This window comes from Zea mays, chromosome 6 (genome assembly GCF_902167145.1).
Source record: "Zea mays cultivar B73 chromosome 6, Zm-B73-REFERENCE-NAM-5.0, whole genome shotgun sequence".
Lineage (NCBI taxonomy): Eukaryota > Viridiplantae > Streptophyta > Magnoliopsida > Poales > Poaceae > Zea > Zea mays.
Window position 1 is genome coordinate 115,551,582 of NC_050101.1, and position 144,179 is coordinate 115,695,760.

At 46.2% G+C, this 144,179-nt stretch overlaps 2 protein-coding genes, 1 long non-coding RNA gene and 2 pseudogenes across 3 annotated transcripts; 3 read left to right on the top strand and 2 right to left on the bottom strand.

The window, feature by feature from the left end:
• Positions 1–41,758: 41,758 nt before the first annotated feature.
• Positions 41,759–43,841, top strand: LOC103629831 (uncharacterized). The gene is made up of 4 exons (XR_554664.3): positions 41,759–42,637; positions 42,736–42,831; positions 42,925–43,565; positions 43,653–43,841. It is a non-coding gene; the product is annotated as an uncharacterized lncRNA (long non-coding RNA).
• Positions 43,842–45,502: 1,661 nt separating this feature from the next.
• On the top strand, positions 45,503–47,671 carry LOC109940511 (serine/threonine-protein phosphatase BSL2 homolog; annotated as a pseudogene).
• Positions 47,672–48,448: 777 nt separating this feature from the next.
• On the bottom strand, positions 48,449–78,388 carry LOC103631309 (wall-associated receptor kinase 5-like; annotated as a pseudogene).
• A 35,207-nt stretch (positions 78,389–113,595) lies between these two features.
• On the top strand, positions 113,596–114,731 carry LOC100284522 (uncharacterized). The gene is made up of 3 exons (NM_001372000.1): positions 113,596–113,833; positions 113,979–114,096; positions 114,198–114,731. The coding sequence occupies exons 1-3, from the start codon at positions 113,719–113,721 to the stop codon at positions 114,532–114,534; spliced, it is 570 nt and encodes a 189-aa protein (NP_001358929.1). The 5' UTR covers positions 113,596–113,718; the 3' UTR covers positions 114,535–114,731.
• Positions 114,732–138,653: 23,922 nt separating this feature from the next.
• Positions 138,654–143,207, bottom strand: LOC100304355 (uncharacterized). The gene is made up of 3 exons (NM_001165793.1): positions 142,836–143,207; positions 142,049–142,237; positions 138,654–139,562 (listed from the first exon to the last, which is right to left on the bottom strand). Exon 3 carries the CDS (start codon positions 139,528–139,530, stop codon positions 139,234–139,236), a length of 297 nt encoding a protein of 98 aa, NP_001159265.1. The 5' UTR covers positions 139,531–139,562; positions 142,049–142,237; positions 142,836–143,207; the 3' UTR covers positions 138,654–139,233.
• Positions 143,208–144,179: the final 972 nt, after the last annotated feature.

Consider the following 144,179-nt stretch of genomic DNA (forward strand, 5'->3'; position numbering starts at 1 on the left):
ACAACGTTTTTATTTGAACTCATTTCGGGTCTCAAAAATTGAATCTAAGTATGTCAAATTTAAAATTCAAATTTTGCAAACTACCTCGGATGAAAAAAGTGTCAAAATAAAAGTTGTAGAACTTCAAAAGTTATTTAACTTTGTAGTTGACAACTTTTTTATTTGAATTCGTTTAGGGTCTCAAATAAGCAATTTACACTCAAATGGTTGTAATATGTGGAGAAAACAACTACAAACTAGACACAAAGCATGTCATAGATGGAGTGGTAGTGGAGGGTACACGCGAGGGTGAGGTCGACGGTTCAATTACTAACACCGCGTAGCGCGCGAATTTTGCGCATGTAAAAATGATGATTTTTACTGACCCCTAGCACTGGCGGTTACGATAAACGCCACTAAAAATAGGTTTACGACCGCCACTATAGAGATTCTCTGTACTAGTGGTAAAGGCTAAAATATACTAAAATGTAGAGACCAAAAATTAGTTTATAGAAATCAAATACACCCCAGAAATTAAAGCTAGCAGTATAGATAGCGGCAGCGCTAATCCACAACATAGTAAAGGCTAGTTTGGAAACTCAAATTCCCTTCGGAATTGAATAGGATTCAAGAATAAATTAGTTCATTTCTAACTTATTCCCCTCCAATCCCAAAGGAGATTTGAGGTTCCTAAAGTAGCTCCAAGCTATTATCCACCCTAGAATCTGGATGAGAAGGTGTAGGGAAACTTCAGTGATGTCATTGAACATTTGTACTACTAGAACTGCACACACACGCCTCCTCTTCCCCCCTAGTCTCCGATCCACCCGGCTTCACCAGATCCACCCCTCCCCACGCAACAACCACCGACCGTGATGCTCGCCGCCCCACCTCCCCGCCTGGCGTCCACGATGCTCGTCGCGCTACAAGGGATGTGTCCACAAGAGGCAAGGTCGTGCCCCCGCCCGCCCCCACGCAACCGCCGCCGTCCATCCCCCTCTCTGCCCTGCGTCTGCGATGCTCGCCACTGAGAGCACCTAGAGGGGGGTGAATAGGTGATCCTGTAAAACTTTAAGCTTATAGCCACAAAAACTTGTTAAGGGTTAGCACAATAATTGCCAAGTGGCTAAAGAGGAGATCTTGCACAATACGACAATCACAAAGAATTCAACACAGAGAAGACACGGTGATTTATCCCGTGGTTCGACCAAGTACAAAACTTGCCTACTCCACGTTGTGGCGTCCCAACGGACGAGGGTTGCAATCAACCCCTCTCAAGCGGTCCAAAGACCCACTTGAATACCACGGTGTTTTGCCTTGCTTATCTTTATCCCACTTGCGAGGAATCTCCACAAATTGGAGTCTCTCGCCCTTACACTTAAGATTCAAAAACAAGCACGGAGTAAGGGAGGGAAGCAACACACACAAATCCACAGCGAAATGCGCACACACACGGCCAAGAATCGAGCTCAAAGACTATCTCAAAGTTCTCACAAGAACGAAGCTCGAATCACTTAGAATGACAAACGGATGCGCAAAGACTGAGTGTGGATGATCAAGAATTCTCTAAGGTTGCTTGGTGTCTCCCTCCATGCGCCTAGGGGTCCCTTTTATAGCCCCAAGGCAGCTAGGAGCCGTTGAGAACAAATCTGGAAGGCCATCTTTGCCTTCTGTCGTCGGGCGCACCGGACAGTCCGGTGCACACCGGACACTGTCCGGTGCCCGATTTCCTTCCTTAAACAGCGCGGTCGACCGTTGCAGATGCGGGAGCCGTTGGCGCACCGGACATGTCCGGTGCACACCGGACAGTCTGGTGCCCCCTTCCGACCGTTGGCTTGGCCACGTGTCCCACGCAGATCGCGCGGCCGACCGTTGGCCCGGCCGACCGTTGGCTCACCGGACAGTCCGGTGCACACCGGACAGTCCGGTGAATTTTAGCCGTACGCCGTCAGCAAATTCCCGAGAGCGGCCTCTTCGGCCGAGGCAGCCTGGCGCACCGGACACTGTCCGGTGCACCACCGGACACTGTCCGGTGCGCCACCGGACAGTCCGGTGCCCCAGACCGAAACAGCCTCTTGGCTGTACACAGCCAACTTTCTTCTTTTCTTCTTCTTCCTGTTTCTAACACTTAGACAAGTATATTAGTACACAAAACCAATGTACTAAGACTTAGATACATACCTTTGTTCTAGATTTTCACTTTGTTCAACCATGGGCATTGATTCACATTTAAGCACTTGTGTTGACACTCAATCACCAAAATACTTAGAAATGGCCCAAGGGCACATTTCCCTTTCAATCTCCCCCTTTTTGGTGATTTATGCCAACACAACATAAAGCAACTAGAACAAGTGCAAAATCACTTCAAATAAAACTCAAATTGATTTTGATTCAATTTTGGCATATATGGATCATCCTTTGCCACCACTTGGTTTGTTTTTGCAAATCAAACTCAAATCTCTATTTCTATGTCAAACACACATGTTGAGGCATAAAGAGAGTCATTCCAAAAGAGATTGATCAAAGATTTCAAAAACTCCCCCTATTTCCCATAATCACCACTTCTCCCCACAAGAAGCCAACTTTTGACAAGAGACACAATAAAAGAGTTTTGACAAAACAAAAAGCTCTATTCTTCTATTTTCAAAATCTCTCAAGTGGTAGCTGATCCATTTATTGCTTTGGCCTTTATTTTCTCCCCCTTTGGCATCAAGCACCAAAACGGGATCAATCTTGGCCCTTTAACCCCATTGCCTCACCAAAATCTTCAATTAAGAGTACAAAGGCAATAAGATCATAGAGATGAACTTGGAATAAGTTACCCTCTCATCGGAGTGCAGTGGAAGTCTTGCATGGTCCAAGTTCACCTTTCCCTTTCAATCCATCTTCGAGACTAAATCAAGCAAACTCAAGCAAATGGTTAGTCTCAAAGGGTCAAGTTGTAACACATCTCCCCCTAAACATGTGCATCACTTTGCAACAGACTTGTGAGGTCCAGGGAGTGTTTTTACAACTTGAGCACCATAATAAAGCAACAAAATGCAAAAAAGAACATGATCAAAAGCATAAGTACATGTATGCTACAATTCAATCCAGGTTCCGCGAATCTAAGACATTTAGCTCACTACGCAACCTGCAAAAGGTCTTTTCATCTAGAGGCTTGGTGAAGATATCGGCTAGCTGGTTCTCGGTGCTAACATGAAACACTTCGATATCTCCCTTTTGCTGGTGGTCTCTCAAAAACTGATGCCGGATGTCTATGTGCTTTGTGCGGCTGTGCTCAACAGGATTCTCCGCCATGCGGATAGCACTCTCATTGTCAGATAGGAGTGGGACTTTGCTCAGATTGTAGCCAAAGTCCCGGAGGGTTTGCCTCATCCAAAGTAGTTGCGCGCAACACTGACCTGCGGCAACGTACTCGGCCTCAGCGGTGGATAGGGCAACAGAGGTTTGTTTCTTAGAGTTCCATGACACCAGGGACCTTCCTAAGAATTGGCACGTCCCCAATGTACTCTTCCTATCGACCTTACATCCAGCATAGTCGGAGTCTGAGTATCCAACTAAGTCAAAGGTAGACCCCTTTGGATACCAGAGCCCGAAGCAAGGCGTAGCAACCAAATATCTAAGAATTCGCTTCACCGCCACTAAGTGACACTCCTTAGGATCGGATTGAAATCTAGCACACATGCATACGCTAAGCATAATATCCGGTCTACTAGCACATAAATAAAGTAAAGACCCTATCATTGACCGGTATGCTTTTTGATCAACGGACTTACCTCCTTTATTGAGGTCGGTGTGTCCGTCAGTTCCCATCGGCGTCTTTGCGGGCTTGGCATCCTTCATCCCAAACCTCTTTAGCAAGTCTTGCGTGTACTTCGTTTGGGAGATGAAAGTGCCGTCCTTGAGTTGATTCACTTGGAACCCAAGGAAGTAGTTCAACTCGCCCATCATCGACATCTCGAATTTCCGCGTCATCACCCTGCTGAACTCTTCACAAGACTTTTGGTTAGTAGAACCAAATATTATGTCATCGACATAAATTTGGCACACAAACAAATCACCATCACATGTCTTTGTGAAAAGAGTCGGATCGGCTTTCCCAACCTTGAAAGCATTAGCAATTAAAAAGTCTCTAAGGCATTCATACCATGCTCTTGGGGCTTGCTTAAGTCCATAGAGCGCCTTAGAGAGCTTACACACGTGGTCGGGGTACCGTTCATCCTTGAAGCCAGGGGGTTGCTCCACGTACACCTCCTCCTTGATTGGCCCGTTGAGGAAAGCGCTCTTCACATCCATTTGGTACAACCTGAAAGAATGGTGAGCGGCATATGCTAGCAAGATACGAATGGACTCTAGCCTAGCCACAGGAGCGAAAGTCTCCTCAAAGTCCAAACCTGCGACTTGGGCATAACCTTTTGCCACAAGTCGAGCCTTGTTCCTCGTCACCACCCCGTGCTCGTCCTGTTTGTTGCGGAACACCCACTTGGTTCCCACAACATTTTGCTTCGGACGAGGCACCAGTGTCCAAACTTCATTGCGCTTGAAGTTGTTGAGCTCCTCCTGCATGGCCAATACCCAATCCGGATCTAGCAAGGCCTCCTCTACCCTGAAAGGCTCAATAGAAGAGACAAAGGAGTAATGCTCACAAAAATTAACTAATCGAGATCGAGTAGTTACTCCCTTGCTAATATCACCCAGAATTTGGTCGACGGGATGATCCCTTTGAATCATCACTCGAACTTGGGTTGGAGGTGCTGGTTGCGCTTCTTCCTCCATCACTTGATCATCTTGTGCTCCCCCTTGATCAAGCGCCTCCACTTGAGGTACCTGTTCGTCATCTTCGGTTGGGGGATGCACCATAGTTGAGGAAGAAGGTTGATCTCGTTCATCTTGTTCCTGTGGCCGTACTTCTCCAATCGCCATGGTTCGTATAGCGGCCGTCGGAACATCTTCTTCATCTACATCATCACAATCAACAACTTGCTCTCTTGGAGAGCCATTAGTCTCATCAAATACAACGTCGCTAGAGACTTCAACCAAACCCGATGATTTGTTGAAGACTCTATACGCCTTTGTATTTGAGTCATAACCTAACAAAAACCCTTCTACAGCTTTGGGAGCAAACTTAGAATTTCTACCCTTCTTCACTAGAATGTAGCACTTGCTCCCAAATACACGAAAGTAAGATACATTGGGTTTGTTACCGGTTAGTAGCTCATACGAAGTCTTCTTGAGGAGGCGATGAAGATAGACCCTGTTGATGGCGTGGCAAGCCGTGTTCACGGCTTCCGATCAAAAACACTCGGGGGTCTTGAATTCTCCAAGCATTGTCCTCGCCATATCGATTAGCGTCCTGTTCTTCCTCTCTACCACACCATTTTGCTGTGGTGTGTAGGGAGCGGAGAACTCGTGCTTGATCCCTTCCTCCTCAAGGAACTCCTCCACTTGAAGGTTCTTGAACTCGGACCCGTTGTCGCTCCTTATCTTCTTCACTTTGAGCTCAAACTCATTTTGAGCTCTCCTGAGGAAGCGCTTGAGGGTCTCTTGGGTTTCAGACTTATCCTGCAAAAAGAATACCCAAGTGAAGCGGGAAAAGTCATCAATAATAACTAAACCATACTTACTCCCTCCTATGCTCAGATAGGCGACGGGTCCGAAGAGGTCCATATGCAGCAGCTCCAGGGGTCTTGAAGTGGTCATCACATTCTTGCTGTGATGCGCTCCTCCCACTTGTTTACCTGCTTGACAAGCTGCACAAGGTCTATCTTTTTCGAAATGCACGTTAGTCAAACCTATCACGTGTTCTCCCTTTAGAAGCTTGTGAAGGTTCTTCATCCCCACATGTGCTAAGCGGCGATGCCACAGCCAGCCCATGCTAGTCTTAGCTATTAAGCATGCATCTAGACCGGCCTCTTCTTTTGCAAAATCAACTAAATAAAGTTTGCCGTCTAATACACCCTTAAAAGCTAATGAACCATCGCTTCTTCTAAAGACAGACACATCTACATTTGTAAATAGACAGTTATATCCCATATGACATAATTGACTAACAGATAGCAAATTATATCCAAGACTCTCTACTAAAAATACATTAGAGATAGAATGCTCATTAGAAATTGCAATTTTACCTAACCCTTTTACCTTGCCTTGATTCCCATCACCGAATATAATTGAATCTTGGGAATCCTTATTCTTGACGTAGGAAGTGAACATCTTCTTCTCCCCCGTCATATGGTTTGTGCATCCGCTGTCGATAATCCAGCTTGAACCCCCGGATGCATAAACCTGCAAGGCAAATTTAGGCTTGGGACTTAGGTACCCAACTCTTGTTGGGTCCTACAAGGTTAGTGCAAATTTCCTTAGGGGCCCAAATGCAAGTTTTGTCTCCCTTGCATTTTGCCCCTAACTTCCTAGCAACTATTTTCCTATCCTTTCTACAAATGGCAAAGGAAGCATTTAGGGCATGATAAATTGTAGAAGGTCCATGAACTTTCCTATGAGCAACATTTCTCCTAGGCATATTGTGAATAACATTTCTTCTACAAACCTTTCTATCATGCACAACATGAGAACTAGAGGCAGTCATAGCATAAGAATCATAAGCATGTGAATCAAAGGCATCATAACTTCTAAAAACATTTCTAGAATTTTTCCTATCATGATACAAAAAGGCATGGTTCCTTTTAGCACTAGTAGCCATAGGGGCCTTCCCTTTCTCCTTAGCTGGAATGGGAGCCTTATGGCTTGTTAAGTTCTTGGCTTCCCTTTTGTAGCCAAGTCCATCCTTAATTGAGGGATGTCTACCAATCGTATAGGCATCCCTTGCAAATTTCAATTTATCAAATTTGCTTTTGCTAGTCTTAAGTTGGGCATTAAGACTAGCCAATTCCTCAGTTAGTTTGGAAATTGAAGCTAAATAATCACTACAGGCATCAACATCGAAATCCTTACACCTAGTGCAAATCTCAACATGTTCTACACAAGATGTTGTTTTACTAGATTTTTCTAGTTTAGCATTTAAATCATCATTTATGCTCTTTAAACTAGCAATTGAATCATGACATGTAGACAACTCACAAGAAAGCATTTTATTTCTATTAATCTCTAATGCAAGTGATTTTTGTGCTTCTACAAATTTGTCATGTTCTTCATACAACAAATCCTCTTGTTTTTCTAAAAGCACATTCTTATCATTCAAGGCATCAATCAATTCATTAATTTTGTCTATCTTAGATCTATCTAAACCCTTGAATAAGCATGAATAGTCTATGTCATCATCATCACTAGACTCATTATCACTAGAAGAAGCATAAGTGGAGTCTCGAGTACTCACCTTCTTCTCCCTTGCCATAAGGCATGTGTGATGCTCGTTGGGGAAGAGGGATGACTTGTTGAAGGCGGTGGCGGCGAGTCCTTCATTGTCGGAGTCGGAGGAGCAATCCGAGTCCCACTCCTTTCCGATGTGTGCCTCGCCCTTGGCCTTCTTGTAATTCTTCTTCTTTTCCCTCTTGTTCCCCTGTTCCTGGTCACTATCGTTATCGGGGCAGTTAGCGATAAAATGACCAATCTTACCGCACTTGAAGCATGAGCGCTTCCCCTTTGTCTTGGTCTTGCTTGGTTGCCCCTTGTGACCTTTTAGCACCGTCTTGAAGCGTTTGATGATGAGAGCCATCTCCTCATCATTAAGTCCGGCCGCCTCAATTTGTGCCACCTTGCTAGGTAGCACCTCCTTGCTTCTTGTTGCCTTGAGAGCAAGGGGTTGATGCTCGTTGATCGGTCCATTCAAGGCGTCGTCCACGTATCTTGCCTCCTTGATCATCATCCGCCCGCTTACGAATTTTCCGAGTACCTCCTCGGGCGTCATCTTCGTGTACCTGGGATTCTCACGAATATTGTTCACGAGATGAGGATCAAGAACGGTAAATGACCTTAGTAATAGTCGGACGACGTCATGGTCCGTCCATCGCGTGCTTCCATAACTCCTTATTTTGTTGATGAGGGTCTTGAGCCGGTTGTATGTTTGAGTTGGCTCCTCGCCCCTTATCATTGCAAACCTTCCAAGCTCGCCCTCCACCAATTCCATTTTAGTGAGCATGGTGATGTCGTTCCCCTCGTGAGAAATCTTGAGGGTGTCCCATATCTGCTTGGCATTGTCCAAGCCGCTCACCTTATTGTACTCGTCCCTGCACAAAGAGGCTAGCAACACAGTAGTAGCTTGTGCATTTTTATGAATTTGTTCATTAATAAACATAGGGCTATCTGAGCTATCAAATTTCATTCCATTCTCTACGATCTCCCATATGCTTGGATGGAGAGAGAATAAATGACTACGCATTTTGTGACTCCAAAATCCGTAGTCCTCCCCATCAAAGTGTGGAGGTTTGCCAAGAGGAATGGAAAGCAAATGCGAATTCGAACTTTGTGGAATACGAGAATAATCAAATGAAAAGTTCGAATTGACCGTCTTTTGTTTGTCGTAGTCGTCGTCCTTGTGGGAAGAAGTAGACTCGTCGCTGTCGTAGTAGACGATCTCCTTGATACGTCTTGTCTTCTTCTTCTTCCCATCTTTACGTCTGTGGCCCGAGCCAGAGTCGTTGGATTTGTCATCTTTTGGCTCGTTGACGAAAGACTCCTTTTCCTTGTCGTTGATCACTATCCCCTTCCCCTTAGGATCCATCTCTTCGGGCGGTTAGTCCCTTTCTTGAAGAGAACGGCTCCGATACCAATTGAGAGCACCTAGAGGGGGGGTGAATAGGTGATCCTGTAAAACTTTAAGCTTATAGCCACAAAAACTTGTTAAGGGTTAGCACAATAATTGCCAAGTGGCTAAAGAGGAGATCTTGCACAATATGACAATCACAAAGAATTCAACACAGAGAAGACACGGTGATTTATCCCGTGGTTCGGCCAAGTACAAAACTTGCCTACTCCACGTTGTGGCGTCCCAACGGACGAGGGTTGCAATCAACCCCTCTCAAGCGGTCCAAAGACCCACTTGAATACCACGGTGTTTTGCCTTGCTTATCTTTATCCCACTTGCGAGGAATCTCCACAAATTGGAGTCTCTCGCCCTTACACTTAAGATTCAAAAACAAGCACGGAGTAAGGGAGGGAAGCAACACACACAAATCCACAGCGAAATGCGCACACACACGGCCAAGAATCGAGCTCAAAGACTATCTCAAAGTTCTCACAAGAACGAAGCTCGAATCACTTAGAATGACAAACGGATGCGCAAAGACTGAGTGTGGATGATCAAGAATGCTCTAAGGTTGCTTGGTGTCTCCCTCCATGCGCCTAGGGGTCCCTTTTATAGCCCCAAGGCAGCTAGGAGCCGTTGAGAACAAATCTGGAAGGCCATCTTTGCCTTCTGTCGTCGGGCGCACCGGACAGTCCGGTGCACACCGGACACTGTCCGGTGCCCGATTTCCTTCCTTAAACAGCGCGGTCGACCGTTGCAGATGCGGGAGCCGTTGGCGCACCGGACATGTCCGGTGCACACCGGACAGTCCGGTGCCCCCTTCCGACCGTTGGCTTGGCCACGTGTCCCGCGCAGATCGCGCGGCCGACCGTTGGCCCGGCCGACCGTTGGCTCACCGGACAGTCCGGTGCACACCGGACAGTCCGGTGAATTTTAGCCGTACGCCGTCAGCAAATTCCCGAGAGCGGCCTCTTCGGCCGAGGCAGCCTGGCGCACCGGACACTGTCCGGTGCACCACCGGACACTGTCTGGTGCGCCACCGGACAGTCCGGTGCCCCAGACCGAAACAGCCTCTTGGCTGTACACAGCCAACTTTCTTCTTTTCTTCTTCTTCCTGTTTCTAACACTTAGACAAGTATATTAGTACACAAAACCAATGTACTAAGACTTAGATACATACCTTTGTTCTAGATTTTCACTTTGTTCAACCATGGGCATTGATTCACATTTAAGCACTTGTGTTGACACTCAATCACCAAAATACTTAGAAATGGCCCAAGGGCACATTTCCCTTTCAGCCATGTCCGCCGCTCCCCGGTCTCCAACGCCCCACTTCCAAAGCCATCGTGGCGGAGCCCCCCTCCCACCCTGCGTCGATGGCAAAGTTGTATCTGCAGGTGGTGCGGCCCCCGGATTTAAACAGGAACACTGGGTAGTTCATGTACCCCGAGGTCTGGACCGCCTACATCATCTTCTTTTGTTGGATCCTCGCCCTCTCCGTCTTTGGGTGTGCCCCCAGCATTGGCATGAACGCTCGTCAACCTTGGCCACTTTGCAGTACGTACAACGTCATTCTCTTGCTCCTTGCATGTCTTAATGTCTGCCATGTTACTTGCTCCCCCTTGCTATCGTTGGTTCGTTCATGTGCAAAGGCTGAAATGGGGTTTTAGCTGTTCCTATTAATGTTAACATGAGGGGCATCTTACTGAAGCGACTCCATGTTTGGTCGTCTACATCATGAGTGATTGAGGGCTAAGTTCTGATGCTTGTGTTGGATGGGGTTACATACCTTTACACTTACATGCATGTCGGTACCCTGAAATAGGGGTACCCCTTACTACAGTATGAAGACATAGTACCCGCGCGGCTATCTCTAGTCGCGTGGTAAACAGCACCCGACCCCACCACGTGGACGGCTCCAGAGCTGCCATGTGGCCAGAGAAGATGATATACTCCAAGGTATCAATAGTGAGTCCGGACCCCCATTAGAAAGTGTCGACCCACTGTATATGTAGACCGGACCTCCGGGAGAGGTCTGGGACCTCCACGTGCGCAAACCGGACCCCTAGGATGGGTTTCGGACCCCTCTGTGTGGGGTCCAGGCCACTCACAGCAGGGTCCTGTGATTCCGGGACAAAGAGTACCCAGGCCTTAATCAAGGCCAGGCGGGGGTCCGGAGCCGACACGTGTCCAGACCATACCGTGTACGCTTCTGCTCCCCGCTCAGGCAGAGCCCCGATGCTGCCACATGGCATGCATCCCGTGACGTAAGCCAACGGGCGGAGCCTGACGTAAGGCCTCTGGGCCACGCAACCTCTGCATTTATTGCGGATAAGGTGTGCCGCCTGTCCATTCCACTGGCAGGTGATGTGCCGCCTCAGCATTTAATGAGCCCTGTCCATTCCACTGGTAGGCGATGTGCCGCCTCGGCATTTAATGAGCCCTGTCCACTCCGCTGACGAATGGCGACCAGGCCATCCCGCAGGCGGCGTGCCTGTCCATTCCATTGGCATGCAGTACGCCAATGCTGCCACGTGTACTACGCTCTTCATGACGCGCGCGTTACCGAGGAAGCAGCCGCGACATATCAATACTGTATGCACTATGGACATTATGGCGCTCGGAGATCACCCAGGCGTTACAGGCATTAGTTACTTCCTTCCATTTTGCCCCTAGGCCCGCATGTCGGGGCTCAGTATCCTTGTACGTGCCCCCTTGAGCTATAAAAGGGAGGGCACATGACGTTACAAGGCAGACTTTCAGGCTCACTCAGACACTCAGACTCACAAGTTCATACACGCTCTCAATACTACGCACAATGGAGTAGGGTATTACGCTCCGGCGGCCTGAACCACTCTAAACCCTTGTGTGTTCTTGTGTTCATCTCGAATCCATCTAGCAGACAGGCAAAACGCTTAGGCCCCCTCCTCATCTTAAAATTTAGGGCGGGTGCGTTCCGCCACCCGGTCGGAGAATTTCCTCTCTAACATTTGGCGCGCCAGGTAGGGGGCTTGGCATTATGTTTTTGCTTGTTTTTCTACTCGACACCATGGTCCACATCGTCGAGCACCATGATTTCATGCCTGAGGACTTCCTGGTGGAGGAAGAGGCTGCATCTTCCACACCGTGGGCCACCAACTGCCCTGCGACTGGTGCTGCTGCTGTGTACTCTGCACGACAGCACACTCCGGTGCAGACCTCCAGAGCGTCTAGGGCTGCGCCTGGGGCACTATCAGCTGCCAGGGAGTTGCTACACCACCCTCCTAGCTCCACGGCCTCGCCGAGGGCCATGAAGCAGTGGTGTGACGATGTCGACCGTCTGCTCGGCATGGCGCACTCTAGCTCAGCCAGGCCCAGGCCTCGGTCATCCTGGCGTCAACATGAGGCGTCGGCGTCAGTGTGCTCACCCTCGGTGAGGGCTGCACCGACTGAGGACCTGCGGGCGGAGCTCAACCGCAGTCGTGCGGGAGAGGACGCTCCAGTCTCTCTGGTGAGGTCTGATGACCTGTGAGCAGAACTCAACCACTGGCGTGCGGGCGAGGATGCCCGCGTCTCCCTGGAGAGGGCACGTGAGTGCCGGCTAAACGTCGAGGGTCGCAACCTCGACTACAACTTCGCTGCGGTTGCACCGCAAACTCCAACGGGCGCCCGGATCCAGGCGGGTGTCCCATTGGCCGGCGTGGGCTGCGCCGCACTGGCGGATCATCTCCTCGCGGCAACTTGGCCATCTAAGTTCCGGCCACACCTGTCGGAAAAGTACGACGATACGTCAAACCCATCAGAATTCTTGCAGGTATACGTCACCACCATTACGGCAGCAGGTGGAGACCCTGCTATAATGGCAACATACTTCCATGTAGCCTTGTCTGGGCCAGCCCGGACTTGGCTCATGAACCTCACCCCAGGATCGATCTACTCCTAGGAAGAGCTCTGTGCGCGGTTCACAGTGAACTTCCCGAGCGCTTATCAACAGCATGGCGTGGAGGCTCACCTCCATGCAGTGAGGCAGGAACCCGGGGAAACTCTCCGGGCATTCATCTCCCGCTTCACTAAGGTACGAGGGACTATACCACGTATCACTGATGCTTCCATCATCACTTCTTTCTGCCAGGGGGTACATGATGAAAAGATGTTGGAGAAGTTGGCCACGCATGACGTGGAAACTGTCACCACGCTCTTCGCTCTGGCCGACAAGTGCGCCAGGGCTGCCGAGGGCCGTGCATGGCACTCGGCACCATAGACCAAAGTTGCCCAGACGGGTGGCTCGGGTGCCGTCACCCAAGACGACAAAAAGAAGAAGAAGAAGAACCACGACCACGAGAAGCCACAGACTGCTGCTCCGGTCGTCGCAGCTGCGACTGGGGGCCGGAACGAGCGCAACAAGCGCCCACGGCCATAGGGAGGTAACAGCGGCACATGCCCTGTGCACCCCAACAGTCGTCATAGCGCCGTCGAGTGTCGCGAGATCATCAAGCTCATGAAGCGCGTCAGCGAGCGGCGTGAGCAGTCTTCCAAGGATGGCTCCCCGTCTCGTCGCCGGCCTGGCAAGGAGAAGGTCGACGACGATGATGTGGCTGCGGGAGAACGGGACCTCGGGTATCAGTCACCTGAGGGGGACCTGAAGGATGTTTTCACTGGGGACTCAGACTCTGGTGATGACAACGACCGCCGCAAGAAGTTGTACGCCATGTACGGCAGGAGCTGGGAGCTCACCTCCCGTAGGAACGTCAAGTCCCTGCGCCGAGAGGTCCTTTCGGCGGTCCCAGGGGTCCCGAAGGCTGCTCCACATCAGCGGTGGAGGAGCACCACCATCTCCTTCGGGGCATCCGACTGCCCCGGCAACATGGCAGGGGCCGGTATACTACCGCTCATCACCGCCCCTGTCATCGCTAACATGCGGCTGCACCATGTTCTGATTGACGGAGGGGCTGGCCTCAACGTCATCAGTCATGCTGTATTCAAGCAGCTGTAGATCCCAGGGTCCCGGCTGGGACCCTCTCGCCCATTCTCCGGAGTGGGCCCACAACCAGTGTATCCCCTTGGGAGCATCGCACTCCCGGTAACATTCGGGACCAAGGAAAACTTCCGCACGGAGAACGTCCAGTTCGACGTCGCGGAGGTCAACCTCCCCTGCAACGCCATCATCGGCAGGCCGGCCCTGTACCGGTTCATGGCCATTGCCCATTACGGGTATTTGGTCCTCAAGATGCCGTCTCTGGCCGGGGTCCTCACCGTGTGGGGCGACTGCGCCACTGCGCTTGCGGCTGTGGAAAAGCTGCACGCCCTGGCGGCAGAAGCTGCTCGCCCGGACGACGGAGGGAGGAACCCCTGGACCTCCAGAACCAAGGCGCCTACCAAGGTGCCGAAGGTGCGGCCATCCGGAGCGGACGACGTCCCCGTCAAGGCCGTCCAGCTCAGTGCGGGTTCCTCCCAGGCCACTCGCATTGCGGGTGATCTGGAGGAAAAATAGGAACTCGCGCTCGTCACCTTCCTCCAGACAAATGCCGACGTGTTCACATGGGAGCCGTCACAGATGCCTGGGATCCCCAGGGAGGTGATCGAGCACCATCTGAAGATCAACCCTGATGCCAAGCCGGTGAGTCAGAAGCCTCGCAGACAGTGCGTCGAGCGACAGGACTTCATCTGAAAAGAGGTCCGGAAGCTGCTAGATGTCGGCTTCATCGAAGAGGTTCATCACCTAGTGTGGCTGGCCAACCCAGTCATCGTCCCCAAGGCGAATGGGAAGCTTTGGATGTGCATCGACTACACAAGCCTTAATAAGGCTTGTCCCAAGGACCCGTATCCACTTCCACGAATAGATCAAATCGTGGATTCTACCTCCGGGTGCGACCTTTTGTCTTTCTTACATGCTTACTCTGGTTTCCATCAAATCCAGATGTCTAGGGAAGATAGGAAGCATACCGCTTTTGTAACAGTGGATGGGCTTTATTGCTATGTCGTGATGCCTTACGGTCTGAAGAACGCCTTGTCGACATTTGTGCGGGCGATGAGTAAGACTTTCAGGGACCTGATCAGGGACAGAGTAGAGGTATACGTCGATGACATCGTGGTCAAGACTAAGAGAGGGTCGACCCTAGTGGAAGACTTAACCCTAATCTTCGACAAGCTGCGGGCAACCCGCACGAAGCTGAACCCAGACAAGTGCGTCTTTGGTGTCTCCGCAGGGAAGTTGCTGGGGTTCCTGGTTTCGTACCGGGGCACTGAAGCAAACCCGGAGAAAATCAAGGCGATTGAGGTAATGAGGCCTCTGGCTCGCATCAAGGATGTCCAGAAGCTTACGGGGTCATTAGCCACCCTTAGCCGCTTCATTTCAAGGCTAGCTGAGAGGGCGCTACCCTTCTTCAAGCTGTTGCGGAAGTCCGACCCATTCTCTTGGACCGAAGAGGCAGAACAAGCCTTCCAAGAGTTGAAGCAGCACCTGGTGTCCCTACCAATTAATACTGGTAGCCCCAGAGCCTGGGGAGCTGTTGTATTTATACATCGCGGTGGCTACGGAAGCGGTGAGCATGGTGCTGGTCGTTGAAAGGATGGCACAAGAAGGCCAGGAACCTGAGGACTCGGTACCGGCTGCCGGGGTCCGGACCGTTTAGAGGCTAGTCTACTACGTCAGCGAGGTCCTCCACAAGGCGAAGACCAGGTACCTTGAGACACACAAACTTCTCTATGATGTGCTTGTTGCGTCCAGGAAGTTGCGCCACTATTTCCACGCACACAGGGTCGTGGTGGTGACCTCCTTTCCGTTAAAGGCCATCCTCCACAACTCTAACGCCACAGGCAACATCGCCAAGTGGGCTGCAGAGCTCGCTGAGTTCCAGCTGGACTTCTAGCCTCACCACGCCATCAAAAGCCAGGTCCTGGCCAACTTCATCGTGGAGTGGATGCCTCCCTCGAGCGCTCCTAGGGGTCCGGATCCCGATTTGGAATCCACACCTGCGAAGCCCAGGGGTCCGGTCTTCACCGAGCCCCACTGGACGCTTTTCTTCGACGGATCCGCCCGTTAGCAAGTTGGCGGAGCTGGAGTGGTCGTCATCGACCCAAGCGGAGATCAAGTGAAGTACATGGTGCACCTTGAGTTCAAGGCCACCAACAACATGGCGGAGTACGAAGCACTGATCTTCGACTTGTTGGTGAACCTATCCCTAGGGATCCGCTAGCTCCAGGTGAAGGGGGACTCCCAGCTGATCATCAAGCAAGTCCGCGGGGAGTGTAGCTGCAATGAGCCCAGGCTCGCAGTGTACCTACATCATGTGAGGAAGCTGGAAAAGGACTTCACTGCCCTGGAACTGCAACACGTTCCTCGGGCTGACAACTCGGTGGTAGATGACCTCACCCGTGCCCGAGGGCGTCTTTGAAAGACAGCTGCTGAGACCCACCGCCCAGCCGGCCGAACTGGACGAAGGGAGCGAGACTAGCACCTCGAAGCTAGCGGTCTCGGTGGCGTCCCATCTACAGAACCCACCGAAGACTGTGTGTGCTATAGGAGATCCTGCCCGTCCCTTAGCGCCACAGCCAATACCTCAGAGTGGTCCCGATGCATGGATCTCCGAGATCCGGGACTACCTGAAGGAAAATATCCTTCCTGAAGACCATGTGTCCACAGAGCGCATAATGCGGTTGGCTAAATGCTACACGGTGGTGGAAGGGGATCTCTACCGCCGTGGCGCCAACGACATTCTCATGCGGTGCATTACCTAGGAGGAGGGTCGTGAGTTGCTCACGGAGATCCATGGAGGAGAGTGCGGAAGTCATTCATCATCCCGCATGCTGGTCGGTAAGGACTTCCGACATGGCTTTTACTGGCCAACCTCTCTCCAGGATGCAGCTGAGATGGTAAAGTCCTGCAAGGCGTGCCAGTTCCACGCAAAGAAGATACACACACACACCAGCTCAGGCCACCCCTGTGGTCAATATCACCCAGGGTGCTGCTGCCGCTTTCCTTAAGTCGATCATCTGTAGATTTGGGGTCCCAAGCCGTATCATTACGGACAACGGGACCCAGTTTACAGGTCGGATCTTCCAGGAGTATTGCGAGGACAGCGGCACCCAGCTCTGCTTTGCGTCTGTGGCTCATCCATGGAGCAACGGCCAAGTGGAGAGGGCAAACGCAGAAATCCTCAGGGGACTCAAGACACGCACCTACGACTGCTTGAAAAAGCATGGTGCAAATTGGGTCAGCGAGTTTCCGCCCGTGCTATGGGGGAACCGGACCACACCCAGCCAAGCTACCGGGAAGACCCCGTTCTTCCTGGTCTACGGGACTGAAGCCTGCCTTCCCCCGGAAATCCTTATGGGCTCCCCACGGGTCCAGGCTTTCGATGAGTCTATGCAAGAACAGCTACGACATGAGGACGTGGACTTCATCGACGAGCGCAGATGGCGAGCGGCGATCCGAAATGCACGGTACAACCAAGCGCTTAGGCGCTACCACCAACGGTTCGTGCATAGTAGGGAGCTCAGGGTCGGGGACCTAGTCCTAAGCCGAGTACTGAACCGAGAAGGGCTCCACAAACTCTCCCCTAGCTAGGAAGGACCCTTCAAGGTGATGGAAATATGCCGACCTGGGTGTATCCGCCTTGCTACAATTGAAGGAGAGCCTCTTCCCAATCCTTGGAACATAGAGCATCTCCGTAAGTTTTTCCCATAAAAACAAGCCTGGGGATTCAGTTTTCTTCCTTTGTAACTAAGTTGCGATATATGTACGCCAGCCCGGTGAGGTCTGCCCTCATAAACCCGGTCTATTGGCCTACACTCATGAATATCAAGTTATAAAGAAAAGATTCACCCCCAAATTTGTTTTTGTGATGGTTTTATCTTGCTTCAATTTACGAGCATCTATTTTTATCTAACCCACCCATATAGTTCCCACCCTAGCTGGTATAATGACATCTGAATTGAGTAGCCAGGCTTGCAGTTTGGGATCCCTCGGTAGGGGGGGTCCGGCAGCGTGGGGGTAGTTCTAGAGAATGGGTACTTGTCTCCTAGGGTGGTCTGGAGCTGTGTAGCCGTTTAGCTTGGTTCCGTACCCTAAGCCTGCACGCTCCACCACTATGTGATGGGTACCCTAGTATTTGGATCTATAGTCCTGTGGGTCTGGCAACCTGGGGTCTAGTTCTAGAGAATGGACACACGTCCCCTAGGGTGGTCCGGAGCTGTGTAGCCGCTTAGCCTGGTCCCGTACCCTAAGCCTACACCTCCACCACTCTACGACGGGTGCTCTAGTATTTGGAGCTGTGATCCAGGGGGTCCGGACACACGGATTGGCTTCCCGGTCTAAACCCTACAGGTCCTGTTGCGTGAATCAAAGGATAAAAGATACCAGTTAGTGGGTCCTATGGGTGCACTACTAAAACTTCCTAGCCAAGGTTGTGTGCAGGTCCAGGTCCAAGTCGAGACTACCTCCTGGGGGGCAGGTCACCAATTCTTTCTTAAGTATACTGGCATCCAGCCTCGACACGTCGAGCCTACATCCCAGGGGGCCAAGTACCAGGGAAAAGTTGGTAACGACGCACACAGCAAAGAAAAATAGCATACAGATAAGTGCTAATACTACTCGATAAATAGTACTCAAAAGTATCTTACAAAGACCAAAAAATATTACAAGCCGCTTCCCAGCGGGACCCTTGCCTTCTCTCTGTAGATCTAGCTACTCATCATCAGCAGAATCCCGCTGGAAACGTTCGGCCACCAGTTCCACGACATCTTGTACGGCCTCCCGGGCGGCGTCTTCAGTGTCGGCCACCGGACCAGCGATCACCGGCTCCAAGGAGATGGTCGGGTCGTGGCTCCGGAAGCACGTCATGATGTACTCGATTACCGCCCGGCAGAGCCTGCCGCCTTCAGCCTCCAAGCGGGCGCCAAGGATCTGGTCTAGGCATCGGAGGCGGTCGGCGGCGGAGTCTAGCACCGGGAGCGCGTCGAAGATGGACGTCGGCGACTCCGACACCGAGATGGGACTCACCCCTAGTGGCACCAGTGCCGTGCTTGCCTCGTCGGCCCATGCGGCGATGCGCTGGACCCCGGCGCGCTGCTCCGCCTGGAGATCTTCAAGTGTCTTCTTCATCGCCTCCACCGCCTGGGGGCCCAGTGCTGCCTATGCTGCCTGCGCCACCTGGAACTGGCGGACCCGCTCCTCTAGCGTCCGCTCCTTCTCCTTCGCCTCGAGCTCATGATCGGCCAGCAGCTTCTCCCGCCTTTCAAACATTTCCTCCCTGAAGGCGAGGTCCTTCTCCCGCCAGGCGAGATCCGTCGCCCGCTTATCCAGGGAAGCATCCTTCTCCTTGAGGTTCTCCTCGGCCAGGGCAATGCTGCTGGCCTTGTCATCCAGCTCCCGCTGCAGCCTTTGCAGGCTCTCCACAGCCGCGGTCTGCTAGACCCGCTGCTCCTCCAGGATTTTGTTGAAGGCACTCAGCTTGGTCTGGAGCTCCGTGACGACCTCCTCCCTCTGGTCCAAGTGCTCCTCCTTCTTGGCCAGCCTCTTCTCCTTCCGGGCCACCTCCAGCTCTCGGGCGTACACCTTTTGGAGGTCCTTCTTGTAGTCCTTGCGATCCCGCTCAAGCTCGGACCGCTCGGAGGCAAACTGGTGGGACGCTGCCTTGGTGCGCTCCTCCAGCTGGGTACGCCAGTCACTGAGGCGCTGGTGTTCGGCCCCAAGCGCCTCCCACTCCCACAGGATCGCCGCCTCAGTCTCTTGGAGGGCCTGATGGGCACGAGACAGCACCCGGGGGAGGGGAACTAGCGCCGCTTCTGGCTCGGTGCCGGACCGGAGCCGCCGCCCAAATATCACCTCCATCTCCTCCGGAGTGGGCAACAGGATGGAGCTGGACGCGCCCCCCGCGTCGACCTCGTTGGCGAGGGCGGGCGCAGTTGGGGCCTCCTCTGCCGCTGCCGATGGTGTACTCGACGGCATCGTCGTCGTTGAGGCTGCGGCAGCCGTCGGAGCAGTGGGGACCCCCTCCGCCGCTGCGGCACCGCTTGGTGTTGGTGCCGCTGTTGCCAGAACCCCAGCTAGAGCCTGGGGGCCCAGTGGCGCTGTCTCGGCGCCAGCAGCCGGGGGTGGGGGAGGCACGACCTTGGGGGCAGAGGGGGAGAAAGCCCTGACAAGCAAAGGATAGGTTAAGACCCGTCGACATGATAAACAGATTAATGGAAGAAAGGGGTTGCACTCACTTGGGGCCCTGGACCTTCCAGCGACCCTGGAAGCGGGGCGACTGCTGCTTTTGTTGTTGTTGCTGTTGCTGCTACTGTTGTTGCTGCTGGTGGTGATGCCCCTGGGGGAGATTGCCCCTGGGTGGTGGTGGCGGTGGCGAACCCGACGGTGGTGGTGGTTGTGGTGGCGGCGGACCCGATGGTTGTGGTGGTGGAGGACTGACGCGCCTCTGCACGCCCTGGGCCTGGGAGCCGGTCTCCTTGGCCCCACCAGCAGTCCTCTGACGCTTCTAGGAGCTGGCCTCCTCGGCCCCAATGGGGGGTCCGAAACAAACGATCCGTTGGCGCGGCGCAGCCGGCGTCACCTCTCTTCCTCCGACACCCCGGCGCCGCTTGGGGCGGAGGAACTGCTTGCAGCCCTTTGCCCTTGTCCAAGGGGCGGGGGCCGCGGCGAGGGCGCGAGAAGCTCTGGCAGGGGCGATGGGAGCCACTTTGGCAGACTGGGGGCCTCTGGCCGGCGCGTCGGAGATCCGAATCCCGCGGTGGGGGTCCCGACCGCCAGTATGGTGAACCGCCACGCCGCTCTCGTCAAGGGTCGGCAGCGTAGCCAAGATCACCGTCCTCAGCCCAGGATCGTCGCAGAGCGCAGAGATGCCCTAGGGAAGGATCAGGGACTCAGGAATGAAGGACTCACCGGTACCCCCCTTCACCAGGACTTCCAGCTCGTCCTAGGACAGGTCGGTCCCTGGCTCACGCTGCACCCGGCCGATGTCGTTTGAGCCGGTGAACCAGCAGCAGAGGCGCGCCCTCTGCTGCAGCGACGTGATCCGGCGCTTCAGGAAGTCTCCGACCACGTGCATCGACGTCAGGCCGCCCGCCGCTAAGCTCTTGATCCTGTCCAGTACGAACTGGAACTCCGACGCCAGGGATGGCTTGGCCCTCCACTGCTTTCGGTCGAGTCTTGGCTCGTCGCTCGGTAGGGCGAGGCGGTCGTTGGCCTCGGTGCTGACGACCACCCAGACTCCACGCTAGTTTTCCCACCTCGCGTTGCCGAAGGTGGGGATGTAGGCGCCGAGATGGTCCTTGGCCTTCCCAGATTTCACCAACACGAAGAAATGGCGGAAGAGGGAGGTGCAGGGCACCACCCTTACGAACATCTCGCAGAGGTGGTCGAAGATGGCCGCCTGAAGGATGGAGTGGGGCGTGAGGTGCTGAAGCTGGAGGCCGAGCTCCTCCAACAGCAGCAAGAAGAAGGGCGAGATCGACAGCGCCAACCCGCAGGAGAGGTAGGAGACGAAGAGCACGAACTCCCCGGCAGCGAGATCGCTGAGGGGAGTGGCACCGACACGGATCCTTCTGGCGAACGCAGGCGCGCTCCGTCCGAGCAGGTTGCGCACCAGGTTGAGTGCCCCTCGGACTGGAAACGCTCGGGATGGACTAGCGTGGCCATGGCGACTACGACGACGGAAAGCAGAGGAGCGCGAATGCAAAGGGGCGCGGAGAGCTCGAAGGCGAAAGGGCACAACAGTTGGGAGAGAATGCGAAAGCGTAACTGCTGCACGCGGGGTGAATCCCTTTTCAGGAAAGACTCTCTCGCTCGCACCCCGAGATGCCGCAGAAAATCGCGCCCGACGCGCACCAAAGCAACCCGGCCTATGACACGGGGGCCTGGGCCCACAAGTCATACAACTGGTGTACTGGTCTCTGAGCGCGGGGAAGGCGAACCGCCACCCATGGTAGTGCGCCTCCTCATCTTCGTCGAAAACAACGGCCCAATCTATGACACGGGGGCCCAGGCCCACAAGTCATACTCCTTGGGTGTCGGTTCCTGGGTGAAGAAAGAGTGAACCGCCGCTCGCGCCAGTACTGCGCCTCCTCGGGGCCACCACAGAAGACAGAGAAGGTGATTTTTCAAAACCAATGCAGCGGTATTGAGGCGCCTCGCGCGTGGCCCGGCGAAACCATCAGGCGTGGGGGCCACGGGTCAGTCAGTCGCGGGGACAGACGTGGCAGTTGGCGTGACCGAAGGCGGACTGGCGGCGATTACGTCAGCAAGCGCACGGAAGCAGCGCGCCAATCACCAATCAAGCATTGGCCCCACCTGCAGGCCCATATCCTCCCCTGAGGTGGGCCCGGGGGCCACTGTCGGTACCCTGAAACAGGGGTACCCCTTACTACAGTATGAAGACGCGGTACCGCGCGGCTATCTCTAGTCGCGTGGTAAACAGCACCCGACCCCACCACGTGGACGGCTCCGGGGCCGCCACGTGGCTAGAGAAGATGATATACTCCAAGGTATCAACAGTGAGTCCGGACCCCCATTGGAAAGTGTCGGCCCCCTGTATATGCAGACCGGACCTCCGGGAGAGGTCCGGGACCTCCACGGGTGCAAACCGGACCCCCTAGGATGGGTTCCGGACCCCTCTGTGTGGGGTCCGGGCCACTCACAGCAGTATTCCGGGATTCCGGGACAAAGAGTACCCAGACCTTAATCAAGGCCAGGCGAGGTCCGGAGCCGACACGTGTCCGGACCATATCGTGTACGCTTCTGCTCCCCGCTCAGGCGGAGCCCCGATGCTGCCACGTGGCATGCAGCCCGTGACGTAAGCCAACGTGTGTAGCCTGACGTAAGGCCTCTGGGCTGCACGACCTCTACATTTATTGCGGATAAGGTGCACCGCCTGTCCATTCCACTGGCAGGTGATGTGCCGCCTCGGCATTTAATGAGCCATGTCCATTCCACTGGCAAGCGATGTGCCGCCTCGGCATTTAATGAGCCATGTCCACTCCCCTGACGGACGGCGACCAGGCCATCCCGTAGGTGGCATGCCTATCCATTACATTGGCAGGCCATACGCCCATGCTACCGCATGTACTACGCTCATCATGACTCACGCGTTACCGAGGAAGCAGCTGCGACATATCAATACTGTATGCACTACGAACATTATGGCGCTCGGAGATCGCCTAGGCGTTACAGGCATTAGTTACTTCCTTCCATTTTGCCCTTGGGCCCGCATGTTGGGGCTCAGTATCCTTGTATGTGCCCCCCTTGAGCTATAAAAGGTAGGCCACACGGCGTTACATGGCAGACTTTCAGGCTCACTCAGACACTCAGACTCACAAGTTCATACAAGCTCTCAATACTACGCACAGTGGAGTAGGGTATTACGCTCCGGTGGCCTGAACCACTCTAAACCCTTGTGTGTTCTTGTGTTCATCTCGAATCCATCTAGCAGACAGGCAAAACGCTTAGGCCCCCTCCTCATCTTAGGATTTAGGGCGGGTGCGTTCCGTCACCCGACCGGAGAATTTCCTCTCCGACAATGCATTTCACCTATTTTGACATGTTAATAACTTTGGGATTTCTAAACTATTAAAAATTCATTCGAGGTTATGCATTAATGAAGATAATTTAGGTACATGTTTTCTGAGGCCAATTACAAACAAATAATGTTGGGGTGCATAATAGTGACTTTATCAGTAGTCAGGTCTATTCGCATTGTATCAACATCTAATAGTTCCACAAATGATTTGGCAGGAACAGAGTGTGTATTGCCATCGTATGGTCCTTTCAAGTTTCAGCTATTGATCTTTTTGTGTTAGGTACCTTAGTTCAGACCTCAGCACGACCCACCCCTCCTGACGGGATAGAATTGGTGGGACAAGAGGTCCAAATTTCCCTTTCCCCCTCCTTCCCTATGAACCTAGCAACGGGTGAGCTTTCCATCCCTCTGTCTAGCCCCTCATATCACCAAGAAGGCACCTGTAGCTACAGGAACAACTAAAGCACTGTCTCTATTGACGCTGCCACAAAATTCTAATTTTTTGCCAGGTTAGAATCTCCAAAGTCCGCAAAGGCACTAGCTCAAGGGTGGCTGGGCAAGATGGTGATGCTCCTAGGCATGTTGGGACACATGTCGGTGGAGGGCAGTCGACGTGGCAACCTCCAGACTAGGCGATTGAGCCACACCCAGGGGTCTACTATCCTGATGTGGTGAAAGATGGGGAGGTCTTTGATAGGATCAATCTAGAAAACATGACGCATCTATTCGGGAGGCGGGTTCTTGCTTCTGACTTCGTGTTGGACCATTAGTCTATGTCGCGTCAGCACGCTGCTGTTATTCCGCTCGGGAATGGAAGGTTAGAATCCTCATGTTCGATCACTTGCAATTCTATTCTATGTTCTTATGTATCCCATGGTTAGTAAGGCACATTTATTTAGACTTTATTTATTCTATGAATGTCAAAATTTCTAGCATCTCACGATTAACTTTTTTTGTGAGTACCAACAGGCTAATAGATGTGCCTGCCTTTTATAGTTTGACGTCTTCAAAATACTGAGTTATCTCTTACATGTGCACTCTATAATAATAATAGATCAATTTTCCTTTTTCCTTCATGTATAAACGGATTGAACCTATATATGCTTTGTTGTAGGACCTCAACAACCATCCATAAGAGAAACTCCAAGAAAGAAGATACAACTATCTATAGAAAAAATAAACATTTTTTCTTCTCGGACTGCTCAATCTGGTATGCAAGCCACTCATCTCTATAATTAGTTCTCAAACTACTTAATCCAGTAAACACACCACTCCTATCTCTGAAAGTACATCTACTTGATTACTAAACAGTACTTTCAGGATTCTAGAATGTGGATAGTCATATTTTTTCATGATTCTATGCTATGGACTTTAAAGTTAGTGAACCTGTTTAGAGACCCATCTAGAATGCCTTGCACTTAGTTGGAGGATTTGAGAAAATAAGGCTCTCATTGCGCAATGAAACACAGGTCTGGTACGACATACAATTGGTCCAAGTGTGATGACTAATGCTAGAATGTTTTTTGTGTTCCTACTTTGTACACTTGGAGGTAATGGTTCTTCCATTAATATGTGAAATTTCATAACTCGGATCTCTCCACTTTTATATATTTGTTTTCTATACAGGACAATTGTTGTCTAGAAGGACAACAAAGTAATGCATGGCTTTACTATGATCTTGTACTCTTTGCTTGCAAGACAATTGAATCCTAGCATCTTCGATGTCACACCCATCTCGATTCGCTCTAATCTATGCGCTTATTCTGCTTCTTTATGGCTATGAGTGCATGATGTGCCTGACGCTACACAACAATGAGGGGAACTACCTGGGAAGCGGCGCCAGACCAACCTCGCCAAGCGCGCTACCTGCGAGGCCAAGGACACGCCCGCACAACCGTTGCCCAACAAGCTCAAGATCGCCCCCAAGTCTGGTGCATGAAAAAACATAATCTCTCCACTCTCCCTTTATCTGCAAAACTGATGTTCTAAACTAGAATCATCAATTACTATCTGTGTCTCCCGATTTACTTTCTACAGTTGTTTGGACTTTGTGTGGTCCAATCAGATAGAAGTATGCTATTATGCTTGTTCAGAGTGTTAGAGTGTTTGGAATGAAGAAACGAGTTGAATATCTCTAAAATAGGTACGTGTACATTTAGTTTGATTGATAAGTTTGTTTATAAATACGTTCAGTTAGCTTTCCCTATAGAGAAAAGCACCAATCACACTCATTATTTTGTTAATAAACAATACAAGAAAAAAGATATTTCACTATAGTGACATAGATTACGCTCAAGCGTTGTCGAGAGTAGGCCCATTTTGTTCATGTTTACCTTGCTAAGGAGTTGTCACAACCTTGAAAACCTAAAAGTAAAGGTAACATATGTTGCCTTTGGGATATTTCTATTTAAACTGTTTAAAGGTCATATTGTTGTTTACAACTTTTTAAATTTGTGAAGTTGGAGTGATGTTGATGAGACATTTGAGGTAGATTGGGGGTTCTTAAATGCTTCATGGACTGATGGCATGTGTGCGAATCTTCAAATTGTGCAGACGATTGGTATTGCTTGGCTTCCAAATGAATTTTCATTTATGAAGCTTATCCTCTCTAAAGCAAGGCTTCTTCGCACGTTGTATGTTGATAGAAACCCAGATGATTTTGATAATCAGGCTTCTGCAATGCATAATTTTCTTCCTTTTCCCTTTATTGGTAATTGAACCTTACAATTACATAGAATGGATGATAAATGGAGTGTGCATTGTTGTTGAACTGAAATTAGTAGCTTTTCCATTTTTTATGATGGCATATGCAGAAGTGTACTAAAGTCCAATGATTTTTGGTTGCATATATATTCATATATGTTCTTATTCATGCTTTAGATGGCTCATCCCATGGTAGTGTGCTTCCATGCTGCTGTATTTTCATGTATGATATCTTGTCATGATTAGTTTTGTCAAATAGTCCTCAAATGTGTACCTTGAAGATATTTGTTTGCTCATTGTTTCAGGTCATATATGACGTTTTTAAGTGATGTATGTACAAACTCAGTTATGTTCTCTAATTCACTCATCCTGTGAAACTGTGCCTTTATAACTGCATAAATCCTATCCTCATATATGTAGTCTGCCCTATGGTGGCCTTGTGAATGCTGTGACAATGTTGTTGATTATGTTGGCCCTATGACTCCTTTGACCATGTTGTTGAATCTTATAGACGATGACCAGGTTTTTTGTAAACTCACTCATTTAGTGTAGTTTGCACTGTGATGCATAGATCTAAGGGCCTTACTTTGCATAGCCATTGAGTTTGTGATTTTATAACTAACACAAATCCTATCCTCATATATGGAGTCTGCCCTATGATGGCCCTGTGATGCTTGGAGATGATGAACCTGTTCTGTTAACTCACTTATTTTGTGTGGTATGTCCTGTGATGCATGGAGCTGAGGGCCCTACTTTTTCTACAGACATTAAGTTTATGCAGTAACACCTGTAATGCTTATACATGCTGGCACTATTTGGTTCACTCACTAATTTTGTGCACTAATTTTGTGCAGACTTCCCTGTGATGCATACAACCGAGGCTTCTGCTTTCGTACAGGCACTGAGTTTGTGCATTAAGACTTGTTGTGCTTATAAATGTTGGCCTTCTCCAATTTAGACAAATAAGTTGTATGTTAGCATCCTTGTGATGCTTATAGATGATGCACCTATTTTGTTCAGGCTGATTTGGTAAGTATGTCATGTGATGCATTTGGGGAGTTCCTTTACCTGACACAAAGATCTATGATGAGGGCTCTTTTCTTATGAACTTAGTGTGGTTGTGTGTTTTTATTATTCTTCCGTCAAAGAATGTATTGATTGTGTTTCTATTTATTAACAGATGAAGACAAAAGCTCCCAGTTTAGACAAAGCTCTTATGCTGTGAATCACTTGTGGGAGTTATGCGCAGAGAATGACACAGGTAGTGCTACTGCACAACGTAATTGTTATTGCTCTGAAATGATGTAACTGTTATAGGAAACTGATGCTCTCAACCCCTTGTTTGCTTAGGGATGTTGTAAAGTTTACCGATTTTTATGCTTCAGATTGTTAATAATAACTCGGTGCTGATCCAAATATGCAGTTCCTAGAGTTGGAAAAGTATGTAACACTTTTTGTAAAGAGCGTTACATAGAACAGATTCAGAAGCTATATGAAAAGGTGTGTATTATGCGCTTCTGGTTGCTGATTCAATTTATGGACTCTTCACATTAGAGCGAGAGTGCGTCATAGCTTTCATGTGAACTTGGCTACCATTGCCTGCTTATTCAGATATTAGTCCTTAAGTAGATATTATTCAGGTAAAAAAGAAGGCATTGCAGCGCTGGGATTGATAAAACAAGGAAAAAAACAAAAAGATACATCAATGTCAAATCCTACAACAGAACTTCTATAAAATACTCCTTAGGAATAGGAAGAGAAATCTAAGGTTTGTACTTCTCCTAAAAATTTAGGGCTATTGACCAGCCTTTGGTTCATGCCTTCTGAACAAGCATTTTCTCTTGTTTGTTTGTAGATATATGAGCCTAAGGGTGAAAACGGTCGGTAATGATCGGAAAAAACCTCTCACCGTTTTCACCCGCATAATTTTTTGTTCGATCAGAATCGGTAAACGGGAAAGTCGGAAACGGATAACGGCCGGTAAATTCCGGTACATCAAAAACAGATAAATTCGAGCAAAATAACTCGAAATTTGATCGAGAAACGGTAACTGTAATCGGAAAAGCTCACAATAAACAAATTCTAACCACACAGTTGTTCATTCACATCCACATACAAGTCTCATTCATAAAAGTACACAAAACAAAATCTGGTCCATATACAATTGGTCATGCACTCATACATGTCCACTCTTAAATTTTAACACACAACACATAAGTCTTAAATGCGATTGTTCATTCACATCCACATACAAGTCTGAACCACACAAATACAAAATACATAGTCATGACCACACATAAATGATCATACATGTTCATTGAAGTTTTAACCACATAGTATATAAGTCTTAAACACACGATACATAAACTAGAAATCATTTGGCATGTCGTCTGGATCACTTGATATATCTTCTATGATATCTAAAACCCTAAACCCTAAACCGTAATGGGTATAGTTCTTGCCTCCTCGGTTGTTTTGTGGACCGGGAAAATACGGTTAAAAACGGTTAAAATACGGGAAAATACCGGATTTTCTCGAAAAATCCGAAAACGTACGGTAAATATGTCTCATCATTTACCGTATCGTTTTCGTAAAAACATATACCGTTTCCGTCCCGTTTTCCGTATATCCCGAAAAATCCAAAAACGGTCGGAAAAATCCGGAAAACGGTACCGACCATTTACATCCTTTTATATGAGCCCATTACATGACCACTTTTCTAGGATGGCACAACACAGGAGTGTCTTCGTTGGACACACCTTTTTAGCAGCTTTTGTTGCTCGATCTCCAAGAAACATAGGTACTATCTTTATTTTTTTAATTGACGCTCGATAGTTCAAGTGTATACTAACAAATGTTAAATAAAAAATTGGAGGGGTACTTTTCATGGAACCTCAAACAATGGAGAGCTAGATGTTATATTGTTTTTTCTATATATGAAATAACCTACTCCTACCGTGCTACTTGATTAATTCATCATCTTTGGCCAATTAATTATGAGTTGTCACATGTGTGTTGTTGATGATCATGTTTCTAGAAACATCTACTTATCTCACTTTTTCCTTAAGTGCTTTGGACAAATGTATGTTGGATTATGTATAGAAGATCCTCTACAACAACAATTATGTATTGTTTGTGTTGAAATTCACCCCTGCCATTCTTTTCTGATTTATAAATGTTGTGTTTACTATTGTTATCCCTGCCATTCTGATGTTCCAATGTTCTAAAAAAGGTTGACTTTTCACTTGCACTAAATGTTCTTTTTGAATTTGGATCTTTTCTAGCAAGATTATTTTATCATATTGATTTTGTAGCAACGTATGTGCACCTTACTATATCTTTTAAGGTATATAAACATCTACTTTTAGTGATGCCAACAAAAGTATAGAATAACGATTAGTTTTTTTGCATATCAATGTATTTTATCATATTGATTCTGTAGCATGCACGTGCATATACATGCCTCTCCCTCCCGTCGCCGCAACGCGAAGCTCTGTCGGACGCCGACCTCGATGCTGCTCTACCGCCCGCTGTGTCATCCCTCCACCGGCTCCCACGTACACCTTTTCGACCACGCGCCGCCACTCCACTACCATATCCCGGAGATTGCCCCCTCCCTGAGACTGCCCCCTCCAACTCGCGTGCCTCGCAGACAGGCGACCTCGCATCGCGGGCTCGGTGCTCGACAGTGGCCCGAGTTTCGCTTCGACGTCATCCCGGACAGCTCGAGAACGCCATCCTCCATCTCATCACAGTATAATACACATTTGTTCATAAGTTATCGTGGTATTATATGATTCTGTTGCAACGCACGATCAATGACCTAGTATATATATATATATGTGTGTGTCATCCTACAATAGTGTTTAGGTCCCCGCTGATGATAACGATTTAGGAATTGGCACCAACTTCGAATACTTTCCACATGAAACAGCGGTAATCCGTTACGAATTAAGGTGTCGTGTGGTTCACGAAATATAACATAAATAGTAATGACAATGATTCACGAGATTGAATAAAGAGGTATCCATTTGTAATATGGTATCGATTATGGTTAGACTTAAATAAACATGATTTAATATTATCGGTTACCCATTAAGTTACCAATATGTGAACCAAACGAAAGCTAATTCTGTAGCCAAGTGATCCATAGGCAGGACGATTCCATCACCCTGTCTCCCAAACTCGATTGAGTTTACCAGCTTCCCGTCATTATATTAATAACTGGCAAAAATATTGAGGATTCGATCTGACACAACCCATTCATTGACAACGGAAAGGGATTCTGATGGGTGAATGGTCGCTGGATCATTCAGAAATATTGAGGACTATGCAGGGCCGTTCCTGACTTTTTGGGGGCCTGGGGCGAAATCCAATATGGAGGCCCCATCCACCATGTATATACACTATATATATAATTATAAACATAAATTATTGAACATTCAATGGAAAAAACTTCTATGCCATACCTTAAAGTTTATAAGATGATAAATATAAATTAGAGTCATAACACTTACTTGTCAAATGTCACATGATATCATGCTAGAAATTTCTTCTAACATTTTGTGATACAAAGTCATCGATTATACCATAAAATTGTCAAATTGTCAAATTAGTTACCTTAAAATTGTCAAATTGTCAATTAGATTAAGCCAACAAATCAACAATCAGTTACCTTAAATTTGCTAGCGCCAGGAGGAGCCCAGGACGGCAGGACACCGAACGCGGTCGCACGACGGGACTGTGGGAGGCGCGCCAGGCAGGAGCGAGGAGTGCCGGTCGCCGGAGCGGGCGTCGACCGTGGCCGAGCGCGAGCGGCGAGCAGTCGCCAGGCAGAGCCGCAGAGACAGCGGCGCGATCAGGGCAGGCGAACAGGCGTATGCAGGCGGCGGGCAAAGGAACAGGCGTAGGCAATTGGATTAGCGTCTGGACTCTGGGCCTCTGGCGTAGCACGCTGCAAATCTGCAATTGTTGCTGTGGCCTATGGAATATTGTTTATGGGCTGGGGGCCACCAGCTTCGTGGGGCCCGGTGCGGTGGCACCGGCTGCCACCCCCCAGGGCCGGCCCTGGGACTATGGCTAAGCTAGGGGGCGGGGGGATAAACGTTGTGAGCAATTAAGGCCATGTTTGCCCTGTTTATTTATCATAATCTAGTTATCGATTCCCTCCGTCCTAATATATAATTCATTTTAAACTAATTACACATTCACTAAGTAACATATATATAAATGTAGTTTGCATGTATATATATGTATATATTCATTATCATTTAAAAAAACTTTTTTTGCCTGGTACCGCAAAAAAAACTTCTTTGTGGAGTGCTGAGCAATTGAGGTCGAGTTTTTTTGCTGAGTTTTTTAATTTTTGTTTGGCACTCGGTAAAAAAAACTTTTTTTGCTGAGTACCCGAAAAAAACACTCAGCAAAAGGCTGGATTCGGGTAGTAGCAGGACATTGATAGAAAAGATGAAACTGCTGCAAGAGAGGCAAAAAACTTAAGGCTTGATCTTTCCTCCAATAGTTTTAATCCATTTAACAACTTTAGTTAGGTTGTCTACAACATATCATGTAAAATAGGGGGGATTTGCACTATAGATTACACTATTTACAGAGTGAAGTTTGAATTAGGGGACACGATAGAAGATGAGATATGATAGCTGCTGGAGACAACCTAATATGTGGCATATTCTAATAACACGTTCGAACCTGCCACATGGGAATGTGCCAACTGGTCAAATTACTGTCTCAATTGATCCTAGGTCTAACCTCTTCATGAAATGATTTTAATTTATTCTTGGATTCTCTTAGGGCATGTTTGCTTTCTATGAACTAAAATGCAGAGACTAAACTTTAGCCACCCCTGTTTAGATGAAGTGACTAAAACAGTTACACATGCATTTAATGTTGTATACAAAGACATAAATACCCTTTTGCCACCAACAGCCACAAATATGGAGTGTGGGGTGCGGGTGGGGGAGCAGGGTAGGTGAAGTAAGGGCATGTTTGGTTTGTGGCTAAATGTGCCACACTTTGCCTAAGGTTAGTCATCCGAATTGAATAACTAACCTTAGGCAGAAAAGTTAGTCAAAGTGTGGCAATTGAGGTAACGAACCAAACATGCCTTAAATGTTGAGCTTTAGCCCACTTTAGCTCCATCTTGTGGGCTAATGGAGCTAAACCGTTTTAGGCTGTCTCCAGCAACGTCATCTATATCCATCCTTTAGAGTCTTCTCTAAAAGATTCCATCTTCTATATCTCCTTCCTCTCCGACAACGTCCTTTAAATCACATCCTCTATACGCAAATACCTATATTAGAGACATTTTTATTTTTTTATTTTTTGTACATACATATTTGTCATACTCTCAAATGTATTGTACATATTTTAGTTTTGCTAAACCAGTTATTTAAAGTATTCAAATGGATAGAGAACCGTTTAGAGAAACTATATATTTAGAGAATCTAGCAGTGTCCTCTAAATTTAGAGGACCGTTTAGAGGACGCTGATGTAGAGCGTAGATGACCGTTTGATCCTCTATATTTAGGGTAGAAGAGGCTTTAGGGGCCCTTACAAGAGCCAGCCTTAGTCCCTTTTTAGCCATTGTGTCTGGTACATTAGCTCTTAAAATGACTAAATGTTAGCTCTTTTACATTAGCCTAGGAGAACCAAATAGGCCCTGACAAAAGAACTGCTTCAACTATGAGAGGGTGTCAACACTTATGATGTACTACTTGACGACCATTCACTCTACATGAAATCATGCTTTGGTGCATACACGATTATTCAGCATTGTGCACCTTTTCAAGTTAAACTACTAAAGATTAAATGCATGTATTCATTGTGACAAAAATCCATTATAAATATCACTAATGAATAAGCTATGCTACCTTGGACACCATCATTTTCTTCCAAGGGGGCACGTTTGGATGGGAATCTTGGATTTTCATGGACATTCTAAGAACCTTGATCATCCAAAAAAACATCACCTTAGAAAGATCCTTGAGGAACTCAAGAAGGTGAAAGATGTTAGCTGAGTTAACAATGGTGCAAGCAAGAAATGAAAGCATGGAATAAATGTGAAACTAGTAATTTATAATTGACAAGTTGGTTGGTGGAGGCTACTGCATTAGAAGGACCTATTGTTGCCGCACAATCTTGATGTCTTGCACATTGAGAAGAGCATGTGTGACAACTTTATTTGGTCATTGCACAATCAATGCTACGCTATATTTGCAGCATATGAACATAAGTCATGAATATAAATGTGTGTATGAAGGTAGCCTAGTTAAAATTCGTGATGCTTGCTATATCTTAAAGAAATCATAGAGCAAAATTTTGCAAGTCGTTTAAAGGTGTCAAGTTTTCAGATGGTTTTGCAGCCAACCGAGCAAAATTCATGTAGCCTCCCCATTTCCACCATCCATCACCCTATTACATTGCCTCCATCCACTTGACTTGTTAGAAAGAAGGAACATGTTCCCTATACACTACTTGGTTTCAATTAGAAAGATGGGACATGTAACCTATATACTTCAATATGTGCGCCATCAAGGTACATTCACATGTCATCTTTATTTCTATTTGAAAGAAGGAACATGTACCCTATACACCACTTGGTTGAATCTATGTAGAAATGGGGGAACACATATTGTATTGATGTGAACACATATATGATCTTGATGTGAATACAACTTGTATCCTATACATAATATTGATGTGAACACATATATGATCTTAACAAGCTCTATGCTAATGATGGTTGTATATACTAACTTGATCTCAATCATAAACCCTATTTTTTGTTTTATATGTTTATCATAGGAACCATGCTAAGATAGATCACATGGAATGGGGGAGAAGTTGATTTAAGCTAGATTCTACCAAAGCCCCAGATTCATACTTCTACCTTGACGGAGAGGATCCAACTAGTGTACCATTTCTAACACAAATGAGGATAATGCCAATGTAAATGAAAATATTTGTGTATTTGTAATATAGTGTATACCTTAAATCATTTATGATTAACTTTCCTATTTTGACTTATTATTAGCCATCTAGTTCTAGATCAAAAAATGTAGGTAAGCCTCGAAGTCCAAGATGGGGCCAAGAACTTCTGAGAGCACCTAGAGGGGGGTGAATAGGTGATCCTGTAAAAAATCAAACACTAATAGCCACAAAACTTAGTTATAGAAGTGTTAGTGCGACTAAGTAGTTGAGAGGCGAGTTCTTGTAGACAAAACAATCACAGAGAAAGCAATCACAAGAGACACGCGATTTTATCCCGTGGTTCGGCCAAGTAACACTTGCCTACTTCCACGTTGTGGCGTCCCAATGGACGAGGGTTGCACTCAACCCCTTTCAAGTGATCCAATGATCAACTTGAATACCACAGCTTTCTTCCTTATAGTTTTCTTCCCGTTTGCGAGGAATCTCCACAAGTTGGAACCTCTCACCCTTACAATATTGATCACAAAGAAAGCACGGAGTAAGGTTGGGAAGAGCAACACACACAAGACTCAAATATGCAGCACAACCACACACACAAGTCACGACTTGAGCTCGAAACACAACACATGGAGTTCACAACTCAAATGGAGCTCAAATCACTAACATAGAGAATCGAATGCGTGAAGTTAGAGTCTTGGAGTCTTAGGATGCTTAGTGAATGCTTGGATATCTCCTCCATGCGCCTAGGGGTCCCTTTTATAGCCCCAAGGTAGCTAGGAGTCGTTGGAGACAAACTTGGAAGGCCATCCTTGCCTTCTGTTGAGTGGCGCACGGACAGTCCGGTGCACCACCGGACAGGTCCTGTAGACGGTCTGGTGCGCGATCTCCTTCCAAAAATGGCATATCCGACCGTTGCTCCTCTGGGCTGATTGGCGACCGGACAGTCCGGTGCACCAGCTGACCGTTGGAGCAGTCCACGTGTCACACGAAGATTGCGTGGTCGACCGTTGGCGCAGGCGACCGTTGGCTCACCGGACAGTCCGGTGCACCACGGGGCAGTCCGGTGAATTATAGCCACGTCGCCCCTTTGCTTTTCCCGAGGGCGACAAGTTCGCCGCGGATGACTCATCGGACAGTTCGGTGCACCACCGGACAGTCCGGTGAATTATAGCCGTACACCGCCATCAATTCCCGAGAGCGGCGAGTTCACGCGGACCAGCCTGGCGCACCGGACACTGTCCGGTGCACCACCGGATAGTCCGGTGTGCCAAGCCGAGCTAAAGTTTGCTGCACATAGCCAACTCTTTTTCCAATTCTTTTCTCACTGTTTCTAGTACTTAGACAAAACACATTAGTACTCAAAACAATGTACTAAGTCTAGAAACGTACCTTTCTCTTTGATTTGCACTTCTCACTTTACTTGGCTCATAAGAACTTAATTAAACGTGTTGGGCACTTAATCACCAAAACATTATTGAAATTGCCCAAGGACACATTTCCCTTTCAACTTCGAATGAAGATATATTATAAGTGAAGTTGTAACAGACAAGGAACCAAAAGAACCATTGTTAGCTACAACCAAGTTTGCTAATTACTATAGATATTTTGTTAGGGAGCACATGCCCATCAGCATTCAAAGATGAGAATCAAATAACAATGTTGATCAACATGTAGTCCCCAAAGAGCAGAATGAAATGTTATAGGCAGAAATGAAGGCAAAGTTTACGATCAATGAGGAATGTGAGGAGAGAGTTAGGCAATGGACCATGGAGAAAATGGTCATCTTATTCAAAAACCTATACTACGACTTCAAGAAGGAAGGAAATGCACATGACTTTGCAAAGTTTCCCAAGTACAAAGACCACTAAGATAAGTTCCTTCATTACAAGGCATCCATAAAGGGCTAGGCTAGGGCGCGATCAATAAAGAAAATATCGGTAATGAGTACCTCCACAAAGTAGGGCCTGAAAGTTATAAAGGAGTTGTGGAGAAGCAAACAAAGATGGAACATTACCTCGAACAAAGTGGTGTCAGCCCCAAAATTCATGGATGGTCATAACGCTTAAGACGTTGGTACTATGGCCATGGCAGAAGTGTCTCTAAAGATGATAGCCTATCTTTCATAGATAACAGCAAAGATGACAAAGAAAATATAATTGATTCTATGGATAAGATGTTGAAAGGGGAATTTGTCAAATAGATAAAGAGATGTGGTAACACTTGCCATCAATAAACCAGAGCACCCAGGACGTACAAGAAGATAAATGAGTTTGTGGAAGTTCATATTTGCTAAAAACATTAAAACATGCAGGAGTCGACAAATAGAAAAAGCCATGGATGATAGGGTACAAAGTTTGGAGGATGAACTTGCTAGAACAAAAGCTTTTAATTCTGAAGAGGTCCAATACCATGTGGCAGTTACTATTTTGTAACTAATTTAGCAAGGGTTGATGCCTCCTCCTATCAACATTATCAGCTCGAATAATAGATAAAGTAGTTGTGCTTCAACAGAACTCCTCCAAAACCAATGGTACCTAATGGATAATATTCAACATATGTTGCCTTGTGAGCTACATATAGTTGTTAGGAACCTGATCGCTAAAATGTCTTATGGTATGGTTTCTCTGCCTCTCACCACGATATTGAAATCCTAGCAAGTTACTCGGTTATTACCATGGACCAGATATGTGATGGGTATGAAGAGTTGCAGCTGGACATCTAAGGGTGTGGTACTTAAATTGTACTTGTACATGCCCTACATTGGTATAAATTAGGACATAAAAAATACATTGTAATACTCAATGCCTAACAACCACAAACTGCTGGTGGGGCTTCCTCATCACTAGACTCTCCACGTAGGAGCCCTTCACCTCCACCACTAGATCATAAAAGGATCCCCTCACCTGCTCTACCACCTAGTAGACAGAGCCCTTCACCTCTACCACCACCTCCTAAAAGTCTAATACACACAAAGCCAAGCCAGATGAAAAGCAAGATCACACACAATGACTCCTTAGCTAAGCATACATCAAAGAAGCTAGCCTGTGACAAGACCAACAAGGAGTTGGATGTTGTCATTAGTGCAGAAGTGAAGGAACATTTCAAGAAGATAATACACAAGAAGGAAGCACCAATAGATGCATCCAAAAATTCCTTCTTTGTTAAGATGAGCGAGAAAGCTAAGAAAAATATCTCCGACTATGAGTACATGCTTAGTAAAGCATGTAAAAATGTCCAAAGAAAAATGTGCCATAATAAGTGCTCACATAAACATACCAAATTGACAAGCCTCTAGTATGACTAGAGATGGTGAAAGAATTGCCAACACATGCGTAGAGCCATGATTGGTACATGAAGGGCCCAACCACTAATCAGACCTATTTTGGTGTGCTTGTAAAGATTCTAACTTCTACAATGGTCTTGACGTGGTGTGGCTGTATTTTAAAGGAATATTTGAGATATACCAACGAAGTGTCATAGACATATCTATCCTCAACCGTTGGATTCTGTAAGTGTTAACCATCTCTCTTGTACAAGATTGAATAATATATATTCAATGCTACCTAGTCTGCCCTTGCACCTACTTTCGAGAAGGATGGATATTTAGAGATGACGTAAAGAAGAGATTTACAATGTGGACTTCATCGACCAATGGTTGTTAACCAAAAAACAATTAAGAAATTTCATACGAACATCCTAAAAAGATTGCTCAAGTTTTTTATAAGTAATATTATATGCAGTACATATGTCAACCTTATAATTTTAAGTTAGTGTTCACTACCTTTTCATAGCCCATACCTTTTCATAGCTGAATGTGTAGTATAATTTTATATCCGTATTTATAACATTTCTACAACTCCCACTAGATACTTTTTGTGATCCCAATGGATCAAGACATTGTACATATCTTTGACTCCATGAGAAAGCCAACCACATAGTTATAAGAAATTGTGTACCTTCTTAATGAGTAATCCTTACCTTCAAAATTAATTATTTAAACATCTAAGTGATTGAACTATGCATTAAGTACTGATCAGTTTTTATTGTTATATATGGCATGGAGGTGACTACTCAAAAAGCAGTCAGGTCTGAAAGAAATTCTTAACCTTAGGCCAAACTTTTGTGTAGGTACGAAGGTTGCACTTCTCACAAGTTATTTGCCAATAAGAATTCATATTTTTTCCTAATTTTAGTGTTTGACATAAGAAAAGGGAATAACATTTGTGGATATTACATTTGTGAATTTAGTCCCACCTTCGTAGGTGACAAGTTAGTGGCAAAAGATATCGAGGTATGTCAACAATGTCTACGATATCAATATTGTTTTTTACGATAATAAAGTGTCTCATCTTTGAATTTAATATAATAATATTTTTTATTAATACTTTTGGTGAATCACAATTGATAAAGATGAAGAACTAGTCCTTTTGGAAAAGATCGAAGCAATTCAAGAAAACTTATAGGGTTCATATATAATGAGATCATATAAAAATAGAGAGTTCTATTATGATGGGCGAAATCTCCAAGACGATGTATATTGAGAATGTAGTAACGAAGGGGATTTCATAGTATTTGCTTCTACATCTGTATATTGTACTATACATTAATATTCATGTTAATGTACATATATTACTATTACTATTCATTTGTATATATTAATGTACACATACTTTAATGTACACACATGTGCATATGTCTCTACTATATTTAAGTGGGAGTTTCTCCCTTTGTGTGTCGTCTCCTCTAGCGAGCGCAACGAGCGAAATAAAAGTCCAAAAATTAGCATGGCGATGTGGTTCAAACCGTTGCCCTCCCCCCTCTCACGCATAGTTCAAACCCTCATAACCATTTGTGTTTAACAAAGAATAGATATTGTAAATATTCAAAATATAGAAATCATAGTAACACATGGACAACCGACTAGTATATTAATCCTAGTTGCCTAGTACCGGTTGAGATCAATGTGGCACTGTAGTCGGTTCCCAACCGATATCGATAGCCCTTTTTACATAGTTCATTATTGTCCTTGAAGATAGATCAAGTGTCAACATAGACAAAATAGGGAAGTAGGGTGACTAGTTGAAACACAACGAACCATAAGCACCTGCTTTTTTGATATTTTCATCGTAGTCGTCCCACATGTTCAGACAGCTCGGTCTAAATGCGATAGCGCCTCTGTCGGCACCTCGATCAGTGGCACATCACCATCACTGCAGTAAATACACTTTTATGCCTGACACGGGATCGTCAATATATATAATGCTAATCACCGTTCCTGAGATTCCGTTTGGCGTTCGCTATTGTTAATCAACTGAAAATTGGCGCAGCATGCATGCATGCATGATTGATCTCCTACTAGCTTCGTTCAGCAGTAACACGCGCGCGTTGCATTATTCTTTCCACGTCGTCGTCGGTCGACTGCATCCAGGTGTTATTGCAATAAGCACTTAATTAGCTCGGCCGCTCGATCGACCAATGCACAGACGACGTGCACATCGATGGCGAGGTCGGCTAGCTGGCTGTCCGACGTTCCCGTCGCAAGACGACGTGCGAGTCGATGGCCGTGTCGATCGATCTATAGATAGATCACCTCGTACGTCCGATCCACTGCACGCGATCTATCATTGCGTGCATGCCTGCCTCAGCTAGCAGTAGTACTTCGCTCGCAGCATAGCCAGCTTTATTTGATTTAGACATGACTTCACGCACGTTGGGGCCAACGCGTGCATGCATGGGATGCATATGGATCGACCTCATCACCAGTGTGGTGAACTGTCTCCATAAATGTTTGTCTCATTTTTTTGGGTTCTTTTTTACCTTTTCATATATGGACCACTTAGCTAGGTCCTCGCCACTCTTCCGGTAAGAGCATTTCTAAGGGGCTCTTCATTTTTAGCTCTCTATCGTTTTACTCTCTATTTTATATTTTATAAGTAATATCTTACTCCAACAAACTATTTATCTAGTTCGGCTAGTCAAGCCAAGTTTGACTAGTGAGTGAGCCAATTTAGAGAGTCGATAGATTTGCGAGTTAGATCGATGGCTAGTCTCTTGGAGAGTTATTTTGTTGTTTAGTAGCCAAAATTTATTTTGACGAGCTAAGCTATTTGGCTAGTCTCTTGGAGATACTCTAGAGCTATTCTTTTGACATGCTGATTGCTAAAACTACCGACCGAATGCATGCATGCATGGGTCTAGATTTGGCCAAGCTGCATCTGCATGATATATATATTACTACCGGAATCCGCCTCTTTGTCGAGTGCTTGCGACTTTATTGCCGATTGTTTTTTATCGGGCACTCGGAAAAAAATCTTTGCTGAGCGCCACACTCAGCACAGTCCTACTCTCGCTAATGACCACGTTTACTGAGAGTGGGACACTCAGCAAATACCTCTTTGTCGAGTGTCAAACGCTCGGCGAACGGCGGCGCTCGGCAAAGGGCCATCAGCAGTCGTCTATAGCTGACGGTCGTTAACTTTGCCGAGCGCTAGACGTTAGCACTCGGCAAAGAAGCTTCTTTGCCGAGCGTCGCTAAACCGACACTTGGCAAATTATGCTTTGCCGAGTGCCAATCCTAGACACTCAGCAAATTATATTTTTATTTATTTTTTCTTTACCCAGTCAAATCTTTTGTGGTTTGTTCCTACACTATGTAGACTTACATGTTCTATTTTGGCACAATTATAAAATTGTTTGTTATAACTATTAGATTTTGTTCGTTTAATTGAATTTCCTCGGATAATTCAGATTTGATCTGAAAGTGACTCGAAACATGAAAAACCGTGAATGTAAAAATGATATCATGTTATTTAGCACAAGTTACGGCCGATTTCAGGAGTAGACCGGAATTTTCGAGCATCATGCTCACGAAACATGATCGTGAACTCGTCATGAAACTTGTTCACATGTCATGATATCATATGTAGAGGTTGTGATAAAAATTTGAAAAAAAATCGTGAAAGTTGTCATGCATTGTGTGTAGAAACCTAGCTGATGTACATTGAAGTTCTATAATTTCATGTGTATGACACTTAGATTTGCCGAGTGCCCGATAAAAAGTACTCGACAAATAAGCAGTTGCCGATGTACAGTCTACTAAGCCTTCTTTGCCGAGTGTGATACTCGGTAAAGCCTTCGCCGAGTGTTTTACATGCTTTGCCGATTACTTCAGACACACGGCAAATAAGTTGTTTATATGATAGTTTATAATCGACAAGTACACACTGTTGACACGCCCTAATATTGGTTTTTGCAAAAAGGGAGCACGCACGTCAGATTAAGAAATAGAGGGCGAGAGTACGTACCGCCATATATGCATGCATGCACGGTTTGCGGCAATCATGCATGCATCTGTGAACTTTGATCCGTCAAGGTAGGACATGCATGAGGATGAGGTGATGAATGGCCCCACCGAACCCTATCTCTATATCCGATAAGGGCGTGAATGTCATTTTTGCATTCAATTTTTTTCATTTTTTGAATCGCTTATAGTTCAAATTTGAATTATCCGAAGAAATTCAATTAAATGAAGTAAATCTAATAGGAATAACAAACACTTTGATTAATATACCAAAATTGAACATGTAGCTCCACACCACAAAAAAGTTGGGGATAAAAACAAAAAAAAATCAAATAAACTTTGTCGAGTATTAGGAATGGACACTCGGCAAAATCCTTCTTTGTCGTGCAGGTGACACTCTCGACAAAGACAGTGTCTTTGCCAAGTGTCTTCCTATGGCACTTGGCATAGTTAATTAACGGTCGTCTGTTGCTGGCGACGCTTTACCGAGTGCCTAAGTTTGCTAAGAGTTGGACACTCGGCAACAGGCCCGGCCCTAAGGGTAGGCAGGGTATACTGCCGCTCAGGCCCCCAAAGTCAGTAGGGCCCCTAGACCCAGTTTGGCCCATATAGATATATCTCTACTATTCCTTAAGAAGGTAGCGTAGACGTCCACAGCTACGCGGTGCACGGTTCTGCCTGCCACTGGCACCTCGCGACATCATCCACTCCGCTCATTCCCACCCCGCGACATCGTGCCCCTTGCTCCCACTCTCCTCTCCCTCGGCCCTCCTCCCGTCCCTCGATAGCCGCCGCCGCCCGACGCCCCTGATCGTGCGTTGCCCCCTCCTCCAAGCCAGATCCACCGCATGGCCCCCGTCCTCCCTGCTCCCCCCTCCTCCAAGGCAGATCCGTCGCATGGCCCCCTGTCCTCCCCGCGACGCCGTGATATCACATCGGATTTGTTAGGGTTTGGGGTTTTTGCGGTTGACTCCGAATCCCGCCGTCGCCGCTCGTGCAGGAGGCCCTCCCAGTGCTCCCCTCCTCAACCACCCCGGGTAAGGAGATCTCCCGGGTAAGTGGTTCCCATTCCTACCATTGTCGCAGATCCCCCACCCTCCTCCCTCTCTGCTCTGCGAGCCTCGGATCTCAGTCCTCGCCGGATCTCGGTCTTCTACAACCTTTCCGGAGCGCAGCGAGGACGCTTGGGTAGGTCGGCTTCCAAGCAGCCCCGGAGATCTCGGTCCTCGCCCACACTCTCCATGGAAGGAGATCACCTCCTTTGCGCCCCGGCACTCTTGCCTCGAATCCCGCCGCCGCTGCTCGTGCAGGAGGCCTCGAGCTCCCATTGCTCCCCTCCTCAACCACCCTAGGTAAGTGACATGCGCGCAAGTGCCCCATGACGCCCGCCCGCCCCATGACGCTTGGCGACTCCCATCCCCGCCCCTAACCCATGGCCGACCTCTCCTTTGAGCCTGGGCGTCCTGGGGAATCAACAATTGAGCTTGGTCGAGTTATTGACCGTGGCCTCAGGTCTCCTAATTATTCTTTTTGTAATTTACCAGAAAGGGTTTAAGCATGGAAGCTGATGATGTGGATTTTCTGTGTGTTTGTATATATTTTTTTGTCAGGGAGAGTCGAGCTGTTGACATGGAGTTCTTGTGTGTTGTTGCTGGGAAGCATGTCTGGTCTGTGCGTGTGGACCTTCACATCTTGGATAACGGAGGGTATGGGCTAAAGAGTTATAAATTGTTTGCAGATGTAATTAATTTGTGAACATTTGCATGTTAAAGTTCTAAGCTTCTCCATTGCCTTTATAGGAATCTCATTGATGCAGCTAATATCGTTGCATTGGCAGCTTTATCTACTTTCTGGAGGCCTGAATGCACGGTTGGTGGGGACGATGGTCAGCAAGTTACAGTGCATGATCCTGAGATAGACGTACACTCCCAATGTGCTCTATTGTCCTCAAAGGTCATGCTCCCTTATAGCATTAGATTCATTAATTATACTCCCTGCATCCTGAAAAGGATGCAATTATAGAACAGTGATAGGTAACAATTAATGTTTATTGTACTAAATAGGTACCATTAGATTTGTCATGAGCCCATGAAACATATATTTACAGTATACTTATTTGAAGTCATACATGTTGATACTATTTTCTATAAATTTAGTCAAACTTAAGGTAGCTTGATTTTGATCAGACCTAGAATTGCATCCTTCTTGGGACGGAGGTAGTATGTCCTTAAGAGCACATTCGTCTGACTCCCATAATTTTCTTAGTGTGAAACTGCAGTATGGGCCTAATGCTCGCCTTTTGTCCTGCTTTGTTAACCACTGCAACTATCTTTGTGTTTTGATTTGATGTATTTTACAGGTTAGGGATCTACTTCCTCTTACGATACACCATATGCCCATAGTTGTAACATTTGCATATTTTGGTGAAGGTAACATCGTGGTATGTCCAAATATTTGAGATTGAAGTGCTTTTGATTATCATCAAAGCATTATCATCCTCATCTGAGTAACTGGCCTTTTTGTGTAGGTTCTTGATCCCACATACAAGGAAGAAGCAGTAATGGGAGGGAGGATGACTGCTATAGTTAACTCAAATGGGGATGTTTGTGCCATTCAGAAAGCTGGTGGAGAGGGTCCCGTGTCAAGTGTTACCATGCAGTGTTTAAGAATTGCTTCGGTAAAGGCTGCTGTTATAACAAGCAAAATAAAGAAAGCGGTAAGTAACCCCCTCAGATTGATGACTAGACGAGGTGCCCATGTGTTGATATGGTTCCCAACAAAGTTTATATTTATGGTAGGAACTCTCGGTATCCATTCGTAGTAACCGCTGTTTATTACATTCTCAATGCAGATTGAGTTTGTTGAATTTGAACGTCACGGTGCTGGGGTGCCAGTATATCATCTCACTATTTTGACCTCCTTGTCAAACTGAAAAATGACCAAGAGCATCTCTTCAAAAATATTCAAAGGAATGAATACCACAACCTCTTCAATTTCATCAAGTATGTCCCTTTTATTGCCTTCATCATCTATATTATACAGAAATTTAAGTTTGCCTTCCTTATTTTTGACATTCTTTTTAGTGGAAATAACATTAAAATAATGAATCTTGGAGGAGATGGTCAAGGTGCAAGTGGTGTAATTACAGATGTTCTACGAAACACTGATGATGATGCTGTTGATCCCCATCTAGAGCGCATTAAGAATCAGGCTGGGGATGAAGAAAGCGATGAAGAGGTATGCTGCTTTGTTATGTTGCTTGATGCTTCCTTACTAAGCCCTTCTGTATACTTATTATTTATCTGTTAGGATGAAGATTTTGTTGCGGATAAGGATGATAGTGGATCTCCTACTGATGACTCAGGTGATGAGGAATGCACTGATGTTTTGAGCTAATTGTGGTGTTACAGGATGCTGCGTTTGCTAATCGTACGAAATCATTTTCGGTCAAACTCCCTTTCTATTATTACTAGCCATCCAAGATTTGCTATATAGTTGTTTATCACTTCATGAGCAGGTTTCATTCATCGCTGTTGCCTGTTGGTCTTCTATTCAATTTATGTAGTCTCCCTTCTCCATTTGGTGAAGGGTGAAGGATTATTTTGTTTCTCCCTGTTGATGTTGCATGCATAGTGTGTGTTTAGGAGGGCTCCTCGGGTCTATGTGTTATCTTACAATGGTAATAATAGGTATGGTGTAGTAAGAATGTAAGTCATAATGTGTTATTTTCTGTCATTAATAAAATGTAGTGATTTATGTTGGATTTGTTATTTGCACGATATGCTGCTCGTAACATATCTTGGCAATGGAATGGAATTGTAATTTACATATCCTTTTGAAAGGGACTAAATGGCGAGCCATTATCATAATGCCACATAGATGCCGAGCCATTATCATAGATAGGCTTGTTCCATTGACAATTGACATATGCTTTTGAAATATTATGCAGTTCTATTTTGACTGGGAAAATGTGTCTTCCAATTGCAACCACCACAACCTTTAATAATATTGTTTAGTTAAATATATAGCTTAATTGAGAAAATATACATGCACATCCTATCCTTTATAACAGCGACAAAGCTAGAGAATACTATTACCTTTTTGATTAATTTACTGATCTTGATTAATTAGTTGTACTATTACCTTTTTGATGTGCTTTCCTAATAGTTGTTGATATCATACTTAAGACTCCAATAGGTTGAATGAAACTCCAAAGACTGTCCAATAGAAGTTTAGGCCTACTGTTGTCAAGTCATATTTTTTGTAACCATCTTACTGTTTGGAGGTCTCAGAGGCAAGCAGAGCCTCTATAGATGTTTTGCCATGAGAAGACCAAATGCCAGGTGCAACCAACTGAGAGCCCTCACTGTTTTGTAGGTGATGTCGGCCATTGATGAGGGGGCATGTTGAAGCAGCAGAATGTCCGCGCCAATAGGTAATCAGATAAATAGATGGTATTCCCCTGATCCTTTGTTTGTCGGACATGAATGAACGTGGGGACAGACATAAATCTGGGTATTTTATTCTATCTAAAACTGGTTTCAGATATTATGGGCCTCTTTTGTTTTTCTCCAAAAATCAATCTTTCTTTGATATGTGTAGAACACTTGCTGCTAGAATCAGTCTTTTAGGGGACGACACCTGGGTGCTTGGCCTCACCGCATGAGAGGACAACGCTGCCTTCTTAGGGGACCCCTAGGTGCTCCTCGCCTCTGCCACCTCCCACGCCTCCGACACCAACCAGCCTCTCACAAAATTTCTACAGTCACAAAGTCTAATAATTCTTATATTTTGGCCATCCATTGCAGTTTCTTGTGTACATTTCTTTTCTTTTGCTTTCCTTCGGAGTGAGAGAACAAAAATGAGATTGAAGAAACAAATATGACCCCCTTTCGTTTCTCAGAAGCTCTTTATTTAGACGCCTCTTTGTTGTATTTATTCATTTTCTAATCATATGAACTATAATGATAAGGGCTTTTGAGAAAGAAGATTCCTTTTATTCATGACAAGAGTGTTGTATTTTTATAATTTTGCAGCGACTGAATGGCTGATTCAACGCCAGGAGACATTGAGTGTTGGAGTTCTTTCTTTTTCTGCCTTCATCATGGCTCTCCTCCCTGCATGAACTTTCAGCTCTTGTGAGCATTTATAGAAATTGCAATTTGCATGTATCTTCTGATAATGTTGAATGATAAGTAAAATTATATTTGTTGCATGAATGTTGGGCAGGATATTTGGTGAATAATGCAGAATATTTCTTAACCATTTATGATTTTGTATAAGAACTGCTGAACTTTGAGCCCAAGGAGTGCGTAATGGAAACACCAAGATTAATCCATGACTACTTAAAAATCAAAACTACATGTGTTCGGTATTGTTCATGTTATGAATATTTTATAATCATCATCAGAAACACTAACCACTCCATTTTGTGCATGTGCAGGCTCTGTAGGAATATTCTAATTAATTTTTAATAAAATGGCGAAGCTGTGTAAATTCTAATTATCCACAATCAATCTAAATAACACTATAGTTACTACAATGTAGTTATGCTGCATCTGGCATCTCTTTTTGGGTTCCGAATAGAGTGCATAGAGAGAATAGTAATGAGTTTGTATTTCAATTTTTGTTGTCCTCTACATGCCTGTCTTATGTGCTGCTAGCATCTTTTTTAAAAAAATCTGCTGACATGTGTTTTTTTATTTGCCACTGAAAGGGTGAGCGGGAATCTGGACCTGGACAATTTATTTAATTGGCTTCCTTTGGCTGCACTAATGGAAAAGAACATAATTTGTATGCATGGAGGTATTGGTTGGTCCATCAACCGTATAGAGCAAATTGGAAATCTTCAAAGACCAATTGCCATGGAAGCAGGCTCAGTTGTTCTGATGGATCTTCTGTGGTCAGTATTTGAACTGCTACTGTTGTCAGATTATTATTGAAAGATTCTTGTTTATTATTTGTTGATGTCATGATTTATTTGTTTGATGCTCCAAGGTCTGATCCAACTGAGAATGATAGCGCAGGCTCAGGTCGGATGTATGGGGTCCTGGTCTTATTACTTTTGGGGTCAGTATCAATCTGTAATTCAACCATTTTAAGTTGTTGATTTCCATGGTTTATAAATTATGCGCTTAACTTGCATTGTCGCCTGAGCCTGATAGACTTGCAGGTCGCTCAAGGTCACTTGATCACTCTTTTCGTGGCAATGAATTACTGTGGTAAGGATAAAATTTTCAGATGTGACTCATTTCCTGTTTTCTCATGCACTTGGATTGTCCAATAGTTATCTAACATGGTATATGCACAGGAACGACAAACAACACAGGTGCTATTTTAGTTCTCGGAAGGGATATGGTGGTGGTTCCAAAACTCATCCAATCTTTGCTGCCTGTCGTGCCTGCCGTCACCTAAGATCTCTCTGGAGCATCAAATTGAGGACACATGGATGCAGATAATGGTCATTTATAGTATAGATAGGTGTATGCTCGCGCCTTGCTATATGGAGTCAATATTTATCGTTTTATGCTCTAGATAGGTGATTGACATTGGGTCACGGTGATGGATATCATGTAATACAATAGAGAGGCTGGATATCATGTAATATATAAATGGTTTGGTTTCCGATCAACTTGAATGATAAAATGCAAACAATTTTATGAACCAAAATCTGCATCATGCTTACAATTTTATGTCCTACTGAATGTACAACTATGCTCATAGTTCTTAGTTTAGTAATTTCTTAAGGAAATATAGTTGTACCTAATCCTTAATCCTTTCTTTTTTCTTTAGTTGGTACACTATGTGGACAGGTTAGGAAGAGGTACCCCTAGGGTGATGCTAAGGAGATAAAGGTATAGAGCGATATATCTATACAAACGACTCAATTTGTTTCAGTTGTATAGAGGTTGATGATAATATATATGTTGTTCGTTTTCATGTAATCATTGTGCACTAATATTTTATCTAATAATTTGTGTGTCGTCGCAACACTAGCATTGTACTATTGTATATAAACTACCACTATAAGTTAGCGTAGCATGTGTGTGGGTGCTTGTTTTCTTAGTAGTGGTAATTAGTTTTTCTTTTTTTTGCTACCATGTTAGTATTGTACTAGGTGAGTGGACTAATTGTTAACTTACGTAGCGAAGCACGGGCACATACCTAGTACTCTTATATATATGTACCGTATACATTTATTCTATTCCAAAAAACCTAGCCACGGTGGTAACTGGCAGCGCCAGACACAACGCCAACAGCACCGCGCACCCTTTGTCTTCCCTTCCCTGCTGACCGCCCCTATTCATTTACCACTTCAGCACTTCAGAAGGAAGCCAAAACGCCAACACGTAAATCTGCAACACCAGCAAGAAAGGATTAATTAAAGGAAGCACAGGTAGTGGAGGGGCGTCCTGCGTCCAGCGGCCAAGCGGCCGGCCAGAAGCTTCTCAAAATTAAGGTTACTGAAGAATTATTTAAGATCAGCAATGAGTCAAGAAAGGTTGAATGGTTTGGCGACTTTACGCATTGAGAAGAATCTATTGGATTATATCAATATCAATAGTACAATCGATGATTTTGTATCAAAAAATGTTAGAAAAAATTTTATAATATGAGAAGTGTGACAAGTTATATGCAGTTTCTTTAATGATATATGTTTAGTAGATGTGTAGATGATACATACATATATAGTTGTATGGGGTCTCTATATAATTTTTTGCTTAGGGCCCTCGAAATGTTAGGACCGGCCCTGCTCGGCAAATCTGGCTTTACCGAGAGTCTTTATATGTCGAGTATTTTGCATTTGGCAAAGTGTGTCGTGCCAAGTGTCGTTGTCCGCCGAGTGTGACGGCAAAAAAAATATTTACCGAGTGCTTGAGATTTTGTGCTTGATAAACTTCTGAGCACTCGGCAAAGGACGGCAAAGGACGTGTTTCCGGTGGTGACGTGCGTGTACAATAATATGCAATGCAAAGTAGTAATTAACCCAATAATTTAATCCCATTCGAGTCTGGACAAACCATAAGATATATCGTCGACACTCATTGGCATGGCACACACGCCTTCCACTGCACTGCTTGCAGAGGCGGCCTCGTCATCTATGTGAATGTCGACCGATGGTCATGGGACAAGCACCGTAGTACTGGCACAACAGCAACCAGTCAAAACTGCAACGATGGCCCCAGCAGCTAGCAGGGGCGCCGTCGCCAAGCATTAGCAATACAATTAGTCAATAGGGATCGGGTCATCGGGACGACACGACGTTGCGGCAATGTAACAAACTCCAACTTTTGCTGGTGCCGGCACGGCAAAAGCTGGTCAGTGAGGGTCGCTTGCCACTGCACCGCGATGATCCAGGAAAAGGATCTTTCTTGGAGGGTTCATCTCCTCGCGCTTTGCTATTGCTCCGTTTCTTTGTCGCTCAACCCTAGCTACCTAGCTAGCTAGGCTCCAAATGAAATATGTGATATGCGTGCAAAAATATCCTAGATCTGGATGCTGTCAGTGTCGGCTAGCCAGCAGTATGACAATAATCTATATATTGTTTTTACGATATTTTATCACAGCAGTTCAAATAGCTGGCTTTAATTCAAAACGAACAGCCTGAGTGTGGAGAGATTTCTCAACTACAACCGAAAAATGAAGAATTTTTATGGGCTAAAATATTTTTTGGGGCTTTTAGTTTAGCTTAGGAAAGTTTAAAAGACTTTCGGTCGCCTATAGAGCAGAGCAGCCAACACAAATTGGCCAATTTTTATTAACGGGTCTTACATTAGGCAACACAAATTGGTAAATAGGTTGTTCGCTTGGTTTTAAGCCGAAACAGTTTCTTTTGTTTTTATAGTGTTTTGTCTCTATGGATTGCACAGCTTTCACCTAGCTTCCACTAGTAGAAAACTGCTCTATGCCTACAATGTGATCTAACTTTTACAAGTGGTTTCGTTTATCGTGTGCCAGTAAAAGAGAACGGATGGCCACGATAGAAACATATTGTGGCAGAACCACCCGAATTATTCCAGCTTAAGTGCCTAAGTCACGCCTCAGGGGCCGTAACACACTTAAATCGGAATAACCCGTCAGTCCCTCAGATCTAGTCTGATAGAGCCACTTAACCAGGATCAAATTCCACAATCTCACTCGAAGGTGAGTCACAGAAGAAATACAATAAAACAGGAAACCTCAAATTAAGTACGGAGTTATTACATAAATCGGAGTTTTTGGAGTAGCAAATAAAGTTCACAAATTAAAGTGCAGCGGATAATCGATGTCGTCGGTAATGAGGAAATGGGCAAGGCCTAGCCCACTACTCCTCATGCTCCTCTCCTGCCGGAGCAACATCCCACTCGACCGTCCAACCCGGTGGCAGGGTGGTAGGCCAAGTCACACCTTCAACTACATCCTGCATGGTACCTGCAAAAATGGTGCCACAAGCAAGGCTGAGTATACTAATACTCAGCTAGACTTAACCGGTGTGAGGAGTCTACTCCTCTACCTCTAGACTATGCAGCTGTTTGGCTGAGGGGTTTGGTTTGCCAAAAGCACTAGCTGTTTCTAAAATCAACTTTTAGCTTTTCAAATTCTACCATCATTAACTTAGCTAGATTTGCTCCTTCTAAGCATACATGGTAACAAGCAATTAGTTCAATCAACAAGTTATCTCATGTAATCCGCATTTCACTTCTTACTCGATGCAGTACAAGGAATCAAGCAGTCTCATTAGCTGCGAGAAGCAGACGATTCGAATCGAGTTTTAACCTTGCAAGGTAAACCTAAACACATGGCATGTCAGGGTACTCCGACCCCACACATGACAACCGTCCCCATCGATTCCCCGTTCGCGTCCAGGCCTCACCGCCTTGGCATACAATGCTCCACTGACCCCGGCTGCCGCCGTGCAGTGACCGCACTTGTACCCACCATAGCTAGCATGGGAGACCCTGTCTCAGGTCGCATGAGGGATAAAGTCCGCGCCCGGCTTCACTCAGGTACTAGGTTTACCGGTTACCATTTTTCCCGGCATGTGCTTAGTACGTTCAAAAGCTTGACTCAGGTATCCACACATTAATCCTTAATTCATTTTTCCCGTCTCATGGACAAGGCATCCTCCCTGGATCCAAGTCCATAGACCAACATATATCCCATTATCAAGATGAATACAATCAATTCCTGACCTCGCGCGAGTGCTAGAAAAATCACTCGACTTCTACCGAGATCCTGATTAGCAAGCAGCTACTCGACCTAGCATACTAGTATTCATCTCAAAAAGGAATCCTAAGTTCATGCAACTAGAGGTTTCAAGCAACTCCTACACTTAAGTGCACATTACAGTCCTACAAGCATTAAGTGTAGTAAAGTAGCATATATTAACATGGTTATGCATAAAACCGGGGCTTGCCTTCAATTGCTGGGGCTGCAGGGAGATCCTCAATAGCAGCCTCTGAAGCCTGCTCCTGGTCCTCCTCTTGGACAGGTCCTTGCTCGGGGATGAGCACGTACTCTCCGTCGGCAAGATTACAATCTAATGAATGCAATGCGTAAGATATATGCATGATACAATATGTGCTTTAGAATTTACAACTTTTAAAAATGTAGGGTCTTTAGAATTTAAGCAAGTTAACCTTACTTATGTAAAACCTTTTAGTGGTATACTTGGTAAATTGGGTTAGTTTTAATGGGATGAGGTTTATTCCTCCTTTTCTTTTCTTTTATTCCTTTTTAATGTTTTGGAGTAGGTTTGAACTACAAGTCGCTTTTATATAATTCCAAAAATTCTGCAAAAATTACAGTGGCTTGTTACTGGTGTATGATTCTCTGTCTCAAAATTTGGGGTTCAGAAAGTGAATGGTTTTCTCTGGGCAAAATTGCCAAATCTTAAGGCAGAAGGGGTACTTTGAACTACAACTATTATTTAACAGTGGGTAATTCTTTAAAACTTATTTTTGCTGGCTTTTAGGTGTCATAACATGACTTGATACAAATTTCTAGTCATTAATACCTTTTAATTCTTTTCCTATGGTTTTCTTAAGGTTTCTAGCCAAAGGGGTGCTTTCTACTACCACTATGTTTGAAAAACATCAAACAGCAGAGTTCTTATTTTTCTTAGCTAGTATTTTGTGCAAGAGCAATCATTCTGAAGTTTGGCTTCTTTTTGCTTAAGGGAAGGGGTGGTTTGCATTATTTAAGTCAAATGGCCTTTCTCACAAATTGCTAGCAAAAGGCATGGGTTCACTTCTTTTTCATGGGTTTGTATTTTTCTCTGGTGGTTTATCTCATCATGGACTTAGCTAAATTTTGGTTGCCCAATATCTCATTATTTGAGGTTGTTTATGATTTATTGGGAAAATGCCTTATTACCACTTTGTATTTATTTTCCTTTCTTAAAAAGTTAGGCTGGGGTGCTCTGTATTTTTGTAGTGGGGCTCTGGTGGTTATAAGTTCACTGGATTTTTGTTAACCATTTTGGTTATGGTTTTGCAATTTTAATAATTGATTTTTAGTCTACATAAGGCTGATTAAAGCATCTTAATTAGAAACTGGTCCTAATTAATGGTCTCTGCATTTTTCCTAGGTTCTTGGTTGCATAAGTAAACTAGGAAAAATATTACTAATCATTGTTCAACATTTTCTAATGCTTTTCTAATTTTCTCTAAGTTGTGGACAAAATGGCTTTAAATGAATAACTACATCATAATCTCTAATGCTGGGGATTCTACTATTTTTAAACAATGTCTAATTAGGGTATAAGCATCTACAAATTTTCTTAAGCTCAGCACAGAAGAAAAACTAATTTTCCTTCATTAAACAAGGTTTAGGGGGTTTCTGTTTTTAATTTTAAGCTCTAAAATTTAGAACAGAAAGCATATGGTTCAATAATTTTAAATGATAGATCATAATATTCCAGAGCTAGCAAAATTGGTTTGACAGCTTTTCATTAAGATTTCATCAAGTTATGAATTTTCTAAGTTCTTTGGTTATTTAAAAAGAATAACAGAATTGATAAAAGGGAAAAACTACTTTGCACTGGGGTCCCTGGTGGTTTTTCTAAGTTTTCCTCGCGAATCAGTCCTTAGGTTACTATTCACATGAGTCGCTGACATTACAGAAAACCCCTCGGGTTCTACAGAACCTAACCCGAGGTCCTTCTTCTACCTCAAACAGTAGCCGCGGCGAAGAAAAGGGCGGAGGGGCTTACCGGCGGCGAGACTGTTCCGGTGAAGTGGCCGAGGGTGAAGGGGAGGTCGCGGGGATCACAACGGTGTGCGGAACACCGTCGGAGATGGCCAGAGTCGGTCGGTCCACGCGCGCAGGCGGGGATGCTCGTCGGCGGCGAGGAGACCGGCCTGGTCACGGCGAGATAGTTCAATCAAATGGGTCAGAGAGGTCCACGGGATGCCAGAGAAGACATGAGCGAAAGGAATTGGGCGGAGACTCACTGGATAGCTCGGTCCACACGCGGCGGCGGAAGACCGAAGTCCGGTGAGGTTGATCTCGGGCCTCCGGTGAAGTCCGGTCGGGTCCGAGGGCTTGGCGAGCTTCACGGGCTACTGGCGGAGCTAGCCGAAGCACAGGTTGGGCTGGAGGGTGGCTGGAGTGGGCTGGCCACGGCGGCCGTAGCTCTGGCGGCAATGGCGGGCGGAAATACGCTCGCCGGAGCTAAGGAACGGTGGCTGGCCGGTGAGGGTGAGTGCGGGGCGAAGTGGGGCGCGCCTGGGGAGGCTTTATAGGCACGGCGCGGTGCACGGGCGGTCGTGGACCGGCGAGTGCGCGCGGGCGTGCACTGGGAAGGCGCGGTGCGCGAACGGGCGTGAACCAGGGGTGTCAGCCGCGGTCGAACACGTGTTCCCGTTGCCTCTGCCCCTGTTCAAGCGCCGATTGGGAGCAAATCTTCGCGAATTTGGGCAAGATCACTGCAAGGGATTTGTTCACCAGACCAAGCTTTGTCTTTTGTGTATGGACGACGTGCGGTTTTAGGCTAGGGACAGGGAGTTGTAGCGTCACCAAGGTGCCAGTGTCAGAATGCCTGGTCCCGAGGTTGAGCTGCGCCAAAACCGTGTCAAATGGATTTGGTTTGAGTTCAAATTTTCCCAGAATGTGTTCAAGGTAATTTGGCACGACTTTGATATTTGGATCTTCTGGCTTTGAGTTTGGAAAAGCAGAGAACACAGATGATCTTTGAGAAGAGGTCTGAAATTCAGAAATTCAGAAATCTGAATTTCCCTAAGGGTTCATTGATCAAGGGCTGTTTTGGGGATTTAATTGAGTTATTTTGGCTAAGCCTTCTTAATCTTTCTTGTTACTTAGTAAATATACTTTAACTTATATAATTGGCTCAACTTAAAATTTTAAACTTTTCATTCTCTTTTTTATATTTCCTTGAATTTTGTTCATGGGGTTCACTTAGGGTTTTGAATTAGGGTTGCACATTCTTATCTTTCAAAAGCCTCAATTGTTTTGATCATGACACTTTAAGTATATACTTGGTGAATTCTTTCTCACTTAAATTGTTTTGATGCTCATGCTTACTTTGGTTCACATAATATGATGGTTCTTGGTTTGGCTTTTTAAGAGAAACCCTAGGTGACACTGGGGTGTCACAGCCTTCCCCCCTTAAAGGAATCTCGTCCCGAGATTCAGGCCAGAGTCCTCCCGGGGTGAAGCGAAGGGTGAGACTGATAGGAAAAAGGGTGATGATTGTTATTATTAGGGCAAAACTGCTCTTCGAATGTCATTCTCTTTGCAACTTCAGAAGGAAGTCCTTTTTAAGTTTTATCTTTTAGTTACTTCATTCTGAATTAAGATCATATTTTTGGAAATTAGATTCGAAAGGCAGGAGGAGGGGTTGGGGGTGATTACATACCAGCTTCCTTAGGTAGGCAATCGGGGAAGTTGGATCTTAAGAATTCCTCGGTTTCCCAAGTAGCTTCCTCCTCTGAGTGATTACTCCACTGGACCTTGAACATCTTGATCGATTTAGCCCGAGTTGATCTTTCCTTGCAATCCAGAATCTTGGAGGGGTACTCTTGGTACGAGAGATCTGGCTCTATCTCCAATTCTGGCTCTGCTAGAATCTCAGTCGGCAATCGAACACACTTCTTTAGCTGAGATACATGGAATACGCTGTGAATGGCAGACATCTTTGAAGGTAACTTCAGCTTGTATGCCACGGGTCCACATGCTTCAATGATCTCATAAGGTCCAATGTAACGAGGGGCTAGCTTGCCTTTGATTCCAAACCTCTGCACTCCCTTGGTGGGTGATACCTTGAGGTATACAAAACTTCCCACCTTGAACTGGAGAGGTTTCCTTCTTCTGTCATGATAGCTCTTCTGCCTGGCCTGAGCAGCTTCTAGATTCTTCCTGATCAGCTTGACCTTCCTTTCGGCTTCAGTCACCAAGTCAGGTCCAAAAACTTCTCTTTCACCAGGCTGAGACCAATTGAGTGGTGTCCTGCACCTTCTCCCATAGAGAGCTTCAAAAGGTGCCATCTTTAGGCTGGACTGATAACTATTGTTATAAGCAAACTCTGCCAAGGAGAGGTGCTTATCCCAGTTCTTGCCACAATCGATCGCACAAGCTCTCAGCATATCTTCCAGAATCTGGTTTACCCTTTCCGTCTGACCATCAGTCTGTGGGTGGTAAGCTGAACTCCTGATTAGCTTGGTTCCCAAAGACTCTTGCAATTGTTCCCAAAATCTGGCAACAAATTGGGCTCCTCGGTCAGAAACAATGGTCCGAGGTAATCCATGCAAACATACGATCCGGTCGATATACAATTCTGCATACTTCTGAGCCTTATCAGTGGTGTGCACAGGAAGAAAATGTGCCACTTTCGTCAATCGGTCCACAATAACCCAAATTGAATCATGATGACGAGAGGTATTGGGCAGACCCACAATGAAATCCATGCTGATATCGTCCCACTTCCACGAAGGTACGGACAGTGGTCGCAAAGTTCCAGCGGACTTCAAGTGGCTTGCCTTAACCCTCTGACAGGTGTCACACTCTGATACATACTGGGCTATCTCCCTCTTCATTCTGGTCCACCAGTACAAAAGCTTCAGATCATGGTACATCTTGGTGCTTCCCGGATGCATAGAGAATTTGGAGAGATGAGCCTCATCCAAAATTTTCTTCTTGAGATCCCGGTCCTTAGGAATTACCAATCTGCTTTTGAACCATAACACACCTTTCTCATCCTGGCGGAAACAATTATACTTCTCAACCTTCTGATGGAGATTCTTCTTGATAATCTGCACTCCCTTGTCACTGAGCTGGGCCATGACAATCTGGTCTTGCAAAGCTGGCTCAACAGAAATGTGAGACAAGGAACCAGAAGGAATCACTTCAATTTGCATCTTGCTCAACTCATCACACAAGGTGTTAACACGAGAATCCATCAGAATACAGTTGCATTGCAACTTCCGACTCAAGGCATCAGCTACCACATTAGCCTTCCCTGGGTGATAATGTACCTCCAGGTCATAATCCTTGATCAGCTCTAGCCATCTTCTCTGCCTCATGTTGAGATCAGCCTGAGTAAAAATGTACTTAAGGCTCTTATGATCAGTGAAGATGTTGCAGTGGGTTCCCATTAGATAGTGCCTCCACATCTTCAATGCATGAACCACTGCTGCTAACTCAAGGTCATGAGTGGGATAATTTTGCTCATGAGGCCTGAGTGCTCTTGAGGCATAAGCAATGACTCGGTTGTCTTGCATCAAGACACAACCTAGCCCGGTGCCAGAGGCATCGCAATACACATCAAAAGGCTTGCTGCTGTCGGGTTGCGCCAAAACTGGTGCGGTGGTCAGATGCTGCCTCAATGCATGGAAGGCATCTTCGCACTTCTGACTCCACACAAACTTGACTTCTTTCTTCAGCAACTCAGTAATAGGCTTCGCAATCCGAGAGAAGTCCGGAATAAATCTTCGGTAATAACCGGCCAATCCCAGAAAACTCCGAATCTGGCGAACAGTCGTTGGTGGCCTCCAGTTCATCACCTCTTGCACTTTATCAGGATCAACAGCTATTCCATCCTGAGAGATAGTGTGACCCAAGAATTTGATTTCCTTTAGCCAAAAATCACACTTGGATAGCTTGGCATAAAGGTGGTGCTCTCGCAGACGTTGAAGCACTACATGCAAATGCCTGGCATGTTCTTCTTCGTTCTTCGAGTACACCAGAATATCATCGATGAAAACCACCACGAACTTGTCCAATTCTGGCATGAAAACAGAATTCATCAGATACATGAAGTATGCTGGTGCATTTGTCAGCCCGAATGACATCACCAAAAATTCATACAGCCCATATCTGGTTGAGAATGCCGTCTTCGGAATATCACTTGCTCGTATTTTGATCTGATGGTAGCCAGAGCGAAGGTCTATCTTGGAAAACACCTTGGCCCCGACCAACTGGTCAAAGAGAACGTCAATACGAGGCAAAGGATACTTGTTCTTGATAGTTACCGCATTAAGAGGGCGGTAATCTATACACAGCCTCAAGCTTTTATCCTTCTTCTTCACAAATAGCGCTGGACATCCCCAAGGCGAAGTGCTTGGGCGAATAAATCCCTTATCCAGCAACTCTTGCAATTGCTTCTTCAACTCTGCCAACTCAGCGGGTGGCATTCGGTAGGGCCTCTTAGAAATTGGGGCCGTTCCCGGTTGCAACTCGATGGCGAATTCAATATCCCGGTCCGGTGGCATTCCTGGCAATTCATCAGGAAAGACATCTGCATACTCGCAGACCACTGGGATCTTCTTCAGGGGTAACTCCGTCATAGAGAAAGCACATGACTGAGAAGAACCCTGACTAGGCAGAATCAAAGTGAAATTCCCGCAGAAAGGAGAATTAACTTCCACGGTACGACTGGCTACATCAAGCACAACTTGGTGCAAGGTCATCCAATTTGCTCCTAGAATAATGTCCACATTTTCCAATCCCAATACAAGAAGAGTGGTTTTGATAATGTGGCTTCCCAGTTGAATAGGCACACTTTGGTTTAATTGATTAGTTGCAATTTTACCCCCAGGTGTGACTATCATGAATGACCCTTTTGAGTGAGAGAATGGCAGTTTGCAATTAGCACTGAACTTTTGGCTAATGAAACTATGAGATGCACCAGAATCAAACAGAATTAAAGCAGGTTGATTATAAACTGAAAAGGTACCGGTCATGATAGGAGCTCCTTCTGGCACTTCCTCTAGAGCAGTGAAGTTGAGCTTCCCTTGCCTGACTTGCACCTTCTGCTTTCTTCCCTTGTCTTGATTTGGTGCTGGCATCTGCCTCTGCTGGTTCCTAGGACAATTCTTGGCATAGTGGCCCACATTGCCACAAGTGAAACACTTGTTCCCATTGCCCTGGCGGAACTGCTGCTGCTGCGGAGGCTGATTGTTCCTTGGGGCGGGAGCTGGATAGCGGTTGGGTGCCGGCTGCTGCTGCTGCTGAGGTGGCCTGATCACCCATCTGCCTGCCTGCTGCTGAAAACCCCTGCTCTGATTGTGAGAAACAATCCGGAACCTCTGAGCCTGAGCGGATGGTGCTGCCATTGGTGCCTTCCTCTTCTTCTCTGCCCGGTGAGCAACAATGCAATCCTCCTGAGAGATGGCCATGTTGACCAACTCATTGAAGCTATTGGCCCGGACAGTGTTGAGTCGTTCCCGCAGCTTGGTATTGAGACCCCTGCGGAAGCGGTCCCTCTTCTTTTCATCAGAATCAGCATGATACCCTGCATACTGGCATAAGTCGTTGAAGGCTTGCGCATACTGCAGTACCGTGCGGGTTCCTTGATTGAGGGCCAGGAATTCATTCAACTTCCGATCAAGAATGCCAGCTGGAATGTGGTGTCCTCTGAAGGCGGTCTTGAATTCCTCCCAAGATACTTCATGATCAGCGGGGAGCATAGCACGGAAGTGGTCCCACCAAGTCCGAGCTGGGCCGCGAAGCTGCTGTGCGGCGAAGCGAGCCTTGGCCTCATCAGGGCAGTCTCCTGTGAGGAGGGGAAACTTGGACTCGACGACGCGAAGCCACACGTCGGCGTCCAATGGATCCTCTGCCTTGGTGAACAAGGGTGGCTGCGTGCTCAGAAACTCCTGGTATGTTGCCATAGCCGGAGGTCGCTGATGCTGGCCTCCACCATGATGCTGTTGGTGGGGCTGGCGCTGCAAGAGCTGTCGCAGAATCTCATTCTGCTGGGCCATCAGCTCCTGCACTGTGGGAGCTGGAGGAGGTGGCGGGGGAGCTTGCTCATTCTGCCCGCGACGCTGCCTCGCTGCCATCTGAAAACAGAGATTGTCGCTAATGTTATCCCGACTCATATTTCCGAACGACAAGATATCATCTCATATGGAAGGAAAAGGCCATAATCATAATATTAGGTTCGAAAATGAAGATAACATGGTGACAAGGATCCCACAGATATCAAAAGTTTACAGGGTTACATCAATCAGGGGAAAGTACCCATAAGCCTAGTCCAAAAGGTGATACTACTAAGCTCGCATAGGTTTCTATCCGCCTAAAGAAATGTCAAAGCGACTGCTTAACCCTGAGCGGTGGAAGCGACACTGGATACGGGTGAAGGAGGCATCGCGGAGGTAGTCCCATTGGCACCAGGGGCTGGTCCTAGCTCCTCGGGAGCCTCTTCTCCCTCGCTTCCTGCTTCATTGGCCTCCATCTCCAGGTGGTGCATGTCCAAGTGGTCATTGGCTTCCTCGAGTTCCCTCTGCACGTCGTGGAGCTGGTTCTCCAAGACATCAATAGTGTTATCTCGGATCTCCACTTGCTGCTCCAGGGTGGTAATACGCTGGTTCAGCCTTTCCACCTGCAGATCCTTCTCCACCAACTCTGTGGATAGGTCGACCACAAAATCTTCCCGACTGTCGAGGGTGAGCTTGGCAGCCTGAGCGGTGTTAGCAAGAAGTGTCATAGCATCGCTCTGAAGGGCCTGAAGGCGGTACAGCGCACTCATGCACTGAACAGTGACCCTCCCAACCAAGTCAGGATACATTGCCCACACATCCTTCACATGGCTCACGCGGTTACACCACATGGGATCATCCTTCTTTTCAGCAGGGAAGAGTCCCAAGGGGTGCATCACCATCTCCAGGGGATGGTAGCCACAGAAAGTCGTCAGAGTGTTCATGGCTGCTGCCTCAACGGTGTCGTCCGTCCTGAGTCCAATCGTCTCAGAGTCAAGAGAACGCCAACCCGGCTGAAGGGGATGAGCCTCCAAAGTTAGCCAGACCCGACAACGAGGTACCCGATGCTCCTCATACAACTGCACCGTGTACAAAGGGGGCGTAGGGTAACCGGCGGAGTTAAGCACTTCCCACAAGATGGAAGGAAAGCCATCGCGAGAAAGGAAGTCAGAACTGAAACGAGAGTCTCCTCCACTGGCGGGGGTAGGTGAATTCATCTGCAGAAGGGAATCAAGATAAAGATTATGGTGGAAGGAAAAAGAAAAAGAGAGCCCGGATGATTTTAAAGAAAAGGGGTTAGCTCAAATTTTAATTCCTCTTTGTGTTTTATAATGCATGCATGCGGAAAGAAACGTTGCCTCTCAAAAGGGAAATAGGGTGCCTTTTTAGGGCATCCTAAAATATAAGTATTGGCCCACAGGGCCTAATTAATTAGCCACCTATTTCTCCCTCTATGCCTAAGGCCTTTCGTCCTAGGTCTAGCGGTTTAGTCCTGACGATCCGTAGTAGTTTCTAGGCAAGTTTTAGATTTTGAAAATCGGTATTCATGGTTTATTGTCCTTCTCTGTGGTGGAATTTGCTCCGATACCAGCTGTGGCAGAACCACCCGAATTATTCCAGCTTAAGTGCCTAAGTCACGCCTCAGGGGCCGTAACACACTTAAATCGGAATAACCCGTCAGTCCCTCAGATCTAGTCTGATAGAGCCACTTAACCAGGATCAAATTCCACAATCTCACTCGAAGGTGAGTCACAGAAGAAATACAATAAAACAGGAAACCTCAAATTAAGTACGGAGTTATTACATAAATCGGAGTTTTTGGAGTAGCAAATAAAGTTCACAAATTAAAGTGCAGCGGATAATCGATGTCGTCGGTAATGAGGAAATGGGCAAGGCCTAGCCCACTACTCCTCATGCTCCTCTCCTGCCGGAGCAACATCCCACTCGACCGTCCAACCCGGTGGCAGGGTGGTAGGCCAAGTCACACCTTCAACTACATCCTGCATGGTACCTGCAAAAATGGTGCCACAAGCAAGGCTGAGTATACTAATACTCAGCTAGACTTAACCGGTGTGAGGAGTCTACTCCTCTACCTCTAGACTATGCAGCTGTTTGGCTGAGGGGTTTGGTTTGCCAAAAGCACTAGCTGTTTCTAAAATCAACTTTTAGCTTTTCAAATTCTACCATCATTAACTTAGCTAGATTTGCTCCTTCTAAGCATACATGGTAACAAGCAATTAGTTCAATCAACAAGTTATCTCATGTAATCCGCATTTCACTTCTTACTCGATGCAGTACAAGGAATCAAGCAGTCTCATTAGCTGCGAGAAGCAGACGATTCGAATCGAGTTTTAACCTTGCAAGGTAAACCTAAACACACGGCATGTCAGGGTACTCCGACCCCACACATGACAACCGTCCCCATCGATTCCCCGTTCGCGTCCAGGCCTCACCGCCTTGGCATACAATGCTCCACTGACCCCGGCTGCCGCCGTGCAGTGACCGCACTTGTACCCACCATAGCTAGCATGGGAGACCCTGTCTCAGGTCGCATGAGGGATAAAGTCCGCGCCCGGCTTCACTCAGGTACTAGGTTTACCGGTTACCATTTTTCCCGGCATGTGCTTAGTACGTTCAAAAGCTTGACTCAGGTATCCACACATTAATCCTTAATTCATTTTTCCCGTCTCATGGACAAGGCATCCTCCCTGGATCCAAGTCCATAGACCAACATATATCCCATTATCAAGATGAATACAATCAATTCCTGACCTCGCGCGAGTGCTAGAAAAATCACTCGACTTCTACCGAGATCCTGATTAGCAAGCAGCTACTCGACCTAGCATACTAGTATTCATCTCAAAAAGGAATCCTAAGTTCATGCAACTAGAGGTTTCAAGCAACTCCTACACTTAAGTGCACATTACAGTCCTACAAGCATTAAGTGTAGTAAAGTAGCATATATTAACATGGTTATGCATAAAACCGGGGCTTGCCTTCAATTGCTGGGGCTGCAGGGAGATCCTCAATAGCAGCCTCTGAAGCCTGCTCCTGGTCCTCCTCTTGGACAGGTCCTTGCTCGGGGATGAGCACGTACTCTCCGTCGGCAAGATTACAATCTAATGAATGCAATGCGTAAGATATATGCATGATACAATATGTGCTTTAGAATTTACAACTTTTAAAAATGTAGGGTCTTTAGAATTTAAGCAAGTTAACCTTACTTATGTAAAACCTTTTAGTGGTATACTTGGTAAATTGGGTTAGTTTTAATGGGATGAGGTTTATTCCTCCTTTTCTTTTCTTTTATTCCTTTTTAATGTTTTGGAGTAGGTTTGAACTACAAGTCGCTTTTATATAATTCCAAAAATTCTGCAAAAATTACAGTGGCTTGTTACTGGTGTATGATTCTCTGTCTCAAAAATTGGGGTTCAGAAAGTGAATGGTTTTCTCTGGGCAAAATTGCCAAATCTTAAGGCAGAAGGGGTACTTTGAACTACAACTATTATTTAACAGTGGGTAATTCTTTAAAACTTATTTTTGCTGGCTTTTAGGTGTCATAACATGACTTGATACAAATTTCTAGTCATTAATACCTTTTAATTCTTTTCCTATGGTTTTCTTAAGGTTTCTAGCCAAAGGGGTGCTTTCTACTACCACTATGTTTGAAAAACATCAAACAGCAGAGTTCTTATTTTTCTTAGCTAGTATTTTGTGCAAGAGCAATCATTCTGAAGTTTGGCTTCTTTTTGCTTAAGGGAAGGGGTGGTTTGCATTATTTAAGTCAAATGGCCTTTCTCACAAATTGCTAGCAAAAGGCATGGGTTCACTTCTTTTTCATGGGTTTGTATTTTTCTCTGGTGGTTTATCTCATCATGGACTTAGCTAAATTTTGGTTGCCCAATATCTCATTATTTGAGGTTGTTTATGATTTATTGGGAAAATGCCTTATTACCACTTTGTATTTATTTTCCTTTCTTAAAAAGTTAGGCTGGGGTGCTCTGTATTTTTGTAGTGGGGCTCTGGTGGTTATAAGTTCACTGGATTTTTGTTAACCATTTTGGTTATGGTTTTGCAATTTTAATAATTGATTTTTAGTCTACATAAGGCTGATTAAAGCATCTTAATTAGAAACTGGTCCTAATTAATGGTCTCTGCATTTTTCCTAGGTTCTTGGTTGCATAAGTAAACTAGGAAAAATATTACTAATCATTGTTCAACATTTTCTAATGCTTTTCTAATTTTCTCTAAGTTGTGGACAAAATGGCTTTAAATGAATAACTACATCATAATCTCTAATGCTGGGGATTCTACTATTTTTAAACAATGTCTAATTAGGGTATAAGCATCTACAAATTTTCTTAAGCTCAGCACAGAAGAAAAACTAATTTTCCTTCATTAAACAAGGTTTAGGGGGTTTCTGTTTTTAATTTTAAGCTCTAAAATTTAGAACAGAAAGCATATGGTTCAATAATTTTAAATGATAGATCATAATATTCCAGAGCTAGCAAAATTGGTTTGACAGCTTTTCATTAAGATTTCATCAAGTTATGAATTTTCTAAGTTCTTTGGTTATTTAAAAAGAATAACAGAATTGATAAAAGGGAAAAACTACTTTGCACTGGGGTCCCTGGTGGTTTTTCTAAGTTTTCCTCGCGAATCAGTCCTTAGGTTACTATTCACATGAGTCGCTGACATTATAGAAAACCCCTCGGGTTCTACAGAACCTAACCCGAGGTCCTTCTTCTACCTCAAACAGTAGCCGCGGCGAAGAAAAGGGCGGAGGGGCTTACCGGCGGCGAGACTGTTCCGGTGAAGTGGCCGAGGGTGAAGGGGAGGTCGCGGGGATCACAACGGTGTGCGGAACACCGTCGGAGATGGCCGGAGTCGGTCGGTCCACGCGCGCAGGCGGGGATGCTCGTCGGCGGCGAGGAGACCGGCCTGGTCACGGCGAGATAGTTCAATCAAATGGGTCAGAGAGGTCCACGGGATGCCAGAGAAGACATGAGCGAAAGGAATTGGGCGGAGACTCACTGGATAGCTCGGTCCACACGCGGCGGCGGAAGACCGAAGTCCGGTGAGGTTGATCTCGGGCCTCCGGTGAAGTCCGGTCGGGTCCGAGGGCTTGGCGAGCTTCACGGGCTACTGGCGGAGCTAGCCGAAGCACAGGTTGGGCTGGAGGGTGGCTGGAGTGGGCTGGCCACGGCGGCCGTAGCTCTGGCAGCAATGGCGGGCGGAAATACGCTCGCCGGAGCTAAGGAACGGTGGCTGCCGGTGAGGGTGAGTGCGGGGCGAAGTGGGGCGCGCCTGGGGAGGCTTTATAGGCACGGCGCAGTGCACGGGCGGTCGTGGACCGGCGAGTGCGCGCGGGCGTGCACTGGGAAGGCGCGGTGCGCGAACGGGCGTGAACCAGGGGTGTCAGCCGCGGTCGAACACGTGTTCCCGTTGCCTCTGCCCCTGTTCAAGCGCCGATTGGGAGCAAATCTTCGCGAATTTGGGCAAGATCACTGCAAGGGATTTGTTCACCAGACCAAGCTTTGTCTTTTATGTATGGACGACGTGCGGTTTTAGGCTAGGGACAGGGAGTTGTAGCGTCACCAAGGTGCCAGTGTCAGACTGCCTGGTCCCGAGGTTGAGCTGCGCCAAAACCGTGTCAAATGGATTTGGTTTGAGTTCAAATTTTCCCAGAATGTGTTCAAGGTAATTTGGCACGACTTTGATATTTGGATCTTCTGGCTTTGAGTTTGGAAAAGCAGGGAACACAGATGATCTTTGAGAAGAGGTCTGAAATTCAGAAATTCAGAAATCTGAATTTCCCTAAGGGTTCATTGATCAAGGGCTGTTTTGGGGATTTAATTGAGTTATTTTGGCTAAGCCTTCTTAATCTTTCTTGTTACTTAGTAAATATACTTTAACTTATATAATTGGCTCAACTTAAAATTTTAAACTTTTCATTCTCTTTTTTATATTTCCTTGAATTTTGTTCATGGGGTTCACTTAGGGTTTTGAATTAGGGTTGCACATTCTTATCTTTCAAAAGCCTCAATTGTTTTGATCATGACACTTTAAGTATATACTTGGTGAATTCTTTCTCACTTAAATTGTTTTGATGCTCATGCTTACTTTGGTTCACATAATATGATGGTTCTTGGTTTGGCTTTTTAAGAGAAACCCTAGGTGACACTGGGGTGTCACACATATTTTCATTGGCGGTTCACTTAATAAAACTACCAGTTAAAATCGTAAATTTACACTAGCAGTTTTTGTAATTAACCACCGGTGAAGATACTTTTTCCACTGGTGGTTGCGTTAAGAGAACCGCATGTGGAAAAATTGATTTCCACAGCCTCCAACACAAGCGGGTTTGGAAAATGCCACTGAAAATGTGTTACAAACTGCCTCTATAGAGTTTCACTATACTAGTGTTCCTCTCACTCTGCCTCATCATGCGTGCCTGCCCACTTGAGTACTTGACCACATATGCGTCATCGTTGTCGCCGTCGCGATCTGCCTACGCCTTTGTCATCACCATTGCCGCCTCATGCATGCAGGGCCGCTCCTGGCTTTTCAGGGGCCCAGTGTGAAATTTGATATAGAGGCCCCATCCGTACACAAATATATATAATTATACATATATCACCAAATATTTGACGTATAAAAATTATTATGCACTGTTTTAAAGTTTATAAGATAATAGATATAAAATATAGCAAAAAACACTTACTTGTTATATGATATCATTAAAAATATCTTCTAACATTTTGTGATACAAAGTCATCGCTTATATCATCGAGATCAATCTCATCCAACAACTTTTTTCGATATATAGAATCGCCAAGCCATTTAACCTCTCTTGAGTTATTGTTGATCATAAATAGTTTATAATTTTTTTAATTTTAAAAAGCTTCTCTCTACCGAAGCAACCATCATATGTATAGTTTATAATACTCTCTCTATATCAAAATAAAATTTGTTTTGCTTCTTTAATAGATTTATCATCATCAATATAAACATAAAAATTAAGAGCTAAACCAAATATTATTTTAAAATGGATGAAGTATTCGATAAGTAGTTGAGACATTAGTTTAACAATATAAATCAGACTAGTCGATAACTTGATAGCACATCGCTTTTTAAGTATTTGTGTCTAAAATAGATAGATTTAACAAAAAATGCTAGTGTTGAGTGGCTAGGGGGCCCTCTGTTTTTGGGGGCCCGGTGCGACCGCACCCACGGCAACCCCTCAGGGCCGGCCCTGCATGCATGCATCATGTCATCATTGTCCTGCACCTCCGCCCCACCCCGAGCAACGTCACACCAACCGGGTATGCCATGTCACTATCGCACGGTCTTCGTTGTTGAATTAATGTGGGCCTGGCCCATATTAATATTCAATAATAGTCAATGCTAGAGACCCACTTTAGTGCTATGGTGTATTAATACTTTAGTACCATACCGGAAGTTAAGGGACAATTCAATCAACTTAAATAGGTGGACCATTAGTGCATCTATTGAGAAACGTGAAAAGGATGAAGGACCGCACACGCGCATGTTACTGGTCGTTTCATATGTGGGTCGTGACCGTGGTAGATCGGACCTTGGTCCGAATATTCCTTCCTAACGGTTGCGCAATTTTGCCTCTAGTGATGACCGTCCATTACTGTCATACGTTATTGGTCGTTTCCTGTGTTATGTCTAGTAACGGACGAGTTGTAATGGTTGTCAGCTAATAACGCACGTCACTGATGGCGTTAGTTGCTAGCTGGCTGTAACGGTAACTCTGATGGTGACAGTTATTGTCTGTTGGCCTCCCTCTGTGTGTGTATATATACGGAGGAGGTCTTCTGCGTTGGAAAACACAGTATGTACTCGCTCTACACCGAACAGTCTCAGACGCGTTGCACACAACCATTCGACGTACTCACGTTTGCTCACTTCGTTCGCTCGATTAGCATAGATCAAGTTCCTCGTCGTAGGCACCGTTCGAGGGACTGCACTGCGTACATCTGCCTGCATCGACTGCATATGATTACATCGAACATACACACGAGACGTCTCGAGTGAATGGAGCCACTGATGCCTTGAGCATCGGTCACTCCGCAGGGTACATTCTGTTTTTAGTAATTATGCATGTTTTACTATTGTTTACTGCTTATGTGAGTAGTGATACACACATGCACATATATGTCGTCACATACATCACTGTGATTTTCTGGATTAAATTAAAACTAAAAATTCCTATTTCTCTAACAATCCAAAAACCTGATATTAGGCATTTTCCTATTAGTGGTTTTGTTGTTGCGTTAAAACCAAGTGAAACTTTTAACGGGACATTTTATAAGAGGTGGTGTAGTAAGATGATACTGTGGTTGACTTCAATGAACTGCTATCACGCCGCATAGGGGAAACCCGAATAGTTCATTCCTGAGGAGGAGAGAATGTTTGATGTTACTGATAACCTATTTCGAGGCGCCGTAATTGGCGCTCTTGCCAACAAATATGTTGATTCTTATCTAACGTGCACATCTGCAAAAGAGTTATGGGATGCACTAGATGAGAGGTTCGATTTTTCTGATGCTGGTAGCGAGCGGTACATAATGGAGCGGCTGTTTGACTACAAGATGGTTGAGAACCGTCTTGTAGTTGAATAGGCTCATGAAATACAGGCACTGGCTAAGGAATTCGAAAAGTTCCCATGTGTCTTGCCTGACAAGTTCGTGGTTGGCGGTATTATCGCTAAGCTGCCACCTGCTTGGATGGATTTTTTTACCATTCTAAAACACAAGAGACTTCTTGGGTCTAGCGTGGCTGAGCTTATTGGGTCTCTTGATGTCGAGGAGAGGGCAAGAGCAAAAGACACTCATGGAAAAGGAGTTGAGACTTCTAGTGCCAATATGGTACTAAAGAAGAACTCCAATACGTCACATAATAATAAAAGAAAGAAAAGCAACAGAATGCCACGAAGCCCAAGCAGACAGCCTCATTCAAAAAGAAGAACAAAGGAGTTGGTTGTTTTGTTTGCGGGAGTACTGATCACTGGGCAAGCGCTTGTCCAGACCACAAATTTAAACAAGAGAAAAAACCAGCTCAAGAGAAGAAAACAGCAAACATGGTTGTTAGCAAGACCGCAGAAGGAACATCGGGGTATGATAATCTTTTACCTACTGTTCTTTCAGTGTGTCAATCCCCTGAGTGGTGGGCTGACACTGGTGCTAACATTCATGTATGTGCTGATATTTCTTTGTTTTCTTCTTATCAGTGCAAAGGGGCTGGAGCCTTGCTGATGGGGAACGGATCACATGCGCGTATTCTTGGTGTAGGTACAGTCATTCTAAAGTTTTCTTCGAGAAAGACGGTGCTATTAAAGAACGTGCAGCATGTCCCCTCCATCAAAAAGAATCTTGTTAGTGGCTCGTTGCTATGTCGAGATGGCTATAAGCTTGTGTTCGAGTCCAATAAATGTATACTGCCAAAGTATGGGACATTTGTTGGAAAAGGCTACGACGGTGGAGGCTTGTTCCGCTTATCTCTGCATGATGTGTGTAATAAATCTGTGAACAATGTAATTCCGAACGAGTCGTATATTTGGCATTCACGACTTTGTCGCATCAATTTTGGTTGTGTGTCGTGGTTAGCAAATTTAAATTTAATCCCAAAATTTGATTTAGTCAAAGGTTACAAGTGCTAGGTGTGCGTGTAATCTAATCAATATCGCAAACCTCATAAGGTTGCTAAGGCGAGGAACTTGGCACCACTAGAATTAATACATTCCGATTTATGTGAGATGAATGGAATATTGACTAAGGGAGGCAAACGATATTTTATTACTTTTATCGATGATTCTACTAGATTTTGTTATGTGTATCTCTTAAAGTCAAAACACGAAGCTTTGCATTATTTTAAGACCTACAAAGCTGAAGTGGAAAATCAACTCGAGAGGAAAATTAAACAGTTAAGGTCTAATCGTGGTGAAGAATATTTTCCAGGTGATTTTTCTGATTTTTGTGTGGAACATGGTATTATTCATGAGAGGACACCGCCATACTCACCACAATCCAATGGGGTTGCTAAGAGAAAGAATCGTAGTCTAACTAATTTGGTTAACGCCATGTTAGAGACTTTGGGACTATCTAAGGAATGGTGGGGTAAGGCGATCTTGACAGCGTGTCATGTCCTAGATAAAGTTCCCACAAAGAACAAAGAAATCACACCATTCGAGGAATAGGAAAACTGGAAATTAAATATCTCCTATTTGCGCACCTAGGGTTGTTTGGCTAAAGTGAATGTGCCAATTAACAAGAAGCGCAAATTAGGACCGAAAAATGTTGATTTTGTTTTCCTTGGGTATGCTTTTCACCGCATTGGATAAAAGTTTTTAATTATAAACTCTGGAGTATCGGACATGTTGGTTGGTACTATTATGGATTCCAGAGATGCTATGTTTTTTGAGGACGAATTTCCAATGAAAGCTACACATGATGCGTCTAGTGATGAACCAACGATACCCCATGAGCATTTTATTCCGGTAGAACACACTGAGGAATACCATATACATAATCCTGTGGAAGATGACAATGTTTCAACTCAAAAGAGTAAGAGACCAAGGATTGCGAAGTCCTTTGGTGATGATTACATTGTATATCTTGTGGATGACCCCCCAAGGACCATTGAAGAGGCATATTCCTCTTCTGATGCTGACTTTTGGAAGGAAGCAATAAGGAGTGAGATGGATTCTATTATGTCTAATGCAACTTGAGAGGTCGTTGAGCATCCTTATGGGTGTAAGCCCATTGGGAATAGATGAGTGTTCAAGAAAAAGTTTAGGCCTGATGGTACTATTGAAAGGTACAAGGCGAGACTTGTAATTAAAGGCTATTCATAGAAAGAAGGTGAGGATTTCTTTGATACTTATTCATCTGTGGCTTGATTGACCACAATTTTTGTGCTACTTTATCTGGCTGCCTCTCATGGACTTCTCGTCCATCAAATGGATGTTAAGATAGCATTCCTAAATGGAGAGCTAGATGAGGAAATTTCTAAATGAAGAGCTAGATGAGGAAATCTACATGGAGCAGCCAACTGGGTTTGTAGGAAACGGTCAAGAAGGCATGGTGTGTAAATTATTGAAATCTTTATATGGCCTAAAACAAGCACCTAAGCAATGGCATGAAAAGTTCGATAGAACTTTGACATCTGTCGGCTTTGTTGTGAATGAAGCAAACAAATGTGTATACTATCGGTATAGTGGGGCGAGGGAGCAATTTTATGCCTGTTTGTTGGTGACATTCTAATCTTGGGGACGAGTCTTGATGTGATTAAAGAGACAAAAGACTTTCTGTCTAATAATTTTGAAATGAAAGATTTGGGAGAAGCTGATGTTATTCTTAACATTAAGCTACTGAGAGAAGGCAATGGTGGGGTCACACTTGTGCAATCCTGAAAGGGAAATGGGCTTAATCATTTCCTATAATCGGTTTTGGTGGTTGATGTCCATCACAAACCACGTGGACTAACTAGTTTGCCTAGATGACTTTTATCTCAGGTGCATAAGGTTCAACATAAACCAAGAAAGAAATGAAGTTGGGGACTCAACAAAGTTTGGAGCAAAAGACTTGGAATGGTGCTGCCATTGACGCACCGGACAGTGTCCGGTGTGCACGGACACTGTCCAGTGCCCCAGGTCGAGCACCATCCCAACTGGTGTAACGCCCCGAATTTTTGCAGTTGAATTTTTTTCTTTTCTTTACTCGCCAAATTCGGGCGTTACCTTTTCTTTTTCTTTTTGCCCTCGCTAGACCTTGACTTTTTCCAAAGCTAGCGGGATTCGGTTTGGAATTCCCGTGTAAAGAAAAACTCTAAAAAAAATACTTTATGTTGTTTGATGCACCATGCCGAGCTATGCATTCTTTGATTGTTTGAAAGTGCAAATGCATTCATCTAGGAAGATCGGATTTCGAAAACAGGGAAATAATCTTTTCTTTTTCTTTCTCTTTCTTTCTCTCTCCCTCTTCCCCTTTCCCTCTCTCCCGCGCCATGGGCTCCTTGGCCGGCCCAGCCGCCCCTTGGCCGGCCCAAGCCCCCTGCGCGCCCCCCCTCTTGGGCCTTGGCAGGCCCAGCCGCCCCCCACCTCCCTTTTTTTTTCCCCCAATTCCCTCTCCCTCTCTCTCTCCCTCTCATTTTCCCTCTCTCTCCCTAAGCCGCCGCCCCTACCCCTCTGCCCTAACCGCCGCCGCCCCCTGCTCGGCCGCCGCCCTCGCCGTCGGCCGCCCATCGCCGGTGAGCCCCCCCCTTTCCCTCTCCTCCCTCCCTCTCCCCTCTCCCCTCCTCCCTCCCCTTGGCAGCCCAGCCCCGGCCGTGCCCAGCCGCGCCCCCGGCCGCGCCCAGCCGCGCCCCCGGCCCGCCCTGGCCGCGCCCTCGGCCGCCCCTGGCCCCTGGCCGCCCGCCAGCCGCCCCCTGCCCGCTGGTTCGGCCGCGCCCCTGGCCGGCCCAGCCGCTCGCCCAGCCGGCCGGTTCAACCGCCCTAGGGCCGGTTCAACCGCCCCCCCCCTGTTTTTTTATTTTTTTATTTTATTTTATTTACTTTCTGTGATCATAATTACCTTATTTTGGGTAGACTAATCATGGTTCATGCTATGGAAATGAGAAGTTTAATTTAGAATTTCGTTGCGCTAGTTGATTCATTTAGTTAATTGTTTATCCCGTGCAATGTTAATCAACTTAAAATGATTAGGTTCCCACTAGTGCATATAACAGAATTCTTTTGTTAGGAACCTATTGAAACTAGAGTGCATAATTTAACTAATCATTAGTGCATAAACTTTAACCCCCCTGCGAGACCCTTTTCCCGTTTCTTTCTAACCATAACAAATGCAATGTCAAATGTCATACTTGATGCATATTCGCTTTATTTGTTCCCTTGTATGGTGTACTGTTCTTTTGTATTAAATATGTGGATGGATGTATGTATGTTTGCGCTCGCATAGAGAACGATCCGGTCGAAGAGCCCGAGGAATTCGCAGGAGAAGCCCCTGAGCAGCAGTCGGTTGGTGGAGGCAAGTGTCCTTTGACCTATCTCTGTCCTAATCATTCTTTAATTCACCTCCCGCATCACACATTTATACCTAAGGATTGACTAGCTTTTTGTTATCCATGTCCTTGTTTACCTATTTGGGTCGGATTATTACTGCTTACTTTGATGCTATTGCTCAACTTTAATCAATGAACATGATGTGGTTATCTATGATACGTTGTTTTCCCGTTCTTATTTATGATTATACTTGTGGCATTTAAGGGGACTCGAGCGGTTTCTCGAGTGCCTCTCCGTAAGGACCTGTTCAATGGATGACCGCCCGGGAAAACAGTGCAACCATGAGGGTGGAATGGGGTGTCCTTAGCTGAATAATTAGAGGATCTGGGGTGTAGTTCGCTTCGCCGTCGTGCCGTCAATGGGGCTCGGTGTATGCGGCTCGCTCTGCCAAGGTTGATTTGTCCCTTGGGGAGGAGTGCGGTACATTTAGGAAACCTAACGGGTGGCTACAGCCCCGGGGAATCTTTGTAAAGGCTTCGTAGTGAATCCTTGGCCATTCACCTCGGGAGTGAATAAGGGTCTTGCAAGCCCGGGCCAGAGAGGGAATCACGGCTTGTGGGTAAAGTGCACAACCTCTGCAGAGTGTTATGAAACTGATATATCAGCCGTGCTCGCGGTTATGAGCGGCCAAGGGAGCTCCAGAGATTAGTGATACTTGATCAGAGATACTTTGGTACAGGTGACAATGAGATTGATGGTTCTGATTACGATTATGGTATTGGTAAGTGGTATTCTTTCCGTTTGGAAAGGATACATTGGGCTAATAACTTGGGTTAATGTTAAAACTTGGCTTTCTACTAGTAAGTAATAATCTGACCAACTAAAAGCAACTGCTTGACTTATCCCCACATAAAGCTAGTCCACTACAGCCAAACAGGATACTTGCTGAGTATGTTGATGTGTACTCACCCTTGCTCTACACACCAAACCCCCCCCCAGGTTGTCAGCATTGCAACCACTGCTCAGGCGAAGATGAAGCTGTGGAAGGAGACTTCCAGGAGTTCCAAGACTACGACGAGTTCTAGGTGTGGGTTAGCGGCAACCCCCCAGTCGGCTGCCTGTGAAGGCCGCGTTATCTACGTTTCTTTTCCGCACTTTGATTTATTGTAAGAACTATATGGACGTCTCAGACGTATGATGTAATCGACTATTTCCCTTATTAATACTACTAGGTATGTGCCCGTGCGTTGCGACGGCGTACAAATTATTCGATAAATTTTAGTGCACAACGATTACATAGATGCCACGTTGTTGCGGGTTTTATATATCACATAGGTAGATGGATAGTTGTTCAAACACTTATCTTTAGCTTTGCTTAGTGAGTCCCAAATTATTAATGATTGGTATCAGACATTTTTCATTTTGTAATCAGCAAACAACAACACAGATGCAAAATGAAATATAGAAAGTAGACAAAATTAAGAGATAACAAACAAAACAACCGTCTTAAGATCATTGTAGCTCTTAACCAAAATAGTAGCACAACATGTGGTTCCATGATTCCATTAGATGAATCAGGTGCACATTCAAGAAATTAAATCAAGGATTGTTTAGGAACAATGGCTAACAGTAAATTTTGAATTACGCACAAACAAGGAACTTTTGAAACTTCTAAGATAGCATATAGAGTGTAAAAAATAAATTTCACATTTGTTACACTCCTCCAGTTCCCCATTTTTATTGAAAACTTCCTCCTGCTCTAGGTCATCACATTTCACATCTGAGGCAACAACTACATGATAACAAAACCAGTATCAAACAAACAATGTAACCAAAGTAATTGAGGAAGTGAAATCCTCTAACCTTAGTAAATGCCCATGTGTTGCAATGGTATATAAAATATTTAATAAAATATTAGCATCCTTATATTTGTTTATCTTTGTGTTCAATGATAAATTTGAATGAGAAGCATAAAAGAAGCGGGAGAAAGAGAGTAAAATAGTGACAGTATGTAGTGCACCGTAAAAAAGCATACAATATATACAATGAAAGAGAGTAAAATAGTGACGGATGCAAGTGCATCCTACAAAAAGCATACAATACGAGTGCAGAAAACTGAGGCCCTCTGCTGCCTCATGGGCGATCCTCAGTAGGGTGCTGAAGGGGATCTGTAGCGCTTGGTTCTTGCCATGGATGAGTTCGTAGAGGGTGCCATTTGGAACGAACTCGCAGACCAGCATTGGAATTTCCACCTCGAGGCAACAGCCCTCGAGCTTGACGATGTTCTTGTGGTTGATCTGGGAGAGTATCAGCATCTCCTGACCAAACTCTTTCTTCTGCCTCTCGTCAATAAGCGCACATCGCTTAATCGCGATCGGCACGTTGCCCTTGACTATCCCTTTGTATACTGTCCCATGGCCTCCCTTCCCAATTATTCTGCTCTTGTCGTAGCTGTCTATAGCTTTTACAAGCTCAACTTCACTGAACACCGTGAAAGCAAGGCCATTTTCTGATCTCATCCTCTCGAACAAAATAATGCCTCCGTGCTGCCGAAAATGCTCTTGCTTAACCTGGTTCAGTTTTCTCTTCTGGAGGATCATGTATCCGAAGGAGGAGAAGATTACGAGAACAAGAAAGCCGATTGTAACCCCTGTGTAGCAGCATCGTCAGATAAGAGCACACGCTTTCCTTCTTATATATATACAGGGAGAAATAAACAGTGGTAGCATGCAGCTGATCTCAGCTAGCGTGTTACCTGTTATTAATGTGGTATTAGGGTCACACGTATTGTTTTGCTTGTTAAGCTTTCTTCCTGCTCGACAAGAACACTTGTACGCTCTGAACGTGTTGTGGCAAACACCTCCTACTGAAGGGCATGGACTGTTCTTGCACTCATCGACATCTGCAGTATGATGAGAAGGATAGGTTTCAAAGTCTATAGATTGAATATTACTGTATACTTTATGGGACAGTTGAAAGTTTGTCACTCACCATGGCATCCATTTGGAAGATATGGGTTGCCTTCGTACTCACCGGAGCAGTTGCACAGATACCCTGGCCCATTGGGGGAATCCACACACTTGTTGTTGCCGTTGCGGCACGCGTAAGTGCCCGTCTCGTTCCTTCTGGCGAGCTCACACGACAGCGCGCCATCTCTTATCGCCCAGTCCATCACCACCGGCACCCTCTCACTGTTGGTGTCGTTGAAAGCTGTCATGTTGATGATGTACGTGGTGCTGAAGCTGAACTCCTCCGCCTCCATCAGCATGGCATAGCTGCAGCTGCCGAGGCCCAGCCGTGAGATTTGGCTTGTGTCGAAGCCACAGTCGAAGCTTACGTTGTAGAAGCCCATCTTCTTGGGTATGTCTGTCTGGCAGCATCCCATGCCGGAGCAGGATCCGTCCATTAGGTCTGACACATTCTGGCACATCGAGACGCACCCACTCTGGTAGCTCTTGTCGGTGTTGTCCGTGATGTAGGCGAGGGTCTGGCACCCTATGACAGTGAACTTGTTCTGGACGTCCGAAAACCTGTATGGGGTTTTGCTCGCGTCGAATGACCAGGTACTGGGCTCCATGGAACCAGAGGAGGAGTTGTAGCAGTGTGTCGAGACGGGGTTCAGCTCCCGGATCGTGCCATTTATTAAGGAGATGTTGAGCACCTCAACATTACCTTGGAATGGCCTGTAGACGCCACTTTGGACCTCTCTGGCAGCTGAGGTTGAATCCTCCTGATAGTGAGCAGTTGTCACCGATGCCGAACGGAAACACAATGTCAACGCCACCGCATTGCCATTGGCATTGAGGGCTTCCTTGTTTCATAAGTCAGGAATTGTTACTGTACTGACTACATGGAGTTTTAAAACATAATAAAACAGGAAACTAAAAAAAGTGGCTAAAGTTTGCTTATCTAATTCTGAAATTTAGGAATGATGTAACATTATATCAGAACATACAAGGAAAACAGAGTACTGTCAGGAATGATGTTCACTTTTGTTGCAAAGAAAACAGACTACTGCAAGGAAAATTGAAGTGGAACTTAAAAAATATCCCAAGGAGTTTGGCTGTGTGATCAAGGTATTTTCAACTTTAATGCATTCCTTGATATTTTATTTGCTTCAAAGAGATGTTTATCAGTGCCAATCTTATCAATTATCTGGTTACTCCAGTTGTCCGTTGATCACATATCAATCTGAAATTAAACATGTGTCTGAGTTCTAAATAAAAAATGCGGAGAGGTTGTTTCGAAAACGTGACCTAATGACTCAGTGAGACAGCTCTCACCACCTCACCAGGCCTACCCTTCTTAAGCTGAAATATCTTAAGTTGAAGAAAATCAGTTAACGAACTTCACCAATCAAATTACAAATTTCTCACCTAATTGTAGCCTATGGAAAATTTTAGATGGAATAATTTAGGTATCAGACATCCATGGATATTGTATAGATGGAAGCACACAAATATAGACTGACAATCCAGAAAGATATAATAGAGGAAGCAAGCAATACCATATTAAGCTAATGACTCAGTGAGACAGCTCTCACCACCTCACCAGGCCTACACAAGATATAACAGAGGTGTTGTCGTTGTCAAGGTGTTGTTTTCAAGTGCTTCCTCATAAGGAGGTTAGTGAGTACAAGAAGTCCATCACTGACTGCTCGAAGGTATTGTGTTGTCATGTAGACATGCTGATTGGTCTAAAAGTACACTTGTTTGTCGTTTATGTAACTGACATATTCTTGGAGTGATCGTGTTCCAGCTTGCACCATGGAATATACACTTAATAATGTTAACTTCACGTATCAGGTATAACTTGTTGTCTTGTTTCTTTTTGAGATGGAGTGACAACAACACGACATGTATAAGGACAAATTTAATGGACTGCTAGATCCAAAAGACTATGTGGATTTGCTATGTTGTTGTGGAGTCATATGGCATGTTTTTGGTGTCTCGATTGGGAACTGGATGTAGGCAGTGAGTTGACCTTAGTATGCACCCAATGCTAATTATACGAGCATCATGGTATCTAATTTCCAAATGATGGTGAGTACTGAGTAGGACCAAAACAAGCTAACCAAAGAAATTACAGTCTTGTATTTGTCACCATTGCAAAAAAAATATGATGGATTCTGTGTACAAACCTCTGTTTAACCCACCTGAAGCATTTTTTGCATTACAGTCTTGTACTCCTGGCTTCTTGACCACTCATGAATCTCTCTGGCTCGCATCACAATCAAAGTGTGTGAAAGCTCTCTGGTTTGTGCGTTCCTACAACATGTAAGGAGATTGAAAAAGAAATATCATACAACACATACTCATTTCCAATATAATAATATTAGATATTCTCTTTGTTGTGCAGTGTGTGCTTCATTAACCATGCATCTTTGTTATCCATAGAATCTATGTGTGTGGTTTGTATAGTTCATTTACAAAGGGATGTCACCTATAATGCCCAAAAACTAAACAACCAAGTTGTCGATGATCATACTAAATATTACAAATATGGTAGAGAACTATTACAAATATGGCAGATGTTTATAACATTCCCAACCATGCCAACAACCCTTGATTCTTAGGAAACTCTTCAGAACAGCTCAACAACCGGGAGGGGATGCGGAGCCTACCTGGAAATTGCCGTAGCTTAGGTTGGGTCAATGGTGAAAAATTTGACCTGATACAGCTTAAGCCAGAACCCTTTAGTTTCCTCTCACGTGGCTCTTCCAGATCCACGTGGTTGTTCACCTCGTCGTTGCTGCTAGAGGCTGCCTTCGCCATGCCGTTGGACGAAGGGACGCTGAATCCAACGGAGGCGATGGAGTCAATGGCTGCCTTCCACGCGGCGTCTCCATCATCCTCGCTGCTGCTCCTGCCTTCACCTGTCGCGCACTCCGCCGCAGCGGCCGCCTGAATGAGGATGACCAGCATGATGCATCAGGGGTCAGAGTCAGTGATGGGGAATCCATGTCCCTACGATGGCACTTCTTGGGGTGCCGCCTCCCCGCGGCGGGGTGTCATGCTGCTGCTGCACACGCGGCATCGCGGGTCCGACGGGTATCTGACAAATATGCAAAAAAAGGAACTGGCAAATATGAACCAGCATATACATTGGGATTTTGTTGTGTAGCCAAGTATGTTGAAAACAAGCTATCTAATTGTAAAAAATCCAAAAAACATTGTCTGGTTTTACATTTACACCAAACCTTATAATGATTAAATTCTAAAATAAAGCCTACATACCAATTTGCCAAGTATCATGGTCCATGAAGATACAGAAAGTGCTTTTTGGTAACAAATAAACATTGCTCGTTGCTTAGGTGATAAAACAAAGACTCCACAGATGGCACATATGTTGTTTGTTCTATGACTCATGGTGAAATAAAGAAGTGCATGTGAGTGTTTCACCTTCCATGCAGTCCACCAATTTCCCATTATAATATTCCACCTAACAAAGCGCAAATATGAACATCTCATCTTTCTAATATTAGTATGTTAGTCAAAAGTTATCGGGCATATATGTCTGCTTACAAATCTCAACCCAAGACTGTCATTGCCCTGCAATATCTCAGTGGTTGTGACCCGCTGCATATATGTCTGCTTACAGATCTGAACCCAAGGCTGTCATTGCCCTGCAATATCTCAGTGGTTGTGACCCGCTGCAGGACCTCTGGTGTACTGACAAAACGAAAAAACGTGTGAAAGACAGGGATTCGAATCACCACACATATTGTCAAACCAGAAGCTATCTTCTCCTTCCATCCATTCACCACCACAACTAAATCACACCTAGAAAAAGATGGGGAGAAGAGAGAAACAATACATTTGCGTGGCATATGGTGAGAGAAACAAATGATGAACGGAAATGTTCGTGCAGAGAAGCATGCTGAAGATCTGCATAACCTATTCTGCTTGGGTAAGTCCACCGACATGGACTTGTCGTCAGGGAGGGGGACGATGAGCAACATGTTCTGGCTTCTCCTATCGCTGCTAAGAGGGGCATGAACTGCATGCTCGGGGCCACACAGGACAACACGACAGAGGAGCACGACTGCCGCTACAAGGACCATCCAGATCCATGGCATGGTGTGAGACAGACCGCAGACGCTGGAGGGAGGAAGCGAGGACGACTGTGGTGGAGGGGGTGGTGCGTCTTGGGCACGGAGGGGCGTAGCAGGTCGGAGAGGGGGGTGGGGGATGGTGTCTTGGGCGCGGGATGCAGCGGAGCAGGTGCTCGACAGGCGATGACAACGGGGAACGACGTCCACGCGGAAGGGATGAGCAAGTTGGGGAGGGGAGGGCGTCTCGGTCGCAAGACGCAGTGAAGAACGACGAACGCGGAGCAAGCGCTCGGCGGGTGAGGACGACGGAAGGACAACGGGCGAGGACGAAGGAGCACATGCGGGCATCGGGCGAAGATGGATCACGCGGGCGGGGGCACGCGAATCACGGGAGCGAAGCAGGTGGACGCCTACTCTGCTCACCTTCCAATCCACAAAAATCAGTGGAAGCATCGAACGAGGGAGAGCACAAAAGCGAATGAATCAAGAACGTAAAGGTTTAGGGAGAACACAAAAGCGAATGAATCAAGAACGCGGGAGAGCACAAAGCGAATGAAGTAACCTCAGGAATCCATATCCTGGATTGTCGTTGGCGCCTTCGCCCGCTGTCGACCAGCAGCAGTTCCCTTCCCTCCTCCTCTACCTCCCTCCCCCTGCTGGATCTCGCCTTGGGCTCCACCCATGAATCCAAACCCTAGCCCCGCAGTTGTCTCGGTGGAACCTGGCCATCGCGGGGGAGGGAGCGGTGGATCCGGTTTGTGGGCATGTGGGAGAGGTGGGAAGGTAGCGGACGAAGACGAACCCTGCGGGGAGCGGAGAGGAGAGAGGTAGGGGAGAAGGGGGTCGCGGTTGATGCCAGAACTCAATGGCGCTCGTTCCACCTCCACCGTGCCCGCGGTGGAGCACCTATTCCACGTCGTGAGCGGACGCGGTTGAGGTGGGGGACTGCGGGCGAGGCGGGATTACAGGCGAAGCGCGGATGGCGTGAGCGGAGGATTGACGGGCGGGGAGGAATCTGCGGACTGCGGACTGCGGCTCCCGCCCGCCGCGCTCGTCTTCCCCACGCGGGGAGGAATCTGCGGACTGCGGATCTGCGGCGCCATGGATGGAAGTGGGAGCAGAGGGCGCGTTGATGGCGGGGAGCTGAGGGGGAGGAGGGTGGGGGATCCATGGAGCGACGCGTGCAGAGGGGGAGGAGGGTGCGGTGCGTGCGCCATGGATGGAAGTGGGCGTGCACGTTGATGGAAGGCTGGCGCAGCGCGTGGGGAAGACGAGCGCTGCGGCATCCGGATCTGCGGCGCCATGGATGGAAGTGGGAGCAGAGGGCGCGTTGATGGCGGGGCCGAGCGCTGCGGCATCCGGATCTACGGCGCCATGGATGGAAGTGGGAGCAGAGGGCGCGTTGATGGCGGGGAGCAGAGGGCGCGTTGATGGCGGGGAGCTGAGCGGGAGGAGGGTGGGGGATCCGTGGAGCGACGCGTGCAGAGGGGGAGGAGGGTGCGGTGCGTGCGCCATGAATGGAAGGCGGGCGCAGCGCGTGGGGAAGACGAGCGCGGCGGGCGGGATGCGGAACGGCAGAACCGTAGGCAATGTGGACGCCTACAGTAGAGGCTTAAGAGATAGTAGAGATTTTGAGCACTGTGTGATGATGTCCATATTATGTAACTGCTGTGTACGTGAATAACTGATCCTGGCACGTACATGGTTCGCATTCGGTTTGCCTTCTAAAATCGGGTGTGACATAAGTGGTATCAAAGCCGTGCTGACTGTAGGACCGCTAACCTAGAATAGAATGGTCGTTCTAAGGACTATAGACCTCTGTCTCTGCCTTGACTTTGATATCCCTTCAAAAGTTGGTCATACCGACCAAACCTATGTTCTACTATATATTATACCTTGCTGAAAATCATGTTTTATTCTAATCCTTCATTTACTTATGATTCATTATTTGCTGGTCATATTAATTCTGTTCTCACCCTTTTGCTTGCGATGTCTTTTGTAGATGGCTCGACTTAGACACACTGCACGAAAGTCAGTCATCCCCTTCTTACCCTCCCGCCTTGCTGAGCGTCCGCTTCGCCGTCCTGTGGCTGGACAGTCCAGCCACTTGGAGAGACTGCACCACCGCCTGCATGAGGAGCAGGAACGTCGACGACAGGAGCAGCAGGGCTCTTCTTTCTCGCTCCACCAGGAGATAGAGTCTGTGAGGAGCTGCTCTCCTGTGCTTCCTCTGGAGGCGCCCCCTGCACCACCACTGGGCGCCCCAGCTTCTGGAGTAGCTGCTGGAGGAGACCCAGACGACGGAGATGGCGACGACAGCTCGAGCCACGACACCGACTTCTCTGCTAACCCTGAGCCGGAAGGATGGGTTGCTCGACCCATCACTCGCGACGCTGCTCGCGGGTGTCACTTCCACGATGCGCTCGACACCCTGCTACGTCGGGCATTTGACCGGCATACTTGGTCCGTCGAGTATCGCTGTGTGGTCTACCAGCATAGTCGCGGGGTCTACCCGGACCGCTGGGAGGCGACTTGCTTGGTGCGCTGCCCGGAGGACAGTCTCCAGGGTGCAGAGGCCTGCTCAGAGCACTATTCTATCTCTGAACGGGACTCAGCTGAGGCAGCCATGCAAGATGCTGCACGGCGTGCGCTTTCGCACTACTGCTCGGTTTTCGGTGGGGCAGCTGACGGTCTTGACCTGAAGTATTACCCCCGCCGTCCATCTGGCAGCACAGGAGGCGTGATTGTCTCACCTGTCGGTGAGGGCAATCCTAGGTTGAGCAGCACAGTCAACCTAGCCGCCGTGCTAAACACGGAGCTGGACCATGCATTAGACGAGCTGAGTAGGGCTCGTGCTGAGATCGCCCTGCTGCGGGCTGAGCGCGCGGAACGTCGTCATCTGGATGGTGGTTCCCCCGCTCCCGTCGGGACTCAGCACCCGTACCGCTCACCTCAGCGTGGACACCAGCCTTATGGCAATCCCGACTGCAAGACCAAGATAAATCTAGAACCATAGATCGCTAGAGTTGGATCTTGTAATTAATACGAAATATATACATAGAAGCTTCAGTCTTAGCGTTAGTCTCGCTCTTAGTTAAGTCTTAGTTAGACAGGGTAGTTTGCTATATCCTGTGCATTTATGTTTGTCATGATGAACTATGTTTGGTTTGGATCTTTGTAATGACTGTCACCAGAGTGTGGGTATCCCCTGCATTTTGGTTTACCTATTATGTTAATAAAGTTAGTTATATAGTTGGGAAACCTTTTATTCCACTTTCCTCTTTATCTGAGAAGCGGTGTGGTCTGTGTTGGAGATCAGTGAAGATGCTCATCTGTTCAGTGTTGTTGAAGAATTCTATTCTCTTTCCTTATGCTGCAAGATTTGCCAGATCAGTTCTGATGTGTGGTTGCATTCTGCAGATGTCAGAGAACAGGCGCAGAGGAGGAAGGCGTGCTCAGCAGGAGCAAGCCGGTCAACAAGATGAGGCGCCCCAGCAGCAGCAGCTGCCACCCCCGCCCCCGATGTCGATCGAGCAGATGTTTCTGATGCAGACTCAGGCAGTTCAGGCCATCGGTCAGACTCTGGCCGCCATTCAGCAGCAGCAGCAGCAGCAACAGCAGCAAGCACCACCCCAGCCTCAGATGCCTCAGATGCCCAGAGACAAGCGTGCTGAATTCATGAGAGGTCATCCCCCAACGTTCGCTCACTCTTCTGACCCCATGGATGCTGAAGATTGGCTGCGCACTGTGGAGCGGGAGTTGCATACCGCTCAGTGTGATGACAGGGAGAAAGTCTTGTATGGTCCCCGTCTGTTGAGAGGAGCAGCCCAATCATGGTGGGAGTCTTACCTCGCCACCCATGCCAACCCCGACACCATCACCTGGGAAGAATTCAGAGGTAGCTTTCGTCAGTACCACGTGCCTGCAGGTCTGATGACAGTGAAGAAGGAGGAGTTCCTGGCCCTTAAGCAAGGGTCATCATCTGTCAGTGAGTATCGAGACAGGTTTCTGCAATTGTCTCGCTATGCTCCTGAGGATGTCAACACTGACGCCAAGCGACAATACCGTTTTCTGAGAGGCTTGGTCGACCCCCTGCAGTATCAACTGATGAATCACACCTTCCCGACATTCCAGCACCTGATTGATAGAGCGATCATGACAGAAAGGAAGCGTAAGGAGATGGAAGATCGTAAGCGCAAGATCAGTGGACCCCAGCCTGGAAGCAGCAGCCGCCCTCGTTTTTCAGGCAATCAACCTCAGCAGTTCAGGCAGAACCAGCGTCCACCTCAGCAGCGTCAGCAGCATCAGCAGTTCCAAAGGCAGTATCCTCAGCATCAGTACCAGAACCGTCAGAGCAATCAGTTAGGAGGTCAGTTTCAAAGGCAGAATCAGCAAGCACTCCGTCTTCCTGCCCCAGCAAACCAGCAGAACAGTCAGGCAGCACCAGCTCAGGTTGGAAACAGGGCATGTTTCCACTGTGGAGAGCAGGGCCATTAGGTGATGCAATGTCCAAAGAAGGCAGCCCAGCAGCAGTCAGGCCCCAATGCCCCAGCAAAGCAGAATGTGTCTCAGCCTGGAGCAGGCAACCGCCCTCAACAGCGCTATAATCATGGAAGATTGAATCACTTGGAGGCTGAAGCAGTTCAGGAGACCCCCGGCATGATAGTAGGTATGTTCCCAGTCGACTCCCGTATTGCAGAAGTGTTATTTGATACTGGAGCAACGCATTCTTTCATTACTGCATCGTGGGTAGAAGCACATAATCTTCCAATTACTACCATGTCAAACCCCATTCAAATTGACTCAGCCGGTGGTAGAATTCGAGCCGATAGCATTTGTTTGAATATAAGTGTGGAAATAAGGGGGATAGCGTTTCCCGCCAACCTTATAGTAATGGGTACTCAGGGAATAGATGTCATCCTTGGGATGAATTGGTTAGATAAGTATCAGGCAGTTATCAGTTGTGATAAAAGGACAATCAAGTTGGTGTCCCCACTAGGAAAGGAAGTGGTGACCGAGTTAGTCCCACCTGAGCCGAAGAAAGGAAGTTGTTATCAGATGGCTGTCGATAGCAGTGAAGCAGATCCAATTGAGAGTATCAAGGTTGTGTCTGAATTCCCAGATGTGTTTCCAAAGGATTTACCGGGTATGCCACCAGAGCGGAAAGTTGAGTTTGCCATAGAGCTTCTTCCTGGAACCGCCCCCATCTTTAAGAGAGCTTACAGAATATCCGGACCAGAGTTGGTTGAGCTTAAGAAGCAGATTGATGAGCTGTCAGAGAAAGGTTACACCCGGCCAAGCACCTCGCCTTGGGCCGCCCCTGTCTTATTTGTGGAAAAGAAAGATGGCACCAAGAGGATGTGCATCGATTATCGAGCTTTGAATGAGGTCACGATCAAGAACAAGTATCCCTTGCCCAGAATAGAAGATCTGTTCGACCAGTTGAGAGGAGCCAGTGTGTTCTCCAAGATTGATCTGAGGTCAGGTTATCATCAGCTCAGGATCCGACCTTCGGACATTCCGAAGACGGCATTCATTACCAAGTATGGTTTGTATGAGTTCACAGTGATGTCTTTTGGTTTGACCAATGCACCAGCGTTCTTCATGAATCTGATGAACAGTGTATTCATGGATTACCTTGATAAGTTTGTGGTGGTATTCATTGATGACATTCTGATTTATTCCCAAAGCGAAGAAGAGCACGCAGATCATTTGAGGATGGTATTGCAGAGATTGCGAGAGCACCAGTTGTACGCAAAGTTGAGCAAGTGTGAGTTCTGGATCAGCGAAGTCCTGTTCTTGGGTCACATAATCAACAAGGAAGGATTGGCTGTGGATCCGAAGAAAGTGGCAGACATTCTGAACTGGAAAGCGCCAACGGATGCTCGAGGAATCAAGAGCTTCATTGGAATGGCCGGATACTATCGGCGATTCATTGAAGGGTTTTCGAAGATTGCGAAGCCAATGACAGCGTTGCTAGGCAACAAGGTTGAGTTCAAATGGACCCAGAAATGTCAAGAGGCCTTTGAAGCGCTGAAAGAGAAGTTGACTATATCGCCTGTCCTAATCTTGCCTGATGTGCACAAGCCCTTCTTGGTGTATTGTGATGCTTGTTACACAGGTTTGGGATGCGTGTTGATGCAAGAGGGAAGAGTTGTGGCTTACTCGTCCCGACAGCTGAAGGTTCATGAGAAGAACTACCCAATCCATGATCTAGAGTTGGCAGCAGTGGTTCACGCACTGAAGACATGGAGGCACTATCTGTATGGACAGAAATGCGATGTTTACACAGATCACAAGAGTCTGAAGTACATATTCACTCAGACAGAGCTGAACATGAGGCAACGAAGATGGTTAGAGCTGATCAAAGACTATGAGTTGGAGATTCATTACCATCCAGGCAAAGCAAACGTAGTGGCAGATGCTTTGAGCAGAAAGAGTCAAGTTAATCTGATGGTCGCTCGCCCGATGCCTTATGAGTTGGCCAAGGAGTTCGACAGGTTGAGTCTCGGGTTTCTGAACAATTCGCGAGGAGTCACAGTTGAATTGGAACCTACCTTGGAGCGAGAAATCAAAGAAGCGCAGAAGAATGATGAAAAGATCAGTGAGATTCGGCGATTGATTCTAGATGGCAGAGGCAAAGATTTTCGAGAAGATGCTGAAGGCGTGATATGGTTCAAAGACCGCTTATGTGTTCCCAATGTCCAGTCTATTCGAGAGTTGATCCTCAAGGAAGCTCATGAGACAGCCTATTCGATTCACCCTGGTAGTGAGAAGATGTATCAGGATCTGAAGAAGAAATTCTGGTGGTACGGAATGAAGAGGGAAATCGCAGAGCATGTGGCTAAGTGCGATAGTTGTCGAAGAATTAAGGCAGAGCACCAGAGACCAACTGGATTGTTGCAACCGTTGCAGATCCCTCAGTGGAAATGGGATGAAATTGGTATGGATTTCATAGTCGGATTGCCTCGCACTCGAGCCGGCTACGATTCTATTTGGGTAGTGGTGGACCGTTTGACCAAGTCAGCCCACTTCATACCTGTCAAGACCAGCTACAACAGTGCAGTATTGGCAGAGTTGTATATGTCTCGGATCGTTTGTCTTCATGGTGTGCCAAAGAAGATAGTGTCAGACAGAGGAACGCAGTTCACCTCTCATTTCTGGCAGCAGTTGCATGAAGCCTTGGGCACACATCTGAATTTCAGTTCAGCTTATCACCCGCAGACAGATGGCCAGACTGAAAGGACCAATCAAATTCTCGAAGATATGTTGAGAGCCTGTGCGTTGCAAGATCAGTCCGGATGGGACAAGCGATTGCCTTATGCAGAGTTTTCCTATAACAACAGTTACCAGGCCAGTTTGAAGATGTCACCGTTTCAGGCGCTTTATGGAAGGAGTTGTAGAACTCCGTTGCAATGGGATCAGCCTGGAGAGAAGCAAGTGTTTGGGCCAGACATTCTGCTTGAAGCCGAAGAGAACATCAAGATGGTCCGAGAGAATCTGAAGATAGCGCAATCGAGGCAGCGAAGCTATGCAGACACAAGAAGAAGAGAGCTGAGTTTTGAAGTCGGAGACTTTGTCTATCTGAAAGTGTCACCGATCAGAGGAGTCAGAAGATTCGGAGTGAAAGGCAAGCTAGCACCCCGCTACATTGGCCCGTACCAGATCCTCTCAAAGCGTGGAGAAGTGGCTTATCAGCTCAGCCTGCCAGAGAATTTGTCTGCTATGCATGATGTCTTTCATGTGTCTCAGTTGAAGAAGTGCTTGCGTGTGCCAGAAGAGCAGTTGCCAGTGGAAGGTCTTGAGGTCCAGGAGGACTTGACCTATGTTGAGAAGCCAGCTCAGATCCTTGAGATTGCAGACAGAGTCACCCGAAGGAAGACCATCAGAATGTGCAAAGTCAGATGGAATCACCACTCTGAGGAAGAAGCAACCTGGGAGCGTGAAGATGATCTAGTGGCCAAGTACCCAGAGCTCTTTGCTAGCCAGCCCTGAATCTCGAGGGCGAGATTCTTTTAAGGGGGATAGGTTTGTAACGCCCCGAATTTTTGCAGTTGAATTTTTTTCTTTTCTTTACTCGCCAAATTCGGGCGTTACCTTTTCTTTTTCTTTTTGCCCTCGCTAGACCTTGACTTTTTCCAAAGCTAGCGGGATTCGGTTTGGAATTCCCGTGTAAAGAAAAACTCTAAAAAAATACTTTATGTTGTTTGATGCACCATGCCGAGCTATGCATTCTTTGATTGTTTGAAAGTGCAAATGCATTCATCTAGGAAGATCGGATTTCGAAAACAGGGAAATAATCTTTTCTTTTTCTTTCTCTTTCTTTCTCTCTCCCTCTTCCCCTTTCCCTCTCTCCCGCGCCATGGGCTCCTTGGCCGGCCCAGCCGCCCCTTGGCCGGCCCAAGCCCCCTGCGCGCCCCCCCTCTTGGGCCTTGGCAGGCCCAGCCGCCCCCCCCCACCTCCCCTTTTTTCCCCCAATTCCCTCTCCCTCTCTCTCTCCCTCTCATTTTCCCTCTCTCTCCCTAAGCCGCCGCCCCTACCCCTCTGCCCTAACCGCCGCCGCCCCCTGCTCGGCCGCCGCCCTCGCCGTCGGCCGCCCATCGCCGGTGAGCCCCCCCCCCTTTCCCTCTCCTCCCTCCCTCTCCCCTCTCCCCTCCTCCCTCCCCTTGGCAGCCCAGCCCCGGCCGCGCCCAGCCGCGCCCCCGGCCGCGCCCAGCCGCGCCCCCGGCCCGCCCTGGCCGCGCCCTCGGCCGCCCCTGGCCCCTGGCCGCCCGCCAGCCGCCCCCTGCCCGCTGGTTCGGCCGCGCCCCTGGCCGGCCCAGCCGCTCGCCCAGCCGGCCGGTTCAACCGCCCTAGGGCCGGTTCAACCGCCCCCCCTGTTTTTTTATTTTTTTTTATTTTTTTTTATTTACTTTCTGTGATCATAATTACCTTATTTTGGGTAGACTAATCATGGTTCATGCTATGGAAATGAGAAGTTTAATTTAGAATTTCGTTGCGCTAGTTGATTCATTTAGTTAATTGTTTATCCCGTGCAATGTTAATCAACTTAAAATGATTAGGTTCCCACTAGTGCATATAACAGAATTCTTTTGTTAGGAACCTATTGAAACTAGAGTGCATAATTTAACTAATCATTAGTGCATAAACTTTAACCCCCCTGCGAGACCCTTTTCCCGTTTCTTTCTAACCATAACAAATGCAATGTCAAATGTCATACTTGATGCATATTCGCTTTATTTGTTCCCTTGTATGGTGTACTGTTCTTTTGTATTAAATATGTGGATGGATGTATGTATGTTTGCGCTCGCATAGAGAACGATCCGGTCGAAGAGCCCGAGGAATTCGCAGGAGAAGCCCCTGAGCAGCAGTCGGTTGGTGGAGGCAAGTGTCCTTTGACCTATCTCTGTCCTAATCATTCTTTAATTCACCTCCCGCATCACACATTTATACCTAAGGATTGACTAGCTTTTTGTTATCCATGTCCTTGTTTACCTATTTGGGTCGGATTATTACTGCTTAGTTTGATGCTATTGCTCAACTTTAATCAATGAACATGATGTGGTTATCTATGATACGCTGTTTTCCCGTTCTTATTTATGATTATACTTGTGGCATTTAAGGGGACTCGAGCGGTTTCTCGAGTGCCTCTCCGTAAGGACCTGTTCAATGGATGACCGCCCGGGAAAACAGTGCAACCATGAGGGTGGAATGGGGTGCCCTTAGCTGAATAATTAGAGGATCCGGGGTGTAGTTCGCTTCGCCGTCGTGCCGTCAATGGGGCTCGGTGTATGCGGCTCGCTCTGCCAAGGTTGATTTGTCCCTTGGGGAGGAGTGCGGTACATTTAGGAAACCTAACGGGTGGCTACAGCCCCGGGGAATCTTTGTAAAGGCTTCGTAGTGAATCCTTGGCCATTCACCTCGGGAGTGAATAAGGGTCTTGCAAGCCCGGGCCAGAGAGGGAATCACGGCTTGTGGGTAAAGTGCACAACCTCTGCAGAGTGTTATGAAACTGATATATCAGCCGTGCTCGCGGTTATGAGCGGCCAAGGGAGCTCCAGAGATTAGTGATACTTGATCAGAGATACTTTGGTACAGGTGACAATGAGATTGATGGTTCTGATTACGATTATGGTATTGGTAAGTGGTATTCTTTCCGTTTGGAAAGGATACATTGGGCTAATAACTTGGGTTAATGTTAAAACTTGGCTTTCTACTAGTAAGTAATAATCTGACCAACTAAAAGCAACTGCTTGACTTATCCCCACATAAAGCTAGTCCACTACAGCCAAACAGGATACTTGCTGAGTATGTTGATGTGTACTCACCCTTGCTCTACACACCAAACCCCCCCCCCAGGTTGTCAGCATTGCAACCACTGCTCAGGCGAAGATGAAGCTGTGGAAGGAGACTTCCAGGAGTTCCAAGACTACGACGAGTTCTAGGTGTGGGTTAGCGGCAACCCCCCAGTCGGCTGCCTGTGAAGGCCGCGTTATCTACGTTTCTTTTCCGCACTTTGATTTATTGTAAGAACTATATGGACGTCTCAGACGTATGATGTAATCGACTATTTCCCTTATTAATACTATTTTGAGCACTGTGTGATGATGTCCATATTATGTAACTGCTGTGTACGTGAATAACTGATCCTGGCACGTACATGGTTCGCATTCGGTTTGCCTTTTAAAACCGGGTGTGACAACTGGCCACTCTCGGGTTTTCTAGGGCGTGCTTCGCTATAATTCACCGGACTGTCTAGTGTGCACCGGACATGTCCGGTGAGCCAACGGAGCAACGGTAACCTGCGCCAACGGTCGACTACAAAAGGTGTACAATGCAAAGTCAGATGTCAGGCTGCGAAGTCAGAACGCACCGGATATGTCCGGTGTGCCACCGGACTATCCGTCCGGTGCAGCTACAGGACAAAGGGTTTCAATGGTCAACCCCTACAAACCCCAACGGGCCGCTGACATGGCACGCACCGGACACTGAACAGTGTCCTGTCCGGTGCACCACCGGACTGTCCGATGCACCATCGCCAGCAACGGCTAGAATAGTGGTTGGGCTATAAATACCCCCAACCACCTCCATTCAAGCCATCCAAGTTTTCTAAAGTTCACATTCAATACAAGAGCAATAGCATTCACTCCAAGACACATTCCAAAGATCAAATCCCCTTCAAGCCTCAAAATCAACTCAATTGCTTAGTGACTTGAGAGAGGGTGCTTTGTGTTCTTTTATTGCTCTTGTTGCTTGGATTGCTTTCTCCTTTCTATTCTCATTCTTTTAAGTGCTTTGTAAAGCTAGCAAGAGACACCTAAGTGTGTGGTGATCCTAGTGGGGTCTTAGTGACCTAAGTGATTAAGGAGAAGCCTCGACCGGTCTGTGTGACCGATTGAGAGAGGAAAAGGGTTGGAATAGACCCGGCCTTTGTGGCCTCCTCAACGGGGACTAGGTTCTTTGGAACCGAACCTCGGTAAACAAATCACCGTGTTCACTTGTTGATCTTGATTTGATTTGTTTTCCCTCTTTCCTCTCTCTAAAAGTTCCCTTGCTAATATTAGTTGAGTTTGCTCCCAAACGTTATCCGCATTGATTGAGCAAATCTAAGTAAGGAGAACTATCTTTTGTACTCCAATTTAATTCTAACGCTAACCCCGGCCTTGTTGTATGTTTAAAGTTTATAAATTTCAGGTTTCGCCTATTCACCCCCCCACTAGGCGACTTTCAAATCCCATTATGTGGAAAAGGTTTTGAGTCGCTTTGGTTATAGCGAATGTGAACCGGCTCCAACACCTTATGATTCTAGTAAGCTTTTGAAGAAAAATCGAAGGATATCTAGAGATCAATTGAGATATTCCCAAATAATTGGTTCACTCATGTACTTAGCTAGCGCTACGAGGCCTGACATCTCGTTTGCTGTGAGCAAACTTAGCCGGTTTGTTTCAAATCTGGGAGATGATCACTGGCATGCTCTTGAGAGAGTTATGCTCTATCTAAAAGGTACTATGAGTTTAGGCATCCATTATACCGGGTACCCAACAGTACTGGAGGGTTATTGTGATGTAAATTGGATATCTGATGCTGATGAGATTTATGCCATAAGTGGTTATGTGTTTTCACTTGGAGGTGGCACTGTTTCATGGTAATCTTGCAAGCAGACCATCTTAACGAGGTTGACTATGGAAGCATAACTCACAACATTAGATACCGCTTCAATTGAGGCTGAGTGGCTTCGTGAACTCCTTATGGATTTATCGGTGGTTGAAAACTTGTGCCGACTATTTCTATGAATTGTGATAATCAGACTGTGATAATCAAGATAAACAGTTCTAAGGATAATATGAAGTCGACAAGGCACATAAAGAGGCGTTTAAAATCTGTTAGGAAATTGAGAAACTCCAGAGTAATAGCGTTGGACTATGCCCATTCGTCTAAAAATCTGGCAGATCAATTTACTAAGGGGCTATCACGTAGTGTGATAGATAGTGCATCGAGTGAGATGGGCCTGAGACCCACCTAAAGTTTATCATAGTGGTAACATGTTCTATGTGATTGGAGATCCCGTGAATTAGAATGGTGAAACAAGCTAGTGGTAGACTGAGAGGAAAGACCCTTAATAAGGTTCATTTCAGATGCACATCTTTCCTTACTGTAAGGTAGGTTGGTGTTTACACCTTAATATGTTTCAAGTAGCTTTGTGAAGCAAAGATGTTATCCTACAGAACATCTTTAGAGGAACATACCTATATGGGTTAACTGCTAGTCATAGTTTATGAGATTTGGGTGGTCTCTAGATACCCATGAAAGACTATGGAGTTTAACTTATATGCTCCAACTAGAGGGAATGCGCTTGGCAATCTAGTACTGGTAAAGAGTATAGATGAAACTTATTCCATGTAAAACTGCCAATTCAAGGCCTAGTCTATTGTGCAGTTGTGGTCAAGTATAGTCTAGATTCTATGTGGATGTTTAACTTAACAGACTCCATCAAAACACCAGTATATCAAACGTTTGAGATGATGAGAACATTTTAGTGTGACTTAGCATTTGGTGGGGATTGTTGAATTAATGTGGGCATGGTCCATATTAATATTCAATAATAGTCAATGTTATAAGCCCACTTTAATGCTACGGTGTACTAATACTTTAGTACCATACCGAAAGTTTAAGGGACAATTCAATCAACTTAAATAGGTGGACCATTGGTGCATCTATTGAGAAGCTAAGAAAAGGAAGAAGGACTGCGACACGTGCGTGCCACTCGCCGGGCCGAGTTGTGGCCGTGATAGATCGGACCTTGGTCTGAATATTCCTTCCTAACTGTTGCGCATTTTGCCTAGAGTGATGATCGTCCATTACTGTCATATGTTACTGGTCGTTTCCTGTGTTATGGCTAGTAACAGATGAGCTGTAATGACTGTCAGCTAATAACGGACGTCACTGATGGCGTCAGTTTCTGGTTGGCTGGCACTAGTACAAAGAAGCTCTATAGTGACGGTTATAAACCTATTTTCATTAGCGTTTCTTAGAACCGTCGGTGCTCGGGGCCAGTAAAAATCATCATTTTTATAGCGGGTAACTGAGGACCGCTAGTGAAAATCGATTTCCACTGGCGACGATTTTCACTGGCGGTCGACGTAATAAATCCGTCAGTGAAAATTATTTTCAGAAACATTAAACAGGTTTTATAAACAGGAAAAAATTTATTTAAGTCGCAAGTTGTGGCATTTTTCGTGCATGGTTGTATTTTGATGATTTTCGATGACCATAAATTAATAATACATAAATAGTCTCAAAAAATCGTGAAATTTTATGGAGGAACAATATATGTCCATATATAGCTATAAAAAATGTTTGGATCATAATATCTATAAGATGCCCACATTTGTTTCATTTCACTTTCACTTATCTGTATGAGTTAAATGTGAAATCATGGTAAGTATCCAAGTTTCAACATAATCAGTACTTTACTTTATCATTTTCATACGAGGACTTAAGTTATCTTCGTATAAAATGTTTATTAGTTTTTGTAACTTATTTGCAATTTTTTAGTGGAACTAGAATATTTTATGAATTTTAAATATTGTGGTGTTGGTTTTTACAATGTCCTTGTGATTAGCAACTTTGAACTACATGATGTCAATTTTATTGGTTTCCTTTCTTACATTTGATCTATCATATACATGATTATGTATTGCTTAATTTATATGTTTGTTGGATGGTTGGACAATTAAATCATCGGACGAACTTCCCGACAATTATCTGATACCTACCCGAGTAGTATCTGTTATTCGTTTCTTACCTGTCCGGATTATTACTCGGTCCCGTCCTGTATCCGTCCTGAATCTTAACAACCGTATTCGGTCCCCAGAGAAATACATCAGGGTAGGATGCAGGATGACCCTGTATCCAGCTATATTCGTTCTGTTTTCATCCCTATCAATTGGTATGTCTTACAATGTGCCTCACATGTGAGATATGCTATTTTGGAATTGTCTCTTTCCCAACAACCTTGGAGTGGTCAAATTATGATGACCATATGCTCAAGCGAGATTCCAGCATCATAACCCTATTATTCTCTATTATTGCACCATAATTATAGTTTATATGTAATTTTTTTACCTTTTTCAATTATATTATTTCTTCTTTGTGTGTAACATATTTCACTTTATTAGCTTTCTAATACTAACTCACACTTGATAAAAATAATATATTAAAAAAGACCGGAAATTTAACAAGGAGTTTTCTCTGATCGAGCACCTCCAGCGACACCCAATACGGTACCTCCTATTTCACAGAAGTGCTTCCAACTTGATTAGGCGTAGGGAGCTATTGAGACACATAGCTCCAGATATGTAGCCTTGTATTGTTGTATCTTAACGAGACCAAGTAACAAGATTTGAATAACTAATTCATTTTGTATTCAATTTCACAGTTTCATATTTTTTTGTCATTTTTAGGACAACAAGAATGAGCAGCAACAAGACAATGACGATAACACGGGCGATGACACCATCAGCCGGCGTGGCGACATCGACGAGGACCATGTTGACCAAGGGGCGACAATGGTGAGGACGGTCTGTAGTTTGCTGCTAGAGGCTCCAATGCTATATCCAACGACAAACAAGATATTATACGAAAGTTGTCAATATTAGTTGTATACATGGTAAGAACATTTTTTTCTGTTTTAGATAATTGTTGACGCCTTTTCGGAGCGCCAAACACTCAACAAGAACCGTGGCGGTGCCCTCTGCACAGGGGCGGACGGTCCGCGCGTAGGGGCCGGACGGTCCGCGGCCTGGTGCGAGGCGCGGTGGTGCTCTCTGCACAAGAGCGGACTGTCCGCGGCCTGGGGCCGGACGGTCCGCGGCCTGGTGCGCGGCTAGGGCTCCTGCCTGACGGCCGGACGGTCCGCGCGTACGCAGGGACGGCGGAAGATCGCCGACGGCGCCTGGATCTCGCTCCCGGGAGGGACCCCGTCGGGGAGTAGAGATCCTAGGTGGTGTCTAGGCTCGGGCTGGCCGACCTAGACTCCTCTAATCGACGTAGAGCCGAAGAGAGACGAAGAATTTGGGGATTGGATAGCTAAACCTAAACTAGACTAGAACTACTCCTAGGATAAAATGCGAAATAGAAGTTGTATTGGTTCGATTGTTGATAACAAATCGGCCGTAGACCTCTCTATTTATAGAGGAGGGGGGCTGGACCCTTTACACAACTGATTCCGAGCTAATTCCGCGAATATAGCTAACAACCGTAGCACAAAACTCGGAACCCTAATCTGTTCTACGCACGCGCGGACCGTCCGCTTGCTCATTTCTGGTTCGAACATATGCCCCCTGCCTTTTGGTGGAGCTGGGCGAACCAAAAGCAACTAACTCGATGTGATCACATCGGTTCTCTTAGGCATCTTGCCACATACTAGGATGGTACTATTTGAGGAAACGCCCATTCAAAGCCTTAGGTAAATCCTTGCCTTGTAATGTTTGTAGTAAATAAGCGTTACCAGACATCACCTGTTTCACTTTATAAGGACCCTCCCAGCTTGGCGACCATTTCCCGAACTTTCGGTCTTTATTCCTTAGAGGCAGAATGGTCTTCCACACCAAGTCTCCTACTTGAAATGATTTTGCTTTGACCTTCTTGTTGTAGGCCCTGGCTACCATGATCTTGTCCTTTTCTATTGCTCCCAAAGCTATCATCCTCTTGTCGGTCACCTCATCAATATTATCCATCATTGAATTATAATAATCAGTAGTAGTTAGATCATTTTGTCTGGCAAACCTGACAGCATTCAAACTTATTTCCACAGGTAACACTGCTTCCTGCCCATAGACAAGCTCAAAAGGAGATACTTTAGTAGCACTATGTTTAGATATTCTATGAGCCCATAAAGCTTCAGACAAAATCTTATGCCAATGTTTAGGATTATCAGATACCTTCTTCTTTATCAAATTAATCAACGTCCTATTACTAGACTCGGCCTGTCCATTGGCCTGAGCATAATATGGAGACGAATTAAGCAGCTTAATTCTGTATAATTCAGCAAATTCATGTACCTCCTTTGACATAAAAGAAGTACCTTGATCTGTAGTCAAGGTCTGGGGAATGCCGAATCTATGAATAATATGCTCAGTTATGAACTCAATTACCTCCTTGTGCGTCATGTTCTTTAGAGCAACGGCTTCAGTCCATTTGGTGAAATAGTCAGTGGCAACTAACACAAACCGATGCCCCTTTGATGATGAAGGATGAATTTCTCCAATAAAGTCTAATCCCCATCCTCTGAACGGCCAAGGCTTGATGATAGGATGTAATTCGGCTGCAGGGACCAACTGTAGGTCGCCGAATTTTTGACACACTTGGCAACCCTTGTAGTACTTGAAACAATCAGCTATCATACTAGGCCAATAAAAACCAGACCTTCGCAACAACCACTTCATCTTTGGAGCTGATTGATGGGTACCACAAATTCCTTCATGTACTTCGGCCATGGCTAATATAGCATCATCTGGGCCCAAGCACTTATCAAAACATACTTGAAAGCTGTTCGCCGAATGTTCTTATCTGTCCTGATATTGAGATTTTGTAAATAATTAAGTATAGGTGTCCTCCAATCACTTGCATCAGCTTCATTGTCAGCCGAATCGATTAAGAGAACATTTCTGGTAACCTCGGACGGTCCGGCGTCATCATGCGGACGGTCCGCGACCTGGGAATTTGGCTCTGCACTGGTTATCAGATTTTCAGTTTTGTGAAATTTCCCTCTCTTTATCCGATAACCTGATGCATCTTGTGCCAAATCGTTAGCTCTATGATTCTCAACTCTAGAAATATGTCGAATACTGAATTCGTCAAAAGAATGGATTATGTTCCAACATTTCTCAAGGTAACTATTTAGAGTACCATCAAAACATTGATATTCTTCTGACACTTGTTGGACAACCAGCTGAGAATCACCAAATACCTTCACATGTTTTACTCCCATACCATTTAAAAGTTCTAAGCCGAATAGGAGGGCCTCATATTCAGCTTGATTATTAGTGCAATAAGTTTTCAATCGGCTAGAGAAGTCAAAGGAAACATTACTTGGTGAAACAAGCACAATGCCAATTCCTTGCCCTTCATTGCAAACCGATCCATCAAAATATAAAGTCCAAGGAGTAATAGTGAGGTATGACATGTCTAGTTCATGAATATCATTAACCCGATGTTCTACAATGAAATCCGCTACGACTTGGCCTTTCATAGATTTCAATGGTTCATAGGCCAAGTCATATTCTATGAGTGCATAAGCCCACTTACCAATCCTACCACTCATAATTGGGTTATGCAACATGTATTTGATCACATCGGCTTGACCAGAAACAGTGCAATGGCTAGACAGTAAATAACATCTACGTTTGGTGCATGCATAAAACAAGCATAAGCATAACTTCTCAATAAAAGTGTACCTTGTTTCAGCATCCACCAACCTTCGGCTTAGATATGTCACCACATGCTCCTTCCCCTCAGTTTCTTGTGTCAGAACAGCCCCAATAACCTTGTCTTCAGCTGCAATGTATAATCTGAATGGTGCTCCTACTTGTGGTGCTTTTAACACGGGAGCCGAAGACAAGTATTTTTTAATGAGATCAAATGCTTCCTGCTGCTCTGCCCCCCAAGTGAATTCGGCATCATTCTTAAGCCGAAGGATAGGGGTGAAGGCATCAATCTTCCCGACTAGGTTAGAAATAAACCTCCGTAAATAATTCACCTTGCCGAGAAACTTCTGCACTTTGACCTTACAAGTCGGAGGTCCCACATTCCGAATAGACTTGATTCGGTCAGGGTCTATTTCTATACCATGTTCATGGATGACAAATCCTAAAAACTTACCAGCCGACACTCCAAAAGCACATTTACGTGGGTTCATTTTCAAACCATACCGACGCATTTTATCAAAGGCTTTGCGCAAATCAGCCATATGAGGACTAAACTCAGCCGATTTGACTACAATATCATCAATGTAGACTTCCACAGTGTTTCCTAACAACTCATGGAAGATCAGATTCATAGCCCTCTGATAAGTAGCACCAGCATTTTTAAGACCGAATGTCATGACAACCCATTCAAATAAACCAATGAAGCCTGGACATATAAAAGGCCGTTTTAGACGCATCCTCTTCGGCCATGAAAATCTGGTTATATTCAGCATTACCATCAAGAAAGCTAATAATTCTATTTCCTGATGCATTATTGATTAATGTGTCGGCTATGGGCATGGGATATTCATCTTTAGGAGTTGCTCTATTTAAATTGCAAAAATCAATGCATACCCTAAGCTTACCTGACTCCTTCTTCTCTACCGGCACAATATTGGAGACCCACTCTGCGTATCTGCACGGTCTAATAAAATTAGCTTCTAGCAGCCGGTGGATTTCGTCCTTGATTCGTGGGAGAAGATCTGGACGAAATGTTCTAGCTTTTTGCTTGAAAGGTCTGAAACCAGACTTAATAGGCAGCCGATGTTCGACAATCTCTCGGCTTAGTCCAGGCATTTCAGTGTAATTCCAAGCAAAACAATCTGAATATTCCTTCAATAGACCGATCATCTCATTTCTAGAATCGGTCTCCAGGGTTTTGTTTGCAAAAGTCGGCCTTGGAGTTTTACCATCTCCTATGTCAATCTCCTCCAAAGGATCGGCCGATGTAAACCCCTATCCTAGTTTATCAAGATCTCTGAATTCCTTTATCATGTCCCCCACAGAGGAATCAGATGATCTTTGTGTGATGGCGGACTTTTCGGTCTCGAGGACCGGATCATCCGTAATACTGTCTTTTCGCTGTGGTAGATGTTCGGTCTTAAAGTCCGAACTATTTTGTGAAAGACCGGACCATCCGGCTTTGAGAGCCAAATTGTCCGTGATCAACGACTCATGAACTTTGTGTGTATTCATCATTTAAACTTTATTTAGGATTTAGCCGATTCTCCATCGGCTCTAGTATTACAGGAATGAAACCTTTCTTATCTATACTTATGAACTGATAATCAGAAAAATCTACTCCTGTGAGACATGTAGCAGTCTCATAAGTCCAGAGTACAGGGGCATCAGCACAGCGATGCAGGCCGATACATCAGCATGTACTTGTTCTACCTCATCGCCTACCCATTGTATTAGCATTTGATGTAATGTAGAAGGTATACATTGATTGGCATGAATCCAATCTCTGCCTAGAATTAAACTGTAATTCCCTTCTACATCAGCGACGAAGAATGCAGCAGCAAGGGTCTTAGTCCCGATGGTTAATTCAACGGACCTGACTCCCTTGGCTTTAATCGAACTATCCCCAACACCGCTGAGGGTCATGTTGGTTTTGACAAGTTCATCATCTTGTTTACCTAATTTTCTGTATAATGAATAAGGCATTAGATTTACAGCCGCCCCTCCATCTACCAACATCTTAGCAATCGGTATTCCATCAATGTGACCGCGCACGAAGAGCGGTTTTAAATGATTTACCGATTCCTTTGGTTTAGTAAAGGCGGCTTCTTTAGGACCAAAATCAAACTGGGCAACAACAGGTTCATCGTCGCCGATGATAGTACAATCGGCAGAAAATGTAATAATATTTACATCCATACCTGGGCGTTCTGGAGAAGCCTCGTAGTCGACCAGGTCTTCTCCCAGCAGGTCGTCCTCTTCCATTGATGTTGTCGTGTCATCGGAGGCTTCCTGGTGAACGGCGGACGGTCCGCACGCGGGGGCCAGACGGTCCGCGCCTGGTGCAGGTTGTCCAGAGACTTCCTGGTGAACGGTGGACGGTCCGTGCGCTGGGGCCGGACGGTCTGCGCCTGGTGCAGGTTGACTTTCTATTTCTGTGGCCGTTTGTTTTGCCTCAACGGCCTTTGGTCTCCATTTCTTTTGTGGTGGCGGGTATAGTGGATGTGTGTCATTAAATATCTTTTCCGCCTCCTTTTCCTGGCTCTCTTTTGCTCTTAGGCGCTGTAATTTTCTCTTTTGGGACCGTGTCAATCCCGCTGGGCACCATCGAGGCATGGAGTATTTTGGATCGGCTGTTTTGTTGGTAGCCGTATCCTTTTTGGTTGTGTTGGCCGATTTGCCAAAAATCATCGGCCCTTTATTATCTTCCTGTATGACAACATCTGCAGTGCCTATTTTGATGATGTCCTTTTTTGTTGTTTTTTGAGTTGCAGCAGGCATATGCCCCCCTGCCGGATTGGTCGGCCTTGAAGGCCGAGTAGTCCGGCAATCCTGTTGGGTTTGTGCCTGGTGACCGGATTGAGCAGTGCTCAATCGGTCTTGTACTGGTGGTGTCAACCTGTCAAAAACAGATGTTTGGGGTGCCCCCCAGGCGGGGTACTGTGGCATCCCAAATGGATATGGTGGCATGCCCCACATTTGATTTGGGACATATGGCGGAGGTAAATATGTGTATGGATATGGCATTGGTGGATATGGAGGTGGAGGTGTCAATGCAGGTATGTTAGGTCTCACTTGTATAGTATGACCTCTCATTTCTTCCGATTGGTGGGGTGGTCCAATCGGCCTGACCTGACGTTGCTCATGAATAGGTGAGCGGGGTCGCTTTGCTGGCCGGTCACTGGGGTCGACCTTCTTTTTTACGTATTTAGACAATAATTGATCAAAAGTTGGGCCGGCTTTAACCAACCGACCAGCTGCCTTGAATGTATTTGTTTTCCACGTACCTATCTCTGGTCGCCGTGGTTTGAAAGTACGTGGACGTTGTGAGTCCTGAGTACGGCCGGACCGTCCGTCGGAGCTCTCCGGACCATCCGGTGGGGTCCCGGACCATCCGCGCCTACGTGCCGGACCGTCCGGGATACGCAGCACGGGTTCCTATATCTGTCTCCCTGTCTGTGCTTGCCCCCCAGTACTGGAGGTTGTGATGGTCACTTTTAGGGTCTCCCCTCCATCGGGAGTCTTCTCGGCTACCACTTTCCTGCAAGAAACTTTATGATCCTCATCGGCCTTTTTAGAATTGCCGATGATTGCCTCTTTGCCTTTGCCTTTATCGGCCGTGTTTGGCCGAACCAGGACTTTCTTGCCCTCGAAGTCGATCACGTTCATTGGAAAGGGTTCTGTATCCACCTGCATTTCCTGAAATTTCAATCGTCCCTCATTAATGGCCGATTGAATCTATCGTCGGAATACATTACAATCATTAGTGGCATGAGAAAATGAGTTATGCCACTTACAGTATGCACGACGTTTTAGCTCGTTAGCGGATGGAACAGTGTGATTTATTTTAATATTGCCATTTTTGAGTAATTCGTCAAATATTTTATCGCACTTACCAACATTAAACGTAAACTTAACCTCCTCTTGCTGTTTCTTTTGAACCGGCTGCAAGGAGGAACAAGCCGAAGATTTGGCCTGTTTTGGCCAAACCATTTCAGCAGCATATACTTCTGCTGATTCGTCATCTGAGCTACTTTGGTCGCATTCTACTATATGTACGTTGTGACGCATTGTTTTAGCAGTTTCTTTGCTCCGGCTTTCGCAAGCCAAAGCCCTTTGGTGTAACTGTGCTAGTGTAAAAAATTGGATGCCTTCTAATCTCTCTTTTAAATAATATCGTAGACCATTAAAGGCTAATCCTACTAGCTGTTTTTCTGCTAGATGAATTTGAAAGCATCGGTTTCTTGTATCGCGGAATCTCCGGATGTAATCATTAACCGATTCGTCTTTTGTCTGTCGCAATGACACTAAATCTACCAAATCCAATTCATAATCACCGGAGAAAAAATGATCATGAAATTTTTGTTCTAGATCCCCCCATGATGAAATGGAATTAGGAGGTAAAGTGGCATACCATGCAAACGCGGTTCCTGTTAGCGATAATGAAAATAAACGCACGCGAAATGCCTCTGTGTATGCCAATTCTCCCAATTGTGCTAAGAACTGGCCTATATGTTCGCGCGTGTTTTTCCCTTGATCACCCGAAAATTTTGCGAATTCTGGTATTCTAGTTCCCTGTGGGTACGGGTGGTGATCAAATCGGCTGTCATAAGGTTTCCGATATGATTGCCCCCCAGGGACCATGCTTACTCCGAGCTTATCTCGGAACGCCCCGGCTATTTCTTCCCTCACTATATCAATGGCAGCCGGTGCAAGACCACCGGCTCTCTGGTCAAACACAGGTGGGGTTGGTTGCATATTAGTATGTTGTCGTTCCCCCCATTGGTTTGAGCTACGTGGTACATTTCCATTTGCCCTATATGGCTCATAGGTTTGATCGTTTCTTTCCGGCCTTTTAGGTGGGGCCGGAAAGCTTTCCTGGGCTCTGGATCCTGAATTAATGGGTTGGTGCATTGCATAATGTGATGGGAAGTGTTGCTGGGACGGGCGAGGATTCAGGTAATAATCCTCCTCAAAAGACTCATGCGTGGACTGTCCGGATACGTACCCGGACCGTCCGTGGTTATATGCGGACCGTCCGTCATTGTATGCGGACCGTCCGACTGGGTAGTTTGGGTTCTGTGTCATATGTGGTGGCTCGGGTGCATATCTAGGCAACTCATTAAAAATAGGCCCGACTGTTGTTGGTCCGGACGGTCCGCGCTCACGTGCGGACGGTCCGGGCATGTGCAGATCGGCTGATTTGCTGCCGATTTGCGGTTGCTCAAGGTACGTGTCCATCGGCATCCCATAAAGGGGTTGTGACTGGTCGTGACAACCTGTAGCCGATGTGTTACGCGTGTTACCTCCTAACTCAACCTCGTGCGAAGGAAAATTGGCGATACTAGATTTATCAAATGCACGTACTAGTCTCTTAAGATCGCTTTGCATACCCCCTATGATGTTCTGCATTTGTTCACGCTGATCTTCTACATAATTTCTAAGAGATTGCAGATCGTTGGTATTACTTACATTGGGGATATCTGTCGTGGGTTGGAGCGAAGCCGGATCCGTCGCCCGATGTCGGACGACCTTGTTGTTCCTGTCCACTTTGTAGTTGGCCAAGAACTTTGCTTTCGCCTCCTGGATCATCCGCTCCTTGTGCTCCTCGAACTGGAGCTGCTCGTCAGCCGGCAAGGTTTCCCAAGTCGGCTCTATGATGTTGCTTGGAGAAATATCAGAACTATCCCTTGAACCGGCCATTGAGGGCCGATTTGATGAGCTTAAATGTGCTCTCCCCAGCGGAGTCGCCAAAAAGTATGTTGACGCCTTTTCGGAGCGCCAAACACTCAACAAGAACCGTGGCGGTGCCCTCTGCACAGGGGCGGACGGTCCGCGCGCAGGGGCCGGACGGTCCGCGGCCTGGTGCGAGGCGCGGTGGTGCTCTCTGCGCAAGAGCGGACTGTCCGCGGCCTGGTGCGCGGCTAGGGCTCCTGCCTGACGGCCGGACGGTCCGCGCGTACGCAGGGACGGCGGAAGATCGCCGATGGCGCCTGGATCTCGCTCCCGGGAGGGACCCCGTCGGGGAGTAGAGATCCTAGGTGGTGTCTAGGCTCGGGCTGGCCGACCTAGACTCCTCTAATCGACGTAGAGCCGAAGAGAGACGAAGAATTTGGAGATTGGATAGCTAAACCTAAACTAGACTAGAACTACTCCTAGGATAAAATGCGAAATAGAAGTTGTATTGATTCGATTGTTGATAACAAATCGGCCGTAGACCTCTCTATTTATAGAGGAGGGGGGCTGGACCCTTTACACAACTGATTCCAAGCTAATTCCGCGAATATAGCTAACAACCGTAGCACAAAACTCGGAACCCTAATCTGTTCTGCGCACGCGCGGACCGTCCGGCCCACAGGCGCGGACCGTCCGGACCGCGGACCGTCCGGCCTCAGGGCCGGACCGTCCGCTTGCTCATTTCTGGTTCGAACAATAATAAAATTGAAACTGTATAAATGCTCGAATAAATTAGGAAAAACTATAACATCCTAGAATCTACAAACATCACTATGTGCTACCAATATTCGCAAGATGCCTAAACATGCCAAATAAAATAATTGGCAACATCTTCCACACCATGCTAGATAAACATCCTTAAATAAGAGTTAATTCAAAATAAAATTTTTGAAAACTTGTTACAAATTTGAATAAGAGTCAACACACTACCGGACACAGCTCCTTTGCCGAGTGCCTAAGGCACTCGGCAAAACCTAGAAAACACTCGGCAAACACTTTGCCGAGTGTAACACTCGGCAAAGAACGCTCGGCGAACTGTACATCGGCCTCTTTGCCGAGTACTTTTTGTCGGGCACTCGGCAAAGCCTTTGCCGAGTGCCATTTGGTACTCGACAAAGAAAAGTCGCCGTCATGGCGCCAAGTGACGGTGACGGATCCTTTGCCGAGTGTCTTCTTTGGCACTCGGCAAAGGAGGCTTCTTTGCCGAGTGTCTAGTGGACGGGCTCTCGGTAAAGAGTCCTCCAGTGGGCCCCTTTGCTAGTCTCTTTGCCGAGTGCGCTGGGCGGCACTCGGCAAATGTAGCTTCTTTGCCGAGTGCCTTGACCACAGCACTCAGCAAAGAAGGCTTTACCGGTTCCCAGGTGTCCTTCTTTGCCGAGTGCCATAGTCATAGCACTCGGCAAAGATACCCTTTGCCGAGTGTTACACTCGGCAAAGTGACCAGGAAGTCCCTTTTTTATTTGTTTTTGCTGTTCCATCCAAACAAACAAAAGATATATATCATTCACATCACATTATATATCATTCGCATTACAGAATCAACACATTTATCATCAACACCATATATATCACAAATATCACCACATAAATCATGTTTCACAGCACATAAGTCTCACTAAGTATCTCACAAGACCAAGTATAACTAACATCACCAACACTCACAAATATAAGTCTGGATCATCACAAAACAGGTCATCAACGAGGTGGGCAACTGGACTGGTTCGGCGAAGGGCTGGACGAAGCGTGAGGGTTGTTCGACGCCGCCGATTGACCCTGCACAGAGAAGAGATTGCATGTGTGAGAACATATGAATATATATCATGCAGTACTAAAATTTTGATACTCACAGGAGTAGTGAACTCAGCAGGGTCAGCTGCAGGGAACAACGGAGGTGGTGGAGCATGACCCTGTGCGGCGCCAAGGCTCTGCATGTACGCGAACATCTCCGCCATCCTCTTCTCCAGCTCCTCACGTTGCCTCCTCTCATCATCTAGCTGAGTCTGTAATATTTCGCCCTAATGTTACGATAATGCAAAGAGAAGATATATAATAATCAATGAACGATGATTAGATAAGGAATAACCTGGAGTTGCTGATTAGACATATAATGCATGTACACTACGTTCCTACCTTCTAATAGGTGAGGATAGGTCCTAATCCCACCCGCGGTTGCGTAGATGGAGTTAGTTTCCATGCTCTACTCCGATCCGAGATAGAATTTCGGCAGCACCTCCCCGCTGTTCTCCGGATACACGTCCTGGCAGGGAGAGTGTACTGTCCGGAGAACAACAGGGAGGTGACGCTGTGGGGGATAGATATCCCCTAGGTCCACTAAAGAAGTAAAAGGCCTCACGAAAGGCCCAAGGGCCCAATAATTCGTAAGGTCGTTCTTTCGTGGTCCTAGGGGGGAACAACCAGCAAGTGAGAATGATATGAGGCCAGATTGGTGCAAACCCGGATGGCCCACATCGTCGGGCAAGCGACTGCAACGGAGACCCGACTTTCCCGCGCTGGAGCTCCCATACAACGGAGCCGTGCGAGGATAAGTCGGCGAGGATCACGCAGGATAAACTCGAGAGGTTCACTATCTTTTAGTTACTTGTTGTTATCATATCCAAGTGTATTGCCCCACGGTCGGGTATATAAGGCCTAGGGGGCACCCCTTCAGAACGATCGACCCTTTACTTAGCCACCCACGTCAACTCTCTATATTCTCAATCCAGAGAGCCCTCTTGTAACCTCATTCACCAAGCATACTCATCAGGACGTAGGGTGTTACGCATCTCTAAGCGGCCCGAACCTGTAAACCTTGTCCACTGTCCCTCGTGCGATCGGCACGAACCATTTTGCTACAGTTGTCGACACCGTCCTACTCCTAAAACACCTTGAGGGGCAACCCCGGGTGTGCGGTCGGACCCAAAACACCGACAGACGCCGAAACTCTATCTCGGACCGGAGTAGAGCATGAAACTAACACCATCTACGCAACCGCGGGCTGTCCAAAAAACATGGACAATTCGAAACTGATACATTTGTAGATAAGCAAAGATCTGCATATCTACACCGTATCTCTTTCGAACGGGAGATGCCTAACTGGGTTACGTGATCTACGACCATGATGCGGAAATAGAGGTTATACCTAGGGTGGCGGTGGAGTCAGGCTAGTGGGGCTGTGGCGGGTCGGTGCAGTGGCGACGCGACGCGGTGCAGGCAGACCCGCAGCGGCTAGGAAGACAAGTATCTTCTCTGTAAAAAAGAAACACAAGTCTGTTAATACAAAAAAAATCGACAGCACCTCACTCAATGCATATCATAGCATGCACATGCAATATCATGGTGGCGGTCTTCACAAAATATTTTCAAGGAATTCAATGCAGTACGACACACATGAATTTCATATACGAATTTCACAAGAGTATCCATGTGCTATGCGTGGCAGAAGACAATTTGTAGTTCTCAAGTAGACATTTCAATATTATTTGGTTATCATTTGTCCTAATAAATTTAGAATATAGATGGATATATTCCACCATATGAATTCAACCAAATAGAGGGTGTTTGATCCATCTGACTAAAGTTTCGAATGTTTAAATATCAATTAAATATAGGTGCTGTTTAAATAGCAAAAAGGAGAGAGGATCGATGGTTCTCACCGATGGCGAAGCTCGGCCGGGCTACTCGACGCAGAGGACGGCGGCGCTCCAGGCACGACAAGTGCACTGACGGCGGACGCGGTGGCTCCAGGGGGCACGGCGCGGGCACGGGCGCAGGGCACGGGCGCGGCGCAGGGCACTGGCGCAGGGCACGGCGGCGCGGGGCACGAGGCACGGCGGCGCAGGGCACGGCGGCGTGGGGCATGGCGGCACGGGGCGCGGCGGCGCGAGTGAGTGAAGAGTGAGCGGCGGCGTGAGTGAGAGAGAGTGAGCGGCGGAGTGAGTGAGAGAAGAGAAGGAGAAGGAGACAACCGGTCGGCATATTTAACTTCTTTGCCGAGTGCCCGTGATCTGGCACTCGGCAAAGATTTTTTTAAAATTTTAAAATACGCTTTGCCGAGTGCCAGATCGGGGGCACTCGACAAAGACGACTGTGCCGAGTGTCCCCTGGGCGATACTCGGCAAATATACTTTTACAATTCTTTGCCGAGTGTCAACCAGCTGGCACTCGGCAAAGGCTGCTTTGCCGAGTGTCATTTCTGGACAGTCAGCAAAGTACATTTTTATTTTTTTTATTTTCTCAACCAAAATTTTTGTGGTGTGTTCCTACACTATATAGACCTACATGTACCATTTTGAGACAATTAGAAAATTGTTTTCTATAGCTAGTAGATTTAGTTCGTTTATTTGAATTTCTTCGAAAAAATCACATTTGAACTGCAGGTCACTCGAAACTTGGAAAACCGTGCATGCAAAAATGATATCTATGCTAGTTAGCACAAGTTACGACCGATTTTAGGAGCGGACCGGAAACTTCGAGCACCATGCTCACTCAACATGGCTGTGAACTTACCATCCAGCTGTTTAAAAATTTTATAAAACACAAACAAACTTAGAAAATCATGAAACTTGTCCACGTGTCATGATATCATATGTAGAGTCTGTGATAAAAAATTTAGAATGTTTGAAGAAAGTTGTGAGACATTATGTATAGAAATCTAAGAGAACTACACATGAAATCATAGAGTTTCAATGTGGATCTCTTAGGTTTGTACACATAGTGCGTTACAGTTTTCTCGAAACTTTTTCAAATTTTTATCACAGCCTCTACATATGATATCATGACACGTGAACAGGTTTCATGATTTTCTGACTTTGTTTGTGTTTTATACAATTTTTAAACACCTGGATGGCAAGTTCACGGTCATGTTGAGTGAGCATGGTGCTCGAAGTTTCCGGTCCGCTCCTGAAATCGGTCGTAACTTGTGCTAAGTAGCATGGATATCATTTTTGCATGCACGGTTTTCTAAGTTTCGAGTGACCTGCAGTTCAAATCTGAATTTTCCGAAGAAATTCAAATAAACAAACTAAATCTACTAGCTATAGAAAACACTGTTATAATTGTCCTAAAATGGTACATGTAGGTCTACATAGTGTAGGAACATACCACAAAAAGTTTGGTGACCAAAATAAAAAAATAAAAATATGCTTTGCCGAGTGTCTACAGAAGACACTCGGCAAAGACTCTTTTTGCCGAGTGCCAGATATTTGACACTCGGCAAAGAGAAGACTTTGCCGAGTGCCGGCTTTCGGCCCTCGGCAAAGACTAATGACCGTCAGCTGTAGACGGTCGCTAACGGCCCTTTGCCGAGAGCCATCTTTGCCGAGTGTTTGACTCTCGGCAAAGCAGTCTTTGCCGAGTGCTTGGCTGTGCCGAGTGTCCTGCACTCGGTAAATAAGCTCTTTACCGAGCGCAGGACTTTGCCGAGTGCGGCGCTCGGCAAAGTCTTCTTTGCCGAGTGCCCGATATAAAGCACTCGGCAAAGTCGCCGGCACTCGGCAAAGTCCCGGATTCCGGTAGTGACATCAATTAGGCAGCTATATACAACATGATAATTGATAGGTTTGCTTAGTTCTAAAATAATAGAGTAGTGTAGAGAGTTCAACACTTCATCAACAAGGTAGCAACACAATAGCATTATTCAGTATATAACAAAAAAACTCATTATTAGTGCAAGTGAACGACTATTAGTGTAATCTATTCATCAAACATGAAGTTATCTAAATCAAAAGAATGAGCAGTTATGGACTGCTGATCCATGTCAGTATCATATGCATCATCTTCTTCTCTATCAAAGGATGAAGCAGGCTCAAATTGATCTTCATTCCATTCATTAATATCAATGAGCTTCATCATCCTCTTTCTACTTCTTGGCTAAACTTCTCTCTTCCTTTTCCCTTGTTCTGTTGCTGACGTGTTTGCACCTTCAACAGCTTCAGTGTCTTTTATTGTTCAGTTGATGCAACTCCAGCGTTCCACTCGTTGCCATTGTCTTCTAGGATATTAGCAACATACTTCTCAATTGGGTCTCTCCATTTGTTCTTTTTTGGCCCGCCATGCAAACTAGAAGTAGCCTACGCTATTCAGCGCTAAATCTACGACATTTCGCGTGCAGCGCTAAATCAGACTATAGCACTTGTAGCTGACGTAACGTCTGAAAGTGAAATATCATAGCTTTAGATCCTCCAAAACGTTGTAGTTGGACTGTAGCGCGCCACTATAGCCGCTATTTTAAACCTTGGCTCTATCATCCCACCTTTGCTCGACTGTGGTGATGCATTCGTGCTATAGGCGGCCTCTAGTGGTGGTGCTCGACATCTTGTTGAAATGCATCGTTGGAGTTTTAGTTGTTGACCTAGTTGAGATCCCAGTTAGGTCTTTTTAGGCAAGTTGAGGTGCTAGCTTGTTGACTTGGTTTGACTAGGTTGTGTTGATGTAGTTTATTTGAGCTTGCAGTGGTATGACATCCTTGGGTATTAATGTGCATTAGCTTGTACGGAATGAGTGAAGCACTTTTTTATTACGTGGTTTTTGGATCCGGTTTTTATATTAAAAAAAGTGGATGAACAATTTTATATTTTTCATCATCATATAAATATTGCGGCAGAGATTTTCCATCTCCTCCGCAAAAAAAAAAAAAAAGAAATAGATAGACCTGATCCTGAATTAAAGTGAGCAGAATGTGATTATTGCCATGCCATGCATGATCACTACGGCCTCAGAGTATCTCCTGATTGCGAGGTACTCAGCTGGCCTTTCCAAACTGTTTGCTCTATACCAATGCTTGGAAGCTCACATGGCTCTTGTCCCACGCAAAATCATGGGTGTGGGCAAGTACGAGCTAACCGGCACATCGACGATCCTATTCCACCCAGCTTCTTCAGTCTGTCCGATAGTGGCAGTACTCTTCTCTTCTGCATACATTCATCTCACATGGCATCCCCAGTTCCCCACTGCAATTTACCCTCGCAAAAGTTCGATACAATTTCTTTCCCTTTTATATCATCGTTAGTGACATAGAAGCGATTAGGCCATGTCATCTTTTTACCCTTCTATATCGCTAGTGATGGCATGAGGGTTAAGAAATTGTATCCGAGTGACATAGTGGGGATTAGGACATTTGCGATGAGAAAAAAAAAGGGTAGAATTTTCTCTTGTTTTAATACGTACGTCGCCATTCCATGACCACTGTGGTGTACGGTGAAATCTCGATCGGGTGTTTCGTTACTGCATGGAGACTCAATATCCATGGATATGGATTATAAGACACTCATTTTGACCTAGCTAGGTAGAGTGCAAGTCAGCGTAGATCGATGGGCCAGACAGACAGACACGGCGTTTGCTTTGCAATGTACTCCAAACTAAAGGACCGGTGAGACGATCAGAAAGAAGGATCAGACAGAAGGATCAGACAGAAGGTAAATGGGAACCAATAAAATTTTGCTGTACAACACTAAAAATATGCACTTCACTTCAATTGAAATAAAACAATATAGCTCACAGGCACAATCGATAGACAAAATCGTTGCGGATCTCGTGGCACAAGAGGTAACTACCTAAAGAGGAAAATAATTAGGAGTTCTAAACAAGATAGACTAAGCAATGACAACCAAGGGGTGCTGAACTAACCATCCCCCTCTATTTATGGGGGGTTATTTATATTTCCTAAACTAGCCCATTTACATAGAGTTTATCCAATCCGCTAGGGACAAAATAGACGAACTTCTAGGCTTTTAATCCAACGGCCACACGCTCCATATGAAGTTGCTTCGCCTTGAAGCTCCCTTCGTTGTGACGCCATGTGTCGCCATCGGTTCCCTCCGGGATTGCCGCCGCCAAGTTTTGAGGGTCAAACTCAGCAAAACCTGCTATCTATAGCGCGGGGTGGTTTTGTGGCTCAACCACCAAACCGTCGTGAGTATCGCACCATGTGCGCATCCCCCATGTCTTGGACATGTGTTCCGCCAGTCCTCAACCATGCCGACAACACGACCCTCTCCGCCACGTCCTCACGTGAGTGTGTCCTATGTGTCAGCCACCACGTGTGGTCACTCGGCTGCTCCGGTCCGTCAGCTAAGATCTAACAATCGTCCTTCACCACTCCCGGTCCATCAGCATGAGCCCGCATGACCTTCACCTCAATTGTTGATCATCGTCACTGTGCTCCACACCTGCACACCACAAGTCGATTGACATGGTTGCACATACATAATCTCACACCTCGGTCAGTCCAAGACTCTACCCGAGACACTACCAGTTGACAATCACTCATCAACAACTCGAACCACAAGAGACAAGTCATCCTTGTGTTCGCAGAACCATTTGCACTCGACAAAGGATTTGTCGAGTGCTACACTCGGAAAATAGCTCTCGGTAAAATAAACATCGGTAAAGGAGACCGAGTACTTTCTGCTGGGAACTCGATAAAGAATTTATTGAATGCTATACATGTTCTCGAAAAAGAAAAGGTGTCATGACGGTGGGTATCACGATGATAGAGTCTTTGCCGAGTGTCTGGATACGACAGTTGCAAAGTAGACAGATTTACTAAATGACTCGACCATAACCCTCGGCAAAGCAAGATTCTAGGGGAGGGGCGCAAGGAGATAGGTCCTTTGATGAGTGCCTGGCACTCGGCAAATGTTGTCTTTATCGAGTGTTATATATTAGCTAGGGCATATGACACAGTTAACGACTATCAAATGCTGACGGCGCTTTATAGAATGGCTAGTTTTGCCAGTGGACCAATACTAAGCAAAATATCTTTTGCCAAGTGTTTTTGTATGCCGAGTGGGCGCTCGGCTGAGACGTGGTTTGTCGAGTGCTCGATATTTGGTTATCGGTAAAAGGTTTTAGCACTCAACAAAGAACACAGTCTCCGGTATTGCGTACGTACGTCTTTCAGTTTTCCGGAAACATGCAGTTCTTCCTTTTGAATCACGCCGGGTCCTTTCCTGGCTTCTTGCGCTGTGCTTATTCTTTCCGGGACGGACAACACAGCCTGCACGAAATGCACAGATGGAGGCCTCGCCATGCACATTCCATGTCTCTCTCCATGCATCTAATGAAGTGGTACAAACAGTGGTGTGATCGAGTAGGTGGCAAGCGCCGAAAGCAATTGAGTCAACTTAATTGGATCGGAGCGCGCGACACCCGCTTCAGTGCTGATGGCAGCCCGTCGTCGTCTCTCGTCTCTTGCCACGAAAGCAGTCTGCGTTGGAACGGCAAACCCGCATATATATGGTTCTCAAGTTACTACACTACATGGTTACTGGCAGTGGTGGACGTAGGACGAAAATTCAGGGGACCAAAAAGACCACATGAGAGCCTTGATTTTCTAGTTCGCCAAGTCTACCGACCGCAGGGGATAAATCATATCGTTGCGACGAGCGAGATCTAGCTTGTCGAGCGGATTGACGTCACGATAAAAACAGGACAAGGTACGGAGGCGCCAGGAAGGGACGAAGTCGGGTGGCGTCGCATCGGGAATGGGTCGGCGGCGGAAACGGGGCAGCGAGCAGACTGGTTTAGGTGGTGTCAGGAAGATTAGAGTCAGACCGGTAGATACAAGGACTAGACCGAGAGGATCCGGCGAGCAGGCTCATAACATGGTTGTTTTAGGACATGTTCCAAACCTCTAGAGCTAACTGTTAACTGGTTTTAGGTGGGTTGGGCCATCTAACAACTAAGAGCAACTCCAAGAGACTAGATACATGGTTTTGTAAAGGTAATTTATCTAATATTAAAAGAAAATTGTATCCAATAGACTCTGTAAACGACTCTTCAAATTTAGTGGCTCTCTATTTTATCATCTTCGCTCTCCAATTTTGGATAGTCTGCTTCACTCTCTATTCAGTCCGTAGGTTTACCGAGTATGTTGGATTAGCCTACACTTTTCTTTAAAATCTATTTTAGAGAGTAGCTAAATCAGTAAATTTGGCTAGTCTTTTTAACTAATCTCTTGGAGTTGCTCTAATACTTATTTGAGGGGTATAGCTAACAATTAGTTGATCCATTATAAACCTCTCGGCTAATTGTAGCAACTAGCTATTAGTTTTAGAGATTTAGAACAAGACTTTATATTATCTAAAACTTTGATTTTTTTTCTACACTCAATATTAAATAATCATTATGCATAAAAGGACCCCCGATCCGCCTCTGGATCCTGGTAGAATTTTGTACTGACCGCACATGCCTCTTGTATTTGTAGCCTGACGAATGCAGCGTTACCGATTGTCTGACGCGAAGCCATGGAACTGGCTCTCGGCAGGTTCAGCCAAATCATTCGCCCGTGGATCCAGGAGGATCCGTCACCCACCCGTAGCATTTCAGCTTGATGGATCCAAGTAGGCATTCAATGGCAGCCAACAACTCTGCAAAGCCGTCGTGGCTGGGTGCCAGAATCTCGCGGCGCATGCAACGGGGCTCGAGTGCCGGTGCCCGGCGCCATCGATCCAGCAGCGCCTCTATATAAGCCCCGCGCGCGCCCGCAGGTGCAGTGTCCCAGTGCTACACTCGCATGAACTAGCATCGGCCGCTGCTCCTCTCTTTCTCCTCCAATCGTCGGTGGTCTTTTTCGGGCCTGAAACATACGGGAGCTAGCAGAGGAGAGAGCTAGCAAAGGAAGAGATCGATCGAGAGAGGTAGTAGGCAAGATGAGCGGCAAGGCTCTCCTAGTTGTCGCCGTCGTCCTCTTGGTGGGCGTAGCCTCTCGGTGCTCGGGCAGCAGGGGCCTGCATCAGCAGGGCGATCACGTTGCTGAACAGAAGTGTACGTGCCGTGTCTCGTAATCTGCTATATATATATATATCTATATTCTTTTCCTTTGACCTAATCCTTTGCCGTGCTCAGCTTGCTGCTGGTGAGCTAATAATCTTGTGCCGTACGTACGTGCTGTCTATTATTTTGTCCAAAGTCCAAACAGACGGTACCGGCAATGGGTACGGAGGTGGCGGCGGCGGGTACGGCGGTGATGGGGGCGGCGGCGGCGGCGGCGGCTACACGCCCGGGTACTCTGGCACCGGGACCTGCGAGTAAGAAGCAAATTAAAACAACCGGGACGCGATCATCATCATCATATATATATATATGAAAACAATGAAAAACTGTTGAGTACGTACGTGCGTACGTGCAGCTACTGGAAGAGCCACCCGGACGCGATCGTCTCGTGCGTCGGGTCGCTGGGCAGCGTCCTCGGCTCCCTGGGCGACGCGTGCAGCGCCTTCTTCGGGGGCAAGCTGCAGACGCTGCAGGACGCGCTGTGCAACGCCCGCGCCGACGGCTACGGCGACCTCCTCCGCGAGGGCGCCGCGGCCTACCTCAACTCCGTCGCCGCCGCCGCCGCTGGCAAGTACGCCTACACCACGCAGCAGGTCAAGGACTGCATCGCCGCCGCGCTCTCGTCCGAGGCCGCCGCCGCCGCGCAGGCCGCCATGTTCAACAAGGCCAACTACGCCTGCCACTATTACTAGCTAGCTAGTCCTCACAGTTTGCCTTCGATCGTCTATCTGCGTCGTCTTTCCATGATGATGCATGACGACGCGCGCCCGTCTCCTTGTCTGGAGCAGTAGTAGTGATGCTTGCTTTCTTGTCGTTGTTTGCTGATGTGAGAAATAAGACGATGCTGGGTAGTAATAGTAATATAATAACGGTCGTTGTTCTTACGAAATGCACCGGTGGATACTCGCGCTTGTTTCTGTCTCGTCAGCGCTACTGGTTGTTGATATGCAATCATAATAATTGTTTGGCTATAGACAAAAAAATGGGTTTTTCACCAATTTTAAAAACCAAAAAATAGCGATAATAATTATGTAAGTGGATCTACAAGTTGGAAAACACAGTAGTACATAATGACAATAAATAATTACGTGAGTGGATCTACAAGTTGAAGAGTTGAGAAGAGAATATGTGCATGAGGTTGATTAGAACGAAATTAAGGAATACTACTCATCAAGAGGTCAAGGTTTCAGCCAAGCAACAATAATAGAGGGGGTTCCCAGTTTTGATAAGTTGGAGAGAGAGAGAGAGAGAGGGGCAAGGGAAACTTAGTGAAAAATTGAAAAACAAACAAGAATTTGGGATGACATTTGGGTGGAGGAATGCCCCCTTAAAGCTAGTGTTCCCACAAAATTTATATAGAATCTGTCTGCACCGGAAAATCACAGCGGAGGCGTGGCAGCAAAAAAAAGTGAAATTTATCATCATATAGGAGGAGTTTTAGGGAAAGGGAGGAACGAGGAATGGAGAAATATGTTGGAGAGGCTTCAGGAGATTAACCTTACTGATGGGGACGACCAGGTTGACTTGGAAATTAGAGAAGACAGGTAAATTCACAACTAGAAGCATCTACAGATTGCACTAGTAGAAAAAGGCTCAAAGCCTGCGGTGCGATACATTTTTACAGGCGGATTCGGTTATCAACCGCCTGTGCTATTTTTAGTGGCGGTTTCTTAAGAAAACCGCCACTAGAAATCGTATTTCTAGAGGCGGTTTCTTATGAAAACCGCCAGTAGAAATCCATGATTTTTTGTGGCGGTTTTCTTAAAAAACCGCCACTAAAAATCGATTTCTAGTGGCGTTTTCTTAAGGAACCACCACTAGAAATCATTTTTATCCTTAATTTTTCGAGTTTTTCAAACGACCTTGTATGATAAAAACCACCAAAATAAAAGTTGTAGATCTTTAAAAGTTATAAAACTTTGTAGTTGACAACTTTTTTATTTGAAATCATTTCGGCTCTCAAAAATTGTATCTAAATTTGTCAAATTTAAAATTCAAATTTTGCAAACGATCTTGGATGAAAAAAGTGTCAAAATGAAAGTTGTAGAACTTCAAAAAAATTTCAACTTTGTAGTTGACAACTTTTTTATTTGAATTCGTTTACGGTCTCAAACAAGCCACTTACACTCATTTATTTGTAATATGTGAGCAACAAAACTACAAACTATACACAAAACATGCTATTTTTAAAATCTGTTTTATGTTTTCTGGAAACGATTTGCACTGGCGGTTTTATTACGTCGACCATGCACACTAAATCGATTTCATTGGCGGTCCTCAGTTATCCGCCTGTAAAAATGATGATTTCTACTGGCCCTTAGCACTGGCGGTTACGAAAAACGCCACTGTAAATAGGTTTATGACCGCCACTATAGAGATTCTCCGTACTAGTGTTGATTAGCTTTAGTGTGCATGGTCGTCCTGTGGATGCAAGAGTGATGGAGATTGTAAGCCGGGCTGATTTTAGCAGCCATAAGTTGGGCTTTATGGAGGAAAAAAAAAACAGAAATGGTCTTGTGTTCTCTAAAACAATCCCGAAACCACCTAAACAAGTAGGCAGTGAAAGAGGATCGATGTCATCTCCAGAGCACCGCGACAAGGTCTCTGAATCCCTTCTCTCCTTCTACAAACACTGAACTCGAGGAGCATAACGATGAAAGTAAAAAAAAAAAAAAAGAGGCGAAGACTTGACTCCTGCAGCATGATATCAGGAGAGATCTGCTGCACGAGTCTTTGAGGTCCCAAGGGTGAGCTCCAGCTCATGCTCGTCCGAGGCGCACTCGTGTATCCGCTCCCCCTCACACGCCTTCAGAAGACCAGCTAGGCGACCCAGCGGCCAGCGTTGCCGTTGCGCTGCCGCCGCCGCCGCTCCCGAAGGCGAAATCGTCTGGGGCGCCATCGGTCATCTGGACATCGTCGTGACGGATCGGCACGCCACCCATCACAGGAGAACACGTCCCCCGCTCTTCCCAGCTGGGGTGCACATCCTCGAGGCGCCGCCGCCGGTCTCCCTGGGGCCTGGACACACCGAACGGGTTCGGCGGTGTCAGGGATTACAGTGGGGCCGTCATATGGGCCTTGGGCTTTGGCCTGGTCGAATAGCACACGGGCATTTTCTACAAGAAGCAAGAGGAACAGCGAGAGGGGGGAAAGGAGAAGAGATACAACATACAACATCATCTTCCTCCTTTCTAGCTGCATCATCTTCCTCATCTGTAGCTAGCTGCTTCTAGGGTTAGATTTCCCCTTCGTTAATCCCCTACGTATTCCCGCTTAGCTTACTCCTGATCTTCCCATCCCGAGGTCGTGTATCCCGGCTTGTACTCATTGTACCGTGAAACCAGTTGTGTTCTGCGCATCTGTCTGTCTGCGATCTGCATCCATCATGGAGTGGGTGCTAACACGGTGCCACGAAGCTGTAGACGAAGGGCCGGCGGACGAAATCCTGGAACCCGGCCAGCCACGCCGGGTCCGGAGCGACCAGCTGGGCTCGGCGGCTGGGACCTGGGAGTTGGGAAGGGACGTATACCTCGCCCCGCCAGACCATGGCGGCCACTGATGGACGATTGGCCGGTTTCTCGTTCTGAACCAGACTGTATAAGATTTGCTTCCTCAACATGCATGAGCCCTGGTTGTTGCCTCCCAAGGTCGCTTTCGCTTTCGAGACGATGCAGCAAGCAACTAACGGTCTTCTAATATGGGGTCCGTACGTAGTACGCCCAACAGTCGGCGCTAGGCCAAAGCATTTGAGCCAACAAACCCCGTTGCCTGCTTCATTCTGATCAGCTGATTCCATAGCACAGGGCAGAAGGGCTCAACGTGTTTGCTGAGACAAGGCATTTCCTATATATGAACGCCGGTTCAAACCGGGGCTCTCTCAAGGTGTCCACGTCACCCAAAATATTTTCACACGTTCGAATTCTAATCAACAGTCACGACCTCGTTCCTGTGACTTCGTTCTTACTTCTCTATATGCCTACAGAACCTTCTTTCTAAAGTATTCTCCTTCCAGCCGCACAACTGTGTTACAACTATAGATGTCTAAACGGGCGGCACGGCCCGGCCCGGCCCGAGCCCGTTTGAGATCAGCCCGTTTGAGCCCGACCTGTTAACCGGGCCGGGCCGTGCCGCCCGACGGGCTGACTCTTCTGTCCGAGCACGACACTACACAGGCCCATCCGTGTCGGGCCGGCCCGGAAAGCCCGGCCCACGAATGAGCCCGGCCCAGCCCAAGCACGTCAAGTAACACAATTCTAAATTCACACAGTTCACATTTAAAAAGCACATAAATTCACAGTTTACATTTGCATCCACATTGACATAAAATCATAAATCACAGACACACAGTCGAGTACATATTCACACTTGCACACATGCACAAAACAGAAATATAAAGATAAGTAATATAAAGAATTAGAGCTGTTTGTGCAATGGCTGCCTCATTAAAAACCTTTATAGGTAAAAACTCACTCCTCGTGAGAAAACCCTAGAAAGAAAAAAAGAGTACAGCCCAGCTCTGATTTAATAAGTTCATGTCTAAGAGTACAGTTTACATCACCAGATGTCCAGATCACTAGAATAGAGTAGGAATAGGAAGAATAGTAGGAGATTACAAAGTGTAGGGCCCTAGGCCCTAAGGGTCATTGAAAGGGAATTAGGCTTACACCTAGTTCCTAATTAATTTTGGTGGTTGAATTACCCAACACAAATTATTGGACTGACTAGTTTGCTCTAGATTATATGTTCTACAGGTGCCAAAGGTTCATCTATAACTATACTAAATCTACTGTCCGGAATACCGTAGATTATTCCGGACAGGAGAAGCTTTTTGGAAAAACAGGCCAAGCACGGACCGTCCGGGCCCCTGCGGCGGACCGTCCGCGACACCAGGATAATCTTCGGACAGAACCAATGCAAAAATACAAGTCTACACTACGGACTGTCCGGAGGAAAAGCAAGGACCGTCCGAGCCCTCGCGCGGACCGTCCGGCCTCTGGCGCGGACCGTCCGGTAGGTGAGAAACCAAAAAAACCCGAAGGTGACGGGTTCGGAGAAATGAATTTTAGCGGCCTCGCGGACCGTCCGGGGTGCACGACCGGACCGTCCGCGACTGGCTTTATCTGACATCTGACGACGCATTAAATGCAATATAGCCGTTGATATAGCCGTTACTGCTGACCGTTGCGTTTTCAGCCGTTGATCTACAGGGGCGGACCGTCCGGACCAGGCGGGCGGACCGTCCGCGCTCAGCAGAATGGAGCAACGGCTAGGAAGTGGTTGGTGGCTATAAATACAACCCCAACCACCTCCATTCATATGATCCAAGCATTCCAACCTTCAACATTCAATACAAGAGCTAGCAATCCATTCCAAGACACACTCAAAGCCTCCATCTCTCCAAGTTTCACAATTGAGAAAAGAGATCATTAGTGATTAGTGACTTGAGAGAGAAAGTGATCCGTGTGCTATTTGTCGCTCTTGTTGCTTGGCTTTTGCAATCGTGCTTTCTTTCAATCTTTCTTGCGATCAACTCAATTGTAACCAAGGCAAGAGACACCAATTGTGTGGTGATCCTTGCGGGGAAGTTTGTTCCCGTTTGATTGAGAAGAGAAAGCTCACTCGGTCCGAGGGACCGTTTGAGAGAGGGAAAGGGTTGAAAAAGACCCGGCCTTTGTGGCCTCCTCAACGGGGAGTAGGTTTGCGAGAACCGAACCTCAGTAAAACAAATCCGTGTGTCACACTTCTTATTTGCTTGCGATTTGTTTTCCACCCTCTCTCGCGGACTCGATCATATTTCTAACACTAACCCGGCTTGTAGTTGTGATTAATCTTGTAAATTTCAGTTTCGCCCTATTCACCCCCCTCTAGGCGACTATCAGTCATCAAGATAAAGTCCTTCAAATGCTTCTTCAAGGTCTTCGTCCTATGTAGAGTGTTGGCCTCTAGCTTCTCCTAGTTCCCAATCTTTCATGCAAAGTAGCATCTCTACCATTTCTGGTGCTAGGCGACGTCGTCGTTCCTCAATTATCCTGCCACAAAGGCTAAATGCAGATTCTGAGGAAATTGTTGAGACAGGAACAGAAATAACATCTCTAGCTAAGATAGAGAGAATAGGATAGGACAACTTATGTTCATGCCACCAGTTTAGGATATTGAAGTCCTCATCAAACTTCTGCAAAGTGTCACTGTCCAGGTAGGAGGACAGTTCTGTGTCAAGTGAACTAAGGCCAGCACTAGAGTGTGCTTGTTGAAGCAAAGCAGATGCTGATGTTCCAGCAGCAAGGTTAGGAGTACTAGAACCAGGATATGAAAACTCAGAAATAGAATCAGATCCATAAATCAATCCCCAGTTTTGTTTCCTTTTACCTGTGAAGGAGGAGGAGGAGGCACTTGTTGCCTAACTGCACCAAACTTAACATCATATTTATTAAACATGGTAAACAATTCACTTTTCACACAAAGTAAAATAAAGTGAGTAGTCAGTACCAGATAGACCAGATAAAATTCTTAAGATATTGCTAAAACCCCTTAGTTTGGCTCTAGGATCAAGTATAAAAGCAAATGCATAGAGCATAGGTATATCCCTCCAGTACTTAAGAAACTTAGATTTCATAGGAGCAACAGCATGTCTAAGCAATGCATCATTTTCATACTGATTTAAATGCTGGATAATGTCAAGAATATTATGCATAATAAGTGGAGATGTAGGATAGTAAACCCCAGAAAGGGTCACAGTAGCATCATAAAACAGTTCAAGAAACTGAAGCAACTTTTCAGCCACATACCAATGCGAATTTGTCAACAGATTAGGTTCACCTGGCTTTCTAGGATAGTTAGTGTCTATGAACACACCAAAGGTTCCCTTGTAAGGAATTAAATGCTTAAGCATAAGACCAGTACCACTAGTAGACACAACAGTCAATGTAGATTTGCACCAGTGACACTTACCACCATACCTTATCCTCTTGCCGTCTACAGTCTTGTAGAGCGGCTTGAAATCATGCCAAACTTTAGATGTGCAAATTCTTTTATGCTTCTTACCATCAACATTTTCTGAAGTGTCTGCAGCACCATTATTGGTAGCAGCACCCTCCTCTAGGTTAATAGGGGCAGCACTGCTACCATTGTTAATGGACTAAGATGGATCATTATCATAACAGGGCACAATATCCAGATCATTGTTGATGAACTGAGATGGACTATTCTCACCACCAACACATTGCTCCATCACAACTCAGAGGCCGGAGCACCAGTTCTGTCGCCGTCAAGGTGGCGCGCACCGGTTCGTCACGGCCTACACGGAAGGATAAGGTATGGTCAGATAACAGCAAGGATAAGGTAAGGTAAGATAACAGAAAAGGTAAGGTATGGTCAGATAACAGCAAGGATAAGGTAAGGTAAGATAACAGAAAAGGTCAGGTATGGTCAGATAACAGCAAGGATAAGGTAAGGTAAGATAACAGAAAAGGTAAGGTATAGTTAGATAACAGCAAGGATAGGTAAGGTAAGATAACAGCAAAGGTAAGGTAAGGTAAGGTAAGGTAAGATAACAGCAAGGATAAGGTAAGGTAAGGTAAGGTAAGGTCAGTTACTCTATTCAGTTAAGGTATGGTCAGTTACTCTATTCAGTTAAGGTATGGTCAGTTACTCTATTCAGTAAGGTATGGTTAGATAACAGCAAGGATAAGGTAAGGTAAGGTAAGGTAAGGTAAGATAACAGCAAAGGTAAGGTAAGGTAAGGTATGGTCAGTTACTCTATTCAGTTAAACAAGTTACTCTATTCAGTTACTCTATTCAGTTAAGGTATGGTCAGTTACTCTATTAAGAAGTTATTAAGAAAGGTTACAAATCAGTTACTCTATTCTATAGCAAGCACCATTGTCCAGTACTCTATACACAGATCACAGATCACAGATCAGTTACTCTATTCTACAGCAAGCACCATTGTCCAGTACTCTATACACAAATCACAGATCACAGATTACTCTATTCAGTTAAACAAATTACTCTATACACAGATCACATATCATAGATTACTCTATTCAGTTAAACAAGTTATTAAGAAAGGTTACAAATCAGTTAAACAAATTATTGAGCACCGGTTCCAAAGCTGTTACTACTACACAAATCAGTTACTCTATTCAGTTAAACTCAAGCTGTCAAGCACCATTGTCCACTCATGCATAAATCAGGTAAACAAGTTACTACTACACAGATCACAGCATATTAGATTACCTCTACGCCAGACACGAAGAACTCGCCGCCATTAGTAGTAGATCCGGAGCACCGGTTCCAAAAGGACGGGTTCCTCACGGATCAATACAACTCACGGGGAAGACTTGCACAGAAAAAAGGATGAAGGGAATAAGCAGATCAGGTCACAGGAACGACATCCACAATAAGGTAGAGGTTTCCATTGAACACCAGATGTCCAGATCAGGTCACTAACCTATGTGCCGGACGCAGAGCTGAGGCCGCCGTTAGCGGTAGTCGGTAGATCCGGTCCGGAGCCCCGGTTCCGTCGCCGACTCAAAGTGGAGATCGAGCCGACACGCACTGGTTCCTCACGGTTACCGAAGACGAGCAGATCCGGAGCCCCGGTTCATGTCACTGGCGCCGTTGAGGTCAGGAGGAGTGGAGGACAGGAGGAGTGGAGAGGGGGAGGACGGAGGAGTGGAGGACACGACGAGCCGGAGCACAAGCACCGAGATGGCGAGATCCAACGTTACCGTGCGAGTGCGAGAGTCCGAGACTGAGAGGGACGAGGAGGACACGTCCACGGAGGCGCCGGAGCGGAGACGGAGAGGCCGAGAGCGGAGATCGGAGATGGAGGAGATGGACGAGAGGCGAGACGGCGATCGCAGTCGCAGCGGAGAGGAGCGACTGAGCGGGTGCGCGGCGCGATAGGAAACTAGGGTTAGGGTTACGGGCGGGCGGGGCGCGCGAGAATGAGATGGCGAGTTGGTGTCTGGCGACGGCCGCGGCGCCCATATATCCAGGCGACCGGGGCTTGCGGCTGGGCTGGGCCGCTGCCGGCCTGTTTCGTCTTTCGTGGGCGTAGCTGGGTTGGAATTTGTAACGGGCCGGTTTCTTAGCCTACCAAATATCGGGCCGTGCTCGGGCTAGCCCAACGGGCCGGGCTGAGCCTGGGCCCGGAATAACTCGTGTCGTGTCGTGCTCGTGTCGTGCTAAAAACTCGTGTTTCGTGTCGTGCTAACGGGCCACGTGCTTTCTGGACATCTATAGTTACAACGGCAGCGAACCGTTCCCACCGCGTGGCGTCCTCTCGTCTTCTTCAGAAGGCTACGAGCGTCCTCGGATCTTGGCTGCCCGGTCGTCGTCGCTCCCACCCCCTGGGACACTACTAGGCATACATACCAGCGGAGCTTATCCTTGTCCTTGCACAGTCTGGTAAGGATCTGGCCGCACCTACTTCCGCATCGCCCTGCGAAACATCGCGTACGCCCCACAGCCACTGCTGCTGGTCGGTGTCGATGCGGGAGCGAAGTGCGTGGACATGACCGAGCTCCCCCTTGAGGCAGTCCCAGAGCGTGCGTGCCTAGCGGTGGCCCATGGACGTCGGGCGGAAGCCACACCGAGACGTCCATGGCAACCGTAGCTTCTTCCCCGCGTATGCCAAGGATGCCCGACGCAGAGAAAAGAAAAGGATGCCCACCAGCAGCTTCCCGTCCCGCAACTGCCGCAACTCCTTAGTAATGTAATAATGTTGTAACTTTCAAAATATGTGTTTATGACTATATATAGAGAGCGTTATATATACACACACGAGTGTTAAAAGGGTCTCATATAAGCTTTCGTCCGAGGCACCTTCAAACAGCTAGGTGTTCCATCTCAATGATACACTCCGATATGCAAAGTCGCTTGTTTTTTTCTTTTTGATTTCGGAGCAAAGAGTATCCTGGCCTCCAACTATGGATGAGTCACTACCGGAATCAGCTCCTTTGCCGTGTGTTCTAAACACACGGCAAAGGCTATTTTACACTCGGCAAAGGCTTTGCCGAGTGTTACACTCGGCAAAGAACGCTCGGCGAACTGTACATCGGCAACAGCATCTTTGCCGAGTACTTTTTGTCGGGCACTCGGCAAAGACTTTGCCGAGTGCCATTTGGCACTCGGCAAAGAAAAGTCACCGTCACGGCGCCAAGTGACGGTGACGGATCCTTTGCCGAGTGCCTACGGCGACACTCGGCAAAGACTGGTCCAGTGGACCCCACAGCCAGTCCCTGTGCCGAGAGCCCTAGTAGGCACTCGTCAAAGGAGGTTTCTTTGCCGAGTGTCTGGTGGACTGGCACTCGGCAAAGAACCCTCCAGTGGGCCCCTTTGCCAGTATCTTTGCCGAGTGCCTTGGCAAAAGCACTCGACAAAGATGTCTTTGCCGGTTCCCAGGTTTCCTTCTTTGCCGAGTGCCGATGTCAGCACTCGGCAAAGATGGCTTTACCGGTTCCCAGGTTTCCTTCTTTGCCGAGTGCCGTGGTCATAGCACTCGGCAAAGCAACCCTTTGCCGAGTGTTACACTCGGCAAAGTGACCAGGATGTCCCTTTTTTATTTGCTTTTGTTGTTCCATCCAAACAAACAAAAGATATATATCATTCACATCGCATTATATATCAAGCACATCACAGAATGAACACATTTATCATCAACACCATATATATCACAAAGTCTCACAAAACAGATCACAAGTCTCACTAAAGTCAGGATCATCACAAAACAGATACAAGTCTGCATCATCACTAACATCACCAAGTATCTCATAAGATAAAGTGTAACTAACATCACCAACACTCATAAAGGTAAGTTTGGATCATCACAAAACAAATCATCAACGAGGTGGGCATCTGGACTGGTTCGGCGAAGGGCTGGACGAAGCATGAGGGTTGTTCGACGCCGCCGATTGACCCTGCACAGAGAAGAGATTGTATGTGTGAGAACATATGAATATATATCATACAGTACTAAAATTTTGATACTCACAGGAGTAGTGAACTCTGTAGGGTCAGCTGCAGGGAACAACGGAGGTGGTGGAGCATGACCATGTGCGGCGCCAAGGCTCTGCATGTACGCGAACATCTCCGCCATCCTCTTCTCTAGCTCCTCACGTTGCCTCCTCTCATCATCTAGCTGAGTCTGTAATATTTCGCCCTAATGTTACGATAATGCAAAGAGAAGATATATAAAAATCAATGAACGATGAATAGATAAGGAATAACCTGGAGTTGCTGGATACGATGCTGTGAGGTGTCCTGCCGAGGTCGTATGGCTGGGCTCGCACTCGTGCTCCTTGCTCGCACCTGAGAGAGAGTGGGAGTGGAGGACGAGTCGATTGCCCCGTCGGCAATCCAGTACCGCCCATGCCTCTTGCCTCCTCCGACCCTCATGAGGACATCTCCGTCGATGTCCTCGGTCCTCGGATCGTAATCTGGCCCATGGACCTCCTTGGCCATGGCGGTGTACTCACTGAGTCGGCTGTGGATGGCGGGGTTGGTGTACGCCTCGGGCCCGTCATCCGGGTTGTAGGTGACGTCGGACGTCGCCTTCCCCTTGTGGGTCATAGCATATGCCGAGAACGTGGAGCAAGGCGCGCCACCATGTGCCGCCGACTGCGAGAAAATCAACGAGATGGTTAGAAATCATGTCTAATCGAAAGTTATATACCTAAATAAAAAAGAGCGCGTACCCATGCTTCCGCGTATTTGCCCAGGCTGCGGCTGCCTTGATGGTGGGAGGGACCTTGCATCAGCAAACGCCGTTCCCGGCTAGCGTTGTGCGCCTCATCCCACTCAGCCGAGCACCACCTCTGCACCATCTGCTCCCAGCACTCAGGATGCGCGGCGCACCAATGAGGAATCATCTAAAAAAATATAAGTACACAGCATATCAGAAGAAAAAAATAAGCATATTTAGTACCAATAATAAAGTTTTGTATTTACCTGCAAGTACTGGTCCGGAGTCAACGACATGGTTCGGGCGTCCTTCTTGTTCACCTTCTCCCCAAGGACGGAGCCGTGGTAAGTGACGATGGCCTGGATGCGCGCCTCGTAGTGCATGTCCACGACGAGCTTCTTACAGCATGTCGTAGACACCACATCCGCCCTGGCCTCGTATCCAGCATCGCACCTGAAGAAATCCTACATACAAAGACGATGTATCCATACATTATTTCAAGAATATGCAACAAATGCGACTTATTAAACAATATAGTGCGAGGAAGACTTACCCACAGCTCTTGCTTCACCCGCTCCGCCTTGTTGTTGAATTGTCTGCCGTCCCGATCTACTGCATCGGGGGCGACGGCGTAGTGGTCGAAGGTGTATGCTGGGCTCGTCACTCCGGCGTACTCGACAAGTCCAGGGAAGTGTTCCCGGCATAGAAGGCCCAGGATGCCATTGGGGTTGCGGCCGTGACCCCCTGCAGTCTCCAAAACCATCCAAGACATGTCCAAGTGATTAAGATGAAGTATTAGTTTCTATTATTCATTTGAACATATAATATGAAAAGGCAGCAACAATATCTAAAGTTACCTACCTCTCTCCATCGAGTCGTATCAGCGGACGTCTGTCACGAAGTATGGGTCGCTTAGGGAGGCTCGCGGGACCTCGCAGGTAGATACTCCTCGAACCTGAGGAGCCAGAACCTGAGACGTCCTGCTGAGCGGCGTCGTCGTCGTCGTCGTCCTGCTGCGCTGCATCGTCGTCGTCCTGCTGTGCCGCATCGACAGCGGCTTGCTGCTCCACCTGCTGTTGTACGGCGTCGTCCTGCTGCGCCTGCTCCTCCGTCCTACGGGTGCTCCTCCTCCCCCTCCCCCTCCCCCTCCTCGTCCTCGTCCCACCGCCCACCATCTTTGTCCAACAACCTGCAATTAAGAGTAAACAATTAAGCACAGATAAAAAATATGTATTTAGAAACATATGCAAAATAAATGAAATATAGCATTACATCGATTAAAAATAATCTTCATATGTGTCCGGGTTAGCCGGATTATAAGTGTCATCATCACTATCAACCATTTCATAGTCGACATCATCTGAAGGCGCAATTTCGTCATTGGCATTGCCTTCAAGTATTTCTAAGTCATTCTCATTTTGCACCTCATCATCCTCGTCATCAACAACCATTTCAATATCTACTTCCATTCCGATCGCTTCGGTTAAGTCTATCTCAAATTGCCCTTCGAGCCCATCTTCTTGGAAGAACTCTCCGTCATATGTGTCCGGGTCTAAGTTATAATCTTCATCGTTTGGAACAGGTAATTTAGCGTGCGGTGATACCTTATACACAACATCCCAACCCTTAAGATGTTGTTTCGTTTGGCACGCATATGGAAGATAATACACTTGTGTGGCCTGTTGGGCCACAATATAGACATCGTCTCCTGGTAAGGTGGAATCCTGTCGAATTTCGACTAGCCCAAGATTAGAATGTGTCCGTCTCGTAACTTCAGGGTCAAACCAATGACATTTGAATATCACTGGAGTAAGAGGTTTGGAACCATAAAAATTGAGTTCATATATATCTTCAATTCTTCCATAATACTCGACCTCGTCAAGCCCGGGCGTATAGACTCCAGAACACGTGGTTTTTCGATTGGACCGGCTTTGGTCGTAGCTTGTTGTGCGAAAACGGTATCCATTGACGTCATACCCAGAAAATTTCCTGACCCTATAGGCAAAGCCATTGGCTACTTGTCTCAACTCGGCACTCATAGACGGCTCTCTTTGGCCCTGCAAGTTCAAACACGCTAGATTGTTATATTATTCGCACGTAAGAGCAACTTCAAATGACAAACTAAGCACGTACCTTACGTTTAAACCAGGAAATGAAATCGGGCAATCCATTTCCCGCACCCTTTCGAAGAAGGGTATCATATTCCTGTAGAGTTGGGGCCCTTGATCGACGCCAGAATTCATGAAGAAATTGCTCCATGTATGGCGTCACCTCTTCAAGGTTGGTCAATACATATAGCATGATATGGCGTCACTCTTCATGTCTCAGGGTCTTGGTGGTCGAACCACTTGCGCTTCCGAGTTGCCCTCGAAAAATGCTGAGGTTCGATTCATTGTCGCCATCATTGTAACGAGGGGGTGGATTATGCACGCTCGGCAGTTTGTCACCATAGTAAGTTGTTGTGAAGTTTGACACCTCCTCCAGTATGTATGCCTCTGCAATGGAAGCCTCGATTTTGCATTTATTTCTACATTTCTTTCGGATAGTCTTTAGACATCTCTCGATTGGATAGCACCAACGTCCCTGCACGGGCCCCCCCATTCGTGCCTCATACGGGAGATGAATAATCAAATGCTGCATCGGATTGAAGAAGCCGGGTGGAAAGATCTTCTCCAGCTTACATAGTAACACGGGTGCCATCCTTTCCAAGTCTGCAATCATGGTCCGAGGTAACTCTTTTGCACAAAGCTGGCGGAAGAAATAGCTCAACTCTGCAAGCGCTAGCCAGACATGCTCAGGGACATAGCCTCGAACCATCGCCGGAAGAATTCGTTCAATCCATATGTGGAAGTCATGACTCTTCATCCCTAAGACTCGCAGAGTAGATAAGTTCACCCCCCTACTAAGGTTAGCTGCATACCCATCAGGGAACATTAACATCTTGATCCACTCTAGTACTTCCTTCCTCTGGGCCCTGCTCAGGACGAAATCGGCCTTAGGCCTTCTCCATGTCTTACCACCACTAGGCGGCTTCATCTCTTGGTTTGGTCTATCACATAACTCTGCCAGATCCACTCTTGCCTTTACGTTATCCTTTGACTTATCAGGAATCTCCATAATTGTTGCCCAAAGTGCCTCGGCGACATTCTTTTCAGTGTGCATCACGTCAATGTTGTGTGGAAGGAGCAGGTCATCATAATAGGGGAGCCGAGTCAATCCCGACTTATGTGTCCACATATGTTGCTCACCATATCCCACAAAACCACCTTCTGGGTTGGCCACGAGACCATCTATCTCTTCGCGAACTTCGGCACCAGTCATCATTGCAGGTGGGCGGTCTGTCACTACGACACCTTTCGTAAAGTTCTTGATGTCTAGTCGGAATGCATGGTCAGGAGGGAGAAATTGTCGATGTTTATCGAATGACGAATATTTGCCACCCTTCTTCAACCAAATGAACCTAAGAGCTTCCTTGCAAACTGGGCATGGGAACTTACCGTGAACACACCAGGCGCAAAATAGTCCGTACGCCGGAAAGTCATGCATGGAGTACTGGTACCAAACATGCATTTTGAAGTTTGTCTTCGTAGCTCGGTCGTACGTCCATACCCCTTCCTCCCAAGCACGGACCAATTCATCAATCAAAGGCTCCATGTACACACCCATTTTATTCCCCGGGTGTCCAGGAATTATCAACGACACGAATATGTTCTGTCTTTGAAAGCATACGCCGGTGTCACACCCGTTTCCCAAGGGGCAGAGCTGGGTGCATAGCATATGTGTGCCAGGATCTATTTCCACACATATGTTGACGTCACAAGTGTAATATATCAAAAGAACAATGCATAAAAGCGTAAATAACGATTATATTAACATATTACACTTTGAACAGACATAATGTCTTAACCTTTATTCATCAAAGTACAGTGAAACAAGGACATCCATCCACAGGAAGATGACCGGGGGTATCACTAGACTAGCATCCATGGAGTTCAGCATCATATCTTCATCAGCAACTTCTGATCAAAATTAAGCAAGGGTGAGCTCACTTATGGTCGGGGCTCAGCAAGTGGGGGAAAACTAATGCAAGGTAACAAGGTGAGGCTGAGGTTGAGCAGTAAGCATTTTAGTTGGTCAACATTTTATTATCAACACCTGTCTTACTAATAAGTATGAATCCCAAGTATTCCCATTAAACAAAGGTATAAGAGTATATCAAAAACACTTAAGTGAAACCACTTAAGCAAAACCATTGGCAGATCATCGGATCTCGATTTATTTCCATCTTCAAGTTCAATTATCATGTGAGGAGTCCAGGCCGCTCATAACCGTGAGCACGGCTGATATATCAGTTTTACACTCTGCAGAGGTGGTGCATCTTTACCCATGAGTCGCGATTCCCTTCTAGCCCGGGTTAGCTAGACCCGTATTCACTTCCGAGGTGAATGGCCAGGGTCTCACTACGAGGCTTCTCCCTAGAGTCCTCATTACGCAAATGCTGGAAATGGTCAAACTGCATAAGGCACACCTACCGTAACCAACTTATAGTCCAGACTACAGGGTAAAGCTTTGGGAACTATGCCCGTATCCAATCTGCCTGAGCCGGAACTATAAGAGCTTGCCAGATGCCCCCGTTCCTGTCGACCACGACCAGCACCCAACATAAGACTTCCCTAGTTATTTAGCCAAGACCAGAGCCATGATAGTTCTCATGGTAGCACTGTTTTCCCGGGTGGTCACTCCATGTTCCAATTAATATGAAATAATCTTGTTTAACCATCGGGTTAACAACAATAATGTAAACTTACCATTTGGAACATTAATATCATAAACAGGAGTGACTGCATAAAGTTAAGTTGTAGCAATAGCATAACTACTTGATTAAATTATAATTCCCAGGTTTGATCAAGGAATAAGGTTGGAAAGGTTATCTAAATAGGTAACCCGTCAAATTATGCATATATATATCTAAAAGAATAAACTTTATTAAATGTATTATTTGGGATCAAACAGAGTATGCAGAGGGAGAAGTCCACTTGCCTTGCTTATTGAAAACTTGAGGTTCTTTCACTGAACAGATCTTGTTTCTCAACTACTGGATCAATCTATAAACATCACATAACAAACAAGAAGAAACAAACACCACTCAATAACATACAACATTCACCATACACAAAGCTAAAAGACAGCTTAACGAAAAGAGTGTTTGCTTTTTAAAAACATTACACGCAAGGGTTATAATAAAAATATATTCTTTTAAAAAATTGTGTGATCTATACTTTATAAAACAAGACATGAGCTTAAAAATATCTTAATTAGAATATACAAATATTAGGTTCACCAATTTAAATCTTTTATAAAACCTCATATGTGATATGTCTAAGATTAAGGGTTTATAAGATGATAAAACACGTTATAACAATATTAAACATTTTTAACCTTTTTAGAAAAGATATATGTAATATATCTAAGGTTAATGGGCTACGAAACACGTTATTAATTTTAGAAGCATTATGGAACGTATTATAATTCATTGTTAAACCTTCACTTATGATAAACTAAGATATAAGTCTAAATAGGTTTTATATGAAAAGATCATTATTATTAAACACCTATTTTATGAAAAACTAGGTTATAGGCCCTTAAGTGGATTTTCATGCAAAAGATAACGAACAAATAACTATCTTTTAATTTCGTTAGAAAACACATGACTTAAATATATTTTATGCAAGAGATAATGAAACAATTAATTATCTCCACCTTTATTTAAGAAAACACATAACCTATGTTATTATTAAGAAATATATATTTATAATCAATATATAAACTAACATTTTAATTATAAAAAGAACATAAACACTAATTCGTTTATTTTACCCTTTAGAAAAACTAAGTGATATACATAAATAATATGAAGTCAATTTTATGGATGGAATAATCATACCTAGAAAAGTAATTAAGTCATTTTTAATTAGGAACAAATGATCTAATTCATGAATAAGAAGACTATGTTGGACAATATATACCATTTTCTTTGTTATGAAGGTATGAGCACCTAATTAAGACAATTTAACACCATTAGAAAACTCTATCTAGCTTACATGTATATAGTTATGAAATACTTATATATAAATCTATATCATAAAGAAGAGTAGTTATATAATTATTTATCTAGTATGTTTGACTAAGTAAAGGTGAACTACTTCTGTTTTTAACTTTATAATTAGAAAACTACATATGAATTGACTATAACACACAATTTGATTTACGAGAGCACGGAAACGATTGAAAATACATAATTAGAGAGGTTTATCACATAATTACAAAGCTTATCAAATTAATGATTAATTTGCTAAATATTATTTCTGTAAAATAAATTAGTGCAGGGGCTAGTTTGTGATTAAACGTAGATTTAAGGGGTAGATCACATATCGGGCATTGTCTTCTACCTCTAGTATGCGCAGGACAGGGGAGGCGCAGGGGCTTCAGGGCCGTTGCAGCACAGGAGTGAAGCTTCGACGGTAGTGGAGCTGTGCTCCGGCAAGGCAATGCGAGCGCAGAGGCGGCACGTCAACGAACTGAAGTGGACAGTAGGGGCTCCACGTGGTGTTTCGGTCGCGGAGGCCAAGTCACCAGTCACCTGCAGCGAGCTCTGGTGATGACTGCGTGGACGGCTGCGGCAGCACGGCAGGCGATGGCATAGCAACGGCGAGGGCACGAGCGTGTCAGCAGCAGCAAGGCTAGAGAGAAAACGAGGGAGTACGAGCTCGGGACACCAGCTTTTATAGCCACGGGCAAGGGAGAGAGGGGACGTCGTGTCATGGTGGCCATTCATGGAGCCATTAAAGTGGAGGAAACTGCCGCATGAATGGGGGTGCGAATGAAGGGGAAGCAAATCGTCGTGGTGTAATTGGGGAGAGGAACGGGTGGCATGCGTGGATCCACAACGATAAGCGGGACGGCGGGCAGACAGAGACAGCAGTGTTGTCCGGCGGCTGTGCGTCGGGGCTGGCACGGGCAGGGCGCGGCTCCGGCGTCCATGGGCGCGGCGCGCACGGCGTAGGGCGGCTGCGCGGCTCGGCCGTCGGAGCGCTGGGCGCGTTGCCCAGGCACGGTCGCGTCGAGCGTTCCTGGCAGCTTCGGTCCTGGGAGAGAGAAGTGAGGAGAGAGAGAGACAGCCGGGTGGGAGAGAGGAGAGAGGAAGGTGGCGGCTGGGAGAGGGAACCAGGGGTAGCGGCGGCCGGCTGGGGAATGGGCCAAGTGGGCCAATTCGGCCAGCTAGGTTAGATTAGGTTTTGTTTCTTCTTCTTTTTTTTTGCAAATTTCGAAATACATATTTAAATAATCATAAAATTTGTAAGAATCAAACCAAAATTATTTATGAATAAAGTATTTATTTTTGGACTAATAATTATTATATTAGTTATGTAAATTTTTATTTAAGAGAAAATGTTATCCCATATCTAAAATCAATAATGAGCAATCAAAAATCATTCCAAATGCACGTAAATAACAAACACTTAAAAAAACATTTTTATTACCATAAATATCATTGTTAACTAAATGTATTATTTTTATTTTATGTTTTTCATAGTGTCACAGCCGGGGGGGGAGATTGATGGGGATAACGAACACAGGCCAACATGTGTATGGGGCAGCGGTCATTCCATAGGGATTGAACCCATCTGTGGCCAGCGCAACACGAACATTACGAGCCTCTTTAGCTTTCTCATGGTGAATGACATCAAAGTGGGTCCATGCTTCACCATCGGATGCGTGAACCATCTTGTCAGGATTGTATCGTTTGCCTTTTTTGTGCCATGTCATCTGTTTCGCGGATTCCTCTGTCATGTATAGACGCTGGATCCTCGGTATGAACGGAAGGTGGCGTAGGATTGTCACGGGGATGTCGAGCTGCCTCTTCTGTCCATCACCAGAGTCTACCTCCATGAACCTAGACGATTTACACTTCGGATAGTACTTTGCCTCAGTGTGTTCTTTCCTAAATAGGACGCAGCCCTTCGGACAAGCATGTATCTGCCCATACGTCATCTTGAGTGCACGAAGGAGTTTCTGTGCCTCGTACATGCTCTTTGGGAGTACGTGATCCTCCGGAAGCAGGCTGCCAATAACTGTCAACAAACCATCGAAGGCGTCTCGACTCATGCTATACTGCGACTTGAACGCCATTATACGCCCAATGGCATCCAATTGAGAAACCTTTGTCTTGCCGTGAAGGGGTTTCTGTGCCGCGTCAAACATGTCGTAGAATGCCTTTGCGGTCGCCTCTGGCTCGTCCTCCGTACATCCTTCGGCGAACTGTGCCTCGTGATAGTCGTTCAACATGTCCGCTACCCCGGCATCAGCATCGTAATCCTCGACGCGTTGTCTCACCACCTCCTCTCTCGTGCGATGCGCTTCACCATGGAAGATCCACCGAGTATAGTCCGGCGTAAATCCATTCTTCCAAATATGTTCTACCATGGCCTTCTTTGGTTTTCTTTTCCGGTTGTCACATTTGCTGCACGGACAAGGGACTAGACTAGCTCCTTTAGCAGCTTCGCCATATGCCCGTTCCACGAAAGCATCGGTCTTCCTAATCCATTCTGGGGTGACATCATTACGTCTTACGCGGCCCGTGTACATCCACTCACGGTCCTCCATCCTCTAACATATATAACCGAGTATAGTTTAATATAGACATGTAATGCATGTACACTACGTTCCTACCTTCTAATAGGTGAGGATAGGTCCTAATCCCACCCGCGGTTGCGTAGATGGTGTTAGTTTCCATGCTCTACTCCGATCCGAGATAGAATTTCGGCAGCACCTCCCCGCTATTCTCCGGATACACGTCCTGACAGGGAGAGTGTACTGTCTGGAGAACAACAGGGAGGTGACGCCGAAACTCTGTCTCGGACCGGAGTAGAGCATGGAAACTAACACCATCTAGGCAACCGCGGGCTATCCAAAAAACGTGGACAATTTGAAACTGATACATTTGTAGATATGCAAAGATCTGCATATCTACACCGTATCTCTTTCGAACGGGAGACGCCTAACTGAGTTACGTGATCTACGGCCATGATGCGGAAATTGAGGTTATACCTAAGGTGACGGTGTTGTGGCGGGTTGGTGCAGTGGCGACGCGACGCGGTGCAGGCAGACCCGCAGTGGCTAGGAAGACAAGTATCTTCTCTGTAAAAAATAAACAAGCATGTCAAAGAAAATCGGCAGCACTTCCCCTGTACGGGGAGATTTCCAAAACCTACAAATAGATCTAACAGCACGATGGCTGACACGCACATATACAAACGACACGATGAATGCAAGTCACATCTAAGTGGCATCCATATCCACCATCACACATATTTCAACGGCATCCATATCCATCATCACATTATGCCAAATTAACACAAATAGTATAAACTCTCTAAACACACATACTAAACTAATTAAACTCACGAAAATCACTAAATCCACTAAACACATATACTATAAACTCAATAAATACATACTAAACTAATTAAACTTATTATACTCACTAATGTACGGGTCGGCGATGGCGGCGGCGCGACGACGGTGGCGGGGCACGGCGGTGGGGAGGCCGACGGTGGCGGGGCACGGCGGCGCGACGACCGTAACGACGCGTGGGGAGGCCGGGCGGCTTGACGGGCGGCGTCGGCGTCGAGCCGAGAGTGTGGGGCGGGCGGTGGGAGCAGGCGGCGTTCGCGGGCGGCGAGGGGCGGGCGAGGGGCGGCGGCGAAGGGTGGGCGGCGAGGGGCGGGCGGGCGCGGGGCGGGCGTGGGGCGGGCGGCGTTCGCGGGCGGCGGTGGGAGCTGCGGCGAGGAGCGGGCGGCGGTCGCGGGCGGGCGTGGGGCGGGCGGCGGTGGGAGCGGCGGCGCCGGGCGGGTTGAAGAGAGGAGCTGAAAGGAGAGAAAGAGAGAAGAGAGCCCATCGGGCGGTTAAATTACAATCTTTGCCGAGTGCCCGCGATCCGGCACTCGGCAAAGATTTTTTTAAAATTTAAAAATAAACTTTGCCGAGTGCCGGATCGCGGGCACTCGGCAAAGACGCCTTTGCCGAGTGCTAGATGTAGAGCACTCGGCAAAGATGTGTTCTACAGACTTTGCCGAGTGCCCAAGTACAGGCACTCGGCACAGACTTCTTTGCCGAGTGCTAACTGGACAGCACTCGGCAAAGTATATTTTATTTTTTTTATTTTTGGCAACCAAACTTTTTGTGGTGTGTTCCTACACTATGTAGACCTACAAGTACCATTTTGGTACAATTATAAAAGTGTTTTTTATAACTATTAGATTTAGTTCGTTTATTTGAATTTCCTCGGAAAATTTAGATTTGAACTGCAGGTCACTCGAAACTTGGAAAACCGTGCATGCAAAAATGATATTCATGTTACTTAGCATAAGTTACGACCTATTCCAGGAGCGGACCGGAAACTTCGAGGAACATGCTCACTAAACATGGTCGTGAACTTGCCATCCACATGTTTAAAAATTTTATAAAACACAAATAAAGTCAGAAAATCCTGAAACTTGTCCACGTGTCATGATATCATATGTACAGGCTGCGATAAAAATTTTAGAATGTTTGGAGAAAGTTGTGGGACACTATGTGTAGAAACCTAGGAGAACTACATTGAAACTCTATGATTTCATGTGTAGTTCTCCTAGGTTTCTACACATAGTGTCCCACAACTTTCTCCAAACATTCTAAAATTTTTATCGCAACCTGTACATATGATATCATGACACGTGGACAAGTTTCAGGATTTTCTGACTTTGTTTGTGTTTTATACAATTTTTAAACATGTGTATGGCAAGTTCACGGCCATGTTTAGTGAGCATGTTGCTCGAAGTTTCCGGTCCGCTCCTGGAATCGGTCGTAACTTATGCTAAGTAACATGAATATCATTTTTGCATGCACGATTTTCCAAGTTTCGAGTGACCTACAGTTCAAATCTAAATTTTCCGAAGAAATTCAAATAAACGAACTAAATCTACTAACGATTGAAAACTCTGTTAAAATTGTCCACAAATGATACATGTAGGTCTACATAGTGTAGGAACATACCACAAATTTTTTGAGAGACAAAATAAAAAAAATACAAATATACTTTGCCGAGTGTCCAGAGATGACACTCGGCAAAGTATGCTTTGCCGAGTGCCTACTATGCGGCACTCGGTACAGAACCTCTTTGCCGAGAGCCAACGGCTGGCACTCGGCAAAGACTAACGGCCGTCAGCTTTGGGACGGCCGCTGACGGCCGTTTGCCGAGAGCCCCCTTTGCCGAGTGTTTGACACTCGGCAAAGTTGTCTTTGCCGAGTGTCGTTCTGTGCCGAGTGTTCAGCTCTCGGCAAAGCACGGTTTGCCGAGTGCCTAACTTTACCGAGTGCGGCACTCGGCAAAGCTTTCTTTGCCGAGTGCCCGACAAAAGGCACTCGACAAAGAAGCCAACACTCGGCAAAGCCTCGGATTCCGGTAGTGAGTAGAGGTTCAAACCAACATGTGCACCATATACCTGCTGCCTGCAGGTCCGTATTTGTACGTATAGCAAGTCCTGACTGTACGTACGATGCATGACGCTTTGTTGTGTATTTGTACATGTAGCAACTAGCAGCAAGTCCGTGACGGCAAGGGCCCCCGTGCTTTCCTTGGCGAGAAGCTGTGCAGCGACTAGAGCATAGCCGTTTGATACAAATCCAAAGTATGGCACGGACTCGGACTATGATGTCCGTAAGTTGGCTGACGTTTGGATTCATTTGATCCAAACCCATATATAGTCGGATACTCAGATGCATCTCTACCAACCTTCGCATCCAATCCAACGATCGACCCATATAAATTGCGCAGCCTGCAGGCACACAACAATCCCGTATCAACTTTCCGTTCACCAAGCCATGGACATGGAGCGCTCCCCGACCTTCACCAGCGACAGCACCGTGCCACAATCCACCAGCGTCGACAATGCCGCGTGCCACAATCCGCCGACGGCTCTTTGCTCCCGATTCCATCATCGCCGTCCGGACAGCCACATTTGCTAGAACAGCAAGAGGCAGCAGGAGAGCTTTCATGAGGGAGCGAGCGATGAGGATGACGAAGACGACGACGACGTGTTGGAGACCTTTTGGATCTTAATGGACGTCTTCATGGAGGACTTTCTAGTCCAACCCACGTTGGAGACCGCCCGGTTCTTAATGGACGTCGGTGTCGCTGGCCTGGAGAAGCGTGTCTTCCACCCCACGGCGGAGCCAGGGTGCGACGGCGACGACATCAGAGCCTGCTCGATCTGCCTAGAGGACTACGAGGACGGCGTGGAGGTCGTCGTCACGCCGTGCCCCGGCCGCCACGAGTTCCACCACCGCTGCATTGCGAATTGGTTGCGGCGAAGCAACACGTGCCCTTTGTGCCGCCACGCTCTGTAGCTCGTACGTGAATGGGAATGCATGAGAAAACTGCGGCAATCTGAGATATACTCCAATAAAATAAATATGTAATCGTGTAACTTATTTCTAGGCCATGTCGTCTAATGCTGGTCCTTAATTAAGGGTTTTTTTTGCTAGCAACATGTACGCCCAATCTTGCCATGATGCATGAAGGACAACTGCACTAGTGGAGGGTACAAGCGACTGAAACTCCTCATCACCACTGCACCAGCTAGCGTGAGTAGGTGATCAACATGAAATACCTTAATTAGAAGCCCCCTGCCGGCTATAGATAGCCAACCGGGTCGTACGGCACGACACTGGCACTAGCACGACCAGGCACAACACGGCACGACACGACACGTCTAGGCACGGCAAGAGATCTGTGTCGTGCCTATTAGTGCCTCCGTGCTGGTCCACCTGCCCAGGCTCGGCACTATCAGTGCCCAGGCGGGCCGTGCCGTGCCACCAGACACGGTGGCATGTTAGTGCTAATGCCAGCACGAGCACTAAGTCTGAAAACACACTTTCTACCATCAAACAGATAAGAAATAAAACTTCAAACTGCTATGTTTCTGTTATGAGCTGTAGTGCAATAGCTGCCTCGTTAAAAACTTGTCTAGCTAAAACTCACCCTTGTGATAAACCCTAGACGGGAAAAAAGAGTACAGCACAGCTCATTAAAAAGTTCATTGTCCTTACAACAAACAAAGTCCAAGTGCATAATATTACAGTCCCATTACACAAATGGTCACAAAGAGACTAATCAATATAAAGATTTTCAAATGTTTCTTCAAGCTCTTTGTCATACACCATGTGTTGCATCCTTGCTTCATCATCCTCCCAATCTTTAATGCATGTCAACATCTCAACCACATCAGACTTCAACCTCCTCCTCCGTTCATCGATGATCCTGCCAGTTAAACTAAAAGTGGATTATGAAGAGATGGTAGACACAGGAACACTTAAAATATCTTTAGCCATAATTGACATTACTGGATAAGTGAGTTTGTGCTGATGCCACCAGTGCAAGATGTTGAAATCATCAGTTAACTGGTTTACATCGTCACAATCTAAGTAAGAAATGAGTTCAGAAGCATTAGAAGTTGAAGAGTTTGCAGCATGCAGTAGAGCAGTTGCAGAGGAATCTCTAGCAATGTTTAGAGTAGAAGCAAAATAATGCATACCAACAGAATCACCCACATCATCAGTATCATCATAAATTTTATCCCAAGCAGACCTTTTCTTACTAGACAAGTTAGGAGGGACAACCCTTCTTACCGTTCACAATTTTGAAAAGTTTCTCGAAATCTAACCAGACTGGAGAAGTAGAAGGACGACAATGCTTGGCGTTGTGTTCGTCCCCTTCACCTTGACCTTCCTCACCACCGCCTTGTTGTTCATCACCAACATGGATGGGATGCTCACTGCTATGGCCTAAGAGCGCTGCAGCATCCTCCCGAAGGTCATCCTCATTGTAATCTCCGGTCAACCCACACAACCGCCTCTCCTCGTTGTCATCAATCTCAACAGTTTCATCGTCGGAGACGGTCATCGACCCACCTCGGAGTCCCGGTTCCTCAACGGCTACAATAGGAATACAATATTAGGGTTAGGGTTACATAATAAAAGAGGTTAGGGTTACCTAATAAGCCGGAGCACCGGGATCTCCACAGGCGACGTCGACTGATCGACCGTCGACGAACAACCGATCCGGCTACCCGGTTCCTCGACGGATTTAAATCTAGAGCACCGTAGCAGCCGACGGTGTATGAGCTCGAGGGAGACGATGAGGTAGACGAGGATGATGTTGTGTCGTGTGCTAGTGCCGGCCAGTTAGTGTAGATGACACCGAAGGGGGAGAAGAAGATAGGAGAGAGGAGAGGGAGACCAGAGCTAGGGTTACATACTAAAAGAGGTTAGGGTTAGGGTTGCCTAATAAGCTGGAGCACCGAGATCTCCGCAGGCGACGTTGACCGGTCGACCGTCGACGAACAATCGATCTGGCCACCCGGTTCCTTGACGGATTTGAATCCAGAGTACCATAGCAGCCGACGGCGTATGAGCTCGAGGGAGACGATGAGGTAGACGAGGATGATGTTGTGCCGTGTGCCAGTTTCAGCCAGTTGGTGTAGATGACACCGGAGGGGGAGAAGAAGATATGGGAGAGGAGAGGGAGACCGGAGCTAGGGTTACAGATAAGAGTTACCCGGTTCCACAAACGCGCAATTCTGTTGAGGTCTTGAGGCTAGAGTGGGGGAGAGGGAGAGCCGTCGAGCCGGAGACCGAATAGAGGAGAGGGAGACCGGAGCGGAGAGAGGATAGATCTGAGCCTGAGCGCTGAGCGGAGGCAGAGGGACCGGGGGAGGAGTTCGCAGCTTCGTGACGACGTTTAGGGTTTAGTTGTGCAGGCGCGGCTTTGGGATATGGGGGCGGGGGCATATGGCGCGTTTCGCTTAGCTAGCTGGGCCTGGGCCGCGCTGGCGCCTGGGCCGTGCCAGTCCAGTTAACCGTGTCGGCTTGGGTCGACACTATGGGCCGAGCTGGTGGCCCAGGCATGGCACTGGCATTATATGGACCGGGTCGTGTCGTGTTGTGGCAGAACCTCCCAAGTTATTGGCCCCACATGCACCTACCCTTGTCTCAAAGACCTCAGACGGCTATGCATGTGCACTAAATAACTTAATAGGATATGTCTGAGTGTCCCAGGGACCCCAGATAAACCACTTACAACCAGGATCGCAAGATTAAGTAAACACAAATCACACACGAACATTTTGCAGCAGAAATCTTATTACCAAATTTTACAAGTTACAACAAATTTACATTATATTTATCGGAGTGGTTACAAAAGTGGTTCAAAGTGATAAACTTTGAAATGTTATAAATTATTTATAAGTTTGAAATATATGCTAGCTCAAGTGACCATCCTCAATAAGAAGTATAGAAGAGTTACTTAGACTTATAAGAAGGCCGAGCCCACCGGCACTTAACACCATCAACAGCAGCACAAAGTAAAACCTGAAAAACAACAGGGAATAAAACCCTGAGTACGGAATTACTCAGCAAGACTTACCCGACTAAAGAAAAGACTCTCAAGGGTATGCTGGCTAGAGGGATTCAAGGTAAGGCTCATCAAGTTTCAAAGACTCTTTTTGCATAAAAGCTTACTAGAAGTGGGTCCTTAAGCCAAAATTTTACATCACAAGTTAAGTACTTTTCCTGAATCTAGATTTGCCTAATCTAGAGCATTCACTTGTCCTACACTAGCTTTCTTTTAAAATCCAACTTTTGTTTCGCTTGTTATCTACGATGAGGGTCGAAGATCCAGTATTCATATCCGAGAAGTTCGGCGATCCAAATCGATTAATACCCAGCTGGGGATCTCCAACCACACGACATATGCTTCTCTTAACTCTTTTGCACATGTCTACCATTCCCACGGATCCTCCACCACATGAACAGGTCCGCGCCACCCGAGAGCACACCACCCCTTTTAGGCAGTCCTTTGCCAGGAGGGTACGTGCCACTCTCGCCATCTCTCCACTCCCAGTGCGCGATTGTCTTTTCATGTATGGAATAGTCGGGTTCAAGCTTACCCATGACGAGGTATGTGGCCAGATAAAGGGTCCTAGATCAGCAGGCCAACAATCGGTATGGTCCTTAATTGACATAGACGGAGACACTACACCAAGACTCCTTTCTCGTGCAAGTCACCCGTCCGGTCTCAGCTTTATTATTTAAACCCAAAGTTTGGTACCTGGCATAGGTACATCTTTTCCGATGTTGAATCCATCATGGCCATGATGGATTCACCATCAAGTTTTATTTTTGAAAACTTCCCATCCAATTTGTAGCATCACTTTTGTTTTAAAACAAAACATTTTGTTTTTCTAAAGCAAGGCTAAGCATCAAAAATCCATTTCATAAAAGGGTATCAAGGAAGGGTAATCAATTTTCCAAGGAAGGAAATGCATCAATGGTTTAGCACACAACTCCTATCACCTAATGCGTCAAACAAGGTGATAAAAATTTTAAAACAGCAAGGAGGTGGAAAATGCACCGGGGCTTACCTGGAATAACACTAAGTCAGTGTTGGTTAGACGACGATCTCTTGATGATCTTCCTTGTCCTGGCACTTGATCAGGCCATCCATCCTTAAGTTTATCCATCAGCATCACCTTACGAAGAAACTCGCGCTTAACAACATCTTGTGGTCGACTCGGTTCTAGTCCTCCATATCACGTGATCAACTAGCGTACCTGATGAGATGCATAATGCACATGTACAAACATAAGGAAGAGTAACACAACATATTACACACAATATAGAATTAAGAAAAATGACGAGGTGCTGCAACACTCGTGAGAAAATACTAGACGCCACAAATGACTGAGTACAACAATGACGACCACGGGTTCTAACTCAAACATCGAGAAATAGCAAACTATACATACCAAGTTCAACACTCGAGTTCCTCCTGTTCAACTTAATTTATTTAAAAAAAGAAATCACAACTATGCATACGCTCTATATTTCCCTAAGCTAGAGCATACCTCAAACCTAGACTTTGTCGTATCATTATAAATAATGGGACAACTAAACAAACACTTTATGGCGAGGCACTTCAACGATCATCTAATATAAGCACAACAAATACTTAATACCACCACAATATCTACAAACAAAAGAGAGGACAGAATCCTTCCATGTATAACTCAATGGACTAGCACGCAAGCACTGCTACGGATCATGAGGTTATCCCAGAGCACATCTGCTAAGGACAAAGAATCATTACCACTAATTTATTTATCTAATTTACTCGCTAATTCAATAGCAGGAAATAACAATTCATCTTACCAACATCAATCAATTCCGAATACACAAGAACGACGTCAATCATATGGCTCAGGCGTCCCACCGAATACCTAGCGAGCACAGGAGAAAGGGAGCACCAACACCAGGGATCGATGGCCGGAATGGGGAGTACATCAGGGAGCCATGACCTGGTGTAGATGAGGCAAGGAGTAGCCGAGCGCCCGGTGCGCGGTGCTGGGCGCATGCGCCAGAGATATTACGACACGGTGGCAAGGTGAGGTCTGACCTAGGCACGCAGCAAAAGGGAGGAGGATGATGGTCTACCGTGCGCTGGTGGCAGAGATCGGCATCCGCGGTTAAGGAGAGGCCTGACCGTCGAGGGAACAGAGAGGGATAGTGAGGAAAAGAGGTGACATGAATGAGAGAGTGCTGGGGAGGAAGAAGACGTGAGGAACGTGGAGTCTGGTGGGCGGCAGGAATTCTTCCAGATCTGGAACTGGTGCACAGCACTTTGTCCGAAAGGATACGAACGATTGGAAAAATATCTCCTGTTGAGCGGCGACCCATGATAAGGATGACATGATCTTTCCTTCTCCTTTTCTTTTCACTAATTCACTTTTAAATTCCCAAAATAAAAAGTTGAACACTTTTTAATGTCCAAATTCCACTACGTGAAGAATGAAAGATCCTCAACGCTAGTTTCCCCAATACAGAAATAAGTTCCAGTTAACTGAAACTATGTTCAGCCACCACTTACCTGACAGAGCGTTTTAAAACATGAATTTCTCCCAATTCTAAGCAAGCAAATAGAAATCATGCTTAGTAAAAGTTGTTCTTCTATATTAGGTCTTCAAGTTTGCTATAAGAATCGTAGACCCAACCTCCCTAGATTAAGCACTAGAAAGCTCCAAAGTTGAGCAACACTCACTAAAAATTCAGTTTCAGTTAACTGCACTAAATCTGAAATCCAAAGTTTGACAGCATGTTTTAGACACCATTTTCTCCCATTTCTAGCCTAGTTCAGGGGGATCCACCTTAATGCAAATTACTCACCACACTACCCTCTAACACTTTTCTATAGAGAGTGCAGGCCATAACATCATGGATCAGTCACAACAGAGCTCTGCAGTTTGATAAACAATGCTGAAACTGCACTTTAACTTCCTGAACAAATTTCAGAACAACAGAATCTGACAGCAAGGTTTTGGGCCCCTTTTTCTCTCAATTCCATATAGTTCTTTGGTCAGATCACTTAATAGAACTTGCCCTCCTATGACAGCTATACAACTTCGTCATGGTGATCATAATCTATAACTCTATGGAAAGGACAGTCGATAGCTCCAAACTTGGCACTTTTTACTGAAATTCAGATGACTGGACCAAATT

What these genes read in the sequence shown, in the direction of transcription:
- LOC100284522 (NM_001372000.1), top strand. Translation starts at nt 113,719, where the DNA reads ATGAGCGGCAAGGCTCTCCTAGTTGTCGCCGTCGTCCTCTTGGTGGGC. An exon ending in TCACGTTGCTGAACAGAAGT is followed by an intron (nt 113,834 to 113,978) that starts GTACGTGCCGTG and finishes TTTTGTCCAAAG; the next exon opens with TCCAAACAGACGGTACCGGC. An exon ending in TCTGGCACCGGGACCTGCGA is followed by an intron (nt 114,097 to 114,197) that starts GTAAGAAGCAAA and finishes GCGTACGTGCAG; the next exon opens with CTACTGGAAGAGCCACCCGG.
- LOC100304355 (NM_001165793.1), bottom strand. Translation starts at nt 139,530, where the DNA reads ATGACCGTCTCCGACGATGAAACTGTTGAGATTGATGACAACGAGGAG.